Here is a 144,179-nt window from a genome sequence, read left to right as displayed (position 1 = left end):
CCATGAAAATAGTTTGAGGAAAATATGGCATCAATTGAAGCAGAAATGTTAATTTTCAGGTACTTGAACCTTTTAGAGATGGTGATGTCAAGCAGGTAATGGTTCATAAATTATAAATTATTTTTTAAACGGCAGAAGAAGATGATTTGGTCAAGTTTTTTTTAAGGTCAGATAGTATATCAGAAGAATTAAACAGATTTAACATATAAGGAATTGTGGTAGTAGTGTTTCCTAAGCAAATGGGAATTTTGTCCACATATATATTGATTCTATGAATGCAGTTGTGAATATTAACTGGGATTTGAAGATAAGAATTATGTTTTTCTGCCACCCATAGTTTAAGGGGAAAATAAAAAAGGACAGGTGTAGCAGAACTCCCTTACCTAGCAACTTTTTTGATGGGAAAATGGTAAGAGATTTAGAAACTGGTTAGGACTCTGCTCTAAAGAATAAGTAACCCATTTTAATTAGGTGTACAGTATATACCCTGCCCTGGATTACATTTTTTTCATTACCTAAAATAAGAATGATGATAAGAATGATGCTTGGCTAATTAAAGCAGGTGATGAATAAATAACATGCTGAAGCCAATGGATGTTATCCGAGGGTAAATGACAGCAGATTAAGCCAGTTTTACTGAGATTGGTTTATTTATGTCTGTCTTTCTCTAACTGATGGGCAAGGACCTTTGCCCCCATTTTAGCACTGATGTTCACAAAAAAAGAAGCCAGGAACTGTGACATAAAGTAGAGTACTTTACTTGATTTAAGAGCATCAAAGTGACCACCATATTTAATTCCTGGAATTACTGTGTTATGAATCTGCAGATACTGTTGGGTTATATCAACCATAATTGCAGCATTTGCTTTTAAGCTGATTAGAATAACGATAATAAGAATCATAATATTTCCCAAACCTGTTAAAAAATAACAGAAGCAACTACAAGTGTGTCATCTTTAAATCCATACCTGTATGCAGAGTGCACTGTCCAAGGTTTAGCCTCAGCATGAGAGAATGGATCAGGAAGTCTATTGTCTTTTGCTTGCTTCACTTCTGGGCCCATTGCTGTTGAAGCTGTCTTTTGAGACACAGCTAAAATAATGGAATTATCAAATTAACAAATCCTTGTGAGTGTTTAGCGTCTTTCAAAATATATGGTGTAATCATCAGAAGGATGCGAAAAATCCACATGTAACATGCCAACCAGGCATCCCCATTTAATAAAAAAAAAAATGAGATGAACCGCATACAGGCACAACAGAAAACAGGCCATTTCCAACTCCAACACAAATTCAAACAGTTTAGGTCACGCAGGAGGTCTGTCCTTTACCTGGCTTAAATCTGAATTGAGATACCTCTTTCCGGGCACATCCATGTCCTGGAGCCTTCTCTAGAGAACCATAACCAGTGTCAAATGCCCTTGCTGAGTGTATTCTTGAAGCCGCAGTAGAAAGAGAGGATGGTGTTGGTTAGCTCTATCAAGCCCAGAAGTGATCCCCAAGTGAACATGCGTGACGGCTGATAGTCCATAAACATTCAAAATTTATGCCTGATAGTCCATAAACATTCAAAATTTAAAGATGTGTGGACAAAATCCAGTGTAAGTGATGCAATCATTGAACATTATATATAACCATATACTGTAATCTCTGAGGCAAATTTTGCCCTTTTTATATCCAAATAGCTTAAGAAGAAATTAGTATGGTTCACCACCTTTTGCATCTTCTCTGAGCCCAAAATTTCTCAGGTTATTATCACTTGGACAACAAGATTTGCCTTAACAGTGGCAAAATCAAAGCAGAGATCCTGTCAACAGAAGTTACGCTGGGGAGCTGAGAACAAATTGCTTTGCCATTGTTACTTGTTCATTTTTTTATACCTGTAAGATTAGCTCTTAACACTACAATTACCACAGCCTACAAAAAAACTTGTAGATCCGGCCAACCTTAAATCCCATAGCACCTCTGCGTCAGCATCTTTTGTCCTGTAAATGTGCTGATAAAGATAAGCAGCAAGCAGCCTGCTATTTCATCCCCCCACCACCGCAGACCGTACACAGTTCTCCCAGCTCATGCCTTGATTATCTGGGAGTGAAGTGCTGGAGTTTTTAGAGTGGAAATAATAGATCGTTATTTGGAACACATGCATTTCATGTGTGTTCCGTTTCTACAATAATCTGTGTAAACACATTGTTAAAACAGAAACATTTTTCATATTTTAGTAGTAAATGACAAAATGTTGGCATAAACTATATAATGTGTGAAGCCTAAAGTCCAACGATCAAATAAACACTTTCACAAAAGGTTCAAGGATAAGACAACAGCTTCCGTGGCGTAGCGGTAAGATTTTCTGACTTGTAATCAAGAGTCCCCGGTTCAAACCCGACTGTCTTCTATATTTGCAGTTTTCAGTAGTGAGCTGCTCTTATTGTTAATATTATACAGTACACACATACATTTGGTTTGCATCTGTAACAGACGGTGTACATTTATAGGACTTGTAAAGGTTACCGTTTTTTTTTTTTCACTTTTATTCTGTCAGTCACGATCACGATACATACTACCGCCCTAGGGATCTGATGTTGTTTATTTTTATTTGAAACCGGGAATAACTGTAGATGTGAGTGGTGTTGTGGCAATGGAAGGCAATGGAGGCAAAGGAACTGAACCTTCTCTGATCTGGAGGGATAAAAGCTGACACACAAACACTGGTAAATTTGCCTTATTCATATCTTACCGTCACTTGATTTTTTTTATTTAGTTTTATTGAGTGTTCCTGCTTACGCTGAATTATTATTTACCTTATGGTCTATGATGTCAAAGCCACACTGACAAAAAAAAAAAAAAACAGAGACATAGAAATATATGATATTTGGAATTATTCATTTTATGACCTGTATAGTACATTTCAGAAAACATTGTGGCACAGATGCAACATTATTCATATTATTCATATTCATTCGCATAACATCTTTTGGTTGTAATCGGTGACCACATGTTTTTTTTCCCCGATCTTGCCAGTCTGCATGTTGCGGTATGGTGGTGTTTCTTTTGTACTCCAGGACATACAGAGGAAAGAATAGTACAGAGAGGTCAGTTCAGCGCTATATGCAATCATCAAATTCAAATGTTAACAGTTCACACACACGCAATGACAGTCCTTCCTACATTTACGACATGTGTATATATGTTTTAGTACAGGGTCACCACAGAACTCTTCCATGATAAAACAATACCCATCTGTTTTTGTCTTGGTAGAGTAATATATTGCTCTACTTTCTCCTTTTGTATTATTAATATGTAGCCTTTGTCAGAATGCCTCTAATCTCACAGACTTACCACTGTTTATAAGGTACTGTACCATATTACTGCTCCCCACCTTCCCTCTTACATCTATAACCTCAGGCAATTAGGTGAAGTAAAAGACAGGCAGGAGTTAAGTTACAATTTAAACAATGTATTATTGATAATATTCATAAATAATAACAATATGCAAAGTACATTTGAATATGGGAGAACAGAACACCTTCACACCTGCCCCCAAAACCATATGTTAAGGTAAAGCTTGGCAGTTAGGCAGCCTGGCTTTCCTATGGGGGTTGAGAGACTTCAGAGAAACAATTATCAAACTTGTTTGAGGCACTTCCCCCAACCCTATCGTAAAATTCACTTTCCTGACTTAGTCCTGGTGGGGGTGGGGGGGTGGAGGGGGTGGTAAACATGAATGCTTCTTACTAACGTAACACTAATATTACATTGCTTTGCATAAGTTACAAATTAGAGACATACAAAATATTTATCGACTTATATGCAAAATCTCACATAACAACACCATCTTAATCCCCAGGAGGGGATCAAACTCCCTATGCTTGCACTATTACAGTCTTTTCTATGACTGTCATCATTAGTTCTTTTATTAAAAAAATACTAATTTCACTGTTCCTGGCTGGTCTATCTTAGTTTTAAGCACATGGTAGTCACTTCAATGCCTGTACAAACTCCAGAAAAACAGATAATAAAACATACTCTAAGTATGTGGAAAGAGCTAATTTTTATTCTCAAGAGTGACAATTTTTCAGCCTAAAGAAAGAGAAGTGAGAAAGAACTCAAAACCTCTGTCAGTAAACTGATCATGTTCATTTGGGACTTATATTTTTTTTACTCTGCTTGGAATTTAAACTGTTCGTGCATATTTCTGTGTACCCAAAAACTAAGACCAAGATGCACTGAATTCAAAGATACTATAGATTCTTTTTTTTTTCAACCATACATTGTCTGATCCCTGTTTTTTATTACAAATAATGTGAAAGCTATGAAAGTTAGCACTGGACTAGGGACAGCAAACAACCAAGTAAGGAACCTCAGTAAACCATATGAAATAGTTATATTTGTTATGCCATTTACAGTTGTGCCAAAATTTTTGAGAATGACACAAATACAAATTTTCACAGAGTTTTCTGCCTTGGTTTTTATGATGGCAATTTTCATATACTCCAGATTGCTATGAAGAGTGATAAGATGAATTGCAATTAATTGCAAAGTCCCTCTTAGCCATGAAAATGAACTCAATCCCAAAAAACCCATTTCCACTGCTCTTGTGAAGAAGGCCTCAGGCGCCCAAGAAAGTCCAGCAAGCTCCGGACCGTCTCCTAAAGTTGATTCAGCTGCAGGATTGGGGCACCACCAGTGCAGAGTTTGCTCAAGAAGCAGCAGGCAGGTGTGAGTGCATCTGCATGCACAGTGAGGCTAAGAGTTTTGGAGGATGGCATGGTGTCAAGAAGGTCAGTAAAGAAGCCACTTCTTTTCAAGAAAAACATCAGTGACAGACTGATACTCTGCAAAAGGTACAGGGATTGGACCGATGAGGACTGGGGTAAAGTCATTTTCTCTGATGAATCCCCTTTCTGATTGTTTGGGGCATCCAGAAAAAAGATTGTCAGGAGAAGAAATGGTGAGCACTACCATCAGTCCTGTGTCATGCCAACAGTTAGGCATCCTGAGACCATTAATATGTAGGGTTGCTTTTTGGTACCAAAACATCTTCCAGAAGCAACTTCTCCCAACCATCCAAGAACAGTTTGGTGATAAACAATGCCTTTTCCAGCATGATGGAGCACTGTGCCATAAGGCAAAAGTGGTAACTAAGTGGTTTGGGGAACAAAACATCGAACTTTTAGGTCCATGGCCAGGAACTCCCCAGACCTTAATTCCATTGAGAACTTGTGGTCAATCCATAAGAGACAGGTGGACAAACAATAACCCACAAATTCTGACAAACTCCAAGCATTGATTATGCAAGAATGGGGTGCCATCAGTCAGGATTTGGCCCAGAAGTTTATTGACAACATGCCAGGGTGAACTGCAGATGTCTTGAAAAAGAAGGGCCAACACTGCAAATATTGACTCTTTGCATAAACTTAATATAATTGTCAATAAAAGCCTTTGAAACTTATGAAATGCTTGTAATTATAGTTCAGTAGACCAGAGAAACATCTGCCAAAAAGATCAAAAAACACTGAAGCAGCAAACTTCATGAACACCAATATTTGTGTCATTTTAAAAACATTTGGCCAAGACTGTTCATACAATATGTTTGGGATCTATCTCTTTGTATTTCTTAATTCCTTCTCTGGTCTTTTATTCTGCTTGCCAGTGACCTTTACTTCAATGTACCTTCTGTCTTAACACTAGAATTACCAAAGCCAACGAAAAAACTCGTAAATCCGGCCCACCTTAAATCCCTTTGCACCTCTCAGTCAGCGACTTTTGCCTTCTAAATGGGTCGATAAGCCCAAGCAGCAAGCAGCCTGCTATACCATCCCCCCACCACCTCAGAACGGGCAAGAAGTTCTCCCAGTTCCTGCCTTGATTGATTATCTGGGAGTGAGCTACCCAGAATTGTAAGGGGACATAATTTGATGTGTGTTTTGTGTCTAGAACAATCTATGTAAACACATTGTTAAAACAGAAACGTTTTTCACATTTTAGTAATAAATGAGAAAATGTAGACATGAACTGTATAATGTGTGAAGGCTGATGGCCAAATATCAAATAAACACTTTCACAAAAGGTGCAAGAAAAACATGACAGCTTCCGTGGTGCAATGGTTAGAACTGCCGACTTATAAACCTGAGGTCGTGACTTTGAAACCATCTCCCCTGCAAATTTACCATTTTCAGTAGTGAGCTGCTCTTATTGTTAATATTATACAATAAACACATACATTTGGTTTGTGTCTGTAACAGCCGGTGTACTTTTATAGTACTTGTAAAAGTTAGTGTTTTTTTTTTTTTTTCACTTTTATTCTCTCAGTCACAATCACAATACATACTACCGCAAACCCCCCAACCCACCGCATACCACCCCCCCCCCACCCCATACAGGGATCTGACGCTATTAGTTTTTATTTGAAACTGGGAATAACTGTAGATGTGAGTGGTGTTTTGAGACAGTGGAACTGGAAATTCTTTGATCTGGAGGGATAAAAGCTGACACACAAACGCTGGTGAATCTGCCTTCTTTGTGTCTCACCGTCACTTGAATTTTTTTTATTCAGCTTTATTGAGTGTTCCTGCTCACACTGAATTAGTATGCACCTGAAAAAAATAATGCTAACTTCTACAAGTTTTACAAGTACTATAAAAGTACACCAGCTGTTACAGACACAAACCAAATGTATGTGTTTATTGTATAATATTAACAATAAGAGCAGCTCACTACTAAAAATGGTAAATACAGGTAGCAGTTAGGATCAAACCGGGGGACCCTTGATTACAAGTCAGCAATTCTTGCCGTATCGTCCTTGAACCTTTTGTTAAAGTGTTTATTTGACCTTTGCACTTCAGGCTTCACACATTATATAGTTTATGTCTACATTTTGTCATTTATTACTAGAATATGAAAAACATTTCTGTTTTAGCAATGTGTTTACACAGATTATTGTAGAAACGGAACACACATGAAATGCATGTGTTCCAAATAACGATCTATTATTTCCACTCTAAAACGCCAGCACTTCACTGCTAGATAATCAAGGCATGAGCTGGGAGAACTTTGTGCACATTCTGCGGCAGTGGGGGGGATGGAATAGCAGGTTGCTTGCTGCTTGTCTTTATCGGCACATTTACAGCACAAAAGACGCTGACGGAGAGGTGCTATGGGATTTAAGGTGGGCTGGATTTACGAGTTTTTACGTAGGCTTTGGTAATTCTAGTGTTAAGATCTTATACAGCTTTGACAGTATCCTTTAATATCCACCCCGGTATTCCTTCTGAGCCATGTCCTACAATCACATCTAGGGTTGTTATAACAAATCTGGTGGTCCCTCAACCCATGAGTGATGTTTAAGGTCACTAGTGTACAACTTGTTTGAGGTACACAGTGAGGTATGAAGTATGAAGACCTGCAATAATTCACAGAGTTAGAGTTATTAATCCAGGATTGGGCTGTCTAGCATTCCACAGGTTTTTTCCTAGAGCACTGCACACTTTCCCAGTCTGATCCCCTCAACAGAATTTACTTCATAAATGTTATTCATAATAAAAGTGTCCACCAATTCCTGCTGGCCCCCAGCTTCCCACATTAGCATGCAGAAAATAAAATTTATTATTATTATTATAATTCTGCTATAATCATTTTTCTTTGTGTATTTTCTTACTCTGCCACTTTTTCTTTCTAGCGTCATGTGGAAGAATAATTTTAGGGTAACAGCATTCACTTTATAGAAATAGCATAAAGGGTTAATAAATGTCGGAAACCTTTTCAGGCATATCAGGAAACCAGATAAAGGTCAAGTGAACATCAAAATGTACTGAAAGATGACTAAGAGATGACTAAGAAGTCAGTAGATATCCTGTAAACAACCAGAATAGACAGTTGTTATATGCACAGCAATTTCAAGGGTGGTGGCTCAACTCAAAGGTATAAGAACCAGAATATAATATAACCAACTTTTATTTTATAGAAGTCATTTGAGTGTAAACCAAAGAACCAGACGGAATAAAATGAATGCATGATTGACACTGTATGTAAGTTCAATATTTTATAAAATGAGCCTCTATTCTTTGTTTCTCTGACCATTGTAGCAGTAGGGGGGCGCTAGAGCTCCCTTGAACCCACAGATACCACTCCAAACACCTGGTAAAACTATAATTATTATTTATTTTATAATAATAATGTGCATAAAGCACCCTCCACTCCACACTACACATACACGTACACTAATCAATAACAATCCTCCACTCCCAGACACTTCGCCACCCTACCTCCCAGCTCAGCTCAGCGTCTGGGCTTTCCCACAGTCCTTTTATATTCCCTGACCCGGAAGTGTTTCCAATCCTACAGTCCATGTGATTTCTTATCACTTCCGGGTCAGATAAAAAGTCCTTCTCTTCAACCCGGAAACACGTCGTTCCTTCTGGTCATATGATCATGACGTGCTTCCGGGTTATAGGGCACGTATAAGTCCTTGAGCCTCCCTCCAGCATCCTCTGGTGGGCCCCACGGTGTCCAGCATGGTTGGGAATAAAAACTCCATTGTCCATAATTCCCTGCTGGTCTTCGGGGCACTTCCATGCTACAGGGAGGGCTCCATCTAGCGGCCTGGGGGTATTGGCCAGGATGAACAGCCGGCCATCTCCCACACCATGCTGTAACAGACTGGTTTTGAAGACTGCTTCCTCCAAGGCATTTTGCCAAGGAGTCATTAAAAGATACATTGAACAGCTTTTCTCCTGTCTGATTACTGATTTGTCATGTTAGATGATAAGTTGCTTACTTTAATTAAGATGTTGATTTATACCACAAAAATTATTGGAGAGAATGTACCTTAATGCAGTAGATGAAGTGTACTGTGTACAAGAAATAGCTTCCACCATGGAGGATAATTCACTTGTTAACATCTGGAGAAGAAATCTTAATAGTAAACTCCAAAATTCAACTTCTTCAGTGAACTGCAACAGACACGTCCATCCAGGGTAAGCACACTGCAGTCTTAAAAGTTACAGTAAATAGGACATGTAGCTCAAAAGAAATACCATCTCTTCAGTTATTCAAAATCAGTTCATTTCTTGAGTAACTCTTGACCGTGTAAGTAGCAATAGAGTAGAATATAAATTATGGACCCTAACCAGAAATAGAATAAATTGAGATCAGTGAAGGAAAGAAGATTTCAGATCTTAGCAGAAGCTGATGTGACATAAAGAGAAAGAGGTCTGATGGACAGAGGTTCATGAGAAAGTATGTTAACCAAAATTTAAAAATTGACAGCAATGGGCAGGATTGGATGTTTGTTGCAATTGCTTGTGTTTCTTTTTCTCCCTTTATAAGTTCTTCTCTGTCAGTGCATATGTAAGTTGCCCACTCTCACTGTTTTAAATCTAATAATATATCATAAGAGTTATTCAAGATTCAGAAGAATGCAGTGCAGTGCTCCTGTCAAAATATAGTTTTAATTTTCAAAAAATGATGACAACTGGTGCAATGGAAAGTTACAAAGCAGTCATTTATTTCAGTTAAGTAAAACACATGCCCTTGTTTAATGCACCATTCACACATTTACACTGTACAAATTGGTACTTGACATACTTTCGTAAGAAGTGCAAGATGAAATATGTATATTCTTAATATTCTGTTGCTCCAAAGGTCATGTATATACATCTCTAAAGAATGCAAGTTATTTTCAGCAACCTGAAGTATGGATGGTCATTAGGATGTGCTGGTGTTTCAAACAGATAAATTGGCACCATGCAGGGCAATGCATTTCCTTCATATTGTAAGTGGTTCATTTGGTATCTGCTAGCAACATCTTAATTTACAGAGACATGTGAAAAAAAATAATCTGAAAGGAGTTGCATTTGCTATTAGGTTTTCATTGCTGGTGGTACATTTTTTTTACTTTCAAGCAAAAATAAAGCTTTCACACAAGCTCAGTCTCTTGTTTACTAAATTAAACTACATTGGCTGATGATTTTGTATTGATTTTGTTTCCATCCATACTCTAAACTGCTTTTACAGTCTAGTGTGGAGACTCAGTGCCTATCTTGTTAACAATGGTCTGAAGAGTGCAATCAGTACTAATCGACACACACATACTGCACATACAGAGGCTCACATATATTTCTGTAAAAGTCCGCAATTAATGTAAATTTCATCTCTGTGGAATATGAAACAAAAACCCACATAGAACCCATTAATATATGCAAGCTGTTTTCAGGCAGTGCCAAGTCCAGGATGCAACCCAAAGAACTCAGACAAGACATTGTTAACCACTGTGACATTGTACCATTATATCCTTAACATTTTTCATTTTTTAAGTCTTTTTTTTCCAAACTGGCCTATTCTAATATAAGGTAGTAGGGGAAGGAATATAACCTCCAGCAATGATGTAAACAGGGCAGCAGTGCAAAGTGGCAATATAAATGTACATTTTATATCAGCAATTGTTGAATGGAATTGTTTGTGTCAACTACCTATTTTACATATGCCACGTTTTTACAGAGTCTAGTTATTTTCCTAAATGAACAGAAATACAATCGTTATGTTCAGAGCAATGTTCAAAACAAAACTAATTTTATTTGTTACATGCAATTATATACACAGTACAATATGTAGTGAAATGCATAACTGCTCAACTTTGAGACTGTGCACAGGGGTTGGAGAGCGAAGCGAGCAGGGGGTGGAGCCCCCTAGTATATATATATTTATATATATATATATATATATTTGAGATGCTTCTAAGAGGAACCCTTTTAAAATCCCTCTTCAAGGTCAAATTCCGTACATGTACGTCTTTGAAAACATTCCATAGTCCGAATATTAATGCACAAAAACATGTATCGCTAAAGATAACCTGCTGACATGACATCAGCGTGAGCTATGACTATGACATCCTGCATATCGAGACTCAGAGTATACTTGGAATTTGGGAACTTTTCTAGAAGAGGCCCTGCTAATTTCCGCATGACACGGCATTTTGCACTGTTGTGGTATTGTCATGAATTATGAATTGCACTTTTTTAATATTGTTATATTTTGATAAAGTCCGCGTGTTATCTTGCAGAAATTCAGCTGAATACTGTAATGAGAAAATCCTGTGTATGTTAACATTATTTTTATTAAATACGTGCGCAAGTTTATACAGTCCACAGAAACTGGTAACAGTGTTTGACGTAACTGGTCCCGCGTGGGGTTGGTCAGTTCTAGGCCCCGCACACTCCTAAGGCCACCTCTGGTATTAATCCATAGAAAATTGTCAGACTATATCCAGGAGGGAATAGGAATATATACATCAACATACATACATACCAATGCACATACCATGGGATGCTGGGCAAATTTGCCTTACATTAAAGAAATAAATATGTGTCAGCAATAGTTTAACTTATTAAATTTTGTTTAATTTAAATTTTGTTGAATTTTTTGTTTAATTTAAGTTTTAAGCTTTCAAATAAAGTAACTCAAAATATTGATCTCATTTAAACTGTATGAAACACTGGTGTTTAACTTCCATCCATCCATTATCCAACCTGCTACATCCTAACTACAGGGTCACAGGGGTCTGCTGGAGTCAATCCCAGCCAACACAGGGCACAAGGCAGGAAACAAACCCCAGGCAGGGCACCAGCCCACCGCAGGGCACACGCACACACACAAACACACACACACCAAGAACAATTTAGGATCTCCAATGCACCTAACCCTCATGTCTTTGGACTGTGGGAGGAAACCGGAGCACCCAGAGGAAACCCATGCAGACACGGGGAGAACATGCAAACTACACGCAGGGAGGACCCGGGAAGCGAACCCGGGTCTCCTAACTGCGAGGCAACTGCGCCACTGTGCCACCGGTTTTTAACTTGTAAATCCAAAACACCTTCCTTTGTTATAACTGATTGTAAGACGCCACCCTAGAAAGGACCAGAGCATGAATTTTAGGTCATAATTGAATGTTTTAACTTACTGAAGTGCCAGCCTACTGGATGCTTATCTGAACCTTGTCTGATGTGAATTTTATTTGCAGCTATCTGATGGTGGATACTACAGATGGTTTGTCCAACATAAAGCAAAGGGTAGAAATATATTAGTAAATAAGTGATGCCTTTTGTGCTGCAGATAGTAGATCTAGGTTTTAGGGTAAGAATTCCAAGTGAAGTGTTGCTATAGTCTCCGTTAAGAACATTTGTTGGCAAAGATAGTGACCAGATTTTAAATTAGAAGATTATTTCACAGAATACACTGTAGTATGTAAATTACTCATTGTAAAATCCTTAATATTTCTGCCATTTGAAAATGTAAACAAGGTTGTTAGCTTAAAAGGAAGTAAATTAAGAAGATCAAGTACATCAGCATAAATGATTTTCAGAATGTGAATATGTAAAAGTGCAAACAATACTCTAATTAGGGGTTTGTTTGTCTATGATTATGTGGTGTGAATAGCGTTTCTCTATTGGCGTAAACAACATGTTTACAGCCCTGCAAATAGTTTTAGACAACTAACCTTTGTCGTGAAAAGGTGATAAATTAATAAATATATTTATTTGGGAAAAAATGCACCTTAAATAGGAAAATTGTGAAGAAGCTTGAGATATACAGTAAAGTATTTCTATCTGTAGGTTTGCTGAACAACATAAGATAGAACATAGCTTATTCAATACATCCAGTTATATCAAAAAAGAAACTATAATGAAGTGTGAATCTCAAATTACACTAACAGGTGCTCACGTACAGTATGTGTGTATATCCATAAAGTGTTATGATACAAACATCTTCTATGAATCTATACAATTTCAAGATGTATTAAATAAATACATATGCATAAGCGAGATACATATAAGTTGGTTACACTGGCACTGCAGCCTCCATCACTATTGGTTTATGTTGTCAGTGGAAACAGTCATTGAAAGCAAAATAACTCCATTGACGAGCAATACTTGAAACATGAGTTAAAAAACACAATAAAATCTAATTGATAAGCACAAGGTTGCAATAAAGTATTGAGAACAGTATATAAAGATTCTATATGAAACATTACTAAAAGAAAGGAGGGCTTATATATCAAAAATTGTTTATCATAGAGAAATCCCCCAAATGTCTAATATAACATTGGGAAAGACCAACACAACTCAAAATGTAATAATCAATAAAGTGAGTGGCTGATTGTAATCAGGAACCATTGACAGAAACCATAGGTCTTCCTAAAGGGTTTATGTGTATTTTAGGAAAGAATAAAAAATAATTGTATGCAAAAATGTATTGATAATAAAAACAGTGTATTATTGATAATGCTTTTTTGATATGTGTCATGTATAACCATTTTAATTACATTGTTAATATGTGGGGTAGGCTCTTTTGTTAGAAGTTTATAACAATGAGTTGTCTTAAATGTTTATCTTTGTTTTACAAGTATACATTACAACAATGCCACCCAATTTAACAACTGATCTAATAGTAATAGATTAATTGTTTCATAATATATGTAATGCTGTATATTTAGTAGTGGTAATATTATAAAATTGTTTTCTCTGCTAATTGTGTTCAGTAGTCTCAATTTCACTTGTTATCAAATGGCAAAATATATAATTTGCTGAATCAAAGGCACACTGATTTTTTTGTAATTCAATACACTCATTTGCCGTTGCACACATTTTCCCTGCGTGCATTTCTCACTACATTTTTTTTATCAATAATGAATGTCTTGAAAAAGGTCACACCTAAATAAAAGTATTTTTACATGCATTCATAAATGTACAACTATTGATTTCTCCTTCTGTTAGAGTGACTGAATATTTTGAACTGGCGCATAGTGAATTGGTGTGAGTATGTACATGACTATATAATACAATACAAATGGACTGGAACACCATTCACGGCTGATTTCTTATGTCTGTTTATTGCTTCTGACTTTCTTTGACTGCAACCAGAAAAATGTGGGAATAGAAAATTCAAAGGGATGGATTGGTGGGTGGGAGGATAAAATATCTCACAAGGATGATAGTGCTGAATATCACAATATTGTAGAATGCTGATAAACAGACAGAAGTTTATGAATGCACACAATTTAAAAATGTGATCTCTCACTTTATTCTCAAGGCAATGTCTGACATAACTGCTGTTGCTCTAGGGAGTGCTCTGTACACAGCCTTTATTGATCTCAACCAAGAATCAGCTTGTGAGTATGCAGTAGGCTGTACTTTGCAATTGCCTCTGGTTGAGAGATGTAATTAATTTTATTTTGAAATTGAAATATCCAGATATCAATCAGGAAAGACGATTTATTATGGGAAAATGTACATTGCTTTCACATTTTTATACATGTCAGAATAAAATGATTATATTCGGATGGCAGTTTTTTGGAATCAAGCCAATATTTCAAAGGAATGGCTAAGTAAATAAATGCAAGTTGTCATGCGCATGGCAAACAACTTAAAGCAGGGCTATTCAATTACAATTTCAGTTGGGCCAGGTTTTCAAACCAAGAAATTTAGCTGGGCCAGACATTTTCAGCGGCTGGTAAGCAGCAGGTAATGACAAATTTATAAATCAACACAAATGAATGTGTTTAAAAACAAGTAATGTTTATTTATTGTTTCCCTTTTACATTTGGTCACATCTGACACAGGCACATCAAAAACGTATTAAAAAAAAAAATCACAAAAACTATAACTGAACAGAATCTGAGGTAGCAGCAATACTTTTTTTACACTTTTGAAACAAAAAAATAAACATTTTGCTCACATCTGACCCAAGCACATCTCAAAGTGCATAAAATCAAAAAAGTGCATAATATTATAAATAAGATTTTTCCCTTTTGAAATATGAGATCCTTCTCCAATTTAAATGGGTGGTCATGATAGGCAAGAGATTTTTTTTTACAGAACTTAAACTATTTCATTCACACGGTCTTAATAACTCATATGACAGAGGTTAAATTTGAGTCCCACAACAAAGCCTTTCCTCTTGAAATTGTTTCCCTGTCCCCCAGAAAAAACTGCATAAGTATATGTTTAAGAGCAAGGCACCATCTATGGCGTGAAATTAGATTGGTACATTTATTTTAATGATTTGTTTTTAAAATGTCTTTGTACAGAGTTCTTGGGTGTCAAGTAATGAATTTATTATTATAATTATCACTGTTATTTTTTTTACTAAATCTTATTTTCCATGATTCTTTGTTGATGAGCTCTCATTGAAGAATTTATTGGTAGCAGAACATATTGTGCACACGCCAAAACAACTGAAGTAACAACTAACAAACTGGCATTTTTATACCATTTTAACAAAGTTTACTGTCTGCTGTCAATCACAGAGCACCCTGGTAAAATGACTGTAATACACCTTCAACCTTAAAACGCAGACTTCACATCACATCACTGTGAGTGACGAAACAGCGGGCAAGCGACTGCTTGTACAAGTTTACTGACGGACAGGCCAGCATTTTGCATGAGAAATGGTATGCAAAGATGTGCTAACACAAGGAAAACTGTGACAATCACACCTTAGTGTGCCACGCCAAATCAGAAGGGACAACTGAATTCCCAAGGCACGGGGATGATGGGCAGATAAATTTCAAATGTTTTGCATGCCTACCTTTTGTTTTGATGACTGGTTGCGTCATATTCAACCCTTCATTCATTATTCTGGCACATTCATAACCAGCCTGTCATTGAAAGTCCCCATTTGGAATACACGGCCGTCCCATCTGCAGCGCATGCGGGATATAAACCAGCCTTTATGCAGCTCAGGGATAGATAGATAGATAGATAGATAGATAGATAGATAGATAGATAGATAGATAGATAGATAGATAGATAGATAGATAGATAGATAGATAGATAGATAGATACTTTATTAATCCCAATGGGAAATTCACATTTTCCAGCAGCAGCATACTGATACAATAAATAATATTAAATTAAAGAATGATAATAATGCAGGTGAAAAAAAGACAATAACTTTGTATAATGTTAAATGTTAACGTTTACCCCCCCCGGGTGGAATTGAAGAGTCGCATAGTTTGGGGGAGGAACGATCTCCTCAATCAATATATGCAAGGATATGCAAGGGGGAGCCCATACCGACACATGTTAACGGCACATCCGCATCCGTTTTGCATCTGTTATATCTGTCAATCATGGAGGATCCACTGCACCCACTGAACAGTATCATCTCCAGACAGAGGAGCAGCTTCAGCAACAGACTGCTGTTACTGTCCTGCTCCACTGACAGACTGATGAGATCGTTCCTCCCCCACACTATGCGACTCTTCAATTCCAAATCTATCTATCTATCTATCTATCTATCTATCTATCTATCTATCTATCTATCTATCTATCTATCTATCTATCTATCTATCTATCTATCTATCTATCTATCTATAAGGTGAGGTCATAGTAATTCTCTGGCAAAACAGGAGATGAAGATGTGTGCTAGCGGCATCTCTTCTTCCTCTTCTTCAGAAAGCAAGATTGATACTTTTCCATCCCTTATGTCATTGTCAGGGTCTGTCCAGCTGGACCCACCTCTTCCTCCCAGAATGCCTGAAATCTTGGTCAGTCTACCTGAGATGGAATTCGGAACAACTCACTTTTTTGATTTATACATGCATTTTCCCTCAATTCAATCATTCCATTTATACAGGGTTTGCTACAAGGTGCCCCAAATCTTTGACATTATTCTTCTCTTTCATTACAGTGGCATAGTTAGCTGGATTCTAGCGGACAGATATCAGGCTCGGCCTTAGGCATAGGCGAAGTAGGCGACCGCCTAGGGCCCCGGCGTCCAGGGGGCCCCGGATCGACTCCTTGGTCTAATTTTCACGCATTTCGCAGAGCTTCCAGGGGTGTATCTATGAAGATGGAAGGCAAGGCGTCATGGAGTATTACTCCACTGGATTTGCTAAAATTTGGCCCATCTTAAAAGAAAACGCTGAACATGTCCAATCAGCTCAGGCTCGGTGTTGTGGCACAACGCTCCACAAGTTCTGCCCCAGGGACTGTGTCATGGTAATCATTGCTATTTCCCATTCCAAACTACTGGACCATTGGCAAGATCCATATGAAATTAAGGAAATTAAGGTATGGAAGGGTTTGGTCACATATTTGCAAGTATACTGGGTATACCACATAAATTTGTTGAAGCCCTGGAAAGAAAGGGATTGCGATCCCCAGCCTTACTTCTTCTTCACTCAAACTAACCTTAATTTCAGAACAAATGAGACATCCAAAGAGTGACAAGCTAGAGACAGCCAGTCCCGGATGTGATAAATGAACAACTCTGTTTGTGCACAACATTGTTGTGGAACCGGGGGCTGTTGTCAGAAATCACCAATATCGTAATAAGCTGGATCTTGATATGATTGAGAAATGTTTTAGTCCCCGGTCCATTCCCATTGTTCTAGTCCCTAAGTCAGATGGAAATTGGCACTTTTGCAATGGTAACATTCTATCAACCTCTCTTCTTCCCTTTCTGCAGAAAGGAGGATTGACACTGTTTCATCCCTGACATCACTTTCTTCGTCCATCCACCTAGATGCCCCCATTTCTCCCAGAATGCCTGAAATCCGTAGGAGGTGCCATCTTGGGCAGTCTACCTGAGATGGAAGTTGGGACGACTTGCTTTGTGTTAAACATGTGTTTTCTTTAAAATAAAAATAGTAAGACAGCCTTCTTCTGGATATTTTTTGGAAACTTTAAGTATATTTTGAGGCTTAAACCCTTTTTTAGACCTGCGTTGGCTAAAGCAGGCTAGTAGAGCTGAGGTTTGGCCCATTCCATGCATTCACGGAGACCTGACCTGGCTTGTGGAGCTTTTTGTAGGTGTCACACACTGTTTCATAATAGAGTTGACTACAATTTATTAAAGACCTGCAATTCAATTCAATTCAATTCAGTTCAGTTTATTCTTGTTAGGAGGGCAAGTCAAAATAACATCCAGAGATATCTCAAAATGTAATTTAAAATATCTTAAAATTAATTATAGATAACTGAAAATATGCCTGTTTCAAGATATCTTAAATGCATTTTCAAATATCACAAATGTGCTTCAAAGTATCTTAAAGTGACAATTTGGTTACTCTCAGGTATCTGAAATGTACTTTAAGATATCTGATATACCTTTTGATATATATTAAAATAAGTACCCATGCCATTGACATACCAAGATATTTTAAACTAACATGGTGTGCATTTTCAGATATGTGAGATACAATTCAAATGTGGTCTCGCTGACTTTCTGTGAAATTGCCTATATTTTCAATGGGACTTCCTGTTATTTTAAGAAGTCTTAAAATTAATTTTAAATGTCTTGAAATGCTACTGGAAGTAATTTTAAGATATTTTGAAATCCAACTGAAATATCTCAGAATGCATAAGATGCTGCTTAACATATCTGGAAATGCATTTCAGACATGGTCTGGATTTTATTGTAATTTTTCTTGAAATATGAATAAGATATCTTAAACACATTTCAGATTTGTTCAGATTATCTGAAATTCATTTCCTGATGTAGAAAATTAGGGCATTTGAAAGAAGGAAATTTCATCAGAAATAAACTGCTGTTTTACTCTAGTAAAAAAAAATAATAATGTTATGAAACTGCTGAAATGAACGGTGTTATGTCTTCATAGATCACTAAAATGAATTCAAGAATGTCTATGGCATGTAATATTTTCATAGACATGTTTGATCATATTTTAACATAATTTTATGATAAATCTTTAGGGGTTAATTTCAGAAAGATATGTTTCTGTTATAATATATCTGGTTTCCAACAATTCTGCTGCTTCTGCTTTCTCATGGGATTCAGGCAATGAGTGTGACTCATTGACACATATGCATGCAAATAATTCCACAGTTCAAGTGTCTTAGTTTTAAACGTTTTAGTGAAAATTCAAAGTAAAACAGAGAAAAACTGATACTTCAAAATAAAAGTTCTTATATAAGATGTTTCTGTTAAAGGCTTATATATCTTGTTATGTTTCTTTTAGTTTCTCTTATAAGTTCTCTATACAATATACAGTCAAACATCCATCCATCCATCCATTTTCCAACCCGCTGAATCCGAACACAGGGTCACGGGGGTCTGCTGGAGCCAATTCCAGCCAACACAGGGCACAAGGCAGGGAACCAATCCTGGGCAGGGTGCCAACCCACCACAGGACACACACAAACACACCCGCACACCAAGCACACACTAGGGCCAATTTAGAATCGCCAATCCACCTAACCTGCATGTCTTTGGACTGTGGGAGGAAACCGGAGCGCCCGGAGGAAACCCACGCAGACACGGGGAGAACACGCGAACTCCACGCAGGGAGGACCCGGGAAGTGAACCCGGGTCCCCAGGTCTCCCAACTGCGAGGCAGCAGCGCTACCCACTGCGCCACCGTGCCGCCCACAGTCAAACATGCAGACGTGAAACATGAGCGGTCAGAAAAATGCATAACATTGTGACCTCTTTGAAAACAAGGCAAATCAAACAATTATGTTTCTAGCTAACTATAGACTGACTAAACCTTTATTAATGAAGCTGAGCAATAAGGAAGTTCCAATAGAAGTTAGCTTGAGGGTTAAACAGAATCATTCATAATCTATGTAGCTATGAGAAACTCATATTCTAAACAAAGAAACACTTTTGTGCATTTTAACATTAACTTTAAACATTTTTGGATTGGCTCTTACAATCAGTATGAATATGCATAATAATAAAGCAGACCCCAGTTATGTGCTCTTAGGGGTATGTAGTATGGCAATGGTTTCTTCCTCTAGGTGTGCATGTGATTGTGTAACTATTTTAAAGTTTTCTTTTGGGTTTAAAGAGTTAGGCAAGGATGTTTATGTTGAGCACTGAAAGGTGGTGTCATGAGAACTTCAGTAGAGAGAAATGGTGAAGCAGTTGCACGGGTGTGCACGGCAAAGTGCTACACCCTTGGATTTTAGAAGACAAAGAGAGAAAAGTGCTTAACAGAGACAGAAATTGATTACTTGCCAGAGGGTAATTGAGAGTTGGAGTGACTATGGTGGAGCACACTCGCACAAGCGTAGGTGGAAAATTTGAAGGATTTCTTCTAGATTATTACACTTACAACACACTACATAGGGGCACACTTTGTAATTGGAGGAAGTGAGGTGAGGTGTGTTTCACCACATTTATCCTCTAGAGCATAGTGAAGCAGAAATAAATGTGATGAGCTGGACTTTAGTTTCATTTGTGTTTTGTTTATTAATTTGAGTTTTGTTAATACAGCAGTGACCAACAACCCAATGGCAGCAACATTGCAACTCATACTTAAAGAAACCCAGCGCTGGTGAGCTGGACTTGGAGTTTTATTTGTGTTTTGTTTATTTTGCAGGAAGTCCTTTTTTCTCCTTTAGCAGCTTAAGAGGATGAGGAAAAGGGAAAATGGCTTGGATTTTTGTTGAGACTTGGTGGTCCTTTTGAACAATGAACAAAGAGGAAGGGAACAGGACTAGTGCTGCTACTGGGATTGGTGATATGTTTTTTGTTTTTGACTTGGAAGGTACTTGGTGCTCCCTTCCAGCAGTCTGGATAAAGGAGGATGGAACAGGAGAGTAATAGAGATTTTGTTTGTTTCTTGAATGTTTTTCTTTTTATCTACCAATATACTCGTATACATGAACAGTATGGTTTTTTGATAGACTTACCAGTGTATTTTTTCACTTCAGCTTTTAATAGAAACTGATGTGTTTATCACCTTGCTTTAATAAAGAACTGTCAATTATTTGTCCTCTTGTCTGCTCCCCTCTTACTCACCCTTATTTGCATTCATCTACTCAATGTCCATTAGTTGAACCATTGCAGTATACTTGTAGGGTATGGGACATTACAGGGTTAAGCTGTGGGTTGTATGACAGGCAAATTGTAAGTCTATTCCCTTTCTTTTTGTATTTTATAATTTTATTCTGTTCTGTTACCGTATCTAATTTTGAGTTTGCTGTTAGTAGAATTTCAAGTATTTTACTGATAATATTTCTGCTGTCATTGTAATTAATGCTTTTCTCCAGACAACACGTTGGAACTCAGCCTTTGAGGTTCACAGTCTATTCATATTTGGTGAGTATTCCTTAATAGTTAGGGTTTGAATTACTTATAACACATGTTAAGCTGTCTAGCTTCTGAAACTTTTATTCTGAAACACACACTTAGAAATGTGACATAGACGCTGAGGTTGCTTATAAAATATTATTTATGGAATACGTAATAAGAAAACTACTTAGCCCCTGAGGTTTTATTACAAAACATGTACTAGTTAAAAAGTGTTTAACCTTTGAGGTTATGCATAAAGAATGACTATTAGCCATAGGCATATTGCTTCCTAGGGGTACATACAGTAACCTAAAGCTTTGCAAATGATAGTAAGACAAGCTAGCTCAAATATTATAGAAATTATAACTAATTCATCTCATAAAAACAAAACTGGTCATTTAAACTAAAAGTAATCATTTGAAGTCAGACTAATAGTCCAGACTCCTATTCCTTTGTTGGTTAGGAGATTTAAGGCTATACTGAAGCTGGAGGAATTGAAACTTAACCTCTGTCTAAATTCAAAACCAAGTAAAATGTCTAAACTGATATCTTAATATAGGGTTCTGTCCCATTTGGATATTTTAAACTGTAGCTTTTAAAAGACCAGAAGTTGTTGGTTAAAAACATGAATATTATTTTCAAATATCTTAAATGTGTTTCCATATATCTAAAAATAGCTTCTTTTCAGAGATATTGTAGCAGTTGAAAACACTATGATTCACCAAGTTTTCAGATATGGATTGCATATCAAACCCCAAACTGTCTTCAGACCCCTTCCAGTGGGGCAAACAGATTATATCGATGGTAAAATTAATTTATACAAAAAAAATGACACAGAGAAACGGAGCTGAGAATCAAAATGTAATAAATCAACTATATACCAATCACACAAACTCCACAACAATATTCCGATTCCATAATCGCACACCCCTTTCCCAACATATACAGTATACAAATAACATGAAAAAACATAAACCCAAAATATCTTACAATGTCCACCTAGTTTTGTCTCTTCTTAAAATAAAAAATCCCACAATGTTTCCAATTCTTCAGACGTGCTATCCCAGAATAAAAGTTTATTAATTGCTCAGTCAGTTTTGATCTTCTTAACCGTCCCATCCATTTCTTTCAGTATACTGAGAGCTCTTCAAGGTGGCTACGTCCAGACTGTGTAGGGTTTCCGCGCTCCGTTGAGGCAATCTCTTTTTTGGTTTTGAATAGCTCACACTTATAATGATCAAGCTTGGGCTCAGTATTCTTCTTCCTTTCTTACCTTTTCATGCTATTTTTACTTTGCGATCTACCACACCATAACCTATTGTCTATGGGGGAGGAGTTAAAGCTTTAGACTTGTCAAAAATTTTTATCTCCGTTTTTTGACTCATCTCAACATTTTAGGGTCCCCTGATACCAAAAACATCGATATCTTGATGATGGGTGTCTGTCTGTGTGTCATAGTATCCTGAGGACAGTCTACAGATGAAATGGCTGGATAGGAAAATACCAGACTTGAAATTTCAGTCTATTATGAGATGGTGATGTGCTTATTAGTTTTTGAGACAAATCGTGCAAGAGAAAGAGGAACTCTAGAGGAAACCTTAAATACCATAATTCTACAATTAATTATAAATTCTTCTTGTCAATTAATGTGGTAATAACTTTCAGTAAGTGATTACTGAAATGTTATAGAATAGTTTGAGTAACTTAATTCCTAGGGCGCAGAGCCCACTGACACATCTTTTTTTAACAGCACATCTGCATCCATTTCCATGGCATCCTAATGGAAATCACTGCAACAGATTCATACCTCACAAAGGTCCTCCCTATTGATGTATACCCAATACGCCCATCTCAGGCCTTACACTGTTTTCTATATGAGCTCAGCCAGAGACAGGGTTCTCATTGGTAATGACACAACAAAGCAACAAAAGAAAAAACTAAATAAATTTATCTGGCAGTGCTACAATACAAAATACATTTGAAGACATTTCAAAATTCTTTCCTGTACATTTTGTGATATCTCAAACGCATTTAGAAAGTAGTAGACTTAAGAAGCCCCATTGAATAAAGGAAATTAAAAGAATTTGAAATATCTTTGAAAAGAATTTCAGATATCTTACAATGCATACAAGATATTTTTAAGATGTCCAGAAATGCACATCAGATGTGTCAAAATATATTTTGTTTTAAAGTTTAAAGGAACTTATTTTGAACAGAGATTCATATATCTGAAAAGATGAGCTGCATTTTAAGATATCTGAAATTGATTTTATGGTATCTCTAAATGTAAACTTAGCCTGCACAATGTGCTATACAAAAATTACATTCTGTACACACGCAAAATAATTCATACCTCGAAATTTAGAATCGTGAATTAACCTAACACAAATTACACTATTAAATATGTTGAGTGCATTGTGGCAGAAGCTGCATGAGTGTACTTACAGTATCAGTACAGAATGTCAGGTTCTGAACACATTTACAACACAAATACTAGGAGAGGTGATCAAAGCTGAAAGGACTGTTCTATGGATCTGATTTTGAAAGTAACCAAAAATTTGCTCTGCTGTGGTAAAATATGTTACAGAACCAGGTCAACATAAGTGTCAAAAACTGCAAAATCAAGTATCATACTAGGACTGACTTTCTAATAAATGAGAACACTATGCCCCTGCATGTTCATTCCAACCTACTCAACATATACAAAGACCTCTTACCTTCATAAGCCACAATTTTGAAACGGATTGCAGAATTATATTATATCATAGAAGGGCATCTCTCCAGAAATCACCTAAATTTGGGCAGGCTTTCAACAACAGGCTTTTTGACAACAGTAAAATATTTGCCACTATGGACGCAGTCACAATGGAGAACTTAAGAGTGACTGTAATGGAAGAAACTGTAAGAATTAGACATGGATCCGTTGAATTAATTTATAATTAACAATTAAACATTTGTTGTAAGTCTTCCAGACACTGGATCAAGGTTGAAGCACTCTGGGTGTCAAGATATGTTGAACTCTGAAATGGTGCATAATGCATCCAATGTGGTAAGAAGAATCTTGAGCTGATGAATTTGAACTGGAAGAAATTTAGAGAGGGAGTCATACATAGCAGATTTGGATACATCATAATGATCCAGAATCCAAATAACAATCAAGACAATGGATGTATGGGATTTCTCCAACATCAAAGAAATTCAAGTCTTTGTCAAAAAGATTACACAGTATGTGCAATTTCTTATGATGTCAAAGATGTAGTCCATATTGATTACAAGGTTTAAAATCTGCAAAAAAATTAGTCAATATAATTTTCTGGCATTTGTGGCAGATGATCAGTAAAACAGAAAGGAAAACTCAATGAATTGCTTCATAAAAATGTTCATACTGCAAGGGTTGCAAAGCTGCTTTGAAAAAACTGCAGAATCAAATAGATGCCATTCCCACATCCACCATATTCTGTGTCGGAGTACTCCCTGTTATCCACTCTAAAGGGATACTTCCATGAGATATGATATATTATATGTTGGAGATATATATATATATTAGTATATACATGCTCACTCACTCTCTCTCTGTATATGTATGCAGTATATATACAGTATATTCTATACATACATAAATACACAAGTGCACACACACATATACTGTATATATATATATATATATATATATATATATATATATATATATATATATATATATATATATGAGAGATACTTGACAACTACTTAAAATATAAAGAGCAAAATCTACACAAGTGTATTTATTTATCTTTTTAAGAAAAAAAGAGCTTGACTGGTTCATTTTGGGTAGCCTTTTTTAGAATTTGCAAAATCCTCTCTATTTGAAACTGAGGTTAAAAGATTTGTAATGCAGCAGCTACATGTCACCATGATACCCTTCACTCATGACCGACCGTTTAACATGAAATTGTAAAATCTTAATATGGAAAATTATAATCCAAACAAAAAAAGTTTTTGTGCTTTATTCAACACCTGTATTAACAGATATAATAAATTCACTGATTTATAGTGATATTATTTTAAACAACGCACAATATGATTAAGGCTATAAATACTTAAAATGCAAGACCATCATGTATATTCACTGATGCAAAACAATACGATCGATTAGGGCAATTAATCCAATGACAAATACAATGCTTTTAAGTCTTTTATAATGAATAGCAAGGTGTTTGCTAATATCATTCTGCTCCTAGTTTCTAATATAAAATGTCTCAAAGATAACCAATCACTCCAGTCGTTTTAAGCGAATACAAACGAATACAGTCTAAATCTCTGTTAAAAAGAATGGCATTGATGCACCGACCTTGGCAAGTCATCGCTTGCACCAGATACGAGCATGTCAGCTTTTTATTAACGGTGGCAGGTCTGAATCGGTTACCATTTCAGGCGGTAAAACGCCACCGGTCTTCTTTTCAGTCTCTACTGTATTATTTATTGACAACTATTGGAGTCACAAAGGACTGAGAGCAAGCGATAAGACGCAGCAGCGGACAAATGTAAATCCCGATGTCTGATGGTCCGAGTGAATCACTCGGGTCAGTCTCGAGCTTGGGCGGCTTCTTGCTGCGAGGCAGCGCTACAGCAGAAACGGCAGGCGAGTGGCATCCGTCGGACGATCACTTCCTTCACTTTCGGTGGAGTTACGTCTTTCGTGTGACGGGCTGCAGGACAGTACGAAGAAAATAAAACTGCGGATCTAAACAGCCTTCGATTTCTTCATCGGTAAGTTTTTGTATGATCTGTTGTCTTTAAAAAGAAATGCGTTAATTTGGGTATAAACGTTGACTAGGACAATGTAAGCAATACTCGACTCCACAAATGGTAATAGGAATGTATATACAGTATATATATACAATGCATCTCTAATTATATCTAGAGGAGAAATAAAACAAAGATCAAGCTCCAGACAGGTGATTAATAATATTGTCAGGATTAGAGCGAATAGTGCAGAAAAACTTAGATATATAGATAGAAAAAGACAATACAAAAGATAGATAGATAGATAGATAGATAGATAGATAGATAGATAGATAGATAGATAGATAGATAGATAGATAGATAGATAGAATGCAAGTCTTATTCATAACAGCATTCAGATTTCAGTTAATCCTTAAAATTACTCAGTGCAAAGGACAGAATGCAAAACAAGTTGACTGACAGAAGAAACTCAGGGCTGTGATTACTTATTACTTATCACTTTTCTTCTATGCCTGTTGAATGAAAAATAAGTACAATTTCAACTTAGCTTGAATCATCAGTATATCTCCTATGGGAATGGAATGGGGAGCTTTACTGCTTATGCAAATGGTTGCTGCTGTGTACATTTCAAAACCTTTCTGTTGTTAAGGAAACAAGTCTTGGTTTCACAAGTGCTTCTTTTGAACCTTTGTCTGGTTTGTAAAATCAGAACCCAATCTTAAATTTGTTCTTTTCCAAAAATTGGTCAACTGGAATCACAGTAGCTACTAATGTGACTATAAAGAAGCTATTTCAATAAATTAATTTCAGATAAGTTTTTTACCAAAAGACAACACACAAATAGAAGCAACATAACTAGTACTTTATTATTTTACAGTTACTTTCAAGAGATTAAAAGAAGAAAAGGGACTTCTTTAAAATGAATGGCATTCAGTCACTACATTGGAACATTACACAAGAGTCTTTCAATATCTCCTGGAATTCGGATGATGATTTTTATGAACTTGACATTATGGTCGAGACTGTGATCCTTCCTTCTCTTATTGGAGTCATCTGCTCAACTGGATTTGTTGGAAATATCTTCATTTTGCTGACTGTCTTAAGGTATGGTCAAAATATTTGTAAATACTTTTACAGATTTCTACATTTCTTACAAGATTCACTAGGAATACCATAATTATAAAAATATTTTATCCAGCCTAAGCAGTATAATATAAGGAATATAACATTTTTATTACACTGTAATTTTAATACTCCTACTGTTCAGATCTGGCTGTAAAGATGTTACATGTGGCATCATAATGAGGATTGTAGCTAATCATGCATAATGACAATTGAAATGAAACACTGTTGCATTTGAACAATTAATAATGGTTAGATTTAAAATGTAGTTTGCATTTTTATTTGTTGATTTGATTCTACTATTGAAAAAATCTGAGCTTGTAAGATAAGAATATATGGAATTGAACAACAGTTCATTTCTTTATATGAATAATAAATATTAATGGTTAAGCATTTTATAGGTAATGTTCAGTTTTGTTATTTTCCCCAAAAGAGGAAGTGTTTAAAACTGACAATTATTTAAGTGTTACAGTATATGCAATTATATAAATGCTATCTATAACATGAATTATATAAAATAGTATAGTTATAATTTTAACTGATTATTTTAAAGTTTAGCATTGAAAACCAAAATTTCAAGCCCGCAGTTCAGTTAGTGTCAGGCATTGGTCAGAACTTAGCCTAGGACTGGATACACCTGCCACTTTTGTCTAAACCATTTTGTCATTTTTAGGCTTAACATAATTCAATTCTTTGATCATGCTGCATTTATTCATCTGTGTCATTCTGTGGTAATAAATATTTCCTTAAGCTCAGGCTCTTGAAATATCAACATGTACTATGTTATATGCTAGCAATAATTGACTTGAAAGTATTGTATTTAGTGAGTATTGTGCTCAGTGGTTACCTCTGCTATCTCATAATTTGAGAGTTCTGGGCTAACATCGTAACCCATCCTCTGCCTGTGTTCAAATGTGCATTTTTTCCCATGTCTGCATTAGTTGTTTTCTGGTTGTCCTCCCTAATCTCAAAGATTTGCATATCAAGTGGATTCCCCAAATTGGTTGCATAACAGTAAGTGTGGGTCTGAGTCCTGAGTCAGTGTGGGTGTGTATCCAGTGCTACCAATATAAACACTGGCTCCCTATACCCTGAACTGGATGAGTGAATTACAAAAGAGCTATCTGTAGGAATGGTGTGTTAGATAAAGAAAATGAAATGTTAAATATTGATCAAAAAAAAAGAAAAAGAAGAAAAGTGAAAATAGGGCCCAGATACTTGATGTACAATTTATGGAAAAGCATCTTGCTTTTCATTGTAAACAGAGTAAATGGAGGTTTGCTAATAAATATTGAACTTGAACTAAAGAAAGAATAAATAAAGATCATCTAACCACATTCGACAAATGAGGATTCCACCAAAATAGTTGTTCTACTCTTTAAAATTTGTTTTTGGATTTCATACCTATGATCAATCCAAAGAGTGCTGCTGATATACAAGGTACAGGCCATTGCAGATCTTTACCGGCCTATAACACAAAAAGTAAAATGTCTACTTCATTTTTCAAAAGTGCAGTGAGAGTGGAAGGCTTGGCCAACACATAAGAGACACTGTTCTCTCCATCAAGGGTTCAATGTTCATATTCTTGCCCACTTTGTAGTCTGGATTTAGGTACAATTTTGGCTTAATAACCCAGTCTGTATATAAAACAATACATTTAGATGAGACCATTCAAGCCAGAAAGGATGGATAACGTTATATTTACTGCACTCTTTAATGATCATTCTTTGAAAGGTTTAAAATGTGCTTGTTGCATTAGCCTGTTTGGGAGCTGTCTGTCCTGCAACTGTAGATTTAATATAACTGAAAAGCATCAGGATTGGGCATTCTTTAGCTTCCAAAATCTTGCCTGTTCATCATCTGTAATGAAAAACAAATATATTAAAAATTAATTATTTCAAAGGAATACCCAAAGCAAAACTCACACAGTCATGGTGAAAACCATGATGGAAAGGGAACCCCATTCCCTGAGAAAGTAGTACTTACTATACCACTACACCACTTTTATTTTTTATTCAATTTATCATAAATTATCTTAGTTTTAAAACCAGTGACATTAGAAGTTTTCTCGTTTCTTATTTCCTTTATGTATACTTGCACAAAACTGTGATAGGTTCCTGATTACAACCTGATATTTGCCTCTTGAGATATTTTAGGAATATAAATTAAGTGAGATTCTCTACTACATATAATGTGTTATGGAAATTTTTGTTTATACTAACGTTGCTTTTTTGTGACTTATGAAAATTTAGAGGCAGTTAAGAGCACAAAGTTAGATAGACTACAAAAGGTTTAGTCTGGTGACAGCTTTGCAACATGTATACGGTACACTGAAGTTGGATTGTGTTAGAGGAAGGTGAAGGACAGACTAACATTATCCATTTTGCTATTGGTGGAACACAAGTTCTTGGCTTGAAAAACATCTTCAGACACTGTTATTGTCAGCTTAAGAGCCTTGATTCTCCTAATAGGGTCTCTCCTCGGACTACCACTTCTATGCCTTATCTGATAAAAAGGTTAATTAAAAGCCAAGTGACATCCCAGAGATGGCTGTCTGAGGTCCCATCTAAATACCAAAACTAAAAAAAAAAGCCATAACTCAACGACTGACAGCCTTGATGGTCAAAACTTTGCTCTAACAGTCAACCAAAAGAATGGATCTATGAGCACCCAAGATACCAATGGCAAGGCATCTGTTCCTTCCTTTAAAACCCTTTGCACACCCCAAATCTATGCTTATGTGACAGTATGGGTTGGCTCCAGCATCCTTGTCACACTTGAACCTGGTACCGTTGATAGTCATGACCGGGATGAGCCAATGCAATGAGGACACTTAAAAAGCAAGAGTTTGTGTTTTTTTTTACATCGATCCACAGTTCAAACAGTGAAGTGCTTCTTCAAATATAAATATATAAATAATGCACAATAAAAGCAATGGGAGTAAAATCAACAACAAATAGATTCTTTAAAACCAAACATAACCGACCATGCAGACATTGCATTCTCTTGACTTCCGTCAGCGCAGTGTGTCTTTCTCCTTCCATTTCTCCTAGCTCACCCTGTCTGGTTTTGCAGCCAGCTGGAGATGCTGATAGCGGCGGTCCCACTATCTGCCTCCTGTTCCAATTGCCACCTTCTGTATTTTCTGGCATGCCCAGGACCCTACTCCCTCATTCCTGCTGCCTCTGTTGGCATCTACCTCTACCTCTCATGCCTCTTCTTGTTGTATCTGGGATCCCTAGGAGGCTAATCAATCATCCTCAATCCTCATGGCTATTCAGAGGGTAAATAATCTACCCAGGACCACCATTCTATTCACTCTCTCATGGGCCACTGACCTTTTTTGCCTCCTCACCATTGTGCTGGCTCACTCCCAATTCAGTCATTCTTATCCTTTCTAATCTGACTGCTCTGCCCCCTACTCCACTGGATCATCCTGGTCATGTTATCATCAGTTCCGGGTTCAAGGACATTGTGGTAGTTGGAGCCAACTCAGACCATCATGGTTTCTTTTTCCTTTAGCAGTTCATTGTTCTCAACCTGGCCATAGCTTTTTTCTCTAGGGCAGAGACCCCAGTGCCAATAAGGTGTGGCTGTAACAAAGGCTAAAGGGATTGGGAAAATGGAAAACTGTCCATACGAGAAGTTGGATGAGGGGTGCCATTAATCCAAACCTAGCTAAGATAGCAAGAGCACAAGCAGAGGAAGACTGTACATAGAGCCACGCATTTGTCTTGCTGAAAATGGTAGACATGATTTTGCTGGCAACAGGTGGACCAACATGGTGGGTTTGAATCTCAGAGAAAAAGTACCACTCACAACTAGAAGGTGTGGCTAAGGCAAAGGAGACAGACTCCCTAAAACAATGAAAGAAAAGCTCCTTCCAAGTGTCTGGAGAAAGCTTACCAGGAAAGGAACAAAGCATTGTTTACACATTGTTTACATCGAAACATCAGAACACCTACTTTGATTCTGAGAACTAATTATAACTTAGTAGTTAGGACAACCCAGCCACAGGGGATGCACAAACCAGTATGTTTCTTCGTGCTGGTCCCAAGCCCGGATAAATGGGGAGGGTTATGTCAGGAAGGGCATCCGGTGTAAAATTTAGCCAAATCAATATGCGGACAACAATACAAATTTCCATACTGGATTGGTCGAGCCCCGGGTTAACAATGACCGCCACCAGTACTGTTAGCCAAAAGGGTGCTGGCGGAAATTGGGCTACTGTTGGCTGAAGAAGAAGAAGAAGAAGGAGAAGAAGAGGGGGGAGACATGTCCGGAGGCAAGAGGAGAGGAGGAAAGTAAAGAGAGTGGAACTGAGGGTAGGAACTTTGAATGTTGGCAGTATGACTGGTAAGGGGAGAGAGTTAGCAGATATGATGGAGAGAAGGAAGGTTGATATATTGTGCATGCAAGAGACTAAATGAAAGGGGTGTAAGGCCAGGTGGATTGGAGGTGGATTCAAATTGTTCTATCATGGTGTGGATGGGAGGAGAAATGGGGTAGGAGTTATTCTGAAGGAACAGTATGTCAAGAGTGTTTTGTAGGTGAAAAGAGTGTCAGGCAGAGTAATGATTATGAGGTGTGATGATTAATGTTCTTAGTGCATATGCACCGCAAGTTAGTTGTGCAATGGGTGAGAAAGAAGATTTTTGGAGTGAGTTGGATGAAGTCATGAACAGTGTACCCAAGGGACAGAAAGTGGTGATTGGAGCGGATTTCAATGGGCATGTTGGTGAAGGGAACAGTGGAGACGAGGAGGTGATGAGTAAGTATGGTGTCAAGGAGAAGAACGACGAAGGCCAGAGGATAGTGGATTTTGCCAATAGGATGGACATGGCTGTGGTGAATTCGTATTTTAAGAAGAGGGAGGAACATAGGGTTACATACAAGAGAGGAGGAAGATGCACACAGGTAGATTACATCCTATACAGAAGAGTTGATCTGAAGGAGATTGAAAACTGCAAAGTGGTGGCAGGGGACAGTGTAGTTAAGCAGCATAGGATGGTGGTCTGTAGGATGACATTGGAGACCAAGAAGAGGAAGAGAGTGAGGGCAGAGCCAAGGATCAAATGGTTGAAGTTGAAAAAGGAAGACTGAAAGGTTGAGTTCAGGGAGGAGGTGAGACAGGCACTGGGTGGCAGTGAATAATGACAGCAAGAAGGGTGCATGGCATTACATCTGGAAAGAGAAAGGAGGAAAAGGAAACCTGGTGGTGGAATGAGGAAATATAGGAGAGTATACAGAGGAAGAGGATGGCAAAGAAGAAGTGGGATAATCAGAGAGATGCAGAAAGTAGACAAGAGTACAAGGAGATAAGGCGAAAGGTGAAGAGAGAGGTGGCGAAGGCTAAAGAAAAGGCGTATGATGAGTTGTATGAGAGGTTGGACACTAAGGAGGGAGAAAAGGACCTGTACCGATTGGCTAGACAGAGGGACCAAGCTGGGAAAGATGTGCAGCAGGTTAGGGTGATAAAGGATAAAGATGGAAACGTACTCAAAAGCGAGGAGAATGTGTTGAGTAGATGGAAAGAGTACTTTGAGAGGCTGATGAATGAAGAGCACAAGAGAGAGAAGAGGTTGGATGATGTGGAGATAGTGAATCAGGAAGTGCAACGGATTAGCAAGGAGGAAGTAAGGACAGCTATGAAGAGGATGAAAAATGGAAAGGCCGTTGGTCCAGATGACATACCTATGGAAGCATGGAGGTGTTTAGGAAAGATGGCAGTGGAGTTTTTAACCAGATTGTTTAATGAAATCTTCGAAAGTGAGAGGATGCCTGAGGAGTGGAGAAGAAGTATACTGGTGCCGATATTTTAAAATTAAGGGGGATGTGCAGGACTGCAGTAACTACAGGGGGATAAAATGGATGAGCCACAGCATGAAGTTATGGGAAAGAGTAGTGGAAGTTAGGTTAAGAATGAGGTGATGATTAGTGAGCAGCAGTATGGTTTCATGCCAAGAAAGAGCACCACAAATGCAATGTTTTCTCTGAGGGTGTTGATGGAGACGTTTAGAGAAGGCCAGAAGGGGTTGCATTGCTTCTTTGTGGACCTGGAGAAAGCATATGACAGGGTGCCTCGAGAGGAGCTGTGGTATTGTATGAGGAAGTCGGGAGTGGCAGAGAAATACGTAAGAGTTGTACAGGATATGTACGAGGGAAGTGTGACAGTGGTGAGGTCTGCGGTAGGAGTGACAGATGCATTCAAGTTGGAGGTGGGATTACATCAGGATCGGCTCTGAGCCCTTTCTTATTTGCAATGGTGATGGACAGGTTGACAGACGAGATTAGACAGGAGTCCTATGATGTTTGCTGATGACATTGTGATCTGAAGAGGAGAAGAAAATGAGAGAGAGAAAGATAGAGAGGAAAGAATACCTGTGTTTATGCCACATTTGGAGCCTTTTTGTAAGTTATTAATGCAAATAAACCTTTTTATTATACTGGGATTATGTCTGGGGTGCTGTAATGCTCCCTAGTGGTCACAATATATATAAATTTATTAGTCAAAAATCTATAAACAGACTCAGAAGTGACATGCTTTCTTGCAAAAAAGAACAATGGCAAGGAGCGATAAAAAAAAAAGCAACACATCATAAAGGAGAACTTATGGAGGAGCTGGCAAAAAAATAAAGAAGTGTTGTATTCCAAGGTTCATGGAAGCCCCAACACTGGAGTTAGCAAGTATTTGCAAAGCAGGCATCCACTGTCACCTAGTAAGAAATCACCAGCAAACACACCATACCTTGCCATCTGACACACTTCAGAGCTGGAACAGCTGTAAGAATCATGTGTACTCCCAGGCTGCTTGGCAATGAGATCTGTAAAACGTCCCTGATTGTGGGTTGCATATCACTTGGACATTTAATGCTGGGATTCAAGGGGATGGGAATGTGAATTTGAGATGAGCACTCCTTCCACTGCACCTGTAATGTAAAACCAATCTTAGTGTCATGCAAGACATTGTATTATTATTATTAACTGCTTATTTATTTTTTAAAATTACTTACTTGGCTGACACCTTTATCCAAGGTGACTAGCAACATTTCAGATACGTTTGGTTATGTTTCTTTCCTTTTTTCAGTTGGAACATAGGTAGGTGAGGTGAGTTACATATGTTAATACAGTGTCAGTAGCAGGATTTGAACCCACCACCTCAGAGTTTGTTACGTGCATGGCACAATAGTAATCTGTTCATTACTTGCACAGATTTGGACATAGCAACATTGCACGGTCAGCAGAAATTTACCAGTGGCATAGGAACAGAGAACCATCAGAAGTGGGAACTCAGACAAATTCCGGTGTGTTCCTCTTTCAGATTTATCCTGCACCAGACCAAGGAGGTTTATTATTTCACCCTCGCATTTGCTGTGTTTCTCTATCAATTGTTAATTACGGAAATGATTCAAGGGGTTCATGTCCACATGTAGATCTACGATTTAGATTCTTGGGCGGTGCTGTTTCAAATGGCATCTCCAGTTGAGTTGTGCACTTCTCTGGACACCTGCCATTGTCATTGCTGGTACTAAGGGGTGATTCACTTTCCCACTATAAAGGATGTGACTGATTACACTGATTAGTTAAATTATCAAAGCTATAAAGAGCTTATTTTGCACTAAATTATAACCTACATTATCATTTTATATTTATATTGCAACATTAATTTAATAATAATATTACATTGTACAAGAGTGTCAGTGTGTTTTTTGTGATCTACTTTGGGCAACCTCTCTCTCTGTGGAATAATCACAGGCAAAAGCCAAATAAAGAATGACACAAAAATAACAAGTGGCTTGGTCACTCATTTATTTATAAATGAGATTAAGTACTACTTTAGTTACGAAGGGTTTCAGGAAACACCCAATAATTACTGAACAATCTTAACTATGGGATAATGAAGTACTTCGTGTTATGAATCTTTCGGGAAGTGCACCCCAGATTTCTTCATTTTTCTATGTCCCAGCTGGAAAGTAAAACAGAGATCCCTCCTTTTTGTACATTAAATTGGTGTACCTGGTTGGGCATCTTATTGACTGTTTTAATTTGTTACCAGTATTGCCAAAAGCTAAAGTGATAATTAATTGAGTGGCCATACAGTATTTAATTACATAGCTGTAAATACATAAAGAAGAGCAGGTGGAAAGTTTAAACAACCTCAGGGTGCTTTGTGAAGCTGTGTGTCTTAATGAGAACAGTGATAATGATGATTTTGAAATTCATTCTCAATAAGACCATGATTCTTCACCACTTTATGAAATGTAAATGTACATTAAAGAGTGTACTTGTCACTGCAAGGTGGATATAAAAGTGTTTTGAAACTTATTTTTTCCCTACGTACAGCATACCAATGAAATAAAGAGAGTGTCATCTGTGTCCCAGCTAACTTTCCTTGTACATAATAAAATTAATACAAACATTTGTTATACTGTGCAAATATTCATCCATCCATTTTAAACCTATCGCTTTCCTCTATAAAGTTGTAGGAGCCATATTCAGTATCAGTTACCTCTACATTCATCATAAATGTAGAAGACTACTTTAATATGAGAATGCTGAAATAAATAAGAAATGGTTATAAACATTGTACTCTATAAATACAGCCATTTTTTAATGCATCAAATTGTTGAAATATATAATTCACGAAAATAACTTATTATAAATCCAAAACCTTAAACCACTTTCAGAGATCACCCTAAATCGATTTTTGCATTACTCATTAGCCTGTAAAAAATGCCTTTTAATGGAGGCTTAGCACACTACAGTATGTTTAATTGGCTGGCATCTAGGACATCACGATCCTATACATATGCTCATTTAATTGTTGATATTTTCTTTTAAACTTCTGTGTCTCTGAGATGAATTTTAATTTTTAATATAAGTTTGTGGCCGTTAATTTATTATGGTAAGTATGATATTTTTAATAAAGACCATTGTACCATTTCTGTTCATTGTAGGAGCTGATTCAAAGTCCTTGTATTCTGTAGTGTCAGATTCAATGTCGACAAAATCTTATTGTAATTCAGCTTGGTTAGAAAATTCATTTTCAAATCAGGAATACTTTTCATAAATGCAACATGACTGGAAAATAATGGGCTTGTATTGTATAATATAAATTGTCTAAATTTGATTTGATCGGCAAGTATGGCAGCCAGCTGTGGCTATTATGTATTTTACATGTTTAGTCATTTTTTTGTTTTTCTGTGCATGTTGTGAATAATATTATAACATAAATAATTGTTAACTTTTAGTGAGTTTTAATTGTCATTTTGGAATGTAATACTAAACCGTTTTAAAGTATAACATACCAAAACCTCAATATTTTGACTGGGTGGGCTTGAGTAATACTTAAAATTTAAATTTGTGCTGAGTGGTGACTCTCTGGCTTAAGGATCTGGGCTGGTAACTGAAAGGTTGCAGGTTCGAATCCTGGGACAGAAAGAACGTTACTCTGTTGGGTCTTTGAGTAAGGCCCTTTTTCTGCAATTGCTTCAGGGGCTCTGTACAAATAGCTGACCCTGCTTCTGACACCTAAAACTCTGTGTGCATCTGTGGAGAAAAAACACTAAAAATAAATAAATAAAAATGAATTACACAGTATGCATATTCCTATTGTCTGCTTAACATTTGTTAGTCTCTAAATTCTGCTCCATTCTAATTTAGGCAGAGGTCACAATCTTGTTAGAACTGCTGCTCAGGTTGCTCATAATACTTTCTTCTAAAGTAACATAACATTATCAAGTATAGTCAGGGTCATATGCATCTGGGTTCCATCCCAGCATTATAACATAACATGTGCTTGTTAAAGTATACTATGATATAATGATGGATCTTTAGCCTTGATTTAAAACATAAGACCAATGGGGCTTCTTTAATATTAGAGTTAGAATCAACCCAAAAGACAACTGGAAGCAAATGCAGTGATTTAAGAACTGGACCTGCTGTATGTGATTCTATGTCGTTTTTCTTCTTGCCAATATGTTAACTGTACACAAATTAGTGAACAATTGGAATAAAATATTAGAATTTCTTTGAAGAGTGTGAGAATTGTAGGAAGTCAAATGAGGAACATTTTGTAGTTCAGGGTTTGTTCTGCATTTACCATTTTCACAAATGATATTTGATGAAATGTTTGCCGTCCCCTGCCTGTTTTTTATGATTCGGTGGAGTGTATTACATGCAGCCTCTTCTACTCACTGTAAATAATACATATCATGTTAGGTGGCTTTTATATAATGGATAGATCTGATATGACACCAACTAATGGTGAAATAAGTAAAATGAGTGATGAAGTCTGAATTCACTTGCCAATATTAGATGACACATAACTGGACACATGTGGCAAGCAGTTTCATAAGGAGCAATTTAATTTGATACAAAATTCTTAAATAGCACCTGCATGAATTTTCTTTGAATAACCAGACTCAGTGGCCTACTCTGTATTTGGATTGCCTGCAACAATTCTAATCTATGAATGTCTTATTCTGGAAGTCTTTTTAACATCTTTTAATTATCAACATACTGTAACTTACATCTGTCTCTCATTTGGTGAACAGTACAACTTACTTCTTGTACCACAACAGGCATTGTGGTTAAAGATAAAATGATAGGTAGAAGAAATATTGCTGAAACTTCATTCAGTTCATGGAAAACCAGGTACATAGCAAATGGCATATTGCTTTTTTATTGGTTATTCCTCTCTCAAACCGTTGGATTGAGGAAAATAACAGGAGGACAGATCAGCATTTGTGCGCCTTATGGAATAGTGTTATTGGTGCAAAACACTGACTACAAATAAATTAGTAGTAAGCATTACTCAACCTTACTCTTTCTGCAAATGATTATTACAGGCAGGAGATAGGGGAATATCTCATCCCTTTCACCCCTGCCAGATTAATAATCAGCTCCTTATTAGATATCTAATATTGTGGCAGCATTGGGATTTAAGACTCTCATGGGCACACCTATCCAAATCCAAAACCACTGTGTTTCCAGGAATTCCCTTAAAAATACTCCACTAAGCAATTAATTATTCAAAATTTGACTGGTTTATTTAACACTAAAAGAACATTTAAAGCTAAGTACCAAAATAGAGACAATACATAAACAACAAAAATTACCCAAGCAGTGCAAGATGTCTAAAATAAATTGAATAAAATTTACTGTAAAAAAATAAGACCAAAACCAAATCAAGAATGTACATCTGGTTCAAGCAGAAAAGGAAGTGAAAATTAAAAAACAAGCAAACCAAAATGTTGTGTAGCAAAACCTAATCTTTAATTCAAATCCATAAATCAAATTTGAAAGGCAATAAACACACTACTACCAGGAAATTCCATACATATTCCATAACAATATTCCAAAGCTAAAGGACTTGCTTAGAAGATAGGCCATCACATTGAACAGGAGTCTCACAGGAAAGATGAATTAGCATAATGTCCCAGCAAAGACGCACAACAAGAGCTTTAAGTGCAGAATCTCAGCAGCACACCTAAGTAATTGATGATTAATAGAGCTGAATTCTAAAGTGATGAATGGGGGGGGGGGGGGGGGGGTGATTAACATATAAAACAAATATTAAGGGAAGGAAATGAGAACAGAGACAGAGAAACAGAACATGACAGCTAAGAGAAACAAGGTATTTTGTAACAAACATATATCATACACCCAAGGTGCATTTTATAATCCGTGGAAGATACTGTATTTAAATTTCATCTATGTTGAATAAAAATAAAGTTTAAGCACAATTCTAAAAAAGCTGTTGAAAATAAATTAATTAAAAAGACACACACATGAGGCATACTATAAACCTTTTCTGGATCCCCAAAGTGACCTTTGGCTTATTAAATACTACCTACCATGCATTTCTTTTATAGGGGCACATTAATTCTTATGTGTGCTAACATTAGACTTTGTGAATATGGTAGACTTGCAAACCTGATTATTTTTATGGATATTTTATTTATACAGCCTCAGATATGCATCCTTTTTAGGATGAAAAAGAAACCAGTTCTAACTGGACTACTAGAAAACTATGTAGAAACACTACTTTTTCCTTAATACAATCTATGACAGATGGCTGGGCTTCTTTCCTGGCCAGGAGGCCAATATACTGAAAGGATCTGGGGAACACTTGTGCACAGGACACTGCCTCCCCTGGAGCGCTAAATGGCAGCTCTCCTTGGGTTGTAGCAGTGCCTCGGATTCCCGCAGGGCTCCATGGGAGCTGGAGTTTGGCACAGCCATTTTGGGTTCCATTTGGGCCAACAGGGGGAGCTGCAGAACCCTACTTTGGGTATTCACCACACCTTGGAGTACTTCCAGGTCATGCTGACAGGCCACCTGAAGTGCTCCCAGGTGCAACATAAAAGGGACCGCCTCTCTTCACTCAGGGAGCCAGAGTCGGGAAGAAGAAAATAAAGTTTGCCATAGGAGGAGTGGAGGCAGAAAGAGAGAGAGAGAGAGAGAGAGAGAGAGAGAAAAGACTAAGAGAAAAGAGACAAAGTGCTGTTTTATTGACTGAGCTTGTATTTTATACTGTGCTGTGCAGGTGGGAGACTTGGGAAATGTTTCCTATATTTAAAGTAAATATGTATTGTGCTGGAGTTGTGCTTTGTGTCTGCTGTGTTGGGTGCTGGTGGCCACAGGTCATAACCTGCAAAAGTAGTGCCTATATTACTTGGTATATGTAATATTACCTGAATTCCTAGCAGTATAAAAATCATGACCCAAAGACAAAACATTTTTTAAATCTTGCAGAACAAATAATACTTTTTCAGAAGTATGAGGATGAATAGTATAGGAAGACATGAAAATGAAATCAATTACTTTTGTAGGCTTTTGTAAGCGCCTGTAATTCTGAGACATTGGTAAACTGGGGTGATGTGTATCATTAGCGTAGCTATGAAAAGAGATATAGTTAGTTATAAGTGATATCTCCCAATGGCAGCATACAGGTAGAAAAAAGCTTAGGTCCTAGAAGGGAACCATGAGGCATTCCGTAGGAAACAAGAGGTGGGAAATTTCCCAATATAAATTGGAAAAGTTCTATGCTTAAAATATGAAGAGAACCAACTTGAAATCAACATTGCATACAATCAAGTTGAGCTTATACAACAAAAGACTAAGTAAAGCTAGGAAAACGAAAATGAAAAGATATATATGTCAAAAAGATTATGTGCTTTGAAGTGCTCTTAAACTAGACTGAATTTTTTTAAGTATGTAATTTTTGCCAAATAAAGTCAATAGTAGTTGATAAGAAATTACCCTTTCTAGGATTTAAGGCAGAAAGTACCAGTTATACATAGAGCAATAATTATCTAAAGAATTAATATTAATGCCTTGCTTTTTAAGCAAAGACTAAAAAACAACATAAAACATGCTCGTTCATACCAGAAAGTAAGCAAAAGTTTATAATAGACTGAATACTAAGATCAATAATATCAAATGTATGTTTTGAAGGGTGAGGAGGAATAACATAAACAGGAGATGATAAGCTTCATACTCATTATAAGTTCTATTAATATAAGACAGAACAGGATCAAAAACAGAGGGTGACCTGTGACATCTAATATTATCCATCTTTTCTATAAATAAATTCAATTTACAGTTTTGTTAGGTTTTTAAAGCGTAACAGAGTCCAGAACTGCTAACCAGGAGAAACAAGAAAGGCTAACAAGCTCTTGGGTACTCAGCTAAGGAGATCCACTCTCAAGAAAATCAACATAAGTCTTTGCAAAATGCCTGGCAGTAAAAGAGTTCATAGACTTTTAAAGAAAAGACCTGGTGTACTAGAAGTAGGGCATTTAAAGGGCAAGGTTATATTAAAACCAATTGGATTGTAATCAGAAGAAGAGGCACATTCAATGCCAGCATGTGTCCCAAATGATATACATTAGCTTCTCTTGGTTGTCACTGCAACAGAATTTAGTTAAGATTTTCTCGGAGGCTTCTGGGCACTGTAGTATTTGAAGAAGTCTCTGTGGAAATAGCAGTGACCCAGAAGTGCCTCCTGGTACGCTGGGGTGGTATCAGGAGTAATCGCAGTACTGGATTATGTCAGAAAGCTTAGAGTCAGGAGAGAATCTGGGACAAGGGCTTGTCTGGCAAGGAGGAAAACAACAGCAGGTTATTGTGGAAGAGAAAGAGTGTGAGATAGGAAATAAATATGTATTTTGCATCGGAGAGATGTGGAAAGTTTAGGTACACACTATTGGGCCTTCTGCTGTACAAAATCATTAATGTTTTTAGTATTTATGCTGTCCCTTGAAGAATGGAGAAACTGGCCTGAAGGTTCAGAGTTATTACTATATTTCTGATAGAAATAAAGATGAACAAATGTAGTTAAAGCTAAAGCAAAGGAATGGTTGTTAAGTATGTTAAGTCTTATAAGAGACACAAAAAATGCTTTTCACCAAATAAAAAACATAATCAATTGTTCTCAAGAAGTAAGGTCTTTTCTTAGTCTAATTTAACATGCTGCCCTTTTTTGAATTTTCATACTTTTTTTTTTTAGATTTTTTGTTCTAAACCTTAGATGCTTGAAAAAGTATGTCACCATTTTAAACAGCTACTATGCAGTAGTGTCACATACACCTCCACTGACAGCCACATGGTAGCAGTGGGACTTTACTGTCAATGTCAATGATAACATGTCTGCAGCAATGAGACAAGATGTTCAAATCAGACGAAATAATTACATTCCAAAGGGCAAGGATTTTTATTGTAGGTCAGGAAATTAAGGTACAGATAGGGGCTAAACGATGAATAGTCAGGAAAACAGGTCAACATGCCCTATGCCAGCAGTTTCCTTGCCCTATCAAATTTGTGTTAGCCAGGAAAACAAGGTATACTCTCACACATTTATGTTAACACAAGTTTAAAGAACCTGTTTGAAATGACTTACCCTCTCACCAATGCAGTGAAATATATAATCAAGTAACCGTTTCTGTTCCATCTATTACTATAAATTGCTGTGCTAACACTTAAATGTTAAATGTAATTAACCCTAAGACATTTTTTATTTTTTCAGCTATTGTAGATTTAGCTGCAAAGCTAACAATAAGCATACCCTGAAGGTTGTCAGTCTGTTTATACTTTAATTAAATGAGGAAAAAATGGATCTACTTTTTATTTTTAAAATATTACATGGTTTACTGTTTTGTCTTGTGATTCAAAAAGCTGGTGCTGAAATTCCATTCTGGTCACTGTCTTTATATAGTTTATATCACAATTGAATTGATATAAAAAGCAATTCTTAATGTATCTTGCATAAAATACTATGGGAGTGTGCATGAATTTACTGAAGTGTTTGCAGCAAATAGGCTGTATTTGCCAGTGACCTTGTTCCTTGTTCACCCAAATATTTTCCTGGAAATTAAACTTCTGGGTGCCCACAGTGCACTCTGAAACTTTACCAAGCCAGCATGATATGACAGAACTTTTCCAAGCTGCTTTGGCCTTGCATGATGTTCCAACTTGATCAATATTTCAGCCGTTCACCCAGTATGCATGGGCATGCTGACAAAGTACATGTGCAATGCTACTTCAGTATGCAAATGACTTTAGCTGTAGATGGAAGCTCCTGTTGCACTTTACACAACAGTTGTTACGCTTCTGCCTTTGTCCAGAAATGTCTCCATAAGCTTTATGACCTTAGTCTCAGAAAGTCTTTCTCCCGTTGGATGACTGGGATCTTTTCTAGAATAAGGAGTAGCATTGCACGTGTACTTTGTCAGCATGCCCGTGTCAATCAAACACAAGAAGTTTACTTGTGACTCTTACGCTGTAGGAAGATAAGTAAATAAATCAAGGTAAATAGGTAAATAACATTCAATTTGCCTTTTATATAAGTAGCATATAAATGTTTTCCATCACAAAACATAATCACAAACAGGACTTTGCATGATACCTAGGCGAGCTCTGTAAGCCTAGCTGTTTTGTTGAAGGACATGCATGTGGCAGATTCACTGGCAGGACTACGCCCAACCTCTTGCTGCATACAAACGGTGCCATCTTTCGCCTTTACCCCTGGTGCAGCTGCGCTGTTCTTATGTGTAAGTGGATGTTTCTTGTGGGGAGGTCTTCTCTTTCTCTGATGTAGAACCCTCATCCTCATCTGAGTTAACTTCTATTATAGCACGACTTTATTTATTCAGGTTGGGGTGAGCATTAGCTGACCATGAATAAAATATTATGGGTAATGCCACCGAATATATAACATTGATCCCTATGCAGTGGCAGAGTAGTGCCGCATAGCTAATGTACATACATAATTGACCATGTGCCACAGCTACAATCTAGCCTTAAATGAGCTCTCCCTGATTAAGTAAACACATGTGATCTTGAGAAATAATAATAATTTAAAAAATATATTAATGTTTACAAGGCATTTCTGTCTTCTAAATGGATGAAAATTGTGCAAAGCATCTTCACAGTGATCAAAAGCAAAACAAATATTCCAACTGCACCTGCTACCACTGCTTCAGACAATGCAACCAGCTAGTCTCATGCCATAGAGCGCAATGATGTACATGTTTTTACTTATTGTTAGCTTGTAGCCAGTTGTTGTATTCTGTTTGTGGTTGTCCTTCTGTCTTCATCTTTTGTTGTTTCAGCCTCCTTGGCACAGTGGTTAGCACTGCTGCCTCATAGCTTAGATCACATTTTTGGCCCAATAATCAGTTGTCGGCAGAGGTTAACCTGGCTTGTAGGGAAATTAAAACACCATCGAACTATTATAAGACACTCAGAACTAGTTCAGCTCCTCATTCTCATTGAGTTCATTGCATTTTATGAAGTTCAGCAAAGTTCCTGAAAATTTCCATGAATTTGCCGAACTTATGGTGAAGCTAACTCCTTAGGGATCATTCATGACTAGTTGTGTCTCTATATATATATAATTCACTAAGCCACCAGCGAGCAAGACACCCATGGAGCACGCAGGATGGAGCCACGCCCACCAACTCTAAGACCATTGGATACGACGACAACTTGCAGAGCCACGCCCACCAACTCCACATGCACCTCTGAGCCACATTGACTTTTTATTATTCTTTTCGGTTATGACGCACGACCGTGTCCACCATCGTAAACTGTTTTACATGCCATGGTCTTCTAGAGTTGGTGGGCAGGTCACCGTGAGTTGCTCTTGCGAGCGGGCACATGACCAGGTGGTGTGTATGCTTCGAGAACGAGGGTGGATGCGGCAGGACCATCTAAGAAGAGGCATGTTTGTCGCGGATGTGAATCGCTGTATGCAGCATGTAAAACAGTTTGTTTGTCGCGGATGTGAATCGCTGTATGCGCTGTGTAAAACAGTTTGTTTGTCGTGGATGTGAATCGCTGTATGCAGCGTGTAAAACAGTTTGCGAGAGGTATCCCATGGTCTTAGAGTTGGTGGGCGGGTCTCCGTGAGTTGCTCTTGCGACCGGGCACATGACCAGGCAGTGTGTATGCTTCGATGTGAATTGCTGTATGCAGCGTATAATGTAGTTTGCGAGGGATATCCCATGGTCTTACAGTTGGTGGGTGGGTCTCTGTGAGTTGCTCTTGCGAGTGGGCACATAACCAGGCAGTGTGTATGCTTCGAGTGCGAGAGTGGACGCTACAGGACCATCTAAGAAAAATCATGTTTGTCGCAGATGTGAATCGCTGTATGCAACATGTAAAACAGTTTGTTTGTCACGGATGTGAATCGCTGAATGAGTGTGCGATGGCGGTCCTCCAATTGTCAGTCACGGACAATTGTATGTTGCCCTCTCCAGAGTTCCATCTTTTCATTCACCTACAGTCGTATCCTCAAACCCACCCCATTTGGACAACTGTGTCTTTCAGGAAGTGTTCACCCATCAATACATTATTATGTGCTGTATGCTACACCACGGGTTGGCTAGAACTGGATAAAGCAGGATGTGAAAAGAGATAATCAAATCATTAACATTTCTGCACTGTGAAGAATTAAGGTGCTTAATATGTAGGTCTGGAAGCATTCTAACATTTGTTATACCTGTAGTGCCAACCATTCCAAAACACTTCACATTGACAGAAAAATTTTAAAGAAATGCATATTTTAAATTTTCAGCACAGCTTGGATAAGCGATAATATAAGATACACTGCAATGACTGTTTGATTAAGACCAGCAGCTTCTAGCTATGAAGCTCTAGATAATAAATAAAAAAATAAATTACCTTTATCTGCACAGACAGAGACAAACCTCTACTTATAACTACATGCAAATATTACTTAATGCTGGATGTGTTAATTTCAGATGAAAACATTTATTTGTCTTTGAGATTTCTATTTGAAGAAAAATATTAATTGATTTGTATCTGGTAATATTGCAGGTCTGCAAAGAAGACCATCCCAGATGTATATATTTGTAACTTGGCGGTTGCTGACCTAGTTCATGTTATTGGAATGCCATTCTTGATTCACCAATGGGCACGAAGAGGAGAGTGGGTTTTTGGAAGTCCCCTTTGTACCATCATTACATCACTAGACACATGCAACCAGTTTGCATGTAGTGCAATCATGACTGCCATGAGCTTGGACAGGTGAGTTATGTAGCAACAAAATAGGTCATAAAATAATCTTAATAAGGATAAATGGAAGGATGTTAAATATATGCTTTTTCTAGTGTCTTGCTGATCGTTTAATTAAACTAATATATGAAGCCACCACATGGTGTTATACCCGAGAAGGTATTAAAGCTGTGATGTAACGTTAAAAGAAATGCTGGTATATAAGGAATTGAGGATGTAAGATCAACAGCAAGATGTCAGAGCATCAGCATTATTAGATATCCCAAATATGGTGATTGTATAAAAATACAGGCACAATGAAAGCCTACTAGAAAATTTGTAGCTGTATTTTGTTTATTATAATGTCAAAAAATCTTAAGGCTTTACACATTTAGAGGATGCAACAGGACATGTATTAAATAAATAAATAATAGAAGTGGTGCCCAGTTATTTTTCACAACAAACCTTACTGAATTATTGAATTGAGACCAAATTCTATCCACACATCAGAAATAGTGTTTTCATTTTCCCTTATTCTCTGTTTATCCACTAGACTTTATTATGCTTCTGTCTATACTATATTATATAAAATGCTAATTATATACTATACTATATGTGTGTGTGCTTTGAAGAGACAAAGGAGTGACTCATGAAAGGGGATGGTCCTGGCAAGATCTGTACTTCAAAGGAAGAACCCAAACTGGTGACTGGAAATTGCCTTTTCGAGTAAATAGGGATAGGTATGGCATGCCCTAATTGCTCTAATGATGCATTATAAGTAGTCATACTGAGGGCACCAATTTAAAAATGAGTCCACAGGGGAACTGGCAGATCAAGAAGAAAACTCCCTGACACCACTGGTTGTAATTTCTGACCCTGGAAGCAGCTCCAGGAATTGCTCTGAAAGTAGCAGAGATATTTGGATGATACACTCTTCAAAATAATGGTTCTATTGGCACTTTCCTGTGTTGTGTGGTTCCTCTTAGAACAAAACTTGAGAAAGAACCATTTAATTCTGGGAAGAATTCTTTAATATGAAATTGGTTGTTTGGGCTTTGAAATGGGTCCTAATATGTAGCTGATACAGAAATATTTAATACATATTTGGCTAACTGGCAGGATGCTATCAGATCAAGATCATGTGTGGTTAAATGCAGTAAACATCCTTATAAAATCATGAACATCATAAAATCATTGTCTATTCATGGCTATTTCTGAAACCTGTAATTGATCTAAAAAAACGTCTTTCTGGAATCTTCCCATGGATGGTTCTTTTAGGAATCAAAAATTGATCCCCTAATCCATCGCTCTGAATAAAATCACTTTGAAAAATGTATTTTTATGAGTAGTAAGCTAGTAAGTCATCTACTTAATATTTCTTGAGGGATGTGTTCAGTTGTCTTTTATTCAATATTGTGTTGTCTCTCTTTCGTCATGTCTATTTTGAGAGCTTTGCTAAAATAAAATATTATTTTTGCACTTTAGTTTTATGAAACTACTTTTCTCACATTTAGGAAGAGTTATCTTTTTTTCCAAGATACAGAAAAGCTCTCGATTCTCTTTTGATGCCAGAGACTGTGACATTAATCTCCATTGATGATAGTCTTATTTTCTTAAAAACTGTTTAGAAAAGGGTCTGTTTTTAAGTTTAATTTGGCTGAAAATTTCATTTTAAATTCTTCACAATGACATTGAGCACATAAATGCTTCAAATAACTGCCGATCATTTTTTTTAAATGTATCATCTCAGTTTACATTGTAATGTAATAATAGTTTTATATAAAGGACTATATTCTTTTACAATCACATAGTCATTAAGTTGAATGAACCTGCAGAAATCATCCCTTGACATTAAATACATAACATAACTTGACTCAGGGAAGTGATATTTTTTATAATTGGGATGGGATTTACTCATTTTGGTTTTGTGTGGTCTACTTCTAAGAGTGCACTTTATGAAAATAAATACAAAACTATAATTAGCTTCATTTAAAGAGATAAATGGATTAATTAATTAACATCTTAAGCAGTCTTTGACTTGTTGGAAAGATTCCTCTAAAACATTTAGATACATAGCATTTATAGTAGTCTTTTCTGAAGTGTCAGGAGAACTGTGGAGTTGTTTTATTGTATTTTTTTTTTTTACTAAACTTGCTTATGACAGACAACAGGTAAGATTAGATGTGAACAATCAAAACATAAAAACGTATAAAAATGTGAACGTATAAAAACATGTCACAGCACTTAAATTTTCTTCATTAATATCAAACATACTGTACATTTACAGTAAATTAATCATCGTTCAATGTATAATATTGCATGTGAAGTAAGAAAGTGACGTCGGGCCAAAATGGCCCACTATATTAAAAACACTTATACTGGTTTTATCATTATGTAACATAATTTTAGATTTTATTTCTTAAAAGGTTATTGGCCACGTTTCTTATGAGTTGATCACATGAGTCCAGCTGGCCATGACTGGTTTTGGGAATGCAACAAGATGAGTGCAAGTGTCTTCTGCATTCTGATCAAAATCTGGCCAGGAAAATATCTGGGTGAACAAATATCTAGCCAGATGCTCCTGTCTCATTTTCATGCCTCCTAGTCTCGAAAATGATTTCCCACTATGATGTCCTAATCTGGCATGATAGTTATATAAATCATTAACAACTTTGAGCATAAAAAAGGTGTTTCTTCTTCTTCCATAGCTATTCCCATTTTTATATGTGGTCATGTTTATTACTTTTCCAATATCAATTTTGGTATGATTTTAATTGACGGGTGCCTTTCCTGACTCCAACCCTCCCCATCTAACTGGGCTTGGGACCAACTCCAGAGTGAATGCTGGTCTAGAAAATGTGCTATATAAATAAAAATTATTATTAATTACTATTATGATTATGTACATTTAGCAAATATCACTTTCTATTCTCCCAACAGTGTTGCATGTTGTTTTTCCATACACTGAATATCACTATAAATTATTAATTATGCTATAATTAGCTCTACAAAAGGTAGAAACTGCTGGAGATCTTGCTACATGCTGCCTATGAATGTCTGTCTTTTTTATTAAAGTTACTATAAAATGTGTGTGATGTTATTAGCCATAGAAATCTAGGGCCGATGGGTTGTTCAATTTAAGTAGATCTAAATATGCCTTTTACAGCTCAGGGTATTCGAACTGGTGCCTTCATCTTTAGAACATTCCTGTTGGTATTAAAATAAAGCCTGTTAGTCAGTCTTCAGCTGGTTACCTCTTTATCCACAAAAAAAAAATACTGCTGCTTTAGGCAGAGGTATTGTACCTGGAAATAACTTTGAAATACTCACGACATTAGGCAGTACAGGACTTTTCACTTGTATCTTTTGTGCAGAAATGCAAAACCACAGGAGTCAAGTTGTGCGAATTTTATATATTAAACATAGTAATATGTTATTTCTGACATTCATGATAATAGCCTATCCATCCATTTTCCAACCCGCTGAATCCAAACACAGGGGTCTGCTGGACCCAATCGCAGCCAACACAGGGCACAACGCAGGGACCAATCCCGGGCAGGGTGCCAACCCAACGCAGGACACACACACACACCAAGCACACACTAGGGACAATTTAGAATTGCCAATCCACCTAACCTGCATGTCTTTGGACTGTGGGAGGCAACCGGAGTGCCCAGAGGAAACCCATGCAGACACAGGGAGAACATGCAAACTCCATGCAGGGAGGACCCGGGAAGCGAACCCAGGTCTCCTAACTGCAAGGCAGCAGCGCTACCACTGCGCCACCGTGCCTACCTGATAATAGCCTAAATGATTTTAAATATATAGTAAAATACGAAAAACCATCAGTCGTTTAGATTTCTCAATGGACATTTCTCAAAGACAAAACAACAGATTAAGTTCATTGCTACAGGACCTCTAGAGTGCATGTGTATATATTGGACTACGTGTACCTGTTGATTCCTAAAAGTGCAACTGTCTTGTTTTGCTTTTTTACCTTGGTATAAACCTTGATCTCAACAGATTACTTTAAACAAGAATATTAAGTCAACAAAAACAACAACAACATGTATTTATGTAGCACATTTTCATACAAATGACATAGCTCAAAGTGCTTTACAAGATGAAGAAAGAAACTTTTATAAAAAATAGAAATATAAAAATAAGATTAGGCAATAATAAATAACAAAGAATAAAATAAGGTCCAATGGCTGGGAGGACAGAAAAAGCAAAAAAAAAAAAGAGTTCTGGAGAAAAAAACAAAATCTGCAGGGGTTCTGAGGCCATGAGATCACCCAGTCCTCTATAAGCATTCTGCCTAACATAAATGATCAAAATCAGACTTCATGGTTTTCAGGCTTCACGTGGAAGAATTACATGGTGATGGTCATGTGGATATCTGGCCTTCTAGTCATTAATGTAGGGAGAGCATGGTGCCTTAAACAGGTGGTGGTTGTGCCAAAAAACAGATAAAGAAATGCAAAGAAAGTAGTGGTTAGTACAGATTGCGGAGCCTTGATAAAAATCATAATTCAATGCATATACAGAATATCAGGGTTAAAGTAAAATGAAGCTCTGAGAAAGCCATGTTAAAATAATGAGTTTTTAGCAGTTTTTTAAAGTACTCCACAGTTTTAGCCTGGCGAATTTCTATCAGTAAGCTATTCCAGATTTTAAGTGCATAACAGCAGAAAGCCACCTCACCACTTCTTTTAAGTTTAGCTCTTAGAATTATAAGCAGACACTCACTTGAAGATCTAAGGTTACAATTTGGGGTGTAAGGTGAAAAGCATTCTGAGATATAGGATGGAGCGAGATTATTTAAGACTTTGTAAACCATAAGCAGTATTTTAAAGTCAATTTTAAATGGCAAGTGTAACCAATGTAGTGACATCAGAACTGGAGAGATGTGCTCGGATTTTCTTTTCCTAGTTAAGATTCTAGCAGGCTGTATTCTGCACTAGTTGCAATCGATTGATGGCTTTTTTGGGTTGTCCTGGGAGAAGTGTGTTGCAGTAATCTAAAAACTAATTTTTCAGCATCTTGCAAAGTTATAAGGGATCTAACTTTTGCTATATTTCTTAATTGAAAAAATGCTGTCCTTGTAATCAGATTAATATGTGATTTAAAATTTAGATCAGAGTCAATAATTACCCCTAAATTCTTTACCTCTGTCTTGACTTTTAAGCCTAATGGATCAAATTTATTTCTAATAATCTCATTACTGTATATCCATTTTTGTCAATCACTAAGATTTCTGTTTTCACCTTATTTAGTTTGAGAAAATTACTACTCATCCACTCAGAAACACAAGTAAGACATTGTGTTAGTGAACCAAGAGAGAGTCGGAGTCATCAGGCGCTATTGATAAATACAGTCACATATTTAAAAATGCCATTTAAAACATTACACATATGTGGCAATTTAGGACTAATGTAAGTTAATGTAAAGTTTTACAAACAAGAAAAATATTCTTTACACCAGACCATTGGATATTGCTGGAGGTGCACAAGTAGACACTATTAAAAAGGCATTTTATTTACGTGTATTATTTCTTTTTCTGAAACCTATTTTTTTGAAATACAGAGGTAAAATATGACTAGGCTCTTATATATAATGTCTACCATTTGATCATATGGTGTGCTGTCAACAGACTCTAATAAACAAAAACACTTTCTTGTGCAAACCATTGCAATTACGAACAAGTCTGTTCAGGCCAGAACTGCATTTTCCAGGATACACAACATCAAGTGCACTGATTCTCACTGTCAGCTTATAATTTAGCACAGTGAGAAATGAAGCTATTTTATCCAATAACCAGCTCACAATTTATATCATTTTTGCATACTTATGAAGTAGATGAATTGGAAAACTGGTGTATCAGTTATGTGTATGTTGATCAGTAAAGATGGCAGTGTCGTGATCTTGCACCTAAGCATTTATGCGAACATTTATATCTAAAACACTACACAAGACAGATAGATAGATAGATAGATAGATAGATAGATAGATAGATAGATAGATAGATAGATAGATAGATAGATAGATAGATAGATAGATAGATAGATAGATAGATAGATAGATAGATAGATCCATATCTATCTCCAATTGTACATGACAGGTATCATGCAAATACAATTAACATACAGACATGTTGGATATACCAGACTACCTTCTTCAATTTTACAAATAAATTTTCATTTAGCAATTATGTATCAGTTATATACTACACTAAAAATTCAAGCATTACTTCATATGGAGGTCTTTGGTACTTTCCAAGTTTTTAACCCATATGTGATTGGATTTTTTTGCGATTTTTGACTGAGCTCTAGTCTTTGTTTCTCAAATAAAAAATGTATAATCTTTGGAGCTCTTTTGTAATTTACATTTTCATGTATATGGATTAACCAGGATGTGATAATGAGAGGACAATCTTGAAAAATTCTTTGACTGAACAGTATGAAATGTTTGAAATATAATAATACCTAACATGACATTCTCAAAACTCCTTAATTCAATTCATAGTTTTGGGGATTAGATCTATCCCAGCTGTGGCATAATATTCAAGATAGGAGCCAACCCCTTCAGAGTTCCCACTCATGTACTCACCCACCTGGACCATGTAACTTAGGATGCACATTTTTGGAATATGGGAGTAAAATCAGAGTACTTGGAGAAACATACATGCACACACAAGCATTTGACACAAACAGCATCCAGGCATGGGATTCAAATACATAATTCTGGATCCATGACGTGCCACAGTCTTGCCTAAATGTGAAACAGCTTTGCCTTATTTTTGAGAAAATAATAAAAAACAAAACATCCCAAAAAACTACCGGTAAATCGATCCACAGTGGCTCCCTGGGCTAGTCAGTGACCAAGACATAATGGAAATAATTAGTTGAACAAAGACACTTCTTCAATTACCAGCTTACAAATGCAACAAATTTAAATGGCCTTTTCAATTTTGTATATTATATGCTACCAGCTAAGAGTGCATTCTGTCCTTTACAGCAGGTAAGCCACTTTCTTATGCTGCAAATTTTAACTATGTTTTTTAACAAAATCAGTTACTATATTCTCTCTATATTACTACATATTCTCCTAATATAATAATGGAATAAAGTAATACATCTCAAGTATAAAATTACTGTATCCCTCCCAAACCTGCACTATATTTTTCATTTTTATGAGTTAGAAGAGAAGTAAAAACTACACATTATTGCTCTGCACAACATCTTTAGGTGCTGGTACATAAGAGATTTTGCTACACTAATCAATGTTTCATATAAGAGCTTTAACTAAAAACTGTACAAACAAAGCAGTTGTCATACTTGAGACAATAATAATAATATATTTGATGTACATTGAAAGTGACAAGATTGCAAGGTATGCAAGTGCAGAATGCTGAAAAAAAAACCAATTTGTTCCATACTCATTAAATTTGACTCCAAAAACACAGACTATTATTTCTACTAAATCTACTAAATGTGTAAAGTTTATTTTTACAAAGTTCTAATTTCTCACATAAAAAAGAGAATAATAATGTCTGCATAAAAATGGTCAATTGAATAATTTACAAGTTAAACTTATTGAGAGCATTAATATGGAAATACACTGCTCAAAACATTAAGGGAACACTTAATCATCACAGTCTAACACCAAAAGTCAATTAAGCCTCAGGGATTTCAATTTGTCCAAATCTGTCAATTTGTTAGGAAGTATAAGCGATTGTGAATCAGCGTCGCCTGTTTTGGTGTGAATGAAAATGGCAACAGGTGCACTGGAGAGGCAACAGCAAGACAACTCACAAAAAGGGAATTGTTTTGCAGGTGGTGGCCACAGACAGTTGCTCTCTCCTTATCCTTCCAGACTAATTCTTTTCTAGTTTTGCATTTTTCTAGTGTCTTTGTCACTATTGGTAGCATGGTACCAGCAGCTGATTCAGGTTGCACAGGTAGCCCAATCCCTCCAGGATAGCACATCCATATTTGTAATTGCAAGAAGGCTTGCTGTGTTTCCATGAGATGGGCTATTACACAGGTAGAGCTAGACTGTAGAATTTCATCAACCCAGCAGAAGGACTGGTATCTGCTCCTTTGTGTGAGGAGGAACAGGAGGAGCACTGCCACAGCCCTGCAAAATGACCTCCAGCTGGCTACTGCTGTGCATGTTTCTGACCAAACTTTTAGAAAACAAACTTCATGAGGGTGGCATGAGAACTCAACATCCTCTAGTTGGACCTGTGGTCACAGCTCATCACTATGCAGCTCAATTAGCATTAGCCAAAGAATACTACAACTGACAGTCCTGCCATTGGTGCCCTTTTATCTTCAAAGGTGACAGCACATTCACACTTAGCACATCTAACAGACATGAAAGAGTCCAGAGAAACTGTGGTGAAGGTTATGCAGCCTGCAATATCATCCAGATTGACCAGTATGGCGATGGGTCAGTGATAGTCTAGGGAGGCATATCCTTGCAGTGTCCACATGGTAGGCAACAGTACCCTGACTGCTGTTAGGTACTGGGATGAAGTCCTCAGAGCCATTGTAGTGAGAAAATGCCTGGCCTCATGTTGTCAGAGTGTGTAGTCAGTTCCTGGATGATGAAAGCATTGATGCCACTGACTGGCCCACAGGTTCCCCAGACCTGAATCCAATTGAGAACCTCTGGGATGTTATGTATTGGTGCCAAGTAGCACCACAGACCTTCCAGGAGCTCACTGATGCCGTGATCCACGTTTGGGAGGAGATACCCCAGGACACCATCTGCCATCTCACCAGGGGCCTCATGCATAACGCAGTGCATAGAATTCGCACGATAACATGACGTAAGCACAAAAGCGGAAATGTGCTTACGCAAAAAAAAATCCAGATGCATAAATCTGTGCAAACGCCAACTTCCATGTTCTTCTGCTCCATAAATCCCAGTCAGCGTGAAAAGTAACGCATGTGCATGCGCCTGCTGTCTCGCCCCAATTCCTCCAGAATTACGTCTCTTTGAATATGCAAATCAATATAAATAGCCCTTAAGCTCAGCGTTCTGTGAAAAGACAATGGCAAAAGCAAGAGGGAAAATAGAAGAATTTCAGCGAATACCAAGTGGAGGCAAGGAAAAACATACTATTTGTTGGTTTAAAGAGTGATATAAACAACAAAAGGAAGTTGATCGAGTGACATAGTGTGTTGGAGAAACTCGAAAGCTAAAGTTCAAAAAGTCGCACAGTGCCCGAAATAAAAAAGAAGTTGTCACATATCAAAGTCGCCGTGAAAAGGCGAGTCGTAGTCCACCGTCTGAGTGTCACATGAAAGCTTATTAGGGTACAGAGATAAAAAAAGGCACACAGTGGGAAAAAAGCATGAAATTTCAACTTTAATCTCTAAATTTCCACTTTAATCACTTAGCTTATTTTGTCATTAAAGTAGAACATCATAAATTTCATCTTAAAATCGTTTAATTTACTAGTTTCTCAATCCCATCGTAACTAAAGTAGCACATTAAATGCTTTGTTTTGTACTTGATCTTCTATGTGCTATATGTGTGTGAATCACTATGTACTTCTTAAATGGGCTTTCTCTTCCTCCGACAGGACACAGAATCCATTACATTCGTGATATTACAGCTCTCTGAATAATTAAAATGCTGAGATGTATACGTGATATCATTTTCTTGATGATAGGAGTTAAAGCATGTTATTAAACATGGGAACACGGTGGCGCAGTGATTGTTCATGTCTTACGCAAGATGCTTGCTGTGCCATGCGCGACCTTTGATGAAATACTTTATTGTAGCAGTACTGTCTCTTTCAAACATACTAACCTCCAATTCCTGTCCTTACTTTTCTTTCTCCAAATACCCAATTGCCACACAATCAGCTCTGTAATAGACATTAAGCCATCTGTAAGCTTAGAATGCAGATTCTTCAAAACTTTTAAGGAACATCGAAATATCTTCGTAGTAGGTGTTTAATTATTCTATCCGTCTATCCTTCCAATGTCGTGCCAGCACCAGCAAGAATACAGCGTGTGGCAGGAACAATCCATGAACGGAGCGCCAGTGGCTCACTAGCCCTGCGGCACCGTGTGGTTAAAGTTAAAGTTTTATCTGTATAATATAATAAACAGATTTTGCTGCATTTCATCTTAAAAATGATATCGTCATCATATGTAAATACGTGCTTTATAAAGTGGCTCAGGTTGTGCAATATTATAACTGTATTGCAAGTTTACAGTGAGGTAATTGTACTTATAAGTACAAACAGTTCTACAAGGAGCACTTGATGGACTGATTGAGTGTGTTTAGAGTTCTTGGGATGAAATTGTTTCTGAACTGCAAGGTCAGTACAGGAAAGGCTCTGAAGCGTTTGCCATTTGAGAGCAGTCAATAGACAGCATGGCTGAGGCAGTGTGTGCTTGATGCTGTATACCAATAATTCTCTTTCCGATCAGCTGATGTACAGCTGTGATTCACACTCAGATACAGTGATATAAATACTCCGAGTGATGCAGTGAGAATAATATGGAAAAAGATGATCCGATGTGGCAACACCAAACGGGAGCAGCTGAAAGAAGAAGAAGAAGGTGCAGTGAGAGTAACAACGCTAAAGCAATTATGGTATTTGGAATGGTTTGACTATTCTGTGGACCATTATATTATTACAGGTCAATTACAATCAAATGCATTAAACTAATAAACAATATGCGGTTAATTTCAGTGTATTTATAAAGCCGCATCAGGGATGTGGATCTAAAAAAGAAGGGGTAACCACAGAGGAACAGTAGCACTGCTTTGACGCTGGGTGCCACCAGTCTGTAAAACCGAGCTGAGAACTTGTATACAACAGGGTATGAGCTACCATGGAAATGTGCGTGGCTTTACGCCAAGTTTAGGTTTTATACATCACGATTTGAACATGGAAACGTTCTTACGCAACATTTTTGTGTGTACGCACCATTTATACATGAGGCCCCAGGAGCATGCCCAGACATTTTTGGGAGTGCATACAAACACATGGGGACCATACACACCAAAGAGTCAGCATTATGAGTGTTTTTTCATGTTGAATCCAGCCCTCAATGAGTGACTTTGATTTCCATTGTCCGTTGTTACAACATTTTGTTCTCAACCAATTACACAGTATTACCCAGAAAAGATTTTCATTCATCAAGATCCAATATGTGATTTAAATATTCCCTTATTTTTTTTGAGTAGTGTATATTTTCTGGTAATAAACCGATAAGAAATGCCCATCCATTTCACTATATACTGTATAAGTTATGACAGACATTGAGTTTCTTGTGATATTATTTGAATATCTTGACTCAAAGACTAATGTACAGTAATGAAAGTTTCATGACAATGCACTAAAAGGCTTAGGTGAATAAGGCGTTGAGGCAAAATATTGAAGACAAAGAAATTAAGATATAGATGAGATGTAGATGTCTGCAAATACCTTTTTAGCTTATATCCATGAGATCACTTTAATTATGGTTTATTAACAATAAATATTATAATATTAAAGGTCATAGCCTTATAACATCTTCAAATGCTCAATCAGTGCTGTGCCTTTTTGGTGTTTTTTGACCCAATTCTTACACCCCTTTTTAGGAGCTTTGAGTGTTACATTATTCACCCAAAACCTTTTTAGTATTGATTGACCACCTTAACCTGTAGTAGTGTTGATCCTAAATTTTAGAATAAGTGACATTTAGCATGTTATTTATGAGATGTGCAGTAAACAAACAGTACCCTAAATGGAGAATAAAATACACTAAATAATATAGATTGATACATAGATAGGTAATACCTTATTTGTTACAAGAGGAAATGTAATTTTTAAATAAGCTCCAGAAATATGGAGATATGGTTGGTCAAAATTGACCTGAAGGACATGGCAGTATTTTAAATATGTACAAAAAAGGAGATATTGTTTTTTTTTTTTGTAAAATCAGGATGATTTAATAAAAGCCTTCACAATTCTGAAATGACACAGGATGTTTTTATGGGTTGTGAACAAAAAAAAATGATGGGATGTTTAAGTTTTGTTATTGTTCATTAATTTGGGGAAAGTCATAAGGTTTCTTTGTCAACGGATGACATTTATGGGGCTTTTACTAATTTCAAACACAAAATGGGCCACATCTGACCCCAGTAACTTTGTAAGGGTTAAAGCATAAACCAAGGCCGGAATGGGATTAAATTCAAACTAGGAATCTCATACAAACTCAGGCCACACTATAGATGCCTGCCATATAAAAGATGGTTTTACCCTAGCCTATAAAATTATCACTTGGTGCAGGAGTTCACTGTATGTCTGCAACCTTGTCAATTATATTGTCAAAGTAAAGTCCAATAAGAATCTTCCTCTCTACTGACATTAGTCCCAAGATGCTCCTTTCTAACAGAGGTCCCCAGCTTGTTCTTCAGAACTTTCACTTTGGTGAATCTTTGTTCACAGGCTACTTGTGACACAGACAAGGCCAGCAAGAACTTGTAGCTAAAGCCAATGACATGGTAGGCATCAGTCAACAGAATGTAACGAGACAGGAGGGCATGGAAGCATTTTTGCAAGCTGAACAACTTTTGCCCTTTCAATTCCAGGGTCATTTCATCAGAATCCTAAAGGTTATCATCTGATCCTGAGAGCTTCTTCACTCTCCTCACACAATGCAAGTATTTTTAATCTTAAAAATGGGTAGTCTTGTTAGAACCCATGTTGTCAGACCAATAGCCCTATTTGAGCTATAATAATAATAATAATAATTATTATTATTATTATTATTTTATTTATATAGTACATTTCAAGAACAAGTACAAAGTACTTTCCTGATTTCTACTGATCGTAAGATAATAACATCAGACATCCATATAATCCCACACAAGTCATCCAATTATGTGACATGAATGAAAAAACTGAGCATGAATTTTAAAGGAATAAACCTAAAATTAATTATGTAAAGTGCAGATATATAGCAAGAATGTACTATAAGCATTTTTGTAAGTCACAGCACACATAAACTTTCTTTTAATAACTTTTGAAACAAATGATCTGGAGATCAATTTGATTAAGGTTAAGTGATAATACCCAGGGAATAATGCACAACTCTGGCAAACCTTTTTGCTCTGCCCACAGGAGGTATCTTAAATTACTTTGAAACATTTTCAATAACTTATTTATTGCATGCTCCAGGCATCAGTTACGTTTATGGCAGGCTCTGGTTTGCCAAAGGGTACATACAGTTAAGAGATTTCAACTGTGCCATAAGATTGACAGCTAACATATATAGATCGCAAGTATGTTTCAATGCTCAAAGCGTGATAGCTAAGTCTGATTAACATATACAGTATTAACAGGGATTAAAGTTATTAACCAAATGGTGACAGATGATAAAAAATAGAAATTTGCAGGTAACCTTGAATAGTTATGACAATGCAATTTGAAAAAAATATTCAGTTTATGATTCCCCTTGTAGAAGTGACAAGATTACAATTCATAAAAAAAGAAAAAAAGATGAGTTATTATACATTTATTTTCAGAATTATAATACCTCTTTATTAATTGTGAAGGAAACCCGGGTGTCAGCAGGCCCAAACCCCGACACGAACACACAAGCACAGTCCCGGGTTCAAATAAAGGTTGATTTATTAACCAACTCCTGTCACAATAATCACAAAAACACAGGTTTTTCTCCTCACTATAATTTTGTCACCACTGCACTCCCCTCTTCCAATCAAGTGTTGCCTCTCTACCTCCCAGCTCTGACTCGTCTGGATAAGGGAGTGCGGTCCCTTTTATTATAGACCCGGAAGTACTTCCCGATCTAAGTACTTCCAGGTCATACAAAGTCCATCACAGTAGGGAGCTTTTCTCCCTGCAATGCCCTCTTGCAGTACCACGTGACCCCAGCAGGGCTGCCGTGCCGGACTACATTTCCTAGCATGCCCTGCTGACTTCCCACTGGGTACCGATAACCAGGGCTGCTGCCATCTAGCATGCTGGGAAAATTAAAAAAAAACCCAGCAATATCTTTTCTTTTTAATCGGCTGTCCGTCCACCCTTTCAGGTCTGCTCCCTCTGCTGGCCGGGATGCCCGTCCAGCCCATGTGGCTTCTACATAGTATAATTCATGCCATTCTGCATCAAATTTGGTACCCTGGACATGCTGAGTTATTTCTAATTTGTTTGAAATACATATGATGTCAAATGTACATTATGTATTAAATCTGAGATACAAAAGTGTCCCTAGAGCAGTTTTGATGATTTATATGAAATATAAGGGTGTCAAGGGATGCTACTCTATTCTTAATTATTAAAGCAGAGCCACTAGCTAACTGTGCTACCATATAATTTTGAATGGTTTTAGGGAATAGGATTGTATAGGTTCCTGGTGCATATTTGTTCCTTTCAGCATTTTTAACAATATACTTAGTTTAGTTTGAATATTAACATTTTTTATGATTTGGTCTGATTTATTACTATGCATGTATATGAACTTTCCAAACTCATCAATGCACTAACCCACATTTGGGTAGACAGGAAAAAAATATTCCACCCTCCTATCACATAGATGCATTATAATAGATATCAAAAAGTAACAGATTTAAAAGAGCAGGACCTGGGGAAATTCTTGCATGTAAGGGGAGGCTAAGGGCAGACCCTAACCCCAAATGTGACTAAATAGAGGGAAGGGAGCAGAAAGCTAAGCCTGATGCACATGCCTTTGCTTAATGTTTAGGTAGCAGTTTCAACTTAGATTGCTGATGCTTTATTTGTGAAGCCGAGAGACAGTGACTCTCCCCCAAAAAATCAAAACAAAAAAAAAAAAGTTGTTGGGTGCAAAACAAAACAAAGTCCTCTTTTCTTTTGTTTTCTTGTTTATTGGTTAAATGACCCGCAGAGTATGGTCGGAATAGGAGCTACAATAAAGTAGTGTTATTTTTTGTTTTTTGTTTGTTCTATCCTGCCATTGAGAAGTCCATTTGATTCCCATGGAGACACAAGTGCCTTTTTTGTTAAGCTAGCCATGACCTGATGTTTTCCTTTTTCTGTTGAGCTAAGTGTCAGGTGTATTTTCCTGAGATGTCAGACATGCTTCACTGAGTGGTGGCTGCTCTTTCAGTATTAAACCCACCATCTAGCAAAGCTGCTTGTGCTGTTCCTGTTTGATCTGCAAACCAGCAAGACAATGAATCTTCCTTTGTTATTTTTGTCCTGCCAGATAACCAACTGTTGTGCAGTTGGCCCATCATCAAACTTAGTGCTGATTGCCTTGCATAATTTTCATCTGCACCATTAGCTGTCCACATGTTTGATCACTGAATTCTTTTTTCTGCATTTTTCAGCTACAGTATCTGTCTAACAGTCTCACAGTATTTCGGATTTTTTTTTAATAACAGCTAAGATCACCCTAGCAATGATCTCAAGGAACATCCTTTATTCAACAGATCTAAGTGAACACAGACATGTGAACAGCCTGGGTTCATTATGGCAAATGCCAAAAAATATGGGTTGATGAAGACTGGGACAATTTTCATAACACAGGTTTATAATCACATTACATAATCTTATACCAATCAAAGTAAGAATAATATAGTCCATCTCAAACCCTTTACCTTGAATGGATAGAAATTATCTTGTGTGGATAATACAGTAAATGAAAGAGTTAAGTAATAATTTAATCTCATTTTCATCACCTTGGATGTGGTGAACAAGAAATTCTTTGTTGCATAGAAAAGTATGCAATAAAAATAAATGTGCAAAGACAAAACACAGAAAATTTCTCTAACACTAGGTAGCCCCAGTCATATTCTTCTCTAAGCAATCATATGCATCTGCATCATCAGCAAGATGGCAGTTTTTGTTTGACTGTAGCATATCCTCTAAATAACACTCTAGTTACTCTCCTTGTTTAAAGAAGTTCTGAGAATTAGTGGAAATTGGTAACTTTTGACTTTGATATACAAGCCCTGATTTCTTGGTCTGCTTTACACACAGTTTCCTCTGTAATCTACGAAAGACATCACTTCCGGTTCCGGCCACAGATGAGGTCACTTCTGGTTTTGGCCTTTAAAGCTGCCATCATATCACAAAATCATCAGTTCAGTTTGGAACTCATTGAGAGCACATCTCAACTTATTTCTATACCCTTTTGCAGCCAGGGACAATATATGGGTGGCTGCCCCAAACCTTTTTTCGTGTATTGAGACGACATAAATAAAATTACAGAAAGCATCCAACTTAAATACATATCACAGAGAGAGGATATTCCTTAATGCAAACACTATCCCTTAAAACATATACAGGCATACACATCACATAAAACTGCCCTGTGTCTTGGCCTAGACCGAATGTAAGCGGTAGCAATGGGTCTATCCCAGAAAATAATTTAATAATAATAATAATAATAATAATAATAATAATAATAATATGCAAAAGTAGGAAATGCTTATAGAGTAAAGTCTGCATTTATTCTGAATGGAGATTATACACTTTCAGTTTTGTGTTGTTTTGTATCATGCACAAGGTCATGTAGAGATTTGTTTAAGTGATTAATTTAGACTACTTCATAGTGAAAAGTAAAAAAGATAAAGATCACAAATAGAGTGTCACTTTTAGGAACAAAATACCTTTGAAAACTGAAACCAACTTTAACCACTTTATATTTCAGCTAATAAACCTTTTTTAAAGATTATTTACTTGATTATAAGAGCATATGATATTAGGCATGGTGGTTCATGCAGTTGTCTACCTGACTCAGTGTCCCAAGTTTGAATGCTGCCCCTGCTCCTTGTCCGTCTGGAGTTTGCATATTTTCTCTGTGTCTGTGTTGGTTTTCCTCCAGGTTCCCTGATTTCCCCCAAATACCTGAAGACATACATCACAGGTTACACTAAATGTGTGAATGTGTGTGCACACGGTTGTGTGTGTGTGTGCGTGTGTGAGATGGCCCTGTGATGGCCTGATGCCTAATCAAGGCTGTGCCCTGCCTTGTTTCCAGTGCTGCTGGGTTAGACATTGGTCTCTGGAACCCTAAACCGAATTAAGTGTGTGTAAATATTTTATGTTATGTTATATTAAGTGACTGCTATGTGATATGAAAAAAAATAGAAATGTTCCTGAAAACATGACTCACAGATTCCAGCTATTCAAAACAGAATTACAGAAACATTTACGTGATGTGTTTATTTTTTTTGCCTACATAGCAAGTTAGAAGCATACTCTTGCCCTTTGTTCTTATTTCTTATATTTGTTAACTGAAAATGTAAAACTACTTTCAAAATGATAAGCATCCGAACCAAAACCTAATTTTATCAAATTGTCCATAAACTAATAATTATGTGGCTTTTCAAGGCCTACATCTGGTTTAAACCTAACAAAAAGTATATTTGCATAATAATATTTCAACCTTCATATGCTATAAATGTAAGACTTTTCTTCCAGCAGATGCTTGTAAAATACAGATAATTTAAAAAGAATATTTAAAGTTGAGTGTTATTTGTTCATTTGAATAAGACTCAAGCTAACAATGGCCCATATGCAGGCTGTAACTACCTCCAAAGAAAAGAGCTGCAATAACATTTTATCTTTCTTTCAGCTTCTGGTTTGAGTGCTTCTTATTCTACTAATTAAATTTATTAAGAGACCAGCACTATTAGGTTTTTTGTTTCTGTATTTCGTATTTCTTAATAAAATAAATATTAGTTTTCATTGTCAGGTGTAGGCTTTAAGTTTCTCCTCAGAATATTATATTTTGTTCTATTGATATTTAGCTTCTGGAAATTTTCCATGTTGAACTTTGTAGTTAATGTTGAAACTAAAGTAATTAGGTGAGTTGAAAAAAAAAATGTTAAGAATAGCTCTCCCTATTGGCTGCACCCACCCCATTCTCAACCTTTCGGCATTCAAGGCTCTCCTAAAGAGATAAAATCTCAGCAATGCAGTGAACCTCTTTTTAGATATATCCAACAGTTACCTGCCAGAAGCAGCACAAAACTCCACAATATAATCATGAAGTATTCCATAAAATACAAGTGGAGTGGTACTTGAGTTGTTTTGCTTGTTTTTAAATTTCTACGTCAAGGTCCAGATTACTTTTTACATTACTGTCTTTAAATGTGACACTTGATTTATTGACCTCTATGTAAAATCAGAACCTTTGGCAATTCATTGTGGTACATTCAAGATGAACATGGTAGATAGATAGACAGATAGATAGATAGATAGATAGATAGATAGATAGATAGATAGATAGATAGATAGATAGATAGATAGATAGATAGATAGATAGATAGATAGATAGATAGATAGATAGATAGATAGATAGATAGATACTTTATTAATCCCAATGGGAAATTCACATTCTTCAGCAGCAGCATACTGATACAATAAATAATATTAAATTAAAGAATGATAATAATGCAGGTGAAAAACAGACAATAACTATGTATAATGTTAAATGTTAACGTTTACCCCCCCGGATGGAATTAAAGAGTCGCATAGTTTGGGGGAGGAACGATCTCCTCAATCTGTCAGTGGAGCAGGACAGTGACAGCAGTCTGTCGCTGAAGCTGCTCTTCTGTCTGGAGATGATACTATTAAGTGGATGCAGTGGATTCTCCATAATTGATAGGAGCCTGCTGAGCGCCCTTCACTCTGCCACAGATGTTAAACTGTCCAGCTCCATGCCAACAATAGAGCTTGCCTTCCTCACCAGTTTGTCGACGTGAGGCGTCTTTCCTCTTAATGCTGCCTCCCCAGCACACCACTGCGTAGAAGAGGGCGCTCGCCACAACTGTCTGATAGAACATCTGCAGCATTTTATTGCAGATGTTGAAGGACGCCAGCCTTCTAAGGTAGTATAACCGGCTCTGTCCTTTCTTGCACAGCGCATCAGTATTGGCAGTCCAGTCTAATTTATCATCCAGCTGCACTCCCAGATATTTATAGGTCTGCACCATCTGCACACAGTCACATCATGTTTAAAACATGGTAACATCATGTTTAGGAAAATATCTTCAGTATGCAGTCTTTACCAGGTTAGCATTTGTACCTGCTCTTCGGCCTATGAGTGTATGGGAGATCATTCACAGTGGAAGAACATAAGAGACCTGACAAATGAGAGAAGACCATTCAGTCCATCAAGCTCGGTTGTATAGTGTGATAAGGCGCTATATTGGCGCCAACCTGACACAGACTGACACCAGAGGCACAGGCAAAATAAACAAAAAGTTTTATTTTTTTCTTCAGTTGTGGGACACGTCTTCCCCATGTCCCACTGGCCCTAACACAGTCCCAAAAACACACAAAAGTAAATCACTCCCCAAATCACACTCTTCTCTTCCTCCACTCCTCCCAGGGCAGCTTGTCCTCTTCCTGCTGACTCTGGCGCCCTAAGTAGGGCCTGCACGCTCCCTTTATACTCCACCCAGAAGTGCTTCAGGTGGTAATTAACCTCAATTAGGCTGCACTACCAGGTGTGGCTGCGTTGCCACCCATACGGGCTCAGTAAGCCTTGCAACTCCTCCTGGCAGTGGCCATGGAGTCCAACCAGGATGAGCTCTGGTGTTCCATGCTATGGGCCCCAATGCAACCCAGGGGGGCTGCCACCAAGTGTTCCGAAGGACGTAGAGTGCATCCCATGGCTGCTCCCCCGGATCCAGTGTTGAAGGGGCGTCCCAGCCAGGCATGGGTCCCGGCATCCGCCACAATAGCAAATAACTAAGCTGTCCCAACGTCTCATCCAGATACTTCTTAAAGGTTGTTAGGTTTCTACTTCAACTACATGTCTCAGTAGTTTGTTCCAAATTTCCACAACTCTCTGTGTGAGGAAGGGCTTCTGGCTTTACACCTAAGTGGACAAAACAAGTCCTTCATTCTGCTTTATGTAGGAGTATTAACAAATGGAGAACATTCAAGATAGTTGCTAGTCTTTATTGGACTATGCACCCCAGACAAATCACCCAAAAATCAGATTGAATGAAAAATTGCACAACATCTACATTTAGGGAATACCTGGAGCAAGTCACTTAAACTACCTGCACTCCAATCTTAATAATATACATGTAGAATAGTAAAATGCTTTAAAATGGTGTGTTCCTTATTGAAATGCACCTTTAGGACACAGGTTAGGTGTGATTCCGGGTTACCCACTTCAACTTTTCTAAACTTTAAGGAGACTGCAGTATTGTGTTACATGTTCATTTCCACTGTCTGGCTTTGGCAATTACTATACTGCCGGCTGAGTCTTGTTTACCCCTGTTTATTTTAGTATTTAAGTCATGTCCAGGCATTTAGACCTCACTCAAGGTCACATGTTTAGGAGGTCCCAGGCTCTTGCTTTTGCCTGCTAAGCTCTTAGACAAATTCTTCTTAACCCATATAAGCACAGCTCTCGAAAAACAGCTTTTATGGAATCATCTCTGCTTGCAGCAACAAGTATATCAGAGGAGTACTGTAATTCACTCATCTCACATTGCTGGCTTCTGTAATTCTATTTATAGTAACATTCAATATTTTATCAGTGTGAATTTGATCTGGTCACATTATGTGGATTGAGAATAACAGGATAACAGGTGTATTATCTTTAAAGACCTGCTATCTGTATGACTGAAACTTTTGCTGTAGTTTTTTATTCTGTCTTGTATTATGTCTTTTTGAAAAAGAATAACTAACTATAGACTAAAATTGCATATTTTTCATGAATCATGATTGAAGATACTGTATATTGTTTCAAAATGTTATGTGGCAACATCCTTAACTGCAGTGCCACAGATGTAGCTACTACTAGTGCAGCTGGATTTGTGTGGTTTCCAAATCTTCCAGAGCTTCTGCTTTCTAATGGGGTTCAGGCAATCATTGTGACTCATTGACATGTATGCAAATAAGTCCACAGTTCAAGTGTCTGCATTTTAAAAGATTTAGTAAAAATTAAGAAATCGGTTTACACAAAAATAAAGAGAAATATTGATAATACAAAAGAAAAGTTATTGTATAAGGTGTTTCTGTTCAAGGCTTGTACATCTTGTCCTTTGAGTTTCTTTTATAAGTTCTTTACATAACATACAGCCTTCTGTTCATACCTCAAACCTGCAGATGTGATACATGATACATGAACGTTCAGAAAACTGTATGCCGTCATTATGAAGCCAAATCAAACAGTTATGTTTCTAGCTAAATAAAAACTGACTAAAATTCTCTATTCTGCTAGAGTTCAGATAAAGTTTAGCATTAAGGAAGTTGGTTTTAGGAGCTTAACAGAATTGTCCATTACCTATGTACAGTCAGGTCCATAAGTATTTGGACAGTGACACAATTTTCATAATATTGCCTCTGTACGCCACCACAACGGATTTGAAATAAAGCAATCATTATGTGATTGACGTGTAGACTTGCAGCTTAAATTTAAGGTGTTTTCGAACAATATTGTGTGAGCCGTTTAGGAATGACGGCAAATTTTCTGTATAGGCCCCCCATCATTTCCAGGGGCTCAAAAGTATATGGACATTTGACTGACAAGCTGTTCCATAGCCAGATGGGAAAAGGTCCCTCATTATTTCATTATTAAGCAGGTAAAATGTCTGGAATTGATTCCAAGTGTGGAATTTGCATTTGAAAGCTGTCACTGTCAACTTTCAATTCTTCCTCTTCTTTCAGCTGCTCCAGTTAGGGGTTGCCACAGCGGATCATCTTCTTCCATATCTTTCTGTCCTCTGCATCTTGCTCTGTTACACCCATTGCCTGCATGTCCTCTCTCACCACATCCATAAACCTTCTCTTAGGCCTTCCTCTTTTTCTCTTGTCTGGCAGCTCTATCCTTAGCATCCTTCTCCCAATATACCCAGCATCTCTCCTCTGCACATGTCCAAACCAACGCAATCTCGCCTTTCTGACTTTGTCTCCCAACCATCAATATGAGGTCCAAAAAGCTGTCCATGCAAGTAAAAACAAGCATCATTATGCAGAGAAAACAAAACAAACCCTTATAAAGAGATAGCAGAGAAAAGCTAAGCAAAATGACACCTTTTATTGACTAACTAGAAAGATTACAATATGCAAGCTTTCGAGGCAACTCAGGCCCCTTCTTCAGGCTACATTCATAATGGCTAACACGGTACAACACCCTAGTACTAAAGAGATAGCAGAAATGCAAGGAGTGGTCAAATCAACCATTTGGTATATTCTTAAAAAGAAGGAACACACTGGTGAACTCAGTAACACCAGAAAGTCTGGAAAACCACAGATGACAGCTGTTCTAGATGATGGCAGAATTCTGTCCTTGGTAAAGAAGAACCCCTTCACAACATTTAGGCAACCCAATAACACTCTCCAGGTGGTAGACCTATCATTGTCAAAGTCCAGAATCAACGAAGATTTCATAAAAGCAAAGACAGATGGTTTACCACAAGGTGCAAACCACAGGTAAACCTCAAGCATAGGAATGGCAGATTAGACTTTACTATAAAACTTTTTTTTTAAAAGCCTGACCAGTTCTAGAACAATTTTCTTTGGGCAAAGGAAACTAAGATCAATATGTGCCAGAATGTTGGAAAGAGAAGAGTTTGATCCAATAACTACCACATTATCTATGAAACCTGGTGGAGGCAGTTTTATGGCTGTGAAAGGAAATCAGTCACTAGTGTTTGTTGATGATATGACTGCTGGCAGAAGTACAAGGATGAATTCTGCAGCATACAGGGCAATACTATCTGCTCAGATTTAGCCAAATTCTGCAAAACTGATCAGATGATGTTTCACAGTACAGATGAACAATGAGCCTAAACATACTGCAAAAGCAAACCAAGTGTTTTTCAATGCAAAGTATTGTAATATTCTTCAATGACCAAGTCAATCAACTGATCTCAACCCAATTGGACATGCATTTCACTTGCGGAAGACAAAACTGATGCCAGAAAGGCCAACGAACAAGCAGCAACTGAAGACAGCTGCAGTAAAGGCCTAGCAAAGTATCACTAGAAACCCAGCACTTGGAGATGGCCATGAGTTACCGACTTCAGGCAGTCATTCACAGTAAAGGATTTCCAACCAAATTTTGAAATATTTAATGATTATGCTACTTTGTCCAAATACTTTTGAGCCCCTGAAAAGAGGGGGACAATGTAAAAATATGTCTGTCTTTTCTAAACAGCTGTAGAGTGTTGTACCGTGTTAGCCATAGATTGATACAGGGGAAAGTAGGGTGAAATGACACCTTTTATTGGCTAACTTAATAGATTACAAATGCAAGCTTTCGAGGCAGCTAAGGCCACTTTGTTGTTTGTTACATCTTGACTGATGAAGGGCCTAAGCTGCCTCGAAAGCTTGCATTTGTAATCTATTTAGTTAGCCAATAAAAGGTGTCATTTCACCCTACTTTTTTCTAAACAGTTCATACAATATTTTTGGTAAACCCTTTGAATTAAAGCTGAAAGTCTATACTTCAATCGGAGGTTAAAAGCTTTGTTTCAAATCCATTGTGGTGGTGTACAGAGCCAAAATTATGAAAATTGTGTCACTTTCCAAATACATATGGACCTGACTGTAGTTACGAGAAACTCACATTCTAAACAAATTAAACAATCACTCATGCACATTTTAACATTAACATTAACCCTTCTAAGATTGGCCTTTAAAACTAGACTATATGAAGAAAAAAAGTCAACCTTGAGAGAACATGGACACAATAAACAGAAGGTGTTTTAGAAAGGAACAGAATTAGGGGCCAGGTAGTGTGTAACATTAGGGCTACCTACAGTTCCACTCAATAAATGTATAAAACGATACTCTTGCTGTACAGGGGAATAGACTTACTGCAGGAAAATATGTGTTATTAATGTGTGCTAGTGATTGATACAGAATGTACAGTAGTACATTTACTAAAGGTTGTGCTGGTGTAATCAGTCTGTTTTCGTAAATCCAATTCATTTTTGAGTAGTTTTATTATTAAATATCATATAGCTTTACAAGCCTATCCAGACATTTAGCTTTTCACTTTTCTAGCCTGAAAGATTTACACTAAAAACTGTTTGTTTCCATTAAATTTATTTAGCTGTGAGACAATGTTATAAAGCATTATTTTTGGGCTTTTCAGGAGTCTCTTCTTTGAGCTACTAACATCAGTGTGATGACAGAAAAATGTAATTTGTGGCTATTGATTGGCTATAGATTGTTACCCTGGAGCAGATATTTTCAATAAGCTTTGTGTAATGTTTAAAATGTTTTCATTAAATTATAGTACGTGGTGTACATTAAGATGCCATAATCTGCCAACTTTTTAATATATGTACGTATCTGTAATTGACCTGGGGCGAATGAAGCTTCAGCTTCTTGTATTTGAAACTGTCAACAGAGCTTTGCACCCATCTTCCTCCTACAGACCAAAAAATATTGTTTGTAAGTGAGTGTAGACTATTGTGGTATTTTTCCAAAAAAAAAATAAGGCTTTTGTTTTCATGTTAGACCCCAGTACCCTTTACCACCATTTTAAAGCATAAGAGCAGGGTAGACATTTTAATAAATGCATTAAAATTCCTTCACTTTATAGGACACAGTTTAATGTGGCAAATAAATACATACCATAATTATGAAAAAAAAACTCAACTTAAAAAATACCAAACCTACCCTTTAAAATTAAAGAAGTTACAAGAAGCCTCAAAGGAATTCTTGAGAGAGTCTACCACAGTTTAACAACTTGAATTGAAACTGTTATGTTGAATGTTAAAAAGCAAAGAAGTTATTTACTGTTGCACACTCATGGATAATCCCACTCTATATCATTTTATATGATTAATATCACTCTTATTTTCTAGTTTTTTTTCCTCTTATTGTAGCAAAAGAGTGCTCCTGCTTTATAGGATTTAAACATTCTTATTTTATGCTTATTTAGTAGCACTTTTCATACATAAACAACAATCAACTTTCATTTAAATTTGATATAAGTGAATCTGACATAAGTAGGTAAGGACATTTATGACTAAGAGTCTGCAAGAAGGCCCCTCAAGCCTTTCATTTGGGAAAACTTAAAAGTTGCATGGAGAGGAAGCTACTATTGAAGACAAAGTGGAGTAGAAATGCTTACTGAAGAGTCCACTTCACTCGTCCAACCCTATGTATTGCCTGCAGAAGTATACCACAAGGAGCAGGCCTCTCTCCTTTTCTCTCCACTCTGTACACCTTTAGACTATAAATATAACACCGGGTCATGTCACTTGCAGAATTTCTCTGATGGCTCTGCACCAATGAGATGTATCGATAAGGAAGATGAGACAGAGTAGAGGAGTCAGGTGGAGAACTTTGTGTTTTTGCTGCAGAAAGAAATATCTATAATTTAACATCAATAAAACCTCGGAAGTGATTATCGTCTTTCTGTACACCAAACAACCTCTATGTCTGGTCACTATTCAAGGAGTGGATGTAGAGGTACATTGCTGCAAGTAATTGGGGATCCATATCAATGAGAGGCTGAAGTGGTCTTGTAACACAGTGGAACTACTGTATATAGGAAAGGGCAAAGCAGACTCTTTTTTTGTTAGGAGACTGCGTTCGAATAATGTGGGTATTGACGTCCTTCACATCTTCAACAACTCCGTGATGGCCAGTTTGATTTTCTATGCAGTGGTGTGCTGGGCTGGCAGCATCACTTGAAGAGAGGCCCAACAATTCAACAGACTAATTAAAAGGGCAGGCTCAGTTATTGGATACAATTTGAACCCCCTGAAAGGTAGAAATGAAGGAGATAATGGAGAAAAAACAGAGTGCAATTATGAACAATTCTGCACATCCTCTCTCTGACACACTAACACTGAGGACTATCAGCCAATGAATTATTCAGCAGAAGTGTGTCAAGAAACTCTACTGGGGCTCCTGTATACCGACAGCAATATGTCTGCGTAATGCCTTACTGGGACTGTGATTGCCAATGCAGAAGGTTCCTTTCTTTTTAGCCATTCAGGAGAGGTTTGTTGTGTTGTCATAATATAATGATACTATTTGTTTATTTATTTATTTATTTAAAGAGGTTCTGTAAAAAACAAGTGGAGTAGTTGCTCTGGGGCTAGGGATTTGTGTCTTTGCCAGTTTAATTCCCACAAATGGCAGCAGTGACTCTACCCCTCTGGGCCCTTGAGCAAGGCCCTCAACCTGCAATTGTTTCATCCTGGGTATGACGTTAATCTGCATTCAGCCCTGCAAGCAGGTCCTCCAACTTACATGGAAAACTTGGGGGTTGGTAGGAGGGTTGGCACTCCAGCCACCATAAAAAACCTCACACTGTCCTAGTGTGGTACTGAGGTGTCACTAATCCAGGTGGTTCGTTATGTGGTGTGTGCGGCAGCGCACTATTTGCACATGCGCCTAACCTCCTCTTAATGTCAACATTCACCCTAAATACCTCTAGTGGCAAATTTAAAAAAGTGATTCTTTTAGGCACATTCATTCAAAAATAAACCTTACAGCACAGGGGCATTGGATTTACTGTACACTTCGTGATGTTAATGGACTATTTCCCACCTGACTTTTAAAGAATTTCGTAATTTCTCCAGTCCTCAGTTAATTGGTCTGCCAAGCCATTAATTCCATGACAGTTCCTTGTATAAGAGTGCCTCAGTCATCATGGGATGTTCCCCCTTATTGGTTTTCAGATTAGAACATCCATGGTAGAAGCTCCCCAATTTAAAAGTATCATTCTGCACTTTAGCATTGTAAAAACTCTCTGATGGGTAACTGACAGAACACAGAAGTTCAATCTTAAATTTGAGGAGAAGGATAAGGTGTCTTAGTCCTGGCTGTCTGTTTTTCAGATAACTGCCTTTTCCTTGAACAGGGCTCTCATCTAAGCTGCCTTTAGGCCATAACTATAACCATTCGTCAACTTAATTTAGAATGATACATTTCTAGGACTATTCTTTTACATTGAGCTTGTGATACATTTCTAGGACTATTCTTTTACATTGTGCTTGTAATCATTTATATTAAACTTTCATATTGATACATTTCATTCAAATAAAATTATATTTTTGTTGGCATCTTTGAAGTAAATAACTTAATGACTAAATAAATATTATTAACTTATCTATAATCTTCCATGCTTCTGAAGTTATTTAGTTATTTATTAAGTTACTGAAAATTGTCATTTCCAGATGATGAGGGGGCATACTAAATCATCTGAACTCATTTTAATGTCACAATTAAGACTCTAAAGTATCATTACACATGATTCATACTTTTACTACATGTTTTCCCTTCGATGTCCAGTGTATAAAGTCACCAGTTGGTTAAAATAAAAACTAATCTTTATTTATTCATCTCAGCTGATGGACCTGATTTCAAAATTAGATTTTGAAAGATGACTATCCAAAAGAGCATGGAATACACTTAAACATGCAATATTTTAAAAGATTAAAGACGCGGTGGAGCAATAGTTAGCAACCTGGACATTGTGGTTCAGGACACTGGGTTCAAGTCCAAGCCTTGTCAATGCCTCTGTAAAATTTGCGTATTCTCCTCAAGGCTTTCTGAGATTTTCTGGGAAACTTAATTTCATTTTTTTATGATTTTTTTTAATTGCAAACTTTAAACTGGCCAGGTACAAGTGAGTGTTGGTCTGTGTGTGAGTATGCCCTGCAATATATCAAAGCCATATCTCTCAAGATGGTTCCTGCCTTTACCCAGTGCTGTTAGAACAGGTTCCAGCCTTTGTGACATTGATTTGAAAAATGGTTGGAATGATGCTTTAAAGCAGGGGTCTCCAACATGCCATTCGCGTGTAACCGAGCCTGTCTGAGGCACACGTCTAAAGGTTCTGTAAAGCGGTAGAAGAAAATCTGAAAAACAGTTCACGCAACACCCCTTTTTTTTTAATCCAATGAATACAGAAAGGTCTCTCCCACTTTCCAATATATAATGACTACAGTGTTCTCCCCAGAAATTTTTTCCAGCCGGGTGGCATGAAAAAGTAGCCGGGTGAGGCGGGACAGGGAAATTTGGTGGTTATAGTATCCGCTTTGCTATCAATCATATTGCGGGTTGATACAAAACTAATTCTGACCTCTTTAGTGACCTGGCAAACATATTTAATGTAAATAATTAATTGTTTTACAACTGAGATGTCTGTGGTTTCATCACACAGAATACTGAAAAACTTTTCAGCGTGTAGATTTTTCAGTATGTTACACTTTATTTCTGATGCTAAGACATCCAGCAGCTCTTGCATTATTCTTTCAGAGGTGTAATGTGCATTTTTACCAACATTAAAATGTTGTAAAAAGGAACAACCCATTTCTTTACAGTGTTCCAACAGCTTTTCAAACAACGTTGTATATGGCAACTCATTTTTTGCCAACCAATACATGGATCTTAAAGCTCCCACAAAGGCATCTCTCTGTAAGTTATTTAACACAGATAGAGATCTTTCAATTTGACCGATTCCAGTTTGCTCTAGTACACGCATTCCTAAAAGGTCAGCAGAAGACTCAATGTGCGTTTTACTTTTTTCATGGTCCAGCAAGCTTTCTTTTCGAATTCTTGTGCATGGCACGTTTACCCAAGGTAACCCCCTTCTTGGAGGGTGTTTGTTTGAATATTTCATGCACAATGAGCACCACATAACATTTTATTTGACCATTAGATAGATAGATAGCATTAGCCAATCAAAATCTTTAAACCATTATGCCGGATAAGCAGTGCTTAGATTTATCAATTGGCAGAGTGTGTGCTGAAGAGATTTTCCCTGATGGACCAGCCTCTGCAATGTCTTTGTCTGGAATTGTCCCATCAGGAGTTGACGCTGCACCTTCATTAGTTTGTGATGTCTCTTTTCTGAAATAACTGAGCACTGTTGTTTTCTGAACACTTTTTTTACTCATGTTGGTAAAACATTTGGAAAAAATTAAAAGTACCTATGAATAAGACTTTTGAGTGGGAAAGTGGGAGCCTGTTGGATATTCAATGCACACTTACACTACGGCAGGGCAAGATATGAACAAAAAAAGGAATGGCAGATGGGTCACTTTAACAAAACCCTCAGCAATTCAGTGACAAACCTTTTGCACAGGACACAGTGTGCTGCAAGGGTTTCTGCACACTTTTTGCAATATGGATGCAGGTCCAAATATGAGCAAATATAAAAATGGCAGAGGGAGTCACTTTAACAGGAACCACAGTGAATGCTATAAGGATTTTTGCAGACAGAACATGCCTAATGCTTAACCCTTAAACCGCCAGAACTGGCTATAGTCAGTTCCCAATGCAATTTGCAAGGACGCTGGAGCTGAGTATATTCAGCAAAGTACATTCGTTGCACGCCGCAACCAGCTAAAATCGGTTTCCAGTGCAATTTGGAAGCACGCCGAAGCCAAGTATATGCGGCGACATACAATTGGTGATGTACATTCATTGAACGCCACAACCGGCTATAGTCGCTTCACAGAGCATTTTGCCAACACGCCAAAGCTGATCAGTCAGTGTGTATATTCGTTGAGCAGCCAGGTCATGACCACTGCCGGCCCTGGCAGCACTGTAGCCTCCCTGTCTCTGGGATTCAGCCGCTGCACTAGACTAGCCTGCTAGCGTCAGTGTTGGCCCGTGTGTGCTTGCGTGCAGCCAGTTCAAGCGCAGTTGGCTTGGTGATTTACTGAATTTCATCAATGGCGTCAGTTGCACCTTGTACATATAACAACTGATTGTTGAAGTTTTTACAGTTCATTGGCAGTGTGTAAAATGATCAATGTTGCAGTAATTGTGATGCTCTCTGCATGAAAAAAATACTTGTTCCATTAAAATTTCACATTTTCTTTGTGAATTGTGACTTTTACTTAAAAAGTGCAGCAAATACGTATTTGGCGTCCAGGGGTGCATTAACCCCCAAGTATGTGGTCGATTAAGGATTAAACAACCATATGTATGTATGTATATATATATATATATATATATATATATTATTTATATATATATATATATATATATATATATTATTTATATATATATATATATATATATACAGTATATATATATATATATATATATATATATATATATATATATATATATATATATATATATACTGCTGCGGTGGGTTGGCACCCTGCCCTGGATTGGTTCCTGCCTTGTGCCCTGTGTTGGCTGGGATTGGCTCCAGCAGACCCCCGTGACCCTGTGTTCGGATTCAGCGGGTTGGAAAATGGATGGATGGATGGATATATATATATATATATATATATATATAGTAAATTAGACTCTGTATATCACCCAACCCGGCACAGACTACACACAGAGGCACGTGTAAAATCCAACAAAGACTTTATTTTTCTTCAGCTGGTGGGCACGTCTTCCCCGTGAACCCTCCAGCCACAACACAGTCCCAAAGCACTTTAAACAAATCATCACAACACTCTCGTTCGGCACTGCTCACTCCTCCTCATTAGATCTGCCTGTGCCTGTAGATCTGCGGCTGTCATCTCGCAATGACATGCAAGATGATAGCCGGGCACTCGGCTAAAAGACGCTATGGAGAACACTGGACTACTGGGAAATCATCTGTCAATGACTGTCATGTGTAGGTACAGTAATGTATCCTGATAACACAAGAGAAAGAAGTCTCAAATTAGACTAACGGTGTCATAATGGAAGAAAACAAACACAAAGAAATGGAAGAAAATATATTATTGTCATGAGGAGTGGAAAAGCGATTTTTTTTCACTAATGTGGATCAATAAGTGTATGGGCGACCATTTCAGAAAGTAGAAAATACTGCGTTGAGCTCCACTTCACTAAAGTCCACAGGAAATTTGCTCAAGACTTTACATCAGGTAGCAGACAACGAACTGAGAAAGTCAAACAGGTGAAAATGACGTTAAAATGTCAGTAAACTCTATTAATGAAAGCATGATAAACCAGCAACAGAGGCTTCATTGAAAGTAGCCCACATTCTTACAGAGCATAAGAAGCTGTTCACCAATCGCGGGATAGTAAAAGGTGCAATGATTGCGCTGTCAGACAGTGACCATAAAAATATAAGAGAGAAATTATGTTTGCCATTGATGATATTCAAGTTGGTGCTAACACAGTCACGCGGAGAGTATCTGAACTTTCTGTAGATGCAATGGGACATGGCTAGGTGCAAATGGCTTGCAATTCAGTGTGACGAGTCAGTGGACTCCACCAATACCACCCATTTGGCTGTGTTCATTCAGATGGTGTTTGAGGACTTTTCTACCAAAGAAGAGTTTTGATATTGCTTCTGCTAAAAAATACAACCAAAGAAGCTGATATCTATCTGTCTGATATCTATAAAGAAATTTTTGTTTGTGGAAAAAAGGTGCCTATTGAAAACCTTGTGTCTATCACAACAGATGGAGCTCTGGGCTATGGTAGGGCATCACTTGGGATTTATTGCACATTACAAGGCATACCCAGACTTTTGTAAATTTCTTAACTATCATTGCATCATTCGCCAGAAGACTATATCCTCAAAGGTTATAGGATTTGAACCCATAACGGCACCTGTGGTTAAGATCATTAATTCCATCTGAGCAAAAGCCAAACAACACATATGCTTCAAAGTTTTTCTCGAAGAATGTTCAACTGAGTATGGTGATATTCTCCACACAGACGTCAGGTGGCTGAGCAGGGGCAATATATTGCAGCACTTTTTTCATTACTGAAGGAAATCAAGGCTTTCATGGAATCATGGGGAAGGGACACTACTCTCTTGTCTGATGTTGAGTGGCTGCTAGACCTTGCTTTCCTGACAGATGTAAGAGACAAACTGAATGCCCTGAACTTACAGTTGCAAGGTAAGGGCAAAAATGTATGTGATATGATCAGCGTTGTGAAGCGTTTGAAGCAAAATTGCCATTTTTCTTTCAGTAACTAAAAAAGAGTGCAATACTTCACCTCTGTTGGAGAGATATTGGAAAACTATGCAGTTGCACTTAATGTTTTTGATGTGCAGAAATATTATCAGAATTTTTCCACGTTGGGGCTGGAGTTTGTGGACAGGTTCAGTAACTTTGAGAAATTTGAGCCCTGTGTGTCAACCCTTTCATGGAGGCAAAAATAGTTGACATTTCACAGCAGATGGCTGAAATGTGCAATGTCAATTTTGTGGAGATGGAGATAGAAATTTTAAATCTCCAAAATGATCCATATTACTAACCGAAGGTTATGGACGCAGGGCGCATCGAAGTACACGCGCACTGCCGCTCATAGCTAACGACACAGCCACAGAAAACACACCCGCTAGACAAATCAAGCGCACAAAACAGCTCCCAGGCAAAGGAGTCACGGCTCAAAAATGAAACAGCTCAACTAACAGAAATACAAATCCGAGCCCATAGCTAACAACACAGCCACAGAGAAAACAAAAACGAAATGATTCAGCGCATATGTGAATCACATTACAGTATTACAGTACGGAATCCCCAGACGTCAAGACTACACAGCATGTTTGAATCACATTACAGTATTACAGTACGGAATCCACAAAGGTCCAGACTACACAGCATATTTGAATCACATTACAGTATTACGGTAATACATTATTAACAGTCCAGCCACAGAAAACACAGATACGAAACCAGATGGAAAAAAACAATAAACGAACCGCCCCAGAGTCAAACGCGATGACTTCCCAAAACACGGTCACAGACTCTAACCCAGTGGCTTCCCAGACTCAGTGGCTGGCACACGAACACCACAGCCTGTAAACTGAACTTGCTGTGCTCCACTCTGCCAACAGTCGGTGTCAGCAAAGGCAACGGAATCACGTCTCCACAAAACGAGACCGCTTTACTACGGATATGCTTATGTAATTAAATGACATTTGCCCCGACGCACCCACCCTCCATGATATGCCATCCATCCAGATATCAGACGGAACAGAAACTGATTGCCATTCTTGGATTTCCGATTCGATAGCGAATCGCGGGCTTACTTGTATCCATCTAAAAGCTCAATAGCATTCAAAGTCAAAGTCAAAGTGAACTTTATTGTCATCTTAACCATATACAAGTATACAGATAGACGAAATTGCAAAGCTCAGGGTCCACAGTGTAACAATATGAAGTGCAAATAAAAAAATTTAATTAAAATTATATATTAAAATTAAGAATTAAAATTAAAACATAAACAAGACAAGACATTGTGCAAAGACAAGACAAAGAAGTAGCAGCAATATTGACGTCTAGTATGCAATATGAACATTGATGCAATGTATGGTATTATGCAATCTAGATACATAAATATAGTCAATAAATATGAAATATAATAAATAAATAATAGATATAGATAATACAGAAATTATCAGTGTATGGTAATAGTTTTTTTAAGACGTGTAAACAATGACAGGTCAGAATGTTTCACAGCAGAAGGATATCAAAGAATGTCAAAGTGCAGTGTGCAAAATACTTAAAGGTCAGAGTGAAATTTTCAGTTCTTTTCTACATGTACACTCGTCTTTGCAGGAAAGTGGCTTTCATGTATAAACATTCTGTTTTTAAAGGTGCTTAAGGCAGTGTGGAAGATCCCATGGTGCAGCATGGTGTTAACATTTTTGGAGCTTGGTAGAGCCAGAAAAGTATAAGAATCTTCACTAAGCAGCCCTGAAACCTTCTGGTTTATTTAACCCTACATACCTCTGTGAAGCCTCCTTTTCCAATATGAATATCATGAAATCTAAATTCAGAATTAGGCTGAGAGATGATCATTTAAATGACTCTATAAGAGTGAGCCCAAGTGCATACAACCCAGCATACTCCCCTCTTGCAGACTCAATGCAGTGTCATCATCACACTAGTTCTAGTGTTTTTTGTTATTGCTGTTTTTAATGTATCGATTTGTAACACTATTTGGGCTTGGTTATATTGATGTTTGTGGCATGTTTATACAAAAAAGCTTAATTCACCCTGATTAGACATGTTTGATATGGTTGATCAGAGAGGGTGCTTTGATTTGTGTTTTGGCATTTTTGTGATGTTTAAAAATAATCACTTTACATGTTTGTACAAAAAAGTGGTTTCTTTTAACTGATCTGGATATGATATGATTTTTTTTTCTAATATGTGAGGCATTTATTACAATAAATGAATAAATATACTGTAAAATGTATGTAGCGCATGAACACTTTAATTGTATTGACTCCTACTTTAAAATATTTCATTTTTAATATTTATTTTTTTAATAATTAATTATGATATTGCTAACAGCTCAAATGAAAAAGCATAATTACACCTGTGTATCATATAAATTCACAATTGTCGATTTTATAATAATAAAGGGTTTTCTGCATCTCATTAATTTCCTAAAATTGTATTATGCCAATTACTTCAATTTATATGCATTCAGTATCTTTTACACAAAAGTCATTAAGACATAGTTACTGTATTAGGATAACTGGTGGAAATTCCTTACATTTGAATATTTATCATGTTTATTGAGTTTTACAATATAAGCTGATTACACTTCCATAAGGTGTCAAGTTCAATACCTACCAATAATTCACTTATTGCCTCTTAGTAAACTGCTTTCACCAGTCTGTACTACATTTATTACTTCATTTTTCAGTAAGGCTTTGCCAATATATAGCTGGGGACCTTAATGGAAGTATCAGGTGAAAATCCATCCCTGGATGGGTTGCCAGTTCATTCCAATTCACAGTCATATACATAAAATACATTATGATGTATGTTTATTTGCTTTTAATGTTATAATGGCTCTGTAAAAAATAATAGGTTATTGATCAATTTGCACATATTCTTAGTCCAATTAGAGTCACCAGTCATCCTAACATTCTCATCTTTGAATTGTGGGATGAAACTGGAGATACCCAGAGACGATCTACATGGATACCAAGAGCTGGGTGTCACTAGACTACTGTAGCTTGCCATAGCTTGAATTTATTCAAATCTCCATGAAATAAAAATAACTAAACACAATAATTCTTTAAACAACAGAAAAAAATCATAAAATATATTTAGGTTAAAAGAATATTTTTATAGCCTATTATTGTGTAATTATCTGTTATTGGAAAGCTGAGAAAGATTTATTTTTCAGTTAATCTATTAGGAATGTATTACAAATAATGCCAACAATAACATAATTTATTTATAAACTGCCTTCTAAAAAAGAGCATCATTTAAGGTGCTTTACAAATAGTAGTGACAAGTAAAAAAAAAGTAGAAAGTGAAAAAAACCAATAAGCTCAACCCAGCCAGGACACCCAAAGAATGGAAGGATTTGGGAAGGCAACTACTTTGGGACACTGCCACCCCAGGACGCTAGATGGCAATTTCCCTGCAGCATAGCAGTGCCCCGGATTCCCGCAGGGCACCGTGGGCTCTGGAGTTCAGCTTCACAGCCCTGCTGGGTGCTGCCAGGAGATGCTGCAGGGAGACCGGGGGATTTTTACTATCCGTATAGCCCGGAACTACTCCCAAGTCACAGGGGCAGAATCCCCAAAGTACCTCCGGGCTGAAGAAAACTCAAGCCCTCTGTCTGACCCAGAAGTGTTGGCAAGTCACGTAGGAGGAAGAAAGGAAGCACTTGTCCTTCCTACATTTACGACATGTGTACCTGTTGCAATGTACACACTTCTCTCTGTGCTGTGGTTACTATTACAATGAAGGGGCTGGGGGAAGCGGAGGTCTTGGAACAGAAGCTTGTCGATGTTGCATCCTCTTTTGCTTTATCCATCGCCTTGTAAGAAGCGACGATGTAGTTCCTCTGCAAGGTGAGCAAAGAACGCTCTTCTTTAGTTACAGTCAGATCAGAAGGGGGGGGGGGGGTTACAAGGGAGAGCATGAACGTGACGGAGAGAATAAAACTGAAAAAAAAGCTAACTTTTACCAATACCATACATTTACAGCTGATATGACAATGTTCGTTTTCAAATAGTATTGCAATAGTGCAACGACGTTTTCTGATTGGTACCATTCAGGTCATAAAATGACTTCTTCAAAATGTCACATATATTTGTCTCTTTCTTTTTTGACCGGTGCTGTGTTGACATGCTGTGTTGTGCACTAAAAGGTATGAGCTTATACAGTGCAAGCAAGAGCACGCAGGTGGCTGGTTGCTTGTGCTACAGCATGCTTGATCTGGCGACAATCAATGCACATATACTGTACAAGGCATGCACAGGGGCCACTGAGAAAAGAACAGTGTTCTTTGCTCACCTTGCAGAGGAACTTTGTCGTTGCTTCTTACAGGTACACATGTTGTAAATGTAGGAAGGAATGTCCTTGGGTGTGTGGGAACTGTTAACATTTGAATCTGATGATTGCATATAGCGCGGAACTGACCTCTCTGTACTATTCTTTCCTCTGCATGTCCTGGAGTCCTGTGCAGACTAGGCAAGATTGGGGGAAAAAAAAAACGCGGTCACTGATTACAAGCGCAAGAAGGCATGCGATGAATATGAATAATATGAATAATGTTGCATCAGTGCCACAATGTTTTCCAAATTGATGGAATAGCAGGCTGCTTGCTGCTTGGGCTTAGCGACACATTTAGAAGACAAAAGACGCTGATGGAAAGGTGCAAAGGAATTTAAGTTGGACCGGATTTACGAGTTTTTTTGTTGGCTCTGGTAATCCTAGTGTTAAGAGCATATTCCTTTTTCTCACCAGTACATCATTGTTATTCAAGAATTGATTATTTCTTTATAGGTAACAATTTCTTGCCCACGATCAAATCCTGCAAGTACGATGCTATTGTTATGTCTGACTATGCCCCTCTGATCATGGAGGCATTTTTAAGAGGACAGATTATCTCATATCTCTCCCACAAAAATAAATTGGCCTTACCAGAATAGATCAAGAACATGCCAGGTCTTCAAATGAGACACTTTTTAGGAAAAGACAAGCTTTACAATAAGAACTCAACCTCTTGACAACAAAAGAAACAGAACAGCTACTTTTTAAATCGAGACATCATTACTATGAACACGGAGAGAAGGCTCATCTAAGATCTTAGCTCAACAAATCCACAAGCAGGAAGTTTGTAATGTGATATCAGTATTCACCAGCACATTTCGAGACTACTATAAATTCTTATATTTTACTCAGTTTACAGAATGCAGGACACAATCTAATGTGTTTTTGATACATTATGGATACTACAGCTAGATACTCTCAGTGCAAAAGAATTGGATAAAACTCTGACATTATCATAATTACTAGACACTATAAACTAATTTCACAGTGGGAAAGCACCAGGCACCGATGGCTACCATGCTGAATTTTATTAAACAAATTTCAATTATGTTAGCTCCCCTTTCATTAGCAACATTTTAAAAGTCAGAGACAATAAAATTCTACCTCACATTTTTTGCCAAGTATTAATTTCCATTTTTCCAATGAAAAATAAGGACTTATTACAGTGTCCATCAAACAGGCCAATCTCACTTCTGAATAATGATGTTAAGATACTCTCCGACGTTCTAACTAGAAGGATTGAGAAAATGCTCCCGTCAGTAATATCACAAGACCAAACCAGATTTTTAGACACTGGTAGACACTGAGCTTGCAATCACTGATGCCTATTTAATGTAATATATTCACACATAAAGTCTAACACTCCAGACATCTTATTATCTTTTGGATGCAGAAAAATCACTTGATATGGTTGAATGGGACTACCTATTTACCACATTGCATAAATTTGGATTTAGCCTGAACATATGTACATTGATCAAACTACTGTATACCAGTCAAATAGCTTCAGTTTGTATTAACAACATTATTTCAGACTACTTCAAACTAGAGCGTGCTACCAGACAAGGATGCCCCTTGTCACCACTGCTATTTGCAATCACCATTGAGCCATTGGCGCTTCACTTTTGAAATGCATCAGAGATAAAGGTATGCAGATGATATGGTACTGTATATATCAGATCCACAAAATTCTGTACCTACAGCCCTAATTGCATTAGCAGAATTTCAAAAGATATCTGGACTCAAAATTAATTTGAACAAAAGTGTGCTTTTTCCAGTGAAGTAAATATAAAGCACTTTTTCAACAAAAATTTGCTGTCTGCTTGGAAAAACTTGCATAGATGGTCTACCCTCCATCTTACTTTAGTAGGGAGAATTAACACTATCAAGATGAATATCCTCCCTAAGCTTCTGTTTCAAAACATCCCCATATACATTAAGAAATCATTTTTTAAGAAATTAGATTCAATCACAACTTCATTTATTTGGAATTCAAAATATCCACCCATGCAAAGGGTGACCCTACAACGACCTAAATCAGAAGGTGGCATTCGCTCTACCTGATTTTCAGTTTTATTACTGGGCATCAAATATACAAGGTATAAAAACCTGGACATTGACACAAATAGATGAACACATACTAACTTGGTCCACAATAGAAAGGAAATCCTACAGTACTTCTTTATATTCCTTGCTTTGTACACCAGTAAATGCAAGGTATCGTTCATATACTAACAATCTAATTCTCCTTCATTCACTCAGAATATGGAACAAATATAGGAATCACTTCAGGTTAGAGAATATATTTTATCTACATGATAACCACCTTTTTCCACCCTCTCCAACTTACACAATTTTTAATGTTTAAAAAATGTATGGGATTAAATCATTTAGAGATTTGTATATAATTAATGTCTTTGCATGCTACAAACAATTACACTCCAAATTTAGTTTCCCATTAACACAATTTTTCCACTATCTCCAAATTAGAAACTTTGCTAAATGAAATCTGCCCAATTTTCCACACCTCCCCCCTATTTCTATTGATCAGTCTTGAAGACTCAGACAGCAATTTTACAGTATATTACCAGTAACGGCGCAAATACACTTGACTTGAGCATTCATAGTTTTCATACTCTTCCTCTGTACGTTTTCCGTAATTTTTCACTTAAACTGGCACTTAAGTCTTCAATCTGCCTCAAGAATGATTTAAGATATGAAGAGGTAGGGGAAGTGACGACGAAGGTGGTAGGGATGAGAACGACGCCCATATGCATGTGCTGCATGGCCGTCCTGCTGGCCACTGCCGAGAATTGATTCAACTATAAAATAAAATAAAAATAAAATAAAATAAAAATTAAAAAAATAAAAATAAAAAGAGCTCAATCATCACCCCGAAAGTGGATAGTAGACGTCACATAATATATGTGTAATATATGTGTACCAAATTTCAGGTCAATAGGTCAAACGGTGTGCGAGCTACAAGTGATTTAAAATCCTGGACAGACAAACAAACAGCCACAGTCTATAATATATAAAACAATTTTAAAGCCCCTTCCTTTTAAAGATTCCAGAGTACAGTGGAAAAAGGATCTCTCACTCAACATTTCAGAAAAAAAGTGGAAGGCAACCATGCAAAGAATTTACTGTAGTTCTATATGCGCAAAGCATTCAATTATTCAACTTAAAATCTTTTAGCGAGCATGTCTATCTTCTTTAAAATTGTCCAAAATGTTTCCAAGGCAAAATCCAACCTGTGAATGTTGCAATGAAGCTCCAGCCTCACTAGGCCACATGTTTTGGCATATACCAAATTAACATCATTCTGGACAAATATTTTTAAATGCCTATCAGACAGCCTTGGTGTCACAATCCCTCCTAATCCATTTATAGCTGTGTTTGGTGTACTCCCAGATGGGCTTAAAGTGGAGAAGGACAAACAAACTGTAATTGGGGCCAAATCTGGAAGTGACGTCATCGGGGCCGGAAACAGAAATGATCTCATCAAGTCCAGCCGAAATTTCCCGTGGTTGGTCTGCCGATGAAAAAGAGGAAGGATTGGTGCACTCTGCCACCCCCTGGTCTGGCATGGAATTATACTTTTTTGAGCCCTTCAGTTGCCTCTCATGCGCACATGTGTGACACGGCCCCCCACTTAAGGACAGACATTCATGACCGAGAGGTCGTGAGCCTAAGAAAGAGCATCAAAGTTGCCTTGAAGAGATCCTTCATATACATATGAAACAAGAGGTTGACCTGTACAGACGGGTATCTCCATGAATACAGGTCAGATTGGTCTTAACTTTTAGCCATTGTCGTGGCAACACAAAACGGCAAGCAACAATGGATATGCTACCTCCGGATCAGGGCTGGTACCTTATACCCATTTACTATTACCACTCCCATGTAAGTGGTTCATAAGGGATTAGCCAGAGCACATCACCCCTCTTTCCAGCTGCATGGACCCCTTCGGCGTCGAGCAAAAAATGCAGCTGTGCAATCGGTGGCTTTGGCGCTCACTCCAACTGGTGATGACAGGACTAAGGGTTAGGGACACACACTGTCTGGGTTTCATACTGAGACTGCCCAGTTCTCCCAGAGTGTGTAGCCGTGGCCTCTATGAGGTCCATCATGTTTTGAAATGATCGTCCACAGGCTGATTGGGCAAAATATTTGGGTAGGGCATTAAGCAAAAAGAAACAGGCAAGTTGTTCCACCACTTGTCGGGTGTTGTTTCTATCTGGCCGTAGCCAGCACCCAATTTATCCCTATAAGCTAAGGGTCTGAGAGTGGGTTGGCTATTTTGGGTCAAATTTCCATATCAATAGTTTCTTCACTTGCTGGCCCGGGGCTCCCCTACCTTTTGCAAAGGTCTTTGCCTTTGTGGGGTTTGAATGGGGAGTCTCTTCCTCTGAGACACCATAACAAGCCTCATGTACTTCCTCCTTCCAGCATGGCTCTATTTTGTTAGCCCCCTTCACACTCTCCCTGTGGACTGTATTAAATACTGACCCCTGGGATGGAGCTTCCACCTGGTCCTCCTGACCCACAACCCACACCCCTACAGTACTCTCCCACCTGGACCTGGAAGGGAAGGAGTTCAGTTTTTAGGTCCTGCTCTAGGTTCTTCCTGGAGACATCCATCCTGCTGACTACACCACTGTGAAAGGATTTGACAAACACCTTCAGATACTGAGAAGAGAAGAGAAAAGACAAACAATGTGATTAGTCATAAACTATACAAAAAGCCCAATTAAAAGTGTAAGTTTTAAGGTGAGATTTAAACAGCTCTGCTGTTCTGGCCTGACATGATTCTCAAGATAGATTATTCCATATTTATGCTGCATAAAATCTAATAGCTTTACCACTACTTCTTTTATTTGTTACTCTTCAAATATGCAACAAAGCAAAATTTGAGGATCTTAAGTTACAATCGGGATTGTAAGGGAACTAACATTCCAAAATATATGAAGTTACAAGATTATTTAAAGACTTACAAACAATTAGCCATATTTTAATATTAATTCTGAAAGACACAGGCATGGACTTTAAAGATGCTAATAAGGGACATTTACATTGGATAGATTTAGATTGTGTTAGTAAAAAGTGTGTAACAGTCAAACTTGAAAACTGTGGTGAATTCTGATTCCTCAAAAATTAAACATCCTGTCTTTTATTCCAACAGCTAGTCAGTATCTTTCTGTAATCTGCATACTGTCTCTCTGGCTGTGTCACCTGGATTAAGTGGATATGAGACTGTTATGTTATATACATAATTGCAAATATAAAGTACCTCAGTATACATCTTTGTTGTAAGGACTGTGCAATCAGTAAAGAACATGATGATTAAACTAACTTCATTGGAGGCTGAGACCATGGAGGCAGTTTGTCATGTCAGGAGTAGTCAGTGATAGCAGCTACATTTTGTTATCCACCAGGTCTTGATAATGCCTTTGAACTGATGGATGATAATATAGTTCAGCCCAGCCACAAACAGCAACAGTTTCATAATAAGCTGTTAGCAATTCTAGGTACTGTAATATTTAGTTGAGGAAGATTTGCATTTTGTTCTGCTCACTTGTGTTTTTAGAATGGGAAAGCATATTTATGGTCATATTTGAAACACTTAGGGAAGCAACAAAACATTATTTACACATTGAGTCATGAAAAGGATTGACTTACTTTAACTAAAACTTCTTAATTTACTGGACTCTTCCAAACAAAAGAGGACAGCAGAAAATTTCTCAAGGCTTGAGTATTGCTCAGTATAGTCACAGAAAGAATAAATTATCATGCAATAAAGGTAACTAATTAGGTATGATCCCATGAATTTAAAGATGCACATGAAGGCATACATTAAATTGGATTTATAAAGTAATGAATACAGAGAATAGAGTGGAGATTAGTAATAAGGTGATGAATGCGGACAGCTTCCTCTGATGATGGATAAGTAAAAATAGATATCTGTATTGCACATTGTTTGAGCACAGAATGTGATTCTAACTTGAACTCATTTTTAAAGTTCACATTTATTAGGGCATCACTGTTGTTAAAAATTGAATCAGACTTTACAGATGTCCAATATTGTTCAAGGTATGTGTAAGGCTGAAATTGTGGCGCAATCTTTAAAACAACTAAAACTGATAATTTAAATGACAGGGCAACATTCCATTATGCCCTTAAACTGAATAATAAAAACTATTTTTGTTAATATTTTTTATTGTAGGCTACATTGCTGCTTCATTTACAATAATTGTGCCAACAAGTCAATGGTGTGTGGCCCAACAGTATTACAAGCTGGCATTTATTTGTTTTTAATTTTTTGGGTGAAAGGCATTCAACTGACAGGTAAACCTTAAGCTCTATAAATCAATGGCGTATGTGTTTTTTTTATCTTTTTTGAAAGTTGTGGTGGAACTCACATTGTCAAAATGATCAAAGAAGAGCTCCTTCAAATCTCATGACATATTTACATATGTTTCTGAGAAAAGCCAAGCAAAATGACACCTTTTATTGGCTAACTAGAAAGATTACAATATGCAAGCTTTCGAGGCAACTCAGGCCCCTTCTTCAGGCAAGATGTAATTATTTGATTACATCTTGCCTGAAGAAGGGGCCTGAGTTGCCTCGAAAGCTTGCATATTGTAATCTTTCTAGTTAGCCAATAAAAGGTGTCATTTTGCTTGGCTTTTCTCTACATTCATAATGGCTAACACGGTACAACACCCTAGTACTACATATGTTTCTGAGAGATACTGTAAGTTTTGAAAAAAAGCACATAAATGGTTTTACCCAAATTGAAACCTTATTGTCTTATATTGCATGAAGACATTACATTTGTCAACGTCTGAGAAATACCATTCACTAAAAGGTAAGTAAACTGAGAAGACAGTTTAAAATAGTTTAACAAACTACAGTGTGTTGCATCACATTAACACAGAGAACAAAAAAAATCAAAACATTCAGTACAATAATGGAACTAGCAAAATGTTGCAGTTTCATAAAGGCATATCTACTAACTTGGACAAAGTGATTGAAAAAGCTGTCACTGAGCATGTCATCTCAGGTACAGTATCTGCCAGTGAAGCTTCTTTGATAACCTGTTTGCATAAAAACAGTCAACATTCATTGACCAGAAACCTCCATTTCCTTTAATTTAATATGACAAGGACAAAGACAACGAAAGTGAAGGGCATCTTAGATGCATTTGTGACAAGCTATAATGACAAAAGGAGCCTTCTGGCATAATATGTTCAATGACTTTCATTCGATATTAATCTTTGATGAATTCTTCCTTGATTTCCCTATTAACTTCTCTGTCCTTAAGTAAAGAAAAAGCCTTTATTTTTTAAGTGGTTTTGAGGTAAAATTTAAAATATGTTTTCTAAGGTTTTGCTTAAATGGCTATTTTCATAAATATTTTCAAACTGGATCCAGTTTAGAGTAAACAGTTAACTTGACCTGTGTATGTTTATGGATGCTGGAGGAAAACTTGCGAGAAATCTCAGACATGGAGTCAATACGAATTCACCTCACAGATAACTTGGCACAGCTTTCACTCCATGAAGGCTACAGCTGTAAACACCACCATGCCACCTTGCAGATTAATATCATAGTAGAAAACACACCAAAGTTTAAAACAAAAAAAAACAAAACAGTTCAAACTCAAGTCAGCAATGGTGCTAGGAATCCATTCCTGGTCGCTGCACATGTAACACTAATCACATTTTGGGTCCTATTTTATTCTGTATATATATTGATCCTATAGGAGCTATTTTCAGGAAATGTAATATTTATTTTCACTGTTATGCAGATGATACACAGAATTACATTCTTGTTTGTAACTCTGCAGTTAATCGGCTGCACAATTGTCTTTTTGAACTATGATCCTGGATGGCTGACAATTTTCTTGATCTCAATCAAAATAAAACAGAAGTGCTGATAGCTGGTCCCCCTGCCAAAGCTTGAACTGGTTTCGACCTTCTCAGCTCTTTCGCTGAATTTTGTAAACCTCCAGTCCATAATCTTGGTATCATTTTTGACAGTAACCTCTCTTTTGAGAAACAGATTAACTCTGTGGTAACTCTGCTTTTTTCCAGCTTCGTGATTTAGCTAAGGTCAAACCTTTTTATCTCCTAGGGATCTTGAGAAAGCTACTCATGCTTTTGTCTTTTCTCAGCTTGATTACTGCAACTCATTGTATTCTGGGATCAGCAAATCCCTGAGACGTACATTGCAGTTTTTTTCGTTGGGGCAAGAACGTTTGATTCTGTTTCTCCAGTATTGGCTTCTTTACTGTGGCTGCCTGTTATGTTTCAAAATTGACTTTAAAATTTTGTTGCTTGTTTTTAAATCCTTACATGGTAATGCTCCTGCCTGTTTATCTGAATTGTGTGTTTTACACCAGCCATCCAGAAAGCTTAGATCTACTGGTCATTTGTCTCTTATGGTCCCTCGCACTAAGTGTAGGGACAGGGCTTTTGCAGCTGCTGTACCTCGCCTGTGGAACTCTTTACCTCATTACATTAAGGAGTCACCTTCAATTGAAATGTTTAAAACGAGACTGAAGACCCATTTCTATTCTCTAGCGTTCAGTGACCTTCACTGATACTGATAGTTTTCCTACTCTTACTCATCTTCTTTCTTTTTCTTTAACTCACTGCTGGCTGTATTTTGTTTTAATGTATTTTATTTCTATTTATTTTATTTTATTGTATGTTTTAATGTAAAGCACTTTGGCTGCAGCATTACCAATGTTGTTTTAAACGTGCTTAATAAATACATTGACACTGTGCCCCCTTATGTTTGCTCTCCAGTTGTTCAAAATATTATTTTTTTTAGAAGAAAATGTTGCTAAAGCATGGTACTCACCATGTACCTTTAGTCTAGATACTATGATTATTCACGTATTTGCTGTCATTACCTAGCTCTGTTTGTCTTAATATTCTTGTGCTGCCAGTCAGCAGCTTTCTCATGTAGAGCACAAAGAGTTCACTGCAGCCCTGACTGCATGACTGTACACAAAAATATGTCGTGGGTGGCTGAGAGACCTTCTACTGCACTGCGTATTATGGAAGAAACAAGTTTCACTCTTTTATTTTGACAGTTCATTTCATAAAAAGATAAAAGGGCTTGCCAATAATTATAAAAGAATAAAAGATTAACTTCTGATCTATTTTTTAGCTATAGCATACAGTAAAGATACAATTAAATCTTGATGTATAATTTCATAATTTAAAGATCATGTCCAGTCGGTAGCAGTCTGTACCAGACATGGCCAGTGACAGTAACGGTTCATAATCCTCATATAGTCATTGTTTTCCAGTCTGTACATGGTAGGGTTAAAAGTACAGCTGCTGAGCTGTACGCAGCAGGTGGATTTGGGATACTTGACACAAACATATGCTATGCAAATAATCCTCCATCGTCTCTGCTACTTCCAGCAGTGATCACCTAGTGTTATGAAATATGGGTTGCAAAATTAAGGTATGTCTCAGTTTTCAAAATGCAGGGCAGTAATCACACACAAGTCTGAAAACACAAAGTAGGCCTCACAATTTAAAGTATGCTTGGCCCTAAAACACAAAGATATGCATTGTGGCCTGAAAAAAACGAAAAGGGTCAAAGCCTTTAAATCCCAAAAATAGGGAAACAGTGAAAGAACAAGAGCAAAACACATTTTCTTAATAGTAAAAATTGTAATAGGATTGTTTATTCAGTATAGAAAAGAAGAAAGCAACATTAGAATGAATTTCAAAAATTAAAATAAACCTCCAATAAAGCTACTCAAAAGCAAACAAAATCCAAAAATCAAAAACCAACAAATGCACATTTGAACACCTAGAGTTTTCTGATGTCTCCACTGGGAAAGCTGCAGAATAGATAGTGCAAAAATAGATAGGTCTGCAGAGGGCTACTTATATTAAGTCAGCTACTATTTAGTTAATAAAAGCCATTTTTTAAGGCAAAGATACTAAAATGGCCACTAGACTGTTTCACTTTAGACAACACTATTTAAAAGTGGGACATTAATTGTTGAAATCACAACCTTAAGGCCAGATCTCTCAGAACTGCAACCCAACAATTATTCAGTTCAGCTGTACTACTGTTTCTGAAAAATAAACCACCTCATCAATAGTAAACAAGAGGAATTGGCAATTACATGGAATGAGTAGGTATAATTTCTTTGAAAACAGGCAGTGCTATGCACTGATTAAAAAATTATGCAGCCATGTTTGCTAATTTGTGCCTGAAATTAGACATACATTGATATATCTTTCTGTTTCACTGTTCAGTTTTGCAGATTAATAATTATTCAGTTTTGCCTACCACTATTATTGAAAATCTAGGCAAGCAAATCATCAGTGTTAATTATAAATTATAAATTAGTACTGTAGTAGGAATTGTACCAAAGCTGTCATGTGTCTGTATTAAAAATGATTACTGTAACCAGCTAAACTAAAGAAATATCTTTTTTGCCAAGTGCATGGGTACTAATGCTCTTGATTTTATCTTGAGCAAGATATCATATTATTACATTCCACTCCTTATTCAGCACCGTCATTCAGTGGGTCAAACTATGCCAGGGCTTTGGCTGTTATTACTTTATCCAACTTGAACATCCAATAGCAGGATGTGAACTGAGTATGCGCTGGGTTGCCTTTGAATGGAAGGCAAGCAGCTTAACCAATGAGCTAACATCTGCACATTTACATTAGTTTGAAAGTGCAGCCTGGTTATGGTAGCACAGATAAGGCAGGGAAGCAGATGATGATTTTCTGCAATAAGTACTTGTAGTCTTTTATACAGTTCTCTATGATTTTATTTGTGCATTTAGAAATGGTGTATTTGTTTTATGAGAGCCACTTCTTCTTCTATTAAGTGACACTTGTGTTGAAGTGGTAGGAACTGTTTCTTAACAGCTTCAGATTAGTAAGCGGGTTTCATTTCTTGCCATGCCGCTGTCTATATTGAGTTTGCATTCTCTATTTGTATCTACGTGGGTTTTCTGCTAGTATTGCAGTTTCTTCCTACCTTTAATTATGATTTAAGTGTCATTAAATGTGAGTTTCTGCAAAAATGTGTTATGAAAAGTATTGCCCTTTCATCTAGGGTTTGTTTCTGCTTTGCACTCAGTTTCTGCTAAGGTACATTTTGGCTTGTTACAACCCTAGAACAGAGAAAGAAGGTCTTGTAAATCTAATCAATACTGACATTTAATAGTATTGTTAAATATTTAAGTATTTCAGAATATATAATTTCTAATTGTTTTGATATTTTTTATGCACGTTATGTGAAAAGCTATTTAAGTACATTTAATCCAAATGAAATGTATAACCTCTGTTATGTGCCACAAGGTAAAACAACAAACCACATTGCTTTGTACGTTAGTAAGCGTGGAACCATTTGATACTAAGATTTTTTAGTAGAAAGAAATGTTTAAAAAGGTAATTAAGTTTCTGTTGATATATAGTTCTGAACCTTTGATTCAACACACTAGTCACAAGCTTTCCACTCAAACAAGTAATTGTAAGTTCAGGACCGGCCTCAAATTAGAACTTCTTTAGAAGTAAATGCTCTAAATAAGTAATGTAGGAACTAAAGAGCAAAATACAAAATTATTTTGAGTAACTCTGCTCAATTATTCAAGCTGTCATAATTCTATGTTGCAATAAAACTTACCATATGATATTTACAGCCAGTCTAACAGAGTCTGTTAAAAACATACTGTAAGCCATTATAGGTTCTGAATTGAAGAGGATTAGGAAATTGACAAGAGTGCCAAGGTTTTGTAGGACAGAACAGGTCAATAGTGTCATGTTTTCTTTTGTACATAACACACTGTTTTAAAACCACTTGATTCTCTGCAGGAACGTGGGGAGCCACAGCCTATCCTGGTAGATACTGTAGATTAGATAGATAGATAGATAGATAGATAGATAGATAGATAGATAGATAGATAGATAGATAGATAGATAGATAGATAGATAGATAGATAGATAGATAGATAGATAGATAGATAGATACTTTATTAATCCCAAGGGGAAATTCACAAATAGTATGGTATTTATATGGTAATAAATGGTAGCGCTCAGTACTAGCCTGAGACAAGGCACTAGTTCAGCACAAGGCTCAGTTTGAAATCACAAGTTAATCTAACCTTGTGGTGCCTTGGGTTCCTACAGTCTTGGGCTCCTTCCACTTGCCCTTGACATAGTCATAACCGAGATGAACCAGGACAATGAGGACGCAAGCAAGTTATGGTGCAGAATGCATAGTGCTTTTTATTACAAACAAACAAAGTGTCTAAATAAATGCAGTAAAATGTCTAAAACTACAAATAAAACCACAGTCAGAATAAATGTCCTTCAATATGTTTCCAGTGATCCACTCCATTGTCCACCTTGCTCACCCACACAGGTCTACTCAGCAGTCAACCTTCCAACTCGCATCTCAGCCACCTCAGCTGATAAACCACTGAGACCATGTGAGTCCAGTTCCCTCATCCTGCTACCTACATAGGTCTAGCAGGACCCCTATAGACTGTGATCACTCCTGCTTACAGCTGCTTAGCAAGATTGATCTGCCAGAGGCACCATTCCTCTCACACCCTGTGGTGTGCCCCCTTCTGCTCTACCTCCACACCATGGCACTGGTGCGACCACCTGATCCTGCTTTTCCATACTTACCACTCTTCTAGCCCTCTAGTTTCTTTTAGTTTCTACATTATTTTCTGTTCTGACCTACTCAATTTGTTTATACCCTGCGAGTGCATCTGAATGATCTATGGATCTTAAACAAATAATGAGCAGTTAGCCAATGTCCTCATTAAGTTCTCTGTGGCAACACAACTTTTCTCCCACACACCTACATTCACAAGGTCTGCGCTGCACTGTTTTACTAATACCCATGCACCTGATTTGACACACCAGTAGACCACATTAGTGCTGGTTCACTGCTTGTATATTACCTGTTATTATAATATTACTGACCCATGTCACTGATTGCAGCTATTAAATGATCAGAGATATAAACACATCAAACCCTTGGACATATTCCTTATTGAGTTCATATGGTCATGGACATATTCTTAGGTAGTATGATTTATTAGATGATAATTATAACATTACAGGGAGAATGTGCAATCATTTTTCTTAAAACCTTTCTGACCACTACAGAATTTGTTGAGGTCTGTGATGTCTAGATAGCACCGTTATGCATATATAGAAAAGAAAATATGGGTAGCTAAGTACAAGCAGGTACTGTAGTTCACTGTGGATACTGTAGACTAAATTTGTACATGCATTATCTAGCATACTGAGATTATTTGGCTTACATTTGTGCTACTAGTGATAGTGACATAATCACGTTGTGGCAATAAAATGAACACAATTTACACAATGACAGAGTGTTCAGTACCTCTGTGTTTAGTTTGCCACTCCTATTCTCCCTTTTTCCTTTTTGCAGTATTAAATGCCTGATGGCTTTTGCCTTTTCATTTTGAAATATTCCTTGATGAGTCCTTGCCCTCTTGTTGCCACTTCACTTCCAATGTCTTTTTTTGGTGGGGTTGGTGGGTCACACCAAACTAACCAAACAAAGACCTTGACACCTTTTCCATCCCCCACATTGCATGGCAATTCTCTGCTGGCACCACAGAAGTCACTTGTTCTTACGAGGAATGTTCAATAATTTATCTACCTGAGTATGAAAAAAGTAGCTGGGCATGTTCTGACATACTGTATCTCAAGTTTGCTCATGCACAGTTGTGGCTCAGTGCAAGTCTAACATTCCAAGAGACAGGATGTCAGGAGAGTCCTCATGTGAATCAAATACGGTTCTTCATGACAATGTACCGGTTTAGATGTCATGTCAAACACAGACTGACATCCGAGAATGTGGGTTCCAGCAGCTGAACCATCCACCCTACAGTCCTGACCTGGCTCCCTCAGATTATTTCCTGTTCTGGGTTTTGAAAAAATCTCTCTGTGGACAGCCGTTTTCAAGTGATGAAGACTTCAAGGCAGCTGTGACTTCCTGGTCTGAAGGTCAAACAGATTTTTTTTCAAAAGGGTTAAAGTCACTGTAGGAAAACTGGATGAAGTGTATGGAGCTATCAGGGGACTATATTGAAAAATAAAACAAAAATTTTTTGAAAACTTTTTTTTCCTACTGAGGTAGATAAATTATATTGAACCCCCCTTGTAAGGTTGTGAAGCGCACAGGCGTATGCCATCTCAATTAAAGCGAAATTGGCTTTAATTGACAACCCATAAAATGGCAGTGTCTTTGGAGATGTGGAAGAAGTAGCCGGATTAAAACCCATGTCAGCTCCATACATACAAAATCCAGGTGCACGATTTGAGCCCAGGATGCTGGATCTAAGACGCAGCAAAACTGCATGCTGCACCAACAATGCGTGTTTTGTTTTATGCAGTTCATTAATATTATTCATTTACTTATAACTCAGGCTTTTAGCCAAAGTGACCGTTATATTTGTACAGCTGGAGTCCTGGAAAGGAGACAACCAGCTGAAATGTCATATAGTGAGTTAGTGAGTGATGTTCAATGAACTGGCAACTTTTTAATTTTTAGTGTGGTTCCTTACACTGCTTGCTGCAAGTAAATCTCATTGAATAAGCTAGGTCAGCTCCTTTGGAGTACAAGTTAGTGCTGAAGCCTTGGGAACTTGTATAGATTACTGTATATTACCTCTATATTTCCAAAGTACCTAAGGGTTTGGGTGGTCAGCTCTAATTTCTAAACACTAATTACTCATTGCAGTTATAAACAAAGATATTCAAGACATTAGCATGTCAGTCCTGTTTTATATCCAAAGTTAATTTGTGCACCTTTAACTTTCTTTATAACTGTGATAATTGTATTTATTCTTTGCTCAATACTAATCCCTAATGTGCTGCATTTATAGTATATAACAAATGTATAATATAAATGTCCTTATTTCAGTCTTTGTAGACTACTGTGAAGGATTTTAATGTCTTGTACTTCAGAATTTCTAAATGTAATATTTTAATACCTCCACTGTAATTACAGCATATAGGGATGACACCACATTTCCTCTTTTACAGTATAACTTGGGAAGATGATCTGCACCTTGCTAAAACCGCATCAGAACATTAACCGATCACTCTATAATATAATCAGCCTTTCAGTATTTTCTGTGTTTGCATCTATACAGCTTTACATTACATGAAGTGAACCATCCACATTTGATGCTGACATTTACCACTTGCAAAAAACATTCCTGGTGCTCAGATGTGTCATTTTCTTTGTCCATTGCTGAACAAAAGTGACAAATTTTATTTTCACCTAAGAGCTGCTTGATTTATAGCATTACTGTGAGAGATTTTCAAAAAGATGAAAGTGTCACTGTTCTCCTTCCTGTTGCTGGCCTTGCATTTTTTGCTTTAAATATAAAAATATGAATACCTATAAGTATGTACTATAGGCTTTGGTGTCTCATTGATCTGCCATTCATTTTTTTTAAATATTCATGGACTTCAGAGCTTTAAACTGATTTCCATAATGCCCAGACAAGTATGCCTCTATAGCATTAAGCATATTAACCTTGCTGTTGGCTGTTATTCTCAGATTAAGCAATGTTACTCTCATAAACATTATCATCATGGAACAGTACAATTGTTTCACTAAAAATAGAACGCAAAGTAAAAAAAAGAATAATGTACTTCATTATTTTTTCATTTTGAAAAAAGCTCTTACTTTTTGACTAATATTTTGCTCCTTAAAAAGCATTTTATTTATTAATTTCACTTTTAAAAGACTTTTCTTAGTGAAGGTTACATTGACAATGCTCTGAGTTGGTCATCCCAGGTCATTCCACTTTTTTGAAATTCTTAGAAATTCCCAGATGGTCCAAGGCCAGTCAACAGATACAATCCATCTGGTCATCTCCCTTTTTAAAAATGTACTCAAAATGTAATCTCAGTGAATTTGACCTTGGTGTGGTTGTTAGTGCCAGATGAGCTGGTTTAAGTTTTTTGGTAATTTCTAATCTCCTGGGATTTTCAAGCATGACAATCTCTAGAGTTTACTCAGAATAGTGTGAAAAAAAAAACACCGGTGAATGACAGTTCTGTTGATGAAAATGTCCTTTTGAGAGTGAGGAGTGTTGATGAGTAAGGAGCATGGGCAAGCTGATTCAAGGTGACAGAAAGGCTACAGTTCCTGAGCCACTGCTATGTGCCATTAGATTTGCTGTATATTTGGATAGAGAGCAATGTTTACATACTGGGTGTTGAATGGAGACCATTCAATGTACGTATTTCACTCCACCAAGAGTGCATCTTGTGTCCAGCCATGTTCATGATTTATATTGCATCCGAGGCGTGCATGTTATCTAGTTTGGAAAACTAAGCTCTGCTGTCAGCAAGTGATGCTCTCCTCTTGGTTTCATCAGACTGTGATCTTTGGTTCACATTGGAATTGTTAGCAGTTGCATGTGACACATCTGGGATGAGAAGCAGTATTTAACAGTTCTGAGGAAAAGGTACTCTGAAGGAAAAGAATGGAATCTACTGTGCCTGTGCAATACTTTTCCATTCTCATTTTTTGAAGAAAGCTGTTGGAATATACACTCTTCCTTTTTCCTCTTTTTCCACTGTCTTTGGTGGCCATACATCCTTCTGTTTATATATCACGATTAACCAAAAATGTAAGTAAAAACATTAAACAAGATGTTCATACAGAGAAAACATGCTTTATTGTTCAAAAATGACTTATAACACCCAACCTAACAGTTTCTGTATTGCAATTCAAACACTACTAGTAAGCAGTAGCAGTCCTGCATTTGTCACACTTTGGTCAGCCTTTACATGTTACTCTTACCTTTTACTTTAAGTTTAGGTAGCAAATATGGTTTAATTTTTTGGTAGTTGTGGCCTACAAAATCACATACAGAAGTTTACTTTATTATTTAATGAATGTTCCTTGAGAAGGTAACATTGGATGCCAATATTTTCACACAAGGTCATGCAGAAGTGTCCTTTTTATAGTTTGAGAACCTAATCTCAAAAAGACTTTTGCATAACCTTGACTGGAGTCATTCTCGACAGCAAGATGATCTTTGACTCTCGCCTCTCCAACTGTCTCTGTATCAACCCCAAAATGTACTGTATTAATTTTCTCTCCTGGATCAAACTGCCTGAAACCAGTTTTTCTTTATTCATTACAAAACACATTCTTCAGTTTTCACCTTCTTTCACTACTATTATACCTACAGGAGCTGCATTTTTTCTACTTTTGGTTTCAAAGTGAATCACTGTAATAAAAAAAGAAAATAATTCTTGACTGCAGTCCAGTGATTTTGGAAACAAAGACCACTATACTACTTAAAGTGACATGATGTTAAGGCAAGTATAAGCCTTGAAAAATTAAAGTGTCAGAATGGTACACTGAACATCTTTTATTTCCAAAATGACATGTAGCCCAGCAAGCACAGGGCACAAAAGAGGAACAATCCCCTGGACAGGGCACCAGTTCATTGCAGGGGAACACACTCACACACTCACATACCCATCCATCCATCCATTTTCCAACCCGCTGAATCCGAACACAGGGTCACGGGGGTCTGCTGGAGCCAATCCCAGCCAACACAGGGCACAAGGCAGGAAACAATCCCGGGCAGGGTGCCAACCCACCGCAGGACACACACAAACACACCCACACACCAAGCACACACTAGGGCCAATTTAGAATCGCCAATCCACCTAACCTGCATGTCTTTGGACTGTGGGAGGAAACTGGAGCGCCCGGAGGAAACCCACGCAGACACGGGGAGAACATGCAAACTCCACGCAGGGAGGACCCGGGAAGCGAACCCAGGTCCCCAGGTCTCCCAACTGCGAGGCAGCAGCACTACCTACTGCGCATACCCACTAGGGCAAATTCAGAATTGCCAATCCACATGACCTGCATGTCTTTGGACTGTGGGAGGAAACCAGAGCGCTTGGAAGAAAGTAAGGCAGACTTATGGATAACATGCAAACTCAATGCAAACCCAGGACTCTTATTGTGAGGCAGCAGAACTACCACTATGCCACCATGCTACCTCCAAAACAATAATAATATTAAATAGTAAATTCTAGCTATCAAATCAGTGTAAACTGACAGAACATAAAGCATTCCTGAATTTCATGTTTGTGTCAATCAGAGCTCAAAATAGCTACAAATGTTTATTCATACCACTGGTGAAAAAAAAACTGCCTGATTTCTCCAAGATATTCTTTGCGTGCTGGTGGTATCATCGCAGTGACAGATTAAACAGATATGCAGCATGCATATTCTTGGTTCCAAACTGAAAATGGTAAGGGGGTATCTAAAAAAAGGTAAGGAATAGCATGATAAAGTCACAAAAATCCAACAAGTAACACTTTTGGTGTGGAGGACTTGACATGATATTTCAGGGGGCTTAGCCCAGCCATATTGTCTCTTAGGGCTGGGCCTGAGCACGCAATTAGTGCTATCAACCAATCTGAAGTTACACATATACATTTACTTTTAATCAGGTTTTATCGTGGGTGACGCTGTGTTGCAGAGTGAGGTTCTGTCACACAATGCCTTGAGTTCAGGTTTGATTGCTAGACTGGTCAGGGACTGTATGGAGTTTTCATGTTTTTCCTATGTGTACATAGACTGAGTATGCATGTTGTTTTATGGCTGGATATTAGAATTGTGAAATTGGGCACTCTCAATTGCCAAAAGACATTTATTTTTCCGTGTTGTTAAATTACATCCACCAAGTTTAGACTCACAGGATATTCCTCAGGATTCACACGTTGCTTATTAAGTGAATGATCTTAGTTGTTGTTATAACAGATGTGCTTGCATGCACTGTATGCATGGTAAAACTTATAACTCTATTTTTGTTATGATTGCAACTAACTGAGTGCAATTAAAAAATTGAAAAAGAGTATTTCAAAAATACAGCAGTGTTTCATAAAAATACACTTTCAAAGTTTGAATATGGGTAGATGACATATAGACAGCACCAGCAAATTGCAAAAATAATAATGAATCTATGTGTGAAGTGATCTTAATGCTAGAGGTTGGGAGCATGCACAGTGCGTTGCCGTACCCACCACATGACGAACCACCCGGATTACTGCTAGCAAAGTAAATAATGCAAAGAAAAATAAAAGTGTTTTACAAATAAATTGCAATTTGCTTAAACTTATTGCAGGAGGAAGTAACAAATGACATCACAGCATATTACCTCTTGATTATTGTATTTTTTTGAATAATACTGGAAGTCTTGAACTGTTAGATTATCATGAGAAAAGGAAGTTCTGTTACAGATAGTAAAATTGTAGGCATTATGTTGACAGGTACAAGAATTATATACAATTTAACAACATTAAAGAATTGTTACATTTTCAGACTTGCAAAACTGTGTATTTGCTGATATTTTTGGTATGTAAACTGTGAGAAATTAAAATTAAATAACAATTAAAACTAGAAAAACATTGGACTGTAGTTGCTGATCTCATTATCAGAGTGTGTCAGACTTCTTCTTTCGGCTGCTCCCAACTAAAAAATTGTGGTTATGTCAAATTAGATGACTATGTGACAACTTCCCAGCACAGTGTCATAATCTGGGGAGTCCCAAAAACACTTTCCAAAGTTTCCCACTATAGGGGGTCAAAAAACCCTGACTAGAAATCAAAAAGGGGTCGAGAAAGATCTTTATAAAATAAAAGGATATTTTCCAAAGGCTATGCAGGCACAAGATCCTAAGAGCAAAAAAGAATTGCCTGAAAGGCAAGGTAAAACACAGTAAACAAAGTTCCAATACAGAATCCAAAAATCATAGACTAAATACAGAGCAGAGGTTCAAAAATCTAAATTTCATCAATATGAACTTCAAAAAACGCTGTCAAAAAACAGAGCACGGGGTCAAAAATCTGGGAAATCAATAAACAATAGCACCAAATACAGTAACTCACCACTCCCTACTCCATTCGAAATGAACCACCAGGAACTATGGTATGCTCTCCCTTAAATAGGATGGAGGGCTGCTACTGGCAATGATTGGCAGGAGGCTCCGCCCCTTGGGGAGGCACCCACAAAACACAAGGGTTATAGCCTAGGCCATGCCCCTTTTCCTACACACAACATAAAGAAATGTTGTTCACGAGTGAGGGAAGAATGGAGCGTGAGATCGACAGGCGGATTGGTGCGGCATCCGCAGTGATGCGGGCTCTGCATCGGTCTGTCGTGGTGAAAAAGGAGCTGAGTCGCAAGGCAAAGCTCTCAATTTACCAGTCAATCTATGTTCCTACCCTCACCTATGGTCATGAGCTATGGGTAGTGACCGAAAGAACGAGATCGTGAATACAAGTGGCTGAAATGAGTTTCCTCTGCAGGCTGTCTGGGCTCTTAAAGATAGGGTGAGAAGCTCAGTCATCCGTGCAGGGCTCAGAGTAGAGCCACTGCTCCTCTGCATCGAGAGGAGTCAGATGAGGTGGCTTGAGCATCTGATCAGGATGCCTCCTGGACGCCTCCCTGGTGAGGTGTTCCGGGCACGTCTAACCGGGAGGAGGCCCCGGGGAAGACCCAGGACATGCTGGAGGGACTATGTCTCTCAGCTGGCCTGGGAACGCCTTGGGATTCTCCCGAAAGAGCTAGAAGAAGTGGCCGGGGAGAGGGAAGTCTGGGCATTTCTGCTCAAGCTGCTACCCCTGCGACCAGACCTCGGATAAGCAGAAGAGGATGGATGGATGGATGGACATAAAGAAATGTACATTATAAATAAAATAAACCTTAATACAATTAAATGGCATAAAAGTAAACAAAACAACAAGAATCACAGCTTAGAACACCAAGCAGGGGAAAATGATGGCTAAAACATGACACACAGTTTCATATTTCCCAAGTATTACCAGCTCGCCCCTTTTTCAGGGCTAAAACACTCATGTTTCTTATTCCAGCTAGCTGCATTATATGCATTATACTTTTGGGATAGCGCTCATTAGCTGACCCCACATTGACACACAATCCTGCCCTTACAATTTAAAACCAAATCAGACCTCACACACTTAGTTGAGCTGAAATGTTAGCTATGCCAGGCTACACAAATGGCGGTCATGGGAGTGTGATCTGACAAACTAAGATTATGTGAATGAGGTCTGTGATGGAAAATCATTAGAAAAGTCATGTAATGTGATATGGCCCTAAGAAGCAATTATAAAAGGGTGAATGCAGCCTTTTAATTAGCAATTAATGGCTGGGAATCTTGACATGAAGCACAAAAATGTTGCTTGAACAATAATTGCTTCTGCACCAATAATTGGCTCTAATTAAAAACACTCTGTTGTAACAAAAATGTGTACCAACCTTGACCCTTCAGAACCAAACTTGAGGACATCTAGTTGTAAGCATTCATGTAAGCAAGAGTGTTAAGTTAATTAGCAGCTCCAAATTTGCCAGGCTAAAACTACTGTATGTTTGTGCGTGTGAGAAGACTGAGTCTAGCCAGCAGACCACAGACTTCATCCACTGAAGTGTTAGCACACTTGGGACAACTGAGAAAGAGAGAATGGGGCCATCCAGGGCTGGTCAGAGAGACTACAAGGCCTGCAGTTTGATATATAATAACATTTGGTCCTAAAATGTGAAAATCAAGGCCATGTTGTTCTGTTATGGCCTGTACCTGCTTGTCCCTGTGATATAGTTTGTCACTCATAAATTTTGTAGGTGGTATAAAACACTAAGTGCCAGCTAAATACACTTGTCAATAGTCATGTTGCTTCATTTTGTTGCAGGGTGTTCGTGTTACATTCATTCATGTTTGTCCTACTTCAATAAATTAATTTTTTTCTTCAGATCAAAACAATTACTTTTTCATAAGGGTGAAATATTTTGATAACGATAAAATGAAAAGCTAATGACAAGCATCACAAAGCAAAGTAGTACTACTGGGAGACAGACATTGCCACAATGTTATCATAAACCATTTGCATAATATTGTATACAGCATCTGGTTTAAATGGTATACTTCCTTATCTTACCTAATTTAGGAGTAGAAAGTGAACAATGTAGCTTGAGTTACAATTCAAATGTAATAGTGAGCGAAATGTTTAGCAATAGAACTTCACTGCCATCTGTTGGAATACTTCAGCATTTACAGGTCTGATAAAAGTTTTTTTTTCTACATTGTCTAAAACACTCACAGAAAGCAAACATATCTTTTTAAAATGTATTTACTTTCACTAGTTAGATGTGCTAGTTTATTCATTATTATTTTTGCTCCACTTATCCTGATGATGGAGGTAACTTGACGAGCTGGGCAGACCATGCCACCTTGTCTTCAGCAAAGTTTCTCCAAATCTTTCTGAGGAATTTCCAAATGCATCCAGGCTAGCTGACAGTTATAATCCATCCACTGTGTCTTCAGCCTTCCACTGGGTCTTTTTCCAGTGGACAATGCCATACACAACTTCTGTTTGATGCCTTCTAACTATATACCCAAATCACCTCAGCTGGCTCTTCTCAATCTGGCTTTACTCTGAGGTCCACCCATATTGCTGAGTTCTTCATGCTGTCAGAGGATGAAGCCACTTCATTTAGTCACTTCCAAGAGTTTATGACTATAGGTGAGAATGCGGATGGAGAAAGATCAGTAAATGTAAAGCTTTTTCTTTGGGACTTTGCTTTTGCTTCTTAATCACAGTCCAGTGCAATGTCAAAAAATTGTACTGATTCATTGTTCAATCTCATGTTCACCTCTTCTTTCATGCTTGAACATGACCCTGATGTACTTGAACTCCTCACCTTGAAGCAGCTGCTCATGCCCCACTTGAAGAGAATAAGAAACTGGACCATAACCTCAGATTTGGAGGGACTGGTTTCCAATCTAGTCACATCACCATCATCTATGAAGTGTTGAGACAGCAATCTGATGAAACCAAGGGGCCAATCTCATTTACAAACAATGTGCAATCCTTAAGTCTCCAAACTAGATTCTCTACAATCCTGGGCTGCACCTTGATATCCTAACAGGAGAGGTGAAGAGGTGAGCCTTTGCTTGAACCCAACACCCCCATTAAAATGGACTTGCCTTAATGGAAAGTACGGAATACAACACAATGCAAATACAGGGACCGAATGGCATGCATTAATAATTCAAAAACCTCAAACACTTGTAGCACTTTTCATAGGATATTATGGGGTTCACAGTCATTAGCATTTTTTCAAATCAACAATTAACATATACATAGGATTGACCAATTACATGAACCCTCAAATATCTGTGCAAAGAGTTTGTCCACTGTTCTACAGCCAAGATGAAATCCATATTATTCCTTCTGTATCTCAGTTTTAGTATCCCTGCATAGGCTTCCATAATGAGGCGGAGTAGTCTAATCCCTTGGTGACTGAAATGCACCTTTTGTCCCTCTTTTCAAAAATATGCTGTTTGCCACTCCTATAGCAGTAACTGTCATTCCTGCATCATTAAATAGGCATGTTACACTAAACACTCCCCCAATATCCATTTTTTTCTGTATTTTCAGTCAAATCTCAGTCAACTTTCACCTACCCCGTCACATTGCGACTATAGAATCTTTTCTTCACCAGAAAAAAACCTCAGCCACAGAGATGGATCCAACCTGCACCAATGTTTCTGACACTGCTATTACTGTTGGAATGTAACCAACAGTTTATAGTGTTCTTTGATATCCCCAGTGTTTCCCACTTTTAATGAGAACACCCTGGAGGTTATGCTTATAAAGCGTAACCTCCTGGAGTTATTAAATGGTTTGCAAGAAACTCTTGAAGGCCTCCCAAAAGTCATTATCAATGGCTAATTCAAGGTCTACTCACACACCCTTTAAGCCTACTGACATCTCTCAAATAAATCTGGAGATTCTCCTACTGCTATTACACCAAAGGTTTCCTTCTTGAACTTTACAGTGTTCCTTACTTCTGTTGTCCACAAGTGGGCTCTATGGTTGCTGCCAACAGCTGTCTGGCTTTACCTCCTTTGCAACTGTCTCCATTATTTAGGTCTTGAACACACTTTATTCCTGTCCTCTCCCAAAATGATGGAATAACTGTTCCGAAGATTCACTTCTCATCTGAGTTTTTCAGATCTGCTTGGCTCAGTAGACAGACAAGCACTTTCCAGAATACAATGTGTATCAGGACTGGCCAAACATTTGTTTTAGTTTGTGTATTTCTGAGATATGAACTGTTTATTATTCCAGACATGTCAGAAAACAAACTGCCATCAACAATAATACCTTTCTTCAATTCTCTGTTGCCTTTATTCAACAGTAAATCTTTCACAATTCACTAAAAATTTTACTTTTTTTCCAGAACTTTTATTTTTGCAAAACTCAGTATCTGTTTTATTTTCATTCTCTGCTTAATATTTTGAAAATCAATAACATCAATATGTTTTTTATAGGATTTCTCATCTCTTTACCTCTTTAATTTCTCTAGCTTCTTTACTCTTTTCAATTAGCTCTTCTAGACCATTTAATGTTTCACACATTCATTTAGCCTTTCTTTCTTGCTTGTTTTTTAAGCTTACTGTCAAAAAAGAAACTTTCTAGTTCATTTTGTTTCATTCCTTTTTCTTGATTTTCTTTGTCTCCCTGTATTGGTAAAGGTGGCATTCCACTCCAGAAGGTAGCATTTCTTACTTATGTTGATAAAAGCTGATCCCATGACCGTATTTTTACTTTTTTGTAAAACAAATGTCTATTTTCTAGTCAATCCCCGAATCTAAAAGTTCATGTATTTGAGCCAACTTGGGTAAACCCTGATGTGGGTGCCTTTTTTGCTTTCTTGTGAGGATGTTGGAAGCACTACTGAGTATTATGGGCATAATGTAGGACAGAAACACAATAGCAGCACCTTATGATGGACTGCTTTACCCACTTTGCTATGAGCAGGTAAACTATATAAACCAAATCATTAAAAATGGTGGAAAATAATTTTAATTCTGTAAAGGCTACCCAAAAAATATCATCACAGAAAAAAATGAACATTTAGAATCTCTTACCAAATCTAATTTTATTTCAATGGTATACCTCGAAAAATGTTGCAAATGAACTGAGTCTATCAAAGAGCCAGCAATGTTACATTATCCACTTGAGAACACTGCTCAATAGCATGGTCCGCCAAGTGTGGAAATGTATGTTACATTAAGCTTACTTGTTATCCAAAACAGAATAGAAATAGTCTTTCTAACAGCATAAAATCTGTAAAAACATAATAACTTGAGGAGATAAAATAAGGCATGCATTTTGTCAGAGCTCATCATCATCCTATTCAACAAGTAATTGAAAAGAGCATGACTGTGTAATTAAGGTTTCTTATAAAAATGCTTATGTAATTTTGTGCTGCCGACTTACTGCCTTTCACAATTTTTTTTTATTTTCCAGCATTTTATTTGCTTTCATATTTCTTCACTAAATGGCATGTGTTGTGACACAAATCTTAGGCATGCCACTTTGTGCTTGTTGTACTTTTCATTCTCACATGTCATACATTTTATGTAACATTACTGCAAAGAAACAGTGAATCTTATTCTAAGGAATAATCATTAGGAAACCTAGAAATGAATTCAGTTAAAGACATTCTTTATACTTAACATGTCTGTATTTTGGTTTTGTCTGCTCTTTACTGTTGTATTTTCTGGTCCATTTCTTTCTCGATTCATTGTTAAAATGATAATGTAATATAACATAATCAAATGCACTGAATCTGGTTCATGTTCATGGGGTGTCAAAGCGTGTCCTAACAACCTTGGACACATGGCAGAAATCAATACTGGGGTCCAGTCTATTGAAGGGTCCACTCATACACACACTCACCCTGCCAAACGAGAGTCAAGTTTTAAACTTACAGTCAAGTCTTTGTCATGAAGACTTTAGTGTCAAGCAAATTCCACACGGAAAATAACAAGGCACAAGATTCAAGTTTAGTTTTATGGATGCAGGAAGCAACAGCACTAACTGTCATACCAACATAAATGGTAAAAAAAAAAATATTAAATTAACATAATGCTGCTGCAACAAGTTGGAAAGCACTGAATGCTTGTGAGAACAACTATTCAGAACCAGTTAGTCAAACCCTAAAGCGGATGTACATAAACAAAATTAACCATTTGAACAATTCCTGGACATGTTGAAAAATTTTAGATAGATAGATAGAGTCACACCATTTAACAAAGTCTTTGATTAGGTTCCTATACTACTCTTCCTGCCCACTCCTGATGCAGCCAGTGATAGCAGGGTTCGATGCTTTCCTGATATCGCTATATGTCACCACCAAGGGTGGTGTATGTGAGTCAGATAGCAGGTCAACCTCAAAACACCTTCAGACCTCTTCCTGCGATACTAATATGATAAACTAGCTGACACCCACCGTAGCATATGCCGGTGTAAGAATAGGAACAGAAAACGGTGCGAAAGGAATTCAGAAATCAAGAAGAAATCAATCCTTCTTGAAAGACGCAGTTGTGAATAGACGTTGCCATGTATTGATAGTACTCCTGACTTGTTGTGATAACTTGACTTGCGTTGGAAAGTACAACAGGAAGAATGTCTCCAAATCTGTCCCAATGTGATGCAACAAAATCTACTGCCCTATGTCGTAGTGAGAGTGCATTGCCTTTGTCAACCATTTGTGTCAAGAAATAACCCACTGATAGGAACAGGCAGTTGCCGGTTCCCGGAATAGAGATGACGTTGTACAAAAACCCGTCAACAGAGAAGATACTGTCTTTCATTTTATAACAAAGGCTTAGGAAACAACCATCGCAGTATAACAAAAATTCGAAGGAGTGAAACCAATAACAAGGAGCGAAACCAATGCCAATGGTTGACAGAGTACCTTCCTGTAGCAGGCTACGGAAAAGACTCCCAGGCACAGACATGGCTGAAGTGAAAGGTCACGCAGTCAGGCTAGATATAGGGCAGTGACGTGACACCAATGGGGTCATGAGAGAGGAGCGGGGAACGCAGTAGTCCGAAGGAGGAATAGGAATCAAGAAAAGTGGCGAGGGGGTGTATGGGAGGCCTCAGACAGCGTGGAGAAGAGTTTAGAAGAGCAGGAATAGGAATCGAGAAATGCCGTGTTGGCTACGTGTGGGTGGGACCGGTTTTGAAGAGGAGCCACAGGCAGCGTGGGGAAGGGTTTTGAAGAGGACGAATAGCAATCGAGAAATGCCGTGTCGGTTGCGTGTGGGCGGGACCACCTTTGAACAGGAAGCAGAATGAACCAGAAGAGAAAAATATATAAGAGATAATATAACTTACACAATCTCAGCAAAATAACTGTGAGAAACAGACAAGGTGAAAATTACAATTAAATGGGTCATATAAAAAAAAAACCTATACAAACATAAATGGCAACTACCAAATTCGTTAACACACCTCCCTCCCCCACATCCCCACAAATACAGAATGTAAAAAAACCCTTTGCCCCAGACAAAACTCAAAATCCAGCCAGTTTCCAGACACTTATAATAATAATAATAATTCATTACCTTTATAACTTATGATAACATTAGTCCATTTTCCTTGTTCTCTTTTCCCCAGACTCTCCAAATGCACTACTCCAGAGAAGCAAGGATCGCTCTTAGCTCATCCACTTTAATTTTCCTGACTGTCCAATCCATTTCTTCTTTAGAGTGGGTCGGTTGGCAAAGTCTTTGAGGAGGCCAACTCCGTAAACATGCAAGGCAATCCTTTCTCTGGCCTTGGATAGTCAACATTTGCTGTTTTTTTTGGTCTCGTTTATCAGTATGTGTTGAAAACCTTTTCTCTTTTGTTTTTTCCTCCACTTCTTGCCTTTTGCTGCCTTTTCGAAATGTATCCTGGTGTCCTTTCACCATGACAACCCTTGGAAACCTCAGCAACAGACTATGCCCCTCTAAAGGTCTTCTTTACGACTGTCTGCCTGATTTCCCCCTAAAATCCAAACACCAACCATATTAAGGGTGCATAGGCAGCAACAGGGTTGACAATGAGGATGTCTAAGAGACAAAAGCAAATCAGATTACATTTTTGTGGCAGTGCTATATCCAACCTTACAATAGCTCCAGCTGCAACCCCAAAATTGGAAAGTCATTCCAAGTTATAGGAGTATCCAATACCAAAGTCTATTGCATTCAAATGTAGCTTCTATATTCAGGTAAACTGAGTAAGGCATATGTGACATTCCAATAGTTTTAGGTTTAGCCATTGACTTTTAGATCACTCTTTGTCAACCCCTTCCTTCGTACTTTGGGAGCAAAAAGCTCTAAACAACAGACAGTAGTTAAAATTCCTAAGTCTTGAACACAAAACACTGTGAGTTACATGAAGAAGTACTCACCATAGCGCAATGTTGTATGTGGCAGCAGTTTTAATGGCACAAAAAAGAATAGTCTAACAGGCAGGGATCAATAACAAGAATGAGGAGTAGGTATTCAAAAACAAACAGTGAAAGCAAACTCATAGTTGAAAAAACTCATTTCAATCTAGAATCCTTTACAGATCTGCGTTTAGTGCTTGCTCATGAAAGTAGTTATTTTTCAGGGCATCTTTCCTTCATGTTTGCTCAAACAAAATGTTGGGGTGCCAACTGGGCCACCCAGTTCACTCGAAAAAGGACTGGACCAAAAATAACAGGTGCTCGATTGCACTAAGACTAACAAAAGGTATAACTATCTGTTGGCTAAGGCAAAGTCTGGGTGAGAAATGGTCAAGTTTTAGGGTTGGTGCTCCGTTCTGTGGGTTGCTCATCTCCCATTTCAGATGCTTCCTTCTGTGAGTGCCCTGTGGAGCAGAAGGGCCAGGGTCAGTTGCTCTCTTTTGGTGTCTTCCCAAAGCTGCAGGTGGAAAAAGAGAGAAGGAGGTTAGCAATTACACCCCCTAGAATCCCAGGGTGGTAATGCTTACCTTTGAAGAGCCTGCAAGGTGACCCTCTGAAGAGCCTTTTGCAAGAGTCTAACTAGAACAAAAAACAATGTCTGTATTCTGTATACTGCACTTCATTAAATAATTTCTGTCTTTCTCTTTGTTTACAGCTTGTTTATTTTTGGTCTTCTTAAATATATTTTGCACTTTATACAATGTTCCTGTTTAAATTTCAAATGTTTTACATTATATTTCAATGTCATAATTTAAACTATTTTAAAAGCAAAATTTGATTCATAATTTAGCCATCTTCATAAAGCTCTGAATAGAAGCTGCTGTTCAAAAATGACACAATAATGACTCTTTGATCTGTTTTTCAGGTATCTTGCACTTGTGCATCCTTTTCGTCTGACAAGCCTCAGAACGAGGTCAAAGACCATAAGAGTTAATCTGTGTCTTTGGGCCTTCTCTTTCATCCTAGTTCTACCTGTGTGGGTCTACTCTAAAGTCATTAAATTCAAAGATGGCTTTGAAAGTTGTGCATTTGATTTAGCTTCACCTTATGAGGTTCTTTGGTAAGTTGCACAGACAATAATTTAATAGCTGAAGAGCAATAAATTGTTAACCTACTATGCTTTGTTTCTTAAAAATACGTTTTCACTAACCCTAAGCCTAAATTCAAGTGCTGACGTAACAAATTAATTGCTGACTTTTTTTCTGCACAGTAACTCATTGATTATATTTGATGTGGAGAATGAGTCTGTTGATGCTGTTAATGGATTCACTGGTTGTGCAATTAGCAACACCAGACAGGATGCCAAACGATGACAGAGCCCACTGACACACACACACACACACAGGGCTAGTTTAGGAATGCCAACTAAATTAACAGGAACCCTTTTAGGGATGTAGAAGGACAACCACATGGACACAAAGAAGAAATGCAAGTCCCAAAGAAAAGTGAATGTACACAGAAATAAAATCCAGGAGCCATGAAGCAGCAGTGTTAACCAATATGCCACCTTGATACCCAATGAAAATGTAGCTGTAGGAAAATAAAATGATGTGTGTTCTTATATTTATTAAACTGTGTCAAATTATTTTCTCTGTATGTGTACAAGATATAACAGTTATAGTATGGCCGCATTTATATTCATCTGCAAGGGAAAAATACGGCCTAGGGGAATTAGACCATATCTGTGTCTCATATTCCTATTTTATAAATAGGAAAAACAACACTAGAACTGATTTGATACATGAAGACATGAAAGTAATGTCCAAAAAGTGCAGACCAAAGATGGATAGAGCATTACTAAGTACATTTCTTCCATTTCTCAAAAAAAAAAAATTGTGAATTTCAAGCATTGATTAAATACTGTAGATACTTAGAAATACAAGAAGGGAGACGGAACAAGAGAGTGGAAAGACAGCACAGGGACAGCCAGTGAATTTAGGATAATACATCATGGAGATCCTTCAGATTTGTTGTTTTATTCATGTTTCTTGTGGCCCATAACAGCAGGTGCAGGGGAAATGAAAGCAGAAGCAGATGGAAAAAAAAAATGTGCTCTGTCCTTCACTCTGGGACTTTCTGTCATAAATGTGTTCACAAGTGCTTTCAGCTGAACTTTTATTTCCCTTAAAAATTAAATTGCAATACCACAGAGATGTGAAAAATTACAGCAGACCAAAAACCAAAACATCTTGAATGAATTTGGTTGACCATTCAATTTATGACAAGTTTAATTGGAAAGTGTAGATTTTAGGGTCATGTCTTGTTAAAAAAGAAGTAAAATGGAAGTTGCTTTGAACCAATCATCAGAACTGACAGACACAGGCAGACAGTACGCTGGACTTGGTCAAGCCATGTTCTGGAATACCTAAAAGTAACTTTGAAAACTGAAAGTGAATGTTTCAGCCCCAATAGAACAGCTGCTTCTACGCTACCTAAGGAGAAAGCAAAAATAGTTCAATAATAACATATAATACAATACAATTTATTTTTGTATAGCCCAAAATCACACAAGAAGGTCCGCAATGGGCTTTAACAGGCTCTGCCTTTTGACAGCCCCCTAGCCTTGACTCTCTAAGAAGACAAGGAAAAACTCCCAAAAAAACCCTTGCAGGGAAAAAATGGAAGAAACCTTGGAAAAGGCAGTTCAAAGAGAGACCCCTTTCCAGGTAGGCTGGACAAGCACTGGATGTCAAAGAGAATGGGGACAATACAATACAATTCGCAGAACAACACACAAGTAATCCTCAATACTGTATAAAAGTAAAATAAAAATATTACAAGTACAGAGCAGAATTTAACAGTAGATAATATTACATAATTAGATAGATAGATAGATAGATAGATAGATAGATAGATAGATAGATAGATAGATAGATAGATAGATAGATAGATAGATAGATAGATAGATAGATAGATAGATAGATAGATAGATAGATAGTGTGAAGACTGGCTCGGACACAGACAGGCAGACACGTTCATGTCACCCAACACACGTTTATTATACATTATATTTACAAGTAAGTTGTGCACAATCCAGTGCCAAAGCACCATTCACCCTTTCACAAGTCCTGGCCACAACACAATGCCTTTCTCTTTGGTCCGCCTCCAACCCGCTTTGTCTTCTTCCTCCTGACTCTCACCTTGACTGGAGGGAGGCGGCCCTCTTTATGTGCCCCGGATGGACTCCAGGTGCATCGTTAGGGCCTCCGTAGCCACACGTGGCGGAAGCTCCCAAGGTGTTGCCGGAAGTCCACCGGGTGCCCTCAAGTCTCTTCCCCCCCAGTACCTCCTGGTGTGGCGGAAGTACTGAGGGCCAACACTCCCAAGGCATTGGGACGCCCCCTGGCGGTGACCACGGGCCCCTAAAGGGCTGAGCTTCCAAGCTCCGTACCCGTGGTCCCCAAAACCACCAGGGAGGACGCCCCCTCGTGTCCTGGAGGAGGCACAAGCCCTCCTCCACTCCTCCTAGGCGTCCCGGCCAGGCATGGACGCCCGCCGGACACCACAGTAGATAGATAGATAGATAGATAGATAGATAGATAGATAGATAGATAGATAGATAGATAGATAGATAGATAGATAGATAGATAGATACTTTATTAATCCACAAGGGGAAATTCACATTTTTCACATTGATTTGATAGTATGAACATCCTGAAAAGTAAATAGAAATTTTACAAAGCAGTGTTTCTTCTGCTGAGTCTTCCCTAGGTTGCAGAGTTATAAAGGTGGGTTGGCAATTAGGAAGAGGTAGGAATCTAAGAAACTTTGCCAACAAACACAAACAGCCTTGTTCAGAGAGCACCATTCTACAGTAAACACCACCCCAAACAGCTTCACAAGTACACAGCTGTAGTACAATTGCATTATTTAGAAGCGGGGCACAGGCAGGATTAGTGACTCTAATAAAAACACGTAGTGAACCAGAAATGACAATATACCTGGCTTTAAGCCAAAATGTCTGCCAACCAATGTAAAGATGAACATTTAAGAAAGTGTCAGTGAGAAAAATGGCCATCTATGAAATGCACTAGCTATCCTTGAGAATGTGTTTAGCCTTATCATTTATTTCATATGCTTTTTTCACTCTGGTGAAAATATGCAGTCATACAAATCATTGTGGCTATGCTTAGGATGTTAAATGTGTCACAGTGGCTTGGAGCCACCTTTGATTGTAACATTACGCTTCCTGCAATGATTTCAGCATCTTTTACCTTTTGCATTGTCACTATCACATTGTGTCTCTCAAAATCAGCAGTGTTTTAGGTGATATTCTTCTAAATGTTTATATCCAGCCATGTACCCAGTTTTTGAAGTTTTCAATTCAAAGAAGCAGGGATTCCTGACAGTACTGAGTGCAAGGCAGGAAGAGGGATTAGAAAGACTCTTAGACCATTGCAAGACACAAAACACACTCATTGGCCAATCAACCTATCATCACACACATCTTTCTCCAGAAGGCATCTGATTTAAAAGTGGATGCAAATTTTATAAGAATTTCAAGTAAGAGGAAAACACATCCATCTTCTGTCACTAATTCTCAGCATTATGTTAGTGCCTACCAAAAAAACATTTTTATAAAATAAATTAATCAAGTGTCATACCCATACAGTAGATAATGCTACTTAGTAGCTTCCTCATAAGTTACTTGATCAACAGATACCCTCACGAGTAGGCTGTGGACTGTGCCAGGCAATCACTAGGTCCAGTCTTACACACAAAGAACCAATCTGATATTGCCAATTAACACGTACATTGGAGATGTGAGAGGTTAAAACCAAAGAGAAGCCCACCTGGACCATGGGAAAGCTTGCAGATTTCACACAAGACTAGGATCTGAATCCAGGACTCTTGTGCTTTGAGGCAATAGCACTGTATACTAAACAGTAACATGTGAAACACATTTCCAAAATAGTAAATTTGTACTTCTTTTTACAATAAACAAGTAATTAATGGCAAAACTGCTTTATTTTATTTGCTGCAGCCCAAAACTCAGAACAGAGTTAAACATGTCCAAGGATGGATAAACAAATTAATCATCTCTCCGTATTTAAACCAAAAAGACATCCATCTGTCCAGCATCCATGCCTTGCCCAGGTGTAATGTTGTCTGGCATCCACAATAGGGAAGGCCAGTTCGATGAACAAGGCCAAGTAGCCTGCCTAAGTTAATAAACTGTGTGGTGTATGTCAGTGCGTCCAGCCATCATATCGTCCAGAGTAAACCTAGAATGTCCGATGAAGAAAGGCAACAAGATGTGCAAAGAAAGAGGGATGTAAGGCATATCCAATGAAGAGGTTCATAAATGCACAATGCAATCAAAACAGACAGACTTCTGTACCATTAAGGTTTCACTATGCTAGTATTTTATATTATAATGCAAACTTAATTCTTGTTTGCTGTAAGAAAAGACGTTCAAGCATGGAATCTGTAAACCTATAGAATATACTTTAAAGCATATAGTCTGCTACGTCCAGCTCCTGTTTATTATGTAGTCACTTGCTTTTTGACATAAGTCCACCCCAAATTTATTTTCATCGGTCAATTAGTGGCATTCATATGTAGATTCAACAGGACCTAGAAAGAAGACTGCATTCAGCCAAAAGTATGGCAACAACATGCTAGGATGGTCACTTTCCTTTCCACTCTTCAGGATGGAGCTCAAAAATAAACATATAAAATTATTACAGACATAAAGGTTCAAGCAAGAACATGGAGAACTTCATTCAGAACTGGATGACTGGTACTTGCCATTGGACTCAATCTACACTATGGTGTTCAGTGAACAGAAGAAACAGCGTGAAAATACAGCATGTTCATATCTCTCTGAACAAGAAGAAAGGTGGGAGTCAGCTTCAGTGCTCATCAGATGACAAGCACTGATGAGAAAAATCCACGCAGAACACAGGAAGGATATGCAAGCTCCACAGTGATTACGAGATGCAGAATTCAAAGTAAGGATGTTGGAGTCAACAGGGTCACCATGCCTCTGTTTTTTTTTTTTCTGAACCTGGGAAATGCTTATGGCTATATGCAAGTTGCTACTGAATTTGTTATGTTGAAATCAAAAACATTTGAAGGAATGTAATCCTCTAATGTTAATTTAACTTGTTTTTGTTTTTGCAGGTATACATTGTACTTGACCATTACTTCTTTCTTTTTTCCACTTCCTCTTATTCTGCTCTGTTACATCTCCATACTTTGCTATACCTGGAAGATTTATAAACAGAACAAGAAAGCTCAAAGGTGAGAAAATATGTAAGCTACAATATCCCTTTTATGTAAAATACAATAACTATGAATTAGCAGAGGTTATAAATACTTATTTTACATATTACTGTATACTGTACAACAATATGGAATCTTGAAATCTTTAACATAAGTTAATGGCATGGAATGGAAATTGTTCTTGAATTCCCTTAAACATCTCCTAAAAGTTGCTATGAGCTTCTTACTTATAAGTAGATAATAAATATAAGACAGCTAGCTACTTTAGAGGCACTTGCTCCCTGCAATTCTTAACTGGCTAATATTGTAGCGAGTAGCTCGCCATCCTCACTTGGACGACTTGCTTTAGCCACACTAAGTGATCAAGTGGCAGGCTCACCCTTTATTTAGGCTCCCCTGCAGCTGGTACTAAGTATGAAATGCCAATTCATACTGCTGCTGTCTCAGCACTGATGTCATCATCAGCTGTTGCAAGCTTTGCCATAATACACATCAGCTTTGCCATAATACAAATGAATGAATAGGATAGTTGTATAATTGTTAGCCATTATCAAGGTAGCATCTGATAGTGCTACCTGTGGCAGAAGATTTAGCAATATGGATGTTCCTTTAAATCTTACTGAGGACTAAATAACCATTGAGGTGCTCTGTGGTACCTCGATGGTTGTAAGATTCTAAGAGAAAGGTATGACTTTCAACCTCTGCAAGTTTTATAGAATTAGACAAACGTTCTAATGTAGCTTATAAACTTTGTAGGCTGTGTACATGTCCAGTCCAGTCTGGTGCTACTGTGGCTGTAGGTTTTCATTCTTACCCTTTTATTAATTAGTGACCTGTTTTTGCTGCTAATTAATTTGTTTGCCTTAATTTTAATTGACTTGCCGTTTAAGATTCAGACCCCTTCATTATTTCTTTTTTCCTTAATTAGCAGCCAAACAATAATGAGATACAAAATGAGCCAATACATGACCAGCAACCTGTGTCCATCTCTCTAAGGTGAAGGTCTCAGTAATATTGATCTGCACAGGTTTACCAAACATTTTGATGATGTTCTTAGACAAAAGCAGATCAACAGTCATTCTTCTGTGGCAGAATGAGAGGACCAACAAGCCCCATAATTAAATAACGGGTTTAATTAACAATAGCAATGGCCTTCTAATTAAGAAATTGGTTGGAGTGAAATTGGTTTGAGTTTGAAGCCCCAACTTATCTGGTCATCTGTTGGCTCGCTTCACATCTCATTTCTGTTTAGGTGTCAATGAAGGGAAAAAAGGAAGCAGTTCAGAGGACTGCATCTTGAAAAATGAATGAATTAAAATGAAGGGAAAAGATGTTTACCAGCAAAAACTGGTTATTAATTAAGACAAGGGTTAGAATGAAAACCTGCAGCCATAGTAGCGCTCCAGAGACCCGTGCACTAGAGCATCATGCTGCAAAATTCATGCTTACTATGCTCTGCCAACATTATAAAATATTATTATTATTATTCAGCACATCATCCAGATGTATCTTGCATGAACTAACTAATTTCTAATTCTTGTGTTTCAGGTACAGTACAACCATTCCACGTGAGAGAGTAATGCGTTTGACTAAAATGGTCCTGATACTGGTGGGCGTTTTTCTTTTGAGCATAGCACCCTATCATGTGATTCAGCTGGTAAACCTGCAGATGATAAAGCCAACACTTACATACCACGTGTGTTATTACATTTCCATCTGCCTCAGCTATGCTAGCAGCAGTATTAATCCTTTCCTTTACATATTTTTGAGTGGAAATTTCCGCAAAAGACTTACAAATTGCACTAATATACGGAAGAAGAAGAATGAGAGGGAACCTAATAATATTGAAAGTACCCTAAAGTCAAGTTTTTAGAAATTTGATGAACATTAAATCAAGATCTTCAATATGTAAACAAAGGCTAAATACAAAAATAATAAGCTACTTCTCAAAAGATCTCTACAGATATTATATTTGACAAGAAGTATTAAAGGAAATGTCATAAAATTTTCCTTTGTAAAAGATGTTTAAAGGGGTGGAACAAATAAGAACCTGGGGTTCAGCACTCAACCCTGGATGTCTGCATATTCTCTCTGTTTCCACTGGGTATTCATGTTGTCTCTCACATTTCAAACACTTGCCAACTCTGTCAACTCTAAATTGATGTGGTACGAATCACTCATAGGTTAATGTGCATATCTGTCTGTGCTTTATGATTGACTGTTGTCTAATCCACGATTTGCTCCTACCTTAAAACCAAGGCTTTTTGGCGAGACTGTGGTACACTATGGTCCTGTAATGGACTAAACAGGTTGAAATGGAGAAAACATTTTAAAAGCAAAACTTTTACTCATACTATTGAGAATACTTTACAGTTTAATTAATGTGTTAACATTAAATTCATTTTGTTCATATATGTGCCAAATTTCCCCGGGTCTATCTTTATAGAATTTATTTTTGCACTTTTCACAACACCCCCCCCCCCCCAAAATGCAACTTAATGTATACCGTAACATCATAAAATGTTTAAACTATTAAGTTCAAACTGGAAAAAATGGAAACCACAAAAACACTGTATATCTAAAGACATGCATGCTGCCAAGTATAATGCACATTAAAACCCTTAGCAAAGTGCAAGAATAAAACATCAGCTTGCGTGTTTCTATTTCCAAATGTTCATTTACTCAAATCCTAATAAAATACCTTTAAAAATCCATCCATTTTCCCACCCGCTGAATCCAAACACAGGGTAACGGGGGTCTGCTGGAGCCAATCCCAGCCAACACAGGACACAAGGCAGGAACCAATCCCGGGCAGGGTGCCAACCTTTAAAAATCTGTGAGTTATTGTTCATGTATGCAATACAAAAGAGCTATATAACAATCCTCTATCTTGATTTTATGTATTGCCCTACTGCCTTTACATCAAGTGTCACGCTTAAAAATTGTCTGTTAGTAGGAAAACAGGCAGCCTCTTGCCCATGTACAACCAGCTGGGCACCCAAGGAAAATTAAAAATAAAGATCATTCCCTTGCCCGGGATTTCATTTTTATGGCATACAGCTATGCAGCAATGGATGCCAATAAAAACTTGGGGGAGCTAAAAAACAAATAATTGATTACAGCATAAATAAATAAATAAATAAATAGGTAAGAAGGCGGTATCGTGGCAGCAGAGCCGGCACTAAGCTAAAAAAGAAGCGGCTTGCGAGAAAGTGGCGTTTCAAGCCTTCGGTGCCTTCTGTGATTCTGGGGAATGTAAACTCAATCTCAAATAAGATCGACGAACTGGCTGCGCTGGTGAAAAATGTAAGGACCTACAGAGAATGCAGTTTGTTGTGTTTCTGCGAAACGTGGCTAAATAACACCATCCCAGATGCCAACGTGGAGCTACCCGGGTTTAGCACAGTTAGAGCGGACAGAGATGCAAGTACCTGTGGTAAGCACAAAGGAGGAGGACTCGCTCTCTATGTTAATACACGGTGGTGTCACTCTGGACATGTTAACGTCAAAATCTCCACTTGCTGCAGGGATATCGAACTGTTGGCCGTAAGTTTACGTCCCTACTATTTGCCCAGAGAGTTTGGACATGTCATTGTTGTTATTGTATACATTCCTCCTCGGGCAGACGTGGAGTCAGTGAGTGACATCATCCATTCCGCTGTTGCTAAGTTACAAACGCAGCACCCTGAGGCGCTTGTGCTAATCGCTGGAGACTTTAACCATGTGACGCTGGACAAAACATTGCCTGCATTCTCCCAGTATGTGGACTGTAACACCCGGGGAAATAAGACTATTGATTTACTGTATGCAAACGTTAAAGACGCATACAGCGCCACCCCGCTGCCTGCGCTTGGGAAAGGAGATCATAACCTGGTTCAGCTTCAGCCTCACTATAAACCAAAAGTTAGAGTCCTACCTGTAACCACACGATCATTCAGGAAGTGGACCCCGGAGGCTGAGAATACTCTGAGAGAACTTTTTGGAACTACAGACTGGGATATCCTGCAGGGATCTCATAATGAGAACATTGAGGAAGTTGTTGACTGCACTACTGACTACATCAACTTCTGTATGGACATTGTAGTTCCAGTAAGAACAGTACGCTGCTATGCTAACAACAAGCCATGGATTACAAGTGACATCAAGGGCCTTTTGAATCAGAAGAAAAGGGCTTTTAAAGACGGTGATCAGCATGAGCTCAAGCGCGTGCAGAAGGAACTCCGAGTCCAACTCAGGGCGGCGAAGGAGCAGTACAGGAGAAAGCTGGAGCAGAAGTTGCAGAATAACAGCATGAAGGAAGTGTGGGATGGGATGAAGATCATCACTGGCTGCAGCTCGAAGCGGGGTACCACCATTGAGAGAGACGTGAAGAGAGCAAACCAAATGAACAACTTTTTTAACAGGTTTGACCACCCTAACCCACTCTCACTCTCACCTCAGAGTACTGCACCCTCCACACATCCTTCTGCTGATACCAGCATAGGAAAAACATCCCCACCCATAATAACAACAGCGCAAGTGAGCAGAGAGCTGAGGAGACTTCGTGCCAGCAAAGCAGCGGGTCCAGATGGAGTATCGCCACGACTGCTGAAGGTCTGTGCATCGGAGCTGGGGGGTCCTCTACAGCGCATCTTCAACCTGAGCCTGGAACAGGGGAGAGTCCCGAGGCTTTGGAAAACATCTTGCATCACCCCAGTCCCAAAGGTATCACGTCCTAGTGAGCTGAATGACTTTCGGCCTGTTGCTCTGACATCACATGTGATGAAGACCATGGAGAGGCTGCTGCTTCACCACCTTAGGCCACAGGTTCAACACGCCCTTGACCCTCTGCAGTTTGCATATCAGGAGAAGGTGGGAGCGGAAGATGCCATCATCTATATGCTACACCGATCCCTCTCTCACTTGGACAGAGGCAGTGGTGCTGTAAGAATTATGTTTCTAGACTTCTCTAGCGCCTTCAACACAATCCAACCTCTGCTCCTTAGGGACAAGCTGACAGAGATGGGATTAGATTCATACCTAGTGGCATGGATCGTGGACTATCTTAAAGACAGACCTCAGTATGTGCGTCTTGGGAACTGCACGTCTGACATTGTGGTCAGCAACACAGGAGCACCACAAGGGACTGTACTTTCTCCGGTCCTGTTCAGCCTATATACATCGGACTTCCAATACAACTCGGAGTCCTGCCATGTGCAAAAGTTCGCTGATGACACTGCTATCGTGGGCTGTATCAGGAATGGGCTGGAGGAGGAGTATAGGGACCTAATCAATGACTTTGTTAAATGGTCCGACTCAAACCACCTACACCTGAACACCAGCAAAACCAAGGAGCTGGTGGTGGATTTTAGGAGGCCCAGACCCCTCATAGACCCAGTGATCATCAAAGGTGACTGTGTGCAGATGGTGCAGACCTATAAATATCTGGGAGTGCAGCTGGATGATAAATTAGACTGGACTGCCAATACTGATGCGCTGTGCAAGAAAGGACAAAGCCGGTTATACTTCCTTAGAAGGCTGGCTTCCTTCAACATCTGCAATAAGATGCTGCAGATGTTCTATCAAACAGTTGTGGCGAGCGCCCTCTTCTACGCAGTGGTGTGCTGGGGAGGCAGCATTAAGAGGAAAGACGCCTCACGCCTGGACAAACTGGTGAGGAAGGCAGGCTCTATTGTTGGCATGGAGCTGGACAGTTTAACATCTGTTGCAGAGCGAAGGGCGCTCAGCAGGCTCCTATCAATTATGGAGAATCCACTGCATCCACTTAATAGTATCATCTCCAGACAGAAGAGCAGCTTCAGCGACAGACTGCTGTCACTGTCCTGCTCCACAGACAGATTGAGGAGATCGTTCCTCCCCCAAACTATGCGACTCTTTAATTCCACCAGGGGGGGTAAACGTTAATATTTAACATTATACATAGTTATTGTCTGTTTTTTTCACCTGTATTATTATCATTCTTTAATTTAATATTATTTATTGTATCAGTATGCTGCTGCTGAAGAATGTGAATTTCCCATTGGGATTAATAAAGTATCTATCTATCTATCTATCTATCTATCTATCTATCTATCTATCTATCTATCTATCTATCTATCTATCTATCTATCTATCTATCTATATTAATAATTCAATTTGGCTTCATTCACTAGCTTATCATTGCTGAAACTTCACACCAGGGAGTTACACTTCCCAGTTTCAGGCCTCACTCTGATCTTCTTCTGTTATAAGCTCATGGTACTCATGTCACCTGCTGCACTGATACATCGGTCGTTTTCGTTACTGATAATATGCGAGTTGCAATAAAATATTCCCGGTATAAGAAATGTCAATAAACCAGTTCTGAGAAATAATATACAAATTAGTTAGTACCTGTAGAATGCAGGTGTAGGTGTGCCAGTGAGCTCACCCAGTATGTTCTAATATCCTGGCATACAGTCATGAGAGTCTGGATGTACCCATGACTCTCTCTCATTCCATTCTTTAATAAACTAGTGATATTAAAGTCATGTTTTTATATGTATTAACATTAACCACTTCAGCTTCAAAAATACGGTGTAATGACTTTTTTCATAATTTGTCTTTGTCACTACATTACACTTTAGAGTTAGAAGTTTAAGTACATTTTTACATCAACAATTTACAGACAATGTATATGGCATAGTGTGTAAAGTGAAATGGACAAAAGCACAATGTAAATAGAACACAATACCATAAATGTAAACTAATATTGTATTGTACCTTGTACACTGTAATTAGTAAATACGAGAAAACTGGATGTAGATGTGAGTGTGTATATTTTTATTTGTCAATTTATTTTGAGCATAATTTAAATTGAAAGGCTGTTTAGGTGTTCTTCGGTGTTTATTAAAAATCGATACATGTTTATGGAAAATGTAGATATTTAAAAATTCTATTGTTAATGTTAAAGATTATCCTCTAATAGAATTTAAAAGATTAAACAATATTAAAAATAGTATATATTTTTATGAGTTAGAATATGGTGCACATTTTTCTTATACCTATTGATGTGTATAATATATACTATATACTGTATATACAGGGTGACCAACAAAAATGTACACACTTTGTAAATAAAAAAATTCATTTTTAGTTTTCAGATAGCATCATACAATACATACTGTACATTATTAACTTTTAGATTTTCTCATCAATGAAAATGTTAAGCAAACCTATTATTATGAAAATTTAATTTTTTTTCAGTTTTAACTTTAAATTAAATGTTATTTAATAAGATGAAGGTCACACAAAATCGTTTTATATGTTTGTTGATTATAACATGAATTATGAGATGATAATAAAAATGAATGACTATACTATATTTTTGGTAAAAAAAATCTGTCATTTAAATTATATACAAAAATGCTGTTAATTCAATATTTGTTGATTTAATTTTGTCTATTGCTGTTTGTGTCAGTTCTTTTTCTTGCCAAGTGATATGTCGGGACGTATATTCTAATAATATTTGGACTGAATGTTTCACTGTACGTCAATTCTAGGCTCACTAATGCACTTTTATTTCTGTGTACAATCAAATACAGCAATTGCATTGTAACATTTAGCAGTAAATAAGTTCAGATGTTACATAAAAACTTTTAAATTGCCCTGTTTGATGAAATGTATATTTAGTTTTGTAAAATTGTAATGTGAAATAATCGAGTTCATGTAGAAGAGGATCTACTTTTTATTAATGCGCATATGTTATTATGTGCCATGTATTTCAGGCTTTGACAATGATTACTGCTGTATAAATTGTATAAACACTGGCATGATATTTAATAATAAATGTGCCCAAGGCACTTATAACAGTTTGTGATTACTGCCAATAGAAGCACTGATTTGAGATAAGAGGAAAGCAGAAAATACTTGAGGAGGAAAAGGCATAGAGCAAATGTTTTCCTAGAAAATAATTAGAACAAAATGAGGCTGTTTCTGTTATGACACAAAGGAAAGCAATCAGCATTCAAGTTTAAATTGCTCCATAATGGACTGGATGTTTCTGAGACATGGTTTGCACTGTCTTTAATCAGAATATGTGGCAATGCTAAATTAAAAAAAAAAAACTTGATTTTCTAAAAAGATGGGTCCATTGGCTTTTTTTCCTTGCTGTTTCTTCCTTAAGCTGTTCTACATACCAAGTAAATAATCCATCAAGTGTTTACTGTGTTGTTTTCCAACTCAAACATGTTTTTTCCCAGAAACCTTAAATTGGGTTGTGCAGCTTTGACAGTCTTATGCTATAAGTACCATCTGTCATGTTATTTTATGATCCAATTTCCACTGTTGTGTTTTCCTTTGCTCACCACACAGGGGCACAGTTTCTCAACTTTCTCATCAGTCAGTAAGTTAAATCAAAACAACTGTTTTTATATCAAAATGGGCAGCATGACTGAGCATAGGTGGTTAATGCTACTACTGAACCACTCCAAGAACATTCCTGTCAATATGTTCCTGGCCACCGTCAGTGGGAAATTTGCATTCTCTATTCCAGTCTGTCTGACTTTTTCTATTACTCCATGTATATCCAAAAGACGTAAAAGATAACTTACTCTATGACTGTAGTGTAGACTGTTTTGGTATGAACGAGTGTGATGAGTGCATGAGTGTATCCTGTGTGATCTGGTGGAGATCATCTATGGCCGATTCTTGTCTTGCACTCAAAGCTACAAAAATAGGCTTCCAATGAATTATGAATGGAGAAAACAGTGATTAAAATGGATATATTTGCACATTTACTAAAATAAATCTACTTCATGATAATATATTTTGAATTTATTTTATACTAGCCACCCCCCACAGCTCCGCCCACATAGTAGTGAAACAGGACAAACTTAAAAAACAATAAACCAATAGGTATCACTAGCTAAGCGTAGGCAAGGTCTGCTCCAAAACATGGCCAGAGGTAGAGCGATTCGAATGGAGGGAGGTGCGTGAGTGAGGAGGGCCCCACCCGGATCCCCACTCCTGACGTCACGCTGCCCCCTCCCCTGCGGCCCAGATTAGCACGAAAAAAGAGGTGAGATGATCTTCTTAGTTGTGTTTTCATCAAGTCATCCCTGCTTGGAAGTGGCCTTCTCACCCAGTAACTCCAATTAGATGTTTCATGTTTTGCATTTTCTTTTTCATTCTGGAATATAACCTTTACAGAGGAGATTATACTATGGTGTTGCACTTGCCACAACCGTTTTATTGCCAAGCTGCTAACCCTGTCCATGGTGAAGACACCAGAAATACTTTGCAGCCTCAAAATCCAAGAATGAAACAATTTTATTAGGTTGCCCAGCACAGATGTATATATTAATTTCTAACATATGAATGCTCAGGAGAGTTAAGCTGCCAGTTGGCACAGGTCTTCAGAACTGTGACATTGTCTGACTTTGTCTTTTGACTTTACATCATAAACTTTCATGGACCAAAGGAGGTTAATTTTCACCAGGGATGACTGGAGTTTTTATTCTATTCTCCTCCGTTCTTAACTAACCATACCCAAAAGTAACATTAATATTTATACCTTTTCACATTGATTAGTTTGAAATTGCTTTGTTTTACATTGCATTTAACCTAATATTTATTTTGTGTATACACATTATGTATTTTGTAAAATTTGTATTTTACCTGCTGTCACACACGTGTGCATGGGAGGCAGCTAAAGGGCTTGAGTAAGGGCAGTTCCGAGTCATACCAGGATGTGGCAGAGTGCACTCACTCTTTTTCTCGTTTTCCTGTAGACCTTTCATGGGAGATTTCACCTGGCCCTCTTGACGTCACTTCCGGGATCAAGCCTATGGAAGGAGACCTTGCCAGCTCTGGCCCCTGTGATGTCATGTTCGGGCTCGAACCTATGGCTGAAGACCTTGTGGAGACTGGCTCAGACACAGACAGGCAGACACACTCATGTCACCCAACACACGTTTATTTACACTACTATTTACAAAGTCCAAGTGCCCACAAACCCCAATCTTCCCCAAAGTCCAGGCCAACCACTCTGCCTCTTCGGACCGCCTCCTTCTCTTTTCCTTGAACCTTGTCCTGCTTCCTCCTGACTCCAGCCTCGAATGAAGGGAGGTTGCCCCTTTTATCCATACCCGGATGTGCTCCAGGTGTGCACCGTCAATCCCGCGGACACACCCCAGTGTGGCGGAAATGCCGGCTGTCCTCCTGGAAGCACTCCGAGTGTTCCCTCTCTTCTTCCCCCTAGCACTTCCTTTTGTGGCGGAAGTACTGGGGTCCAGGGTCCTTCAGGCAGGGGGACGCCCCCTGGCGGTGAGCACAGGCCTGTACAGGGTTGGGCTTCCAAGCCCTGTACCCGTGGCCCCCAATACAACCTGGGCAGACGCCCCTTCGCGGTCTGGAGGAGGAATGAGCCCACCTCCTTGGTTTTGCGCACAGCAGTGCTATCATTTAAACGATGTTTTGCAGCCAGGAAACCAAATATACGGGTGGCTGCCCCAAACCTTGCTATGGCTCTTTGTGGCTTTTGTGACACTGCAAACTTGTTACAGCTCCCTAAGTCTGTAGTCAGTGAAGAGCACTAAACAGAAATGAACTGAACTGAAATAGAATTAAAAAGAGCAATGCTGTTAGCTTTAGACAATGAGAATGGCCTTGGTCAAAGCAAGTTGTTTACAATGCAATACATTTTGTTAGTTATACTGCAGCTCTTGGTAGCAGTGAAATATATTCAGATGACATCTATAAAGACCACTGTGGAGAGAGGTTACATGTGAATAGTACAGAGAGCTGGGCAAGGCTAAGATTACCTGGGGCCTCGTGTATAAACATTGCGTACACACAAAAATGTTGAGTAAGCCCGTGTCCACGCTCAAATCACAATGTACAAAACCTAAACTTGGCATAAAGCCACGCACATTTTCATGCTAGCTAAAACCCTGGCGTACACAACTTCTCCGCTCGGTTTTTTAAACTGGCGGCACCCAGCATCAAAGCAGTGCTTTTGTTCCAGTGTGGTTTCCCTTTCTTTTTTAGATGCACATTCCTGACACGGCTTATAAATACACTGAAATTAACCACATATTGATTATTAGTTTAATGCATCTGATTGTAATTAACCTGTAACAATATAATGGTCCACAGAATGGCCAGACTATTCTAAATACCATAGCTGCTTTAGCGTTGTTACTCTCACTGCACCTTCTTCTTCTTTCAGCTGCTCCCATTAGGGGCTGCCACAGCGGAACTTCTGTTTCCATATTACTCTCACTGCACTACTCAGAGTATTTATATCACTGTATCTGAGTGTGGAATCACAGCTCTACAGCAGCTGATTGGAAAGAGAATTATTGGTATACAGCATCAAGCACATGCTGCCTCAGCCATGCTGTCTATTGAACTTCTCTCATACGGCAAACACTTCAGAGCTTTTCTTGTAGGGACATCACGGTTCAGAAACAGTTTCATCCCAAGAACTGTAAACGCACTCAATCAGTCCATCAAGTGCTCCTTGTAGAACGCTTTGTACTTATAAGTACAATTATCTCACTGTAAACTTGCAATACAGTTATAATATTGCACAACCTGAGCCACTTTATAAAGCGCGTATTTACATATTGATGACGACATCATTTTTAAGATGAAATGCAGCAAAATATGTTTATTATATTATACAGATAAAATGTTAACATCATTTAAATAATCTATAGTATTAGTAATAAACATGTCAGGACACAGTGGCACAGCGCTAGCTAGTTCAGGGATTGTTCCTGCCTCGCAACTGTATTCTTGCTAGGGCTGGCACGAAACTGGAAGGATAGATGGATAGAATAATTAAACATGTACTACAAAGATATTTCAATTTTCCTTAAAAGTTTTGAAGAATTTGCGTTCTAAGCTTACAGATGGCTTAACTTCTATTACAGAGCTGATTGTGTGGCGACTGGTTACTTGGAGAAAGAAAAGGAAGGACAGGAAGGGAGGTTAGTATGTTTGAAACCAATAATACTGCTGCAATAAATAATTTAATCGAAGGTCGTGCATGGTACAGCAAGTATCTTGCGGGAGGCAGGAAAAATCTCTGGACAGGGCGTCAGCTCATCACTATCACTGCGCCACCGTTTTCCCATGTTTAATTACATGCTTTAACTCCTATCATCATGAAAATGATATCAAGTATACATCTCAGTATTTTAATTATTCAGAGAGCTGTAATATCACAAATGTAATGGATTCTGTGTCCAGTCGGAGGAAGAGAAAGCCCGTTTAAGAAGCACACAGTGATTCACACACATAGAGCACATAGAAGAACACATACAAAACAAAGCATTTAACGTGCTACTTTAGTTACGATGGGATTTGAGAAACTAGTAAATTAAACGATTTAAAGATGAAGTTTATGATGTTCTACTTTAATGACAAAATAAACTATGTGATAAAAGTGGAAATTTCGAGATTAAAGTTGACATTTCAAGCTTTTTTCTCACTGTGTCCCTATTTTTTTTTCTCTGCACCCAAATAAGCTTTCATATGACACCAGACGGTGGGCTATGATTTGCCTTTTTATAGCGACTTTGATATCTGCCAACTTCTTTTTTATTTCGGGCACTGTGCGACTTTGTGAACTTGAACTCCGACACGCTATGTCACTCAATCAACTTCCTTGTTGTTAATACCACTGTTTAAACCAACAAATAGTACATTTTTCCTTGCCTCCACTTGGTATTCACTGAAATTCTTCCATTCCAAAAGAGCTTAAGGGCTATTTATATCTTTATTTTTATACTGTATTGAGGATTTGTTCTGTTCTGTGTATTGTATTGTATTGACCCCCTTCTTTTTGACACCCACTGCACGCCCAACCTACCTGGAAAGGGGTCTCTTTTTGAACTGCCTTTCCCAAGGTTTCTTCCATTTTTCCCCTGCAAGGGTTTTTTTGGGAGGTTTTCCTTGTCTTCTTAGAGAGTCAAGGCTGGGGGTTGTCAAGGGGCAAGGCCTGTTAAAGCCCATTGCGGCACTTCTTGTGTGATTTTGGGCTATACAAAAATAAATTGTATTGTATTGTATTGTATTTATATTGATTTGCATATTCAAAGAGACGTAATTCTGGGATGAGTTTGGTTGGAGCAGCAGGCACATGCACGTGTGTTACTTTTCACGCTGACCGGGATTTATGGAGCGGAAGAACATGGAAGTTGGTGAACACACAGATTTATGCATCTGGATTTTTTTGTGCGTATGCACATTTCTGCTTTTGTCCTTACGCCATGTTTTAGTGTGAATTCTACGCACGGCGTTATGTGTGAGGCCCCTGGTGTTTAGAGCTGATGGGTCCAAACACCATTTTGTTCATTGTGAGGTTGTGCTTACTTGGCCTTTCTCTTATTGGATGGAGAACAGTACAAAGGTAAGATTATTTTCTCATTGTTCATACTTCACCTAGAGTCATGTGAGATTCCTTGATACTGATACTTTATTTGGGCAGTATTGTGATGCAGTGGTTAGCACTGCTATCACACCGCCCAAGGAAACTCAGTTTGAATTCCTGCCTGGTCACTGCTTGTGTGGGGTTTGCATGGTCTTCCTGTGTAGGTAGATAGTAGGTCATCATGTCTTGAGAGAATCTGTGTCATGGGTTGGTTCAAGTTTTGTGCTCAATCTTAACAGCCATAACAGGCTCTCCAAATAACTTTTAGCAGGTTTGACTGGGGGTGGCACAGTAGTAGCGCTGCTGCCTTGCAGTGAGGAGACCAAAGTTCATGTCCTAAGTCTTCCCTTTGTGGAGTTTACATGTTGACTGCATGGATTTCCTTTGGGTGCTATGGTTTCCTCCCACAAGCTATACTAGTGTTGCAGGATTTGTTCCTGCCTTGCACCCTATGCTAGCTGGGATAGGCTCCAGCATCCCCAGGACCTTTTTCAGGACTAAGTGAGTTAGAAAATGACCGACTGGCTTAATTGGGTTCAGAAAATGAATGGATAAATGTTCCCTCCTAGAAATATTGCAAGCATATTTTATTCTTACCTCTGACAAATAAGCTTAAGGCAAAATGGCTGGAGTGCTAATTTAACTGTAATATACAATATGTTGTATTGATTATAATATTTTGTCTAAATAAATGTATCTAAATCTATAGTTTTTGCTAAATATATTTTCATTCCTCCTTTAGTTTTTAAAAGTCTCATTTGGAGAAACAGCCACAGATTTTAAAATGACTTTCTTTATGTTTTAGGATACCATGATACACATATTCATATGTATTACACTACCTAGCTCTGTTACAGGAAGCAACTGTAGGATGTATTTGAAAAATTCCAGATTGAATTGCAGATGTCTTAAAGCAGAAGAGCACTTATTGAAATTTTTCTGAATGGTACAGCATTTTACAATAGCTCAGAAGCATTTTAAGTTATTTGTTAGCTATATACAGTAATCATATTTCTTGTGTTATATTATTTTTTGAAATGATTTGAAGATTTCTATTTAATAAGATGTATTGTCAGGGTTGATCTAAAATAAACTGCCAGGTACATATATTCAGTTCAAAAACCACAAGGTGGAGACAGTGTTAAAGGAAGCTCAGAAATTAAAACTGCTATGAGTGTACTATGTTGTATTTACAACAGTTATTTATACTTTTCTTTTTGTGCCTCCATGCTGCATTTCAAAATACCATGGATTTAGTTTATCGATTGAATTAGAACACTATTGTATGTTTTATGTAATAATATCAAGTTCCCAAAACAGCATAATTTATGGTGTATTGTTTGTTTCTGAATTACTCACATATGCACTGTAGGTACAAAATAAAACTTAGTTAACAGCAGTGGTGTCTCTGCATTAAGGGCAATTGGGGCACTGCTTCACCATCTTTAGGCAGATATTGTTCTTAAAGTTAAAATTAAATAAATAGTAAACACACTTCAGGAATTTAATATATTGTTAAAATGTTTGAAAACTCAACTCAGTTGTCATAATTAAATTTTTCCAGTTTTCCATGGTATGCTCAAAGAATTTCTTATATATAAATTGTTTTTTTTTAATTATATCACTTTGTCTTTTAGCTTGACACAGCTAGCCTGTTTCTGAGTTGCTTCACCAGGCCCATTGGCCTTGAAGTGTTCTCGGCATACATTTGCTGAGATGTGCACATATGCAGCCTGAACTTTTCAGTTCTCCTTTGGAGAAAAATATTTTAAGGCAATCTAATGGCTTATCAATTTTTAGTAGCACATCTGACAGCTTTACGGGTAGCAATTTCTACATTGATAGAGAAAAAGTATAATATCTGGGGCAATTTACAAGATGGGTGCCACATGATTGTGTCAGAGGCTGCTAACAGAAGTAAGGAAGAAACTTCATACTTACTACGGAAATCAATCTTGTTAATGCATATATAGATAAGAACCTCTGAAATGGCAACTGTGATAGATGGCCAGGAACCCTGCCCCGCCGGGATGCCTGAAGGAAGGAGGAACTGGAAGAGCGGCGCTTCTTTTCCCTGAGCACTCGGCCAGTCCTTGCTGACATACCAGGGATGGCCTATGCCTGGAGTGCATCCAGGTGCAAGGGCAGCACTTCCACCACACTGGAGAGCGCTGCCGGAAGTACATCGTCAGGCACCTGGAGCACATCTGGGACAAGATAAAAGGGGCCGCCTCACTCCAATCAGGGAGGCGGAATCGGGTGGAAAAAGGACGGAGTTTGCAGGACAGGAGTGGAGGCAGCCAGATGAGCTAAGGACTGTGAATCGTGTACATAGTTGTAAATATAATTGTAAATAAACGTGTGTGTGTTGGACACTGCATTGTCGTGTCTGTCTGTGGCCGGCCTAGCTTTTACACAACAAATTATGTCAGCTTAATATACCTTGATTGAATGTAAAAAAAATTCTTGGCACACAACAAATATTCTTTGCATATATTTTCATTTTAGTGTATGTTTTCAATTAAAAAAAAAAAAACTTCTCAGTGTGCACTGCTGAAAACTGCTTCATTATTTATTAGTGAGCAGAACAAGCAGAACAAAATACTCCAATCAACAGGGCCCATAACATGATAGATGAAGTAAAAACAAATATTTTTCTGTATAAATATATTTTTAAAATACATAGTACACTGAAGTCATCAGTTTAACAGGGTGTGGCTCCCAGGGGGCACACCCACACCCCAAAACCTGACATAGACAGACGCTAAGCACAACTCTTTGCAGCACGCACGTTTATTTAAGTCGGGGGTTAAATGCTTCCCAATTCATTTTCCCCTGTACACCGTATAAAGCACAAGGGTACATCTCTTGCTTCTCTTTTCTCTTCTTCTTCATTTCTCTCCTTTCTGCCTCCACTCCTCCTCTGGCAAGCTTTGTCCTCTTCCTACCAACTCTGTTCCCAGAATGAAGGCAGATGGCTCCTTTTATGCTACACTTGGGAGTACTCCAGGTGGCTCGTTCTCAACATCTGGAAGCACTTCCAGGTGTGGAGAAAGCCCCCCAAAGTAGGGCTCTGCAGCTCCCCCTGGAACCTCCCATGGAACCCAACAGGCCTGTGCCAGACCCTAACTCCCATGTAGCCCTGCGGGGATCCGAGGTGCCACTGCAACCCAGGGGGGCTGCCATCTGTGTACATCTGCTCACCCGGTCCTTCTTTTACGGCAGCCTCACAACCTGAAAGGGCCATGGCCGTCCATTACAATGGGGAAAGCAAAATCAAGCTGTATTGCACTGCAGGAAGATTAAAAAAAAAAACTTTTATGTAAGGACCAGGACAAACAAGGTCAGAAATAAAGTCAACCCTGTCTTTCAAACAGACTGGAAACGTTTTCAAAAAATAAGACGTCAGAACTAAGAGCAAGAGATCAGAAATTAGGAAGATAAAAAAGTTTCTTTCAGCAAAACCACACCATGATCAAAAAATGAAAGTCAAGGATTCGTTAACTAAGAAATATCAAAAGCAACAGTCTTTAACACAGTGATTTAAGGCTTATGTGGAAACTCAGATAAATGATGGCCATTCAAACCGACCTTTAAACCCCATGACCTAATGAAGTCAGGGTTACAGCCTCTGAAAATACACCCCCAGCAAACGGTTCCATCATGGCAGTGGATCTATATAACGATAGTACAGTAAAAATTAAATAAATTTTAAACTTGGTTAAAATCCAAAAAACACAAAAACAAACCTTAGACTTGTAAAGTATGTGTGTCAGAACCCTATAATCACCATATAATTAGCCACCAACTGTAAGAAGTTGCACAATAGGTTTTTGAAAATCACAGATCATAACACAAGCTGTATGGCAAACATTGGACAGAGCTGCAAGAGAAGTGGTTTGCTTTCAGAGTTTTCACAGACATGGCAGAGCTGACAAAGTATGCAAACACAAAAATTAACAGTGGTCTTTCTTTCTGAACATGGACGGACTGAAGTAACAAGGTACTTGGTAGTGAACGAGGTGCCTTTTAGAACAAAAAGAATTTGAGTGCCTCTATATTGAAATGCGAGTCCCATTCCCATACTCGCGTATATATAACAAGCTGCTACACAAATATTAATTGCAGTCTCACTTTCTCAAGACTACTATACAATAACCACAGAAAAAAATGATGTATAATCACCTATATGTTTTTTATTATATGTCATATAAAAGATCATACACAAGTCTGAAAACTATCTGTGATCTAGTTATTTCAGTTAGCTAAAAAAAGTATAAAACCTCACCTGAAATTGCATTGCAATGTTTTCACAGAATTTGGAATGCAAAGTACACAGCCAGCATCAATTTGAGAGAGAGCAGGAGAACATACAAGGTGGCACCTTTGGGAGGGAGTGAGCTGCACATAAAGAGGATAATGCCAAAAGGAGGATCACTCACAATATTTCCAGAGACACGACAGACCCTACAATGTGTGCAAAAATGAAAATAAACAGTAGGCTTTCTTTCTAAACATAGTAAGACAGATTGAATGTGGCACTGGGCCATGATTGAAGTACCAAATAGAGTTTGAGTACAGCTATTTTGAAATGCTGTTGCACATAATGAATCAAATACACACATGGGCTAACAAGAAAGCTTACTGTTTATTCATGCTTTTACATACATTGTTGGGTAGGCAGTGTTTGTGTATTGTAATTTTTTCACACAACTTGGAATACATCACATCTATTATCTTTTTTACCAGTAACAGCACACTGCACGATAATGTGCAGTGAATACACTATACTTGAGCATTCATAGTTTTCATACTCTTTCTCTGTACATTTAGCATTTGTTTGCTCAGAGGTTGATGCGTTTGTTACTTCCTGAGCAGCTCTTCTTTTCTGCACCCTGGCAGCCCGCTTCTTCTCTTTTCGCATTAAAACTGATTAAGTCAGTGTTTGTGTTGCAATCACTTAGTATGTTTCCCTTAACTTTTCACTTAAGCTGGCACCTAAGTCTTCAATCTGCCTCAAGAATGATTTAAGATATGAAGAGGTAGGGAAAGTGACAGCGAAGGTGGTAGGGATAAGAACGACGCCTGTACGCATTCATCGCATGGCCGCCCTCCTGGCAAGAGTTGATTCTACAATAAAATAAAATAAAAATAAGAAGAGGAATAACCTTGGAGGTCAATCATCACGCCGAAAGCGGATAGCAGATGTCATGTAGTATATGTGTACCGAATTTCAGGTGAACAGGTCAAACGGTTTGCAAGCTACAGGTGATTTAAAATCCTGGACAGACAAACGGACAGCCACAGTAGCGTATTATATGATTATATGTTCTAAAAAAATAAGTGTAATTATTGTATAGTGTCTCTAGGAGACTGAGAGAGGGAGACAGCAATTCATATAGGGAGTCTTTCATGTAAAAAAACAAAGAAAAATATCATCAAACACATTTTTTGAATTGAATTTCAGAGTTACAACAACATGGACAACTGCAGTGCAGGAAATTAAGAGAAGTTAAGAATGGACAGGAGCATGGTTCGCATATTGAGAAAATAATTTAAGATTTAAAAACAAAGGCCAACTTGTATGGCTCGTAGTGCTTCTAAGGTTAGCAGCCTGCTTACAAATACATTAGTGAGAGGATATCCATCCCTTTACTAGCCATGTTATGTCACAATAATTTCTTTATAAAAAACACTGCCACACAACAGCCGTCTACACTGTTACTTCACAGTCCCTTCCGGTTACAACCATATCTGTGACAGTGACAAGGATCACCTAGCATGCATTGTACTTCAAAGAACAAAAGATCACAACCAGATGGCAAAGTCTATAGAGGACAGATTCACACCCCAAGAACTGGACATCAATATCATCTATCACAGTTCAAAAACCACAGATCAGACATGTGCAGAATGAGTACCCATGACGCAGGGTGTGTAGCTGATGGGAACAATGATGTATTACAGCACAACTGGGAAATCTTTACAGCTTTATTTAACTGTCTTAAAAAAGGAGATCATGTTTCAGAGACAGTGGCAATCTTTTCACCAGCTGATCAAGAAATAATAATTCTAACACACAAAAGAAACCCATTTGTTATATAGAGAGGCTGTTTGGCAATGTAGGGCAGAAACCATATCATTCATTATAAGTCTACAGGGTGCTACTATCAGGTGCATAACAAGAAATAAGGCAGGTCTACAGGACATACTTTTCTACATCAGTGTGCGCAGTCTGCCTCCAATCTTTATCCATGTCATGTACATATTACTGTTACATGTTTACACCGACTGTGGATGAGGAGCACTCTATTCCACTGATGCACAGACATGCGCTGATCTTCCATTTCAAGTTTATTTCCTTTTGACATGTAAGCAACATAAAGAATAATATTGTGCTTAACATAGTATAGTACCTTTAATATATGTCATTTTTAAAAACATTGAAGTATGTCATTTAATGCACTTTGAGCATAGGAAGGCAGTATATAAATAAAATGAATTATATTCTGTGCCTTTATATGTGCAAGTGAAATCATTTGTTATGTTTCTCTATCTCAATGTGTACGTCATTTACAGACATCTTGACATACCATAGTTAGACCTCACTGAAAAAGACTGATTTTTCTTTGTAAAGTAAATAGACAAAGATGATTTTATTTTACAAGCAATGGAGTGTGATTGTCACTGCATGCAGCCTTAATGGGGACAGTCTTTTTAGACTACTCAAACAATGACATGAAGACATGAATTTGAAGTTTTATTGGCAATAAGTATACTGAAAAAATACAAACAGATAAAATGTACTTAAATATCACATTACCTTAAGTACATTAAGTGTTTATCTATTAGTCTAGTCTTATACTATTTGAAGTATATGTGATACATAGGTAACAATTGTATTTTTTATTGAATTTATTAAAAGCAAGCAACATTCCATACAAACTTTCAAACTTAACAAAACTAAATTCAATTCAACCCTCTCTTCAACAAGAAATTAATGGACACAATCTGAGATTTTGCTTTATGCAGTGTCACACACATGTGACTAGAAGTGAGCTAAAAGGACCAAGTGAAGGTAATTAAACCGCCAGGCCAGGGGGTAGCGTGGTGTACTAAACCTATTTCTGTTACCTCTGCAGGCCAAATACAGGAAAACTTGCCTGGTTCAACATCACTTTCAGTTCTGGCGCACAGACTGACGTCACGTCCTGCTCCGTTGTCCAGACTGACGGCACTTTCCGTTTCCGGTGCCCAGACCGACGTCACTTCCGGTTCCAGCACCCAGAATGCCGTCACTTCCAGTTCCGTTGCCCAGACTGACGTCACTCCCGTTTCCGGCATCCAGGCTGACGTCACTCCCGGTTTCCGGTGCCCAGACTGATGTCCCTTTCGGTTCTGGCGCCCAGAATGACATCACTTCCAGTGCCCAGACTGATGTCACTTCCAGTTCCGGCCAAATGACATCACTTCTGCTTTTCAGCTTATAAAGCCACAGTCTTTTCTTAATCTCATCAGTTCAATCTGAAATTCAATCCATGAACATCAGGGCCTATCTTACAATTCTTATTGCAGCCGGGGATAATACAGTAATCCCTCCTCCATCGCGGGGGTTGCGTTCCAGAGCCACCCGCGAAATAAGAAAATCCGCGAAGTAGAAACCATATGTTTATATGGTTATTTTTATATATTTTAAGCCCTTATAAACATTTCACGCACAATTATACAGCATAAACCCTTTGTATTCTCTTAGATATTAGGTAAGATTCATTGAAATTATGTATGTAAACATACAGTAAAACCTAAATATTATTTTAAAGATATCGAGCGTCTCCGATATCACATATGTTACAGCCATTACGACAGACAGGCCACCAGCAATAAATACGTACAATGCAAGAAAAATTGTATACAGTAAAATGTGTGTACAGTGACACTAAACTATGTACATGTAATAAGTACTGTACGTAAATAATTAATTATGGTTACTCACCAACAATGACACGACGACTTGTCCGATAACAATGAGTTTAATTTTACTGCACAACAAAGGATAGCGTTACAGCTCTTCTAAAGGAGCCTCTTCAGGCGACTGTTTAGCACCGCCGTGGTTTTTCTTCCATCACTCTTCAATCCAAATCCCTAAAGCAGATTCCATCCAGACTACTGCCTTATCACGTCCACTTGCAACTCGTTTTGCTCCCTGGTTAAAGGACACTGCGGCCGTAGATCTTATATGCTTTTCCTCCTTTTTAAATAAAAAGAATCGTGGACTCATTGATGCTGTAATGGTGTCCTGCAGCGGTGTAGCTGTTTCCTTCCTTCAACATATCCAAAACTTTTACCTTTTCTGCAATTATTTGCATCTTCTGTTGGCGCTTGGACACGGCTCCTGAAGCAGTAGCACGTTAATGCTGAATGAGTGAGATTAGACTTCCTGGTTAATGCAGCACTCCGTCACTGAACCAATCAGCAGCACACAGGAACTTAACCGCGTGCTCTGATTGGGTAGCTTCTCAGCCATCCGCCAATAGCGTCCCTTGTTTGAATTCAAATCCGTCCCTTGTTTGAATTCAAATGGGCAAATCAACTGAGGAAGCACACGTACTGTAGACCGCAGACATCCGCGAAGCAGTGAAAAATCCGTGATATATATTCACATATGCTTACATTTAAAATCAGCGATGGAGTGAAGCCGCGAAAGATGAAGCGCGATATAGCGAGGGATCACTGTATACGGGTGGCTGCCCCAGACCTTTCCAGTGTGTTGAGACTCATTCTTTTACAGCAATTATATTTAAAAAGAAGTATACAAATTAATTAACATTTTAACACACAATTTTAAATAGAAAGTGTGAATAAGCTGTGCAACGTTACCTGTAATGTTTGTATACAGCAAGTATATTTTATATAATTATGGAATGGTTTTCACAAAAAAATACCAAGCATTCATTTTTTATATTGGATGCTATCAAAAGTTTTAGTCACCCTATATTTTTATATAAATTTTGTCTTTTTTTTTTTTTTGTTTGTTTTTTTTTGTTTTGGCCCTCTACATTACTGTGTCAGTAGGAAATAACATATTTTAGTCTTCTAAACATAAAGTTTGCAAAAAAAGAAATGTTACAGAGATTTTTCTTTTTTGTTCCATGAAAAGAAAGTAACATTTGAAGCAATGGACCACTTTTCAAGCACTCAGCCATTTAGATCAAAGTTGAAGTGTGTGAATGACACAGTGTATGGAATTGGCTGCAGTGCTCTGACTGGTGTACAGGGCCAGCATGGAGTAAAAGACTTACACACTTGAGACCCCTTAGGTCATCGACTTGGAATATCTTTCAGATCTTATTAAAATTACTCCATGAACAGCTCTATTTGTTTATCCTTTTTAAAATAACTTATTTTGACACAGTAACAACAAAAAAATGCATCCATGAGGTTTTGAAGAATGGTTTAAATATGATTTAAAGGTTTTGCTAAAGGGGGGCAAGACTTTGTCCAAACTTTGCTTCAAGGTCCACATTTAGTGGATGCGAAGTCACACCAGAGTCTGCATGTGGTTAGGTATGCGAGAACACACACACCTTGACCCTTTGCATAGTATCTCAGGATGGCTCTGCCCCTCCTGATGTCTCCTCCTTGGTACACCTGGCTCCACCAGAATTTTCATGACTAAAACACCACTGCTAAACTGAATTGTCAATACATACAGTATCTAGATAATTGAAACTAAAGCGGCTTAGCCTTGAACAAAATCTGCCTTCTTCCAAGGAATTTTATAACAGTGATCACTTAATAGCAGATATTCTATTACATAAAAGAAAGATGTATGTGCTGAACAATATGTGTTGTGGCAAATGACAAAGGATCATTCAAATGCTGCACTTTAGCGTTACTCAAACACAAATGAGTGGTGTTATCAATTGGAAATGAATGTCACCTTCAGAATAAATCTATGTATATCCAATACTATTATGGAAGTATCAAGAATAAATACAAATAAGAAACCATTCAACAAAAGTGTAACAAATGTCTTTTCTACAGCTGTTACAATGAAACGACTATACATTCAGTTACTGAATTTATGTCTGCTTATGAACAGACACCTTTTATTTATCTTTGGGCTGCCAATTGTACTGTTTTATCTTGTTAAATTAGGTTAACACAATAATATTTTTCAAAGAATTAGGGTTTTTTCTAATAAATCCATTGTCAATCATGGATACACTTTATGACGTGACCTGTGTCAGAAGACATAAGCACATTTTAGATTTCCAAACATACATTTTGCAAAAAAAGAAATGTTACTGAGGGGATATGGACAGAGCTAATGCCCTGAACCAATTTTAATAGTTTCTCTCTGACTGCCACCTTCTTCCAATGACCATTCTTCTCACAGCATCCCTACTACATCAACAACTCCTTCATCTTACATCAATTGGGATGACCAATGACAAATGCACCTCTGACCATCAGTGTGGACTGTCCACAATTGAAGACCGAATAAGGAGACAAATGAGGAAGCTACATACAGGGAAAGCTGCGGGACCACATGGAGCCAATCCTCGAGTTCTTAAGGCCCGTGCTGACCAACTTTGTGGTATCCTCTGTCACCTCTGTCATTGTTCCTTGTCCAAATAATGCAGGCACCTCTTCACCTAATGACTACAAACCAGTCGCATTTTTGTCTTTCATCAAGAAGATCTTTGAGAGGCTGGTCCTGGACCATATAAGTGTGGTAGACACCCAGGACCCACTGCAGTTTGGCTTTCGAACAAAACTGCAGTGGAGGACGCAATTACTCTATCTATCTGCTCCTTAAGGTTTTTTCTTACATGAACAAAGCTGGCAGCACTATGAGGATTATATCATTTTTTTATTTTTTTAGTGCCTTCAATACTATCCAGCCGTCCAGGTTAAGGGGTGAACTTAGAAATATGTAGGTGGATGAGCCTATGGTGTCCTGGATAATGGACTGTCTGCCTGTGTGAGTCTCAAGCAATGTGTGTTTGTTAGTAACACTGGAACAGTACAAGAACAGCCCTGTCTCCTTTTCTCTTCACTCTGTACACCTCCGACTGCAAATATCAGGTAATGTCACTTGCAGAAATTAATAAATGTATTAATAAAGGGGATGAGACCGCGTATATTATTCAGGTGTAGAACCTTGTTTCTTGATGCAAAGGGAATTATCTCCATCTTAACATCAACAAAACAAAGGAACTGGTTATTGACTTTCTCCACACCAAAGAGCCTGTATGTCCAGTGTCACACACGCGTGTTAAGGAGACAACTAAAGGGCTTGAGTACATGTAATTCCACGCCGGACAAGGTGGTGCCGTAGTGCACTAATTCTCCCTGTCGATCTTTTGCAGACCATTCTAGGGAAATCCTGCCTGGCTCTGGGGCACCCAATGACATCACTTCTGGTTCTGGTCTGGATAACATCACTTCCCCTACTGGCCTTTAAAGCTGCCATCTTGTGGATAATAAGGCAGTTCTGTTTTGGACTTTATTGTGTGAACATGTCAATGTTTTTGCAGCTATTTTGCAGCTGGGAACAATTACACGGGTGGCTGCCCCAAACCTTCGCAATGTCTAAAGGTCATTCTTCTTACACCAGTTACTATTCAAGCAATGGATGTAGAGGTGGTCTCTTTTAAATACTTGGGATTCCATATTAGTGACATTTTGGACTGGTCTCGGAACAGAGAGGAACAATATAAGAAAGGGCAGAGCAGGCTCTTTTCCTTAGGAGACTGCATTCCTTTAATGTGGGAAGTGACATTGTTCACATCTTCTATAACTCTTTGGTGGCCAGTGCAATTTTCTACATTGTGGTGTGCTGGGCAGGTAACATTGTTTCAAGAGAGGTCCACTGAATGAACAAGCTAATTAAAAGGGCAAGCTCATTTATAGGAAGCACTCTGGACCCCTTGGAGGTAATAGTAAAGGAGAACACAAACAATAAAACAAAACTGAGTGCAATTATGAACAATGCTACACATCCTCTTTCTGACACACTAACACTGAGGACTGTCAGCCAACAAATTATTCAGCAGAAGTGTGTCAAGAAATGCTTCTGGGGCTCCTTTATACCAACAGAAGTACACCTGCAGACGTTTTCTTTCTTTTTAGTTTTCTTGCTTTCTCGTCATTCTAGTGTCTTTTCAGACCAAAGTGTATGTGTGTATTTATTTGAAACACCACCATCTACTCAAAGCACCATGATGTTCCAACAGTGATGGATTAAAAGCCAGAAGTCTGCATGACCATTATCATTAAGTCTTTCCGTGAGAACCCTAAATATAAAGAGGTCTATTTCATTTATGTTAGTTAGAATGCCCAGAGGGGACTGGGCGGTCTTGTGGCCTGGAACCCCTACAGATTTTATTTTTTTCTCCAGCTGTCTGGAATTTTTTTTTGTTTTTCTGTCCCCCTGGACCTTACTCTTTTTCTATGTTAACTAATGTTGTCTTATTTTAATTTCTTATTTTGTCTTTTATTTTTCTTTTCTTCATTATGTAAAGCACTTTGAGCTACTTTTTTGTATGAAAATGTGCTATATAAATAAATGTTGTATCTATCTATCTATCTATTTTACAGCTGGATAGCCAATAACCCAACACATCATTTTTTATCTTATCTTGTGTAATGCAAGGGTAAAATTCTTTTAGCCTTTCTTTTCAGATTAGAGTCCACCTATTTAAATCACCGAGACTGGGGCCTCATCAGTGACTCAAAAGAAGTCAAATATTTATGCTTATGTAAAGTTTCAAGAAAATCCTGACGTGTATTGGATGTTTTTCTCAGTATATTCAATGTTCATGGTTATATTATCTCCTTATGGGAAATCACATGCATAGCTAACTTCTATTTGTGCTGCAGACATTTTGACAGTATTTCTAGCCCAATTTCCTTTAATTTTTGAAGTACTCACCAGGAAGATGGACACTTCTTAGTGATAAGTTAAGCAAATCACAGCAAGACGTACAGTTTCATGTCACAAAATTATTTTTAAACCAAATTGTGTTTCACTGAAAGAAATATTTGCACATTGGCACGTATATTGTCATCTAATCTGAAACCTTCTTCTTTGTGTGCAAAAGTAGGGCACCATTTATGATGCTGAAGAGCATGGAAAGTGAGAAGGTGGCTGGAGAGAAATTACCTATCAACACTTCTGTTGATCTTTGTACATGGCCGCCAGAGAGCCTGCAGAAAGATCTTGGCTTGGATCGCCCAATGAAACTGGGGAAAGTGAGCATAGATGGAATTGTTTCTATCATGGAACGAACACAAGAGGATCAGTAAGTTGATACGATCCTTATTAGGCAACACAAAACACATTGAGAGTACTGAAAATGAAATGTGTACTCTGATGAAAGCATTTCTCACAAGACAATAAGCAACAGTAGCAAAAGTTTGAGGAAAGGGTGCAATACTTTATACTGTACATGACAGAAGTCTATTCTAACCTTCAATACAAGTAAACATAATAACAATTTTAAAAAAAATGGTAAACTACTGTGGAAAATAATTACAAACTGACCTTGCAGATGGTCAGAAAGTATAAACAATTAAGAATTTTTAAAATGAGAACTTTATCAGAATGCAATGCTTTTAATGCTTCTCTTTTGACATTACTGTTAGTCTGTCTAGTTACTTTTATCCTGTAACATATACTTTACAAGATACATAAAATAATACATTATTCTGCACCTCGGACCCCAAATGAGCAGTGCAACCAACATTTTTAATGTGAAGGTAGGAAATGCATAAGGGAGATAAAAGTGTATGGATGGAACCATAATAGATCAGACAGCATTGGAGGGTGACAAAGGGTGGTTTTAGCTGCAGAATAACCCCTAAGGAGTAATATTCCTTTTTTTCACTCTATAAAAAAGTTACAAAACCCAAAAATTTAATTTTACTATGTTTCATGTTTTGTATTTGAGAAATATCCTGCAAAACAAAGTTTAGGGCCATTTTCGCAAAATATACACAAAGTGATACTTGAATTCTCGCTGACTTCTTTACTTTTGTCAGATTGGTAACCAGTGCTTTAATTGACAAAACCCTATTGGGGGGAACTCTCCTTCAGTGTAACCATGTTTATATACATCAATGCACAACAGGCTTGAATTAAAATGAAGGACCACCTTGCCTAAATTTTCAAATCAATGCTAACCCTGTATATACAATACAGGATACTACAATGAGGTTTTCCCTGAACAGTCATGTCATTGATGCCAGTAACAAGGCTGACACATCTGATATACCTGTAAATTTTGGAGTGTGCTGGAAAAAATAAATTGGGATGAGGAAATCATAATTATGAAGTCAAAAAATGTATTGACTCCCTACAGAGTTAACATTAAAGGACTTTATTTATACAATGCATCATAACTTGAACATGATTTTTTTCATAATAAAAACATGTTTATTTATTGTATGCAATTGGTATTCAATAAGCAGCCATATCAGTTTTAGATTAGTTTTATATTTATTTAGTGAAGGTTGGTAAATGT

General features: G+C 37.8%; 1 protein-coding gene across 1 annotated transcript; it reads left to right on the top strand.

The window, feature by feature from the left end:
- The first annotated feature begins 25,396 nt into the window (after positions 1–25,396).
- On the top strand, positions 25,397–118,722 carry mchr2a (melanin concentrating hormone receptor 2a). The gene is made up of 6 exons (XM_028796179.2): positions 25,397–25,790; positions 26,644–26,870; positions 45,234–45,443; positions 110,887–111,081; positions 116,148–116,267; positions 117,798–118,722. The coding sequence occupies exons 2-6, from the start codon at positions 26,686–26,688 to the stop codon at positions 118,120–118,122; spliced, it is 1,035 nt and encodes a 344-aa protein (XP_028652012.2). The 5' UTR covers positions 25,397–25,790; positions 26,644–26,685; the 3' UTR covers positions 118,123–118,722.
- The last annotated feature ends 25,457 nt before the right edge of the window (positions 118,723–144,179 follow it).

Source organism: Erpetoichthys calabaricus, chromosome 3 (assembly GCF_900747795.2).
Source record: "Erpetoichthys calabaricus chromosome 3, fErpCal1.3, whole genome shotgun sequence".
Lineage (NCBI taxonomy): Eukaryota > Metazoa > Chordata > Cladistia > Polypteriformes > Polypteridae > Erpetoichthys > Erpetoichthys calabaricus.
The sequence above is the reverse complement of the archived record's forward strand: the minus strand, read 5'-3'. Positions and strand labels throughout refer to the sequence as shown.

Bases quoted from the DNA above. Each gene is read 5' to 3' on its own strand.
- mchr2a (XM_028796179.2), top strand. From the start codon at position 26,686: ATGAATGGCATTCAGTCACTACATTGGAACATTACACAAGAGTCTTTC. The intron at 26,871-45,233 runs GTATGGTCAAAA...GTAATATTGCAG, and splicing joins ATTTTGCTGACTGTCTTAAG to GTCTGCAAAGAAGACCATCC. The intron at 111,082-116,147 runs GTAAGTTGCACA...TTGTTTTTGCAG, and splicing joins TCACCTTATGAGGTTCTTTG to GTATACATTGTACTTGACCA.